At 43.5% G+C, this 142,846-nt stretch overlaps 9 protein-coding genes across 12 annotated transcripts in view; 8 read left to right on the top strand and 1 right to left on the bottom strand.

Moving 5' to 3' along the window:
* fam120c (family with sequence similarity 120 member C) overlaps positions 1-22,809 on the top strand; it is a 33,603-nt gene extending 10,794 nt beyond the window's left edge. The window contains exons 6-17 of the mRNA XM_083769372.1: positions 2,533-2,606; positions 3,739-4,016; positions 7,634-7,796; positions 7,946-8,029; positions 9,056-9,227; positions 11,763-12,012; positions 13,327-13,441; positions 13,926-14,135; positions 14,930-15,170; positions 15,892-16,027; positions 16,496-16,565; positions 16,684-22,809. Coding sequence (XP_083625498.1) covers positions 2,533-2,606; positions 3,739-4,016; positions 7,634-7,796; positions 7,946-8,029; positions 9,056-9,227; positions 11,763-12,012; positions 13,327-13,441; positions 13,926-14,135; positions 14,930-15,170; positions 15,892-16,027; positions 16,496-16,565; positions 16,684-16,941 — 2,051 coding nt within the window. The 3' untranslated portion in view covers positions 16,942-22,809. The remainder of the gene's footprint in view (positions 1-2,532; positions 2,607-3,738; positions 4,017-7,633; positions 7,797-7,945; positions 8,030-9,055; positions 9,228-11,762; positions 12,013-13,326; positions 13,442-13,925; positions 14,136-14,929; positions 15,171-15,891; positions 16,028-16,495; positions 16,566-16,683) is intronic.
* A 3,159-nt stretch (positions 22,810-25,968) lies between these two features.
* On the top strand, positions 25,969-32,229 carry hsd17b10 (hydroxysteroid (17-beta) dehydrogenase 10). The gene is made up of 6 exons (XM_083768778.1): positions 25,969-26,456; positions 27,020-27,184; positions 28,495-28,659; positions 29,568-29,696; positions 30,015-30,123; positions 31,645-32,229. Exons 1-6 carry the CDS (start codon positions 26,433-26,435, stop codon positions 31,833-31,835), a joined length of 783 nt encoding a protein of 260 aa, XP_083624904.1. The 5' UTR covers positions 25,969-26,432; the 3' UTR covers positions 31,836-32,229.
* A 24,319-nt stretch (positions 32,230-56,548) lies between these two features.
* LOC310861680 (uncharacterized protein) lies at positions 56,549-60,527 on the top strand. The gene is made up of 2 exons (XM_083769246.1): positions 56,549-56,690; positions 57,141-60,527. Exon 2 carries the CDS (start codon positions 57,164-57,166, stop codon positions 58,841-58,843), a length of 1,680 nt encoding a protein of 559 aa, XP_083625372.1. The 5' UTR covers positions 56,549-56,690; positions 57,141-57,163; the 3' UTR covers positions 58,844-60,527.
* A 314-nt stretch (positions 60,528-60,841) lies between these two features.
* Positions 60,842-63,223, top strand: snrpg (small nuclear ribonucleoprotein polypeptide G). Its single transcript, XM_083768542.1, has 4 exons — positions 60,842-60,971; positions 61,164-61,186; positions 61,792-61,916; positions 62,969-63,223. The coding sequence occupies exons 1-4, from the start codon at positions 60,940-60,942 to the stop codon at positions 63,017-63,019; spliced, it is 231 nt and encodes a 76-aa protein (XP_083624668.1). The 5' UTR covers positions 60,842-60,939; the 3' UTR covers positions 63,020-63,223.
* A 664-nt stretch (positions 63,224-63,887) lies between these two features.
* On the top strand, positions 63,888-69,386 carry plpbp (pyridoxal phosphate binding protein). The gene is made up of 8 exons (XM_083770253.1): positions 63,888-63,979; positions 65,078-65,185; positions 65,303-65,338; positions 65,956-66,031; positions 66,465-66,605; positions 66,728-66,870; positions 66,998-67,096; positions 68,157-69,386. The coding sequence occupies exons 1-8, from the start codon at positions 63,890-63,892 to the stop codon at positions 68,322-68,324; spliced, it is 861 nt and encodes a 286-aa protein (XP_083626379.1). The 5' UTR covers positions 63,888-63,889; the 3' UTR covers positions 68,325-69,386.
* Positions 69,387-69,869: 483 nt separating this feature from the next.
* Positions 69,870-74,176, bottom strand: tmed4 (transmembrane p24 trafficking protein 4). The gene is made up of 5 exons (XM_083770254.1): positions 73,885-74,176; positions 73,183-73,283; positions 72,966-73,091; positions 72,626-72,772; positions 69,870-71,119 (listed from the first exon to the last, which is right to left on the bottom strand). The coding sequence occupies exons 1-5, from the start codon at positions 74,033-74,035 to the stop codon at positions 70,970-70,972; spliced, it is 675 nt and encodes a 224-aa protein (XP_083626380.1). The 5' UTR covers positions 74,036-74,176; the 3' UTR covers positions 69,870-70,969.
* Positions 74,177-74,338: 162 nt separating this feature from the next.
* Positions 74,339-95,759, top strand: ikbkg (inhibitor of nuclear factor kappa B kinase regulatory subunit gamma). Of its 3 annotated transcripts, none has more exons than XM_083770291.1 (15): positions 74,339-74,647; positions 75,227-75,367; positions 75,548-75,804; positions 75,928-76,002; positions 76,155-76,256; positions 79,249-79,434; positions 80,043-80,104; positions 82,694-82,796; positions 84,686-84,801; positions 86,035-86,166; positions 87,376-87,448; positions 90,460-90,594; positions 91,726-91,862; positions 93,047-93,126; positions 94,424-95,759. In XM_083770291.1, exons 2-15 carry the CDS (start codon positions 75,229-75,231, stop codon positions 94,582-94,584), a joined length of 1,758 nt encoding a protein of 585 aa, XP_083626417.1. In that variant the 5' UTR covers positions 74,339-74,647; positions 75,227-75,228; the 3' UTR covers positions 94,585-95,759. The 3 variants fall into 3 exon arrangements, with proteins under 3 accessions (XP_083626417.1, XP_083626416.1, XP_083626418.1); XM_083770290.1 differs by having other exon boundaries at positions 86,035-86,187; XM_083770292.1 differs by lacking the exon at positions 76,155-76,256 and having other exon boundaries at positions 86,035-86,187; positions 94,424-95,758.
* Positions 95,760-96,075: 316 nt separating this feature from the next.
* On the top strand, positions 96,076-106,212 carry sephs3 (selenophosphate synthetase 3). The gene is made up of 8 exons (XM_083769961.1): positions 96,076-96,683; positions 97,518-97,621; positions 98,769-98,876; positions 100,072-100,226; positions 101,631-101,721; positions 101,948-102,047; positions 102,721-102,933; positions 103,344-106,212. The coding sequence occupies exons 1-8, from the start codon at positions 96,395-96,397 to the stop codon at positions 103,598-103,600; spliced, it is 1,317 nt and encodes a 438-aa protein (XP_083626087.1). The 5' UTR covers positions 96,076-96,394; the 3' UTR covers positions 103,601-106,212.
* A 1,106-nt stretch (positions 106,213-107,318) lies between these two features.
* Positions 107,319-138,639, top strand: ap4b1 (adaptor related protein complex 4 subunit beta 1). Of its 2 annotated transcripts, none has more exons than XM_083769602.1 (14): positions 107,319-107,400; positions 108,642-108,769; positions 109,909-110,133; positions 113,071-113,201; positions 114,079-114,226; positions 116,483-116,795; positions 118,352-118,450; positions 118,628-118,739; positions 120,854-120,937; positions 122,740-122,843; positions 125,764-125,971; positions 127,167-127,511; positions 133,525-133,875; positions 136,404-138,639. In XM_083769602.1, the coding sequence occupies exons 2-14, from the start codon at positions 108,657-108,659 to the stop codon at positions 136,880-136,882; spliced, it is 2,712 nt and encodes a 903-aa protein (XP_083625728.1). In that variant the 5' UTR covers positions 107,319-107,400; positions 108,642-108,656; the 3' UTR covers positions 136,883-138,639. The 2 variants fall into 2 exon arrangements, with proteins under 2 accessions (XP_083625728.1, XP_083625727.1); XM_083769601.1 differs by having other exon boundaries at positions 133,495-133,875.
* The last annotated feature ends 4,207 nt before the right edge of the window (positions 138,640-142,846 follow it).

Raw genomic sequence — 142,846 nt, 5'->3', positions numbered from 1 at the left:
TGTGTGTGTGTGTGTGTGCGTGCGTGCGTGCGGGGATTCCGAATATTAAAATAATAATAGTAGTTTGAGTATGCTGGCCCACAGTAGCTACAGAATGTGCGTAGGGAGAGGGAACATATGGGGCTAATGCTGGCAATGATGCATTGAATAATATCTGAATAGAACATTAACTAGAGTTATAAAAGGAATAGAAACCAAAATGATGTGGTTGACTATCGTCAGAAATAAATTAAATTGTGGTTGTGCTTTACAACTTTCCTTTTATGTGTAGGCCTAGCTGGTTTATAATCCATAGTTACTATGTATAATAATAATATACATAGTAACTATGGATTATAAACCTAAAATAATAATTATTATAATAATTTAGGCATAATATTATTATGCATAGTAACTATGGATTATAAACCAAAAATAATAATTATAGGCATAATAATAATAAAACCCCCTAGTGGCCAAAGACGTAATCTGCGTATTAAATCAATAAAAACTATGAAAGTGCATAATACTGCACAGCTTTTATTTGTACTTAGAATGTTAAACCCTCAGAAATCGCCGTGGTTGACCAATATTATTAATCCACGTGTTAATAATATATTATATTTTTATATATAATATAATATATATAATAATGTATTAAATACATTACATTATACATTAGACATAGGGTATCGGATCGGTACTCTGGATCGGCAGATACTGGACCCCCATGTATCGGAATCGGTATCGAATGCCAAAAAGCCGGATCGGTGCATCCCTAGTTGTAGTGTTGTTTTGTATTCGACAGGCAGGATCAACAGGCGGCAACTTCCTTTTCCCTCAAACCGATTTTTCTCAATAAAAGCTACAGGCTACGAGAGCTTTTATTGAGAGGGAAAAGGAAGTTGCCGTCTGTTGTTCCTGTCTGTGGACTACAAAACAATACTACAACATGACGTAACGATATCATCCGCTCCCGACAGGATCATACGGACTTTTGAAACAGAGACCAGGCTTTCCTCCGAGGTGGTGGAAAGCCTGGTGAGGCGAGGTTAGGCTTCACCCAGCCTGACCAAAGTGGTATTAAGTTATTAACTGACAGACATTGTCATCCTTCCAAACCCGCATTCTCACTTAACTAGAAGGATTATCATTATTGCCAGAATTAGGAAGGTGTGTATGTAGCAGGAGGGTTCTTTCTTATTCTGGTGAGCAGGAATTAGCTTCTAAAGTTTAATGACGGACCAATCCACTTTTATAGGTGTAAAATGTGAAGAATTGCAATCTTCAGCCTAATGTGGGCATTCGAGGAAAGACCATGGGGTCAGTCGGTCCTAGGGAGCATGAAGGTACACAACAAATCTTATGGCACTCCGGACCATAAGCCAAGCAGCCTGACTAAACAAGGACTAAACAAGAAAAAAGGCAAAACATGAAAGTATTTTGTGCATGCTGTGTTTTCATCTTGTTTTCAAAGCAAAGTAGTTTTAAAAAAACCAAATCAAAGAGCTTAACATCATGAGCCAGTCAACAGTGACATCGACTGTGGCATTTATCTCCTGACACAGATGAATAAGAGTTTCACCAACAGTAGACATACAATGCGGTGTCTAATGCCAAAAGGACAAACAAAGCGTTGGACAGAGCTCACTGCTAAACAAGAGTAAACATGGGAGCAGCATTCAGAAGGTGGCAAGATCGTAGTGAGCGTGTGAGGTTGAAGACCGGGAGATTGCAATGTTTACTGGATACAACCAGCAAAATGTTTTGGAAACATTGCAACCAATTAAAACTGGATACTGGCACTTTAATCATGTAAATACCAGTGTTGGGCAAGTTACTTTAACCAATTTTGATTCTATGTCGGTTGTTCTCAAACTATTTCATGTCAAGGACCCCGAAAATTATATGTATTTGGCCGCGGACCCCCATCAGTAAATATGTTGTTTCAGGGACCCCCCCAGAAGCAAAGCTTTGCTCTGAAATAATATATATTCAAAGATTTACGCCACATTTTCACAATCTTAAAAAAATAGCAGACGTAAAAGCTATTTTTATGCTATTTTTCAATAGCTAAAGTATATCACAATGCTTCAAACACCAAATTGGTTTCTCGCCCTGAATGGGTTTAAAAAAAGTAACTCACGTGCACCCATCCACCATGGTGCATCCGGCTTTGTCGGGCGTCTATGCGAACACAATTAGCTCGTGTTTGGGGGAGGGAAGCTGGGCGCGTAGGATGATCTTGGTCATTGCATGTCGGAAGGGAGTGTTGGGGCAGGTCCTCCCGATTGGTGGCTCCTCCTTAGCAGGCGAGTCGGTAGAACACAATGTGTGGAGGAATTAATTGGAATAATGACAAACTTGGCGAGAAAAATGGTGTAAATATAATTGGCTACTCTGATATATATATATATTTTTTTAAAGTAGTTGTAAATAAGTAACACCTTAGTTCCAACACTGGTAGATACAAACACTCACTTTTGTTTGGGATTGAACCAAATCAGTTGATTTCTAGTATAATAACCTACTTCACGTTGCCTTGTCTTTCAGTACCTGGGTTTGGCCTGAATCCATTCGGGGGACCACCTGGTCACATGGGACCGATGCAGCCTGGGAAGAATCAGGTAGATTCCTTGGCCTTTCCGCCAACCATGCTAATCCCAACCCACCTGTGTGTTTTTGTTTTTTTGAGTGGTGCAACCACTCCCTTTACGGAGCTATGTGTGTGGCTGGGTGCCTGGCTGGGGGCCTGGGTATGAGCACGAAAATAGCATGGTTGTTTTTCACCACATGTGCGCAAGCTAAAACACACACACACACACACACACACACACACGCACATTAACTGTATATATGATGATTTCGGGTGTGCCAGTACAGTACAGTGACATTACAGTACAGTACTGTAGAGGGTACAGTAGAGGGAGCCCCACACGGTAACTCTGTCATCGGCACGGCCCCCTGCATGGGCGCGTTCCTGTGGGTCTGGAACTCCCCGGGGACCCCCACACAGAGTTGCACCACTCACTTCACACAGGTGTGATTTTATGAGTACAGGATGGGATCCAACTGTGTTTGTGATCTCCCTCTGAAAACCCTTCTGCGGCTTGTGTTTATTTAGGGGGGGAAACGGCTTAGGGCAACAGTAACTCATTTCCCCCCTAAATCCTCCTACCTACCTTTGACTAGACTGGTGCTATTTCAAAACATCTGGTATTAAAAATGGGTCACCCTTAAGGGCTATTTATACTTAGTTGCGTGCTGTGACACATTTTGAGCTGGTAGGTATGCTATTTTCGATGTGCAACACGGGCATGCATTTCAAATATAACTCTCAGGCTTTTAGTTCCTATCCCATGGACACCTTGTTCCCCCTTTCACACTTTTTTTCTCTCCCACCCACATCCTCTGCTCCTTTTCTTTAACCCCATTTTGGGGCGGGAACCCCTTTTGGCGTTAGCATTATGCTATGCCTTAGCTATTGAGAAATAGCAGATCTACAAGCTCATAGCGCGCCACTCGGTGGCGCGCTATGAGCTTGTAGGTCTGCTATTTTTGAAAAATCGAAGAACGACTGACATAGAATAATAGCTTTATCAGAAAACTGTCAGGATGTAGACATTTTTTTTATCTGATCTCGGGTCAAAATGGGTTAACTTTCCTTTGCTATCTGTCTTTGTCTTCTTCCTTCCTCTCCCACTCTTCCCCCCCCCCCCCCCCCTCCCCGACATCCTTTCCCTCTCCTGTCTTGTTTAGTTTCCGCCTCCCCAGGTTCCAGGGTTAAAGCCACCTTATCAAAATACTCCGTACGGACCCGGAGGCTCCAACCCTCTGTTCCAGAACCCGCCGCCTCCCATGCAGGACTGCAACGACTCGCTGACGGGGAAAATGGGCTTCGCCGACTGGTCGGCGCCATATGATTCCTCACAGGGCGGGAGTAGACTACCAAATCACCACGCCAGCGCTCAGTCGGGTCCGTCCCCTTCCCCTTCCTCGTCCTCCGACGGTGACGAACAGAACGACGGCAACGCAAAGTAAGGACACGCAAACCGGGAAGATGTGTGGTTGGAACACGCTTTCTCAATCCGTCTGGCCCACCGAGGGTGTTGCAAGTGGGCCCCCGAATAATTGGCGCGGCACTTAAAGGTCTTGTGAAATGAAATATATATACGGTTTTCACACTTCTAGAGCATATCCACTGCTGTGGTCCAGTGAAATGACGTGATCGGCCAGACTAGCTATAACAATAGATTATTAACCCATTCTGACCTGAGATCAGATTCATACGAGGTTTCCGCCGGACACACACTGGTCTGATGAACCCATTCTGACCTGAGATCAGATTCTAAAAATGTCAGTCGCTCTTCGATTTTTCAAAAATAGCAGACCTACAAGCTCGTATCGCGCCACTCGGTGGCGCGATATGAGCTTGTAGATCTGCTATTTTTAAATAGCTAAAGCATAACATGATGCTGACACCAAAATGGGTGCCCGGTCAGAATGGGTTAAAAAATAATACATTGTGTATTTTTATATCGAGTCCATAAAAAGCCAAATTTAATTACTTTCTGTGAACGAAATATGAATATAAATGAACCTTGATTTCGTTCACTTGTGTGATTGCACTGGACCATTTAAGAATTTAATGGGAACATAGCGTTAATAAAAAAAAGACATGGTATTGTTTGTTTTCAATGTTCAAATTGTGGCCGCAGGGGTACTGTGCCCTGGGTGCGTTTTCGCATTTTGAATTCACTAATAAATTCATTATTAATTTGTAATTAAATTGGAAAAAAGGGCTTCGTTAACCCATTTTAGACGGGAACCCATTTTGGTGTTGGCATTACGTTGTGCTTTAGCTATTGAAAAATAGCAGATCTACAAGCTCATATCGCGCCACCGAGTGGCGCGATACGAGCTTGTAGGTCTGCTATTTTTGAAAAATCGAAGACACTTTTAGAATCTGATCTCAGGTCAGAATGGGTTAATAATGAAGCTGTCAGGATGTAATAGACATTTTTAGAATCTGATCTCAGGTCAGAATGGGTTAAGACCTCCATATTATTATGGTCAATGCCTTATAACCTGTGTGAAAAGTGGGAGCGATTGGTGCAGGCGGTGAGGAGATACGGCGGTGTTTCTGACAGACAGACACACATTCAGACAGACAGACAGACAGACATTGACTGAATTATAGTATATGATGATGATGTGCTCTGAAAATGCAGTTGGGTGGACTGAAAACACTTTGCAAGATATTCAAGTAGGCCCTGATCCAAAAACGGCTTGTGAACTACTTTTGCAGGCTCATGATTGAATCACGATGATTCAGTGATGCTTCGCGGAACTCGACTACGTCTCGTTCCTGACCGCATCACTGTCATGGCAATAATCACGTTAAACCACACCCTCGAGTGTAATATTGCTTAAGTAGTCACTTCTTTGAGTGACAGTGGCCAGTGTGCCTTCCGCACTACTTGCGCTTGACTTCCGCCTACCTGTGCGATACAGGTCGCTCCAATCAACTGCAGCTGGCGAATGAGGCATCTAGGTGGGTGGTGTAGTAGGAGTACTTTACATAGCATTAACCCATTTAGACCAACCATCGATTCTACAAATGTCTTCTAAATCCTGACCGTTCTGTGAAAAACCTATGTTTCTGTGTCAGTTGTGTTATAAATGTTTCATGTCAAGGACCCCAAAAAATATATGTAATTGGCCGCCGACCCCCATCTGAAAATATGTTGTTCCAGGGACCCCCCCCCCAGAAGCAAAGATTTGAGTTAAAAACGTTCACTCTGAAAGAATATATATTCAAAGATTTGTGCCTCATTTTCACGATTTTTCAAAAGTAGCAGACCTACAAGCTCGTAGCGCGTGCTATGAGCTTGTAGATCTGCTATTTTTCCAATAGCTAAAGTAGAACAGACTGCTTTAAAACACCAAAAGGGGTTCCCGCCACAAAATGGGTTAATGAATGCATGGTCGGGGACCACATACAATACTTCCACAGACTGTTGAAACCTCCCTGTAATTTAGGAATGGTGATTCTGACATTTGTTTATTTCAGTTTAGTCACTGCCTCGGCAATAATTGTTCTTCTTGGGTACAGCACAATTAAAAAAATTACAGTACAATTGAAAGTGCACAAATATACACATTCACAGTCTTTGATGAAAAGACAAAAACGACAATTATCCTTCGACTTTAATTCAAGCGCCAGCCTCTTGGGACGATGAGGGTGGTGTGACTGGTGTCTGTTTCTCTGGAATCTCGATAAAAGATCCTCACAGATTACAGAACACCCGGTGTGCCTGCAGTCGAAATGTGCATCGCATATCGTAGCTCTGTAAATAAATAAAATAATGGTCTAGGGATGCACCGAAAGGGAAATTCTTGGCCGAAACCGAATACCGAATATAGGAAACAGTTGGCCGAAAACCGAATACCGAATAGCCGAATACATATTTGTTGTAAAGCTACCTGATTATGGCAAAAGACATGATTATGGCAAAACCTAACTTAAATAATATACACTTATGGGTCCATTAAAAAACATCTAATTAATTGGAGGCTTTGTGATTAATTAATCTCAATTAATCACATTTTAATCGCATATCAATAGGCCTATTTGACCTGAGCGGTGAGCTTTTTTTTCTACATAAGCATAGGCAATAAAACAAGTAGTAATAATAATAGTGATAATAATATTATTTATATAAAGCTTCTCTGAGTACTTAGACACTTTTCAAGGAGAACATGAGAAAACAAATAAAAACAACTTTATTAGAGAAAAACTAAGACTATGGAATAAAATAAATTAAAGTGGAATGAGATAGCAATATTCCAGAGGTGGGTTTGAATTTATAGGTGGTGGCATGTCTCTGAGTTTTGGGAAGTGCATAGTTTTGACAGGTCTGCCTGCTGTCACGTGCTGTGGACAGTGAAACCCTTCATGACCATTAAACATGGGCAGACGCAACGATACAGTATCATTGTGTGAGGTGTTGGGGAATGGATGGAAAGTACTGTTAAAACTAACGTTAGCTCCCATGCTATTGCTAGCTATAGCTTCCCTCGTCAACATAACACCACCCGACCCGTCCACAGATCGGGTGGAAGAGCTGCTGATATCACGTTGCTTGTGCCCGTGGATGGGAAATAAGATTTAAAAGGCTATGGAAGCTTGGATGAAAGCACAGATGTATGCAATAAAGTTGTGTCTGATCTGCCTGTGCATTGAAGCATTCCGTGACTGCTGCTTGCTGAGCTGATGCAAGAGCGTCATAAGCATGCGCCCTTCCTGCGCTCAAAGTAGCAGATCTACAAGCTATCTACCCGTCGCAATGCACAGCGCGTTGGGCTTGTACATCTGTGTTTTTCCCGCAGTTTAGTTCGATTCACAACTTTAGGACCACTACTACTATTCGGTGATATTTTTCGGCTTATTTGAGCCGAAACCGAATAGGCCGAAAATAAATTTTTAGCCATTTTCGGCCGAATATTTTCGGTGGCCGAATTTTCGGTGCATCCCTATAATGGTCTAAAAAGTTTAGACCTACCACTTGTTTTGCTTAGGAAATTATGTCGTTCAAAGCACTCTCTCCCCCTCTCTCTCTCTCTCTCTCTCTCTCTCTCTCTCGTCCTCCAGTCATTTGACGGACAAGTCCTCCAGGTGGGAGGATCCCACTGGCCGGGGGGGCTCGGCCTCTGGAGCCGGTTCCCACGGCAACGGGAGCGTGTCAAACATTCCGTCGCTGCTGTCTATGGCCACACGGAGTCACATGGACATAACCACGCCCCCTCTGCCTCAGGTCTGTGTGAGAAGGGAGAGAATGGTTTTGTATTGTGTGCGTGTGTATATATGGAGCTGAGAGAAAAAGTAGCGCCTTTTGCGGCAGCAAACATTGTCCTGTTTTGTAACACAAGCCTTGACTTTTGTTTCCCCCCCCCCCCCCCGCAGGTGAGCGCTGAGGTGCTTCGTGTTGCTGAACACAGACACAGAAGAGGACTGATGTATCCCCAGATTTACCACATACTGACCAAGGTACGCCCGCCAGGCAGTGTTTTTACATTCACGGAAACCCATTTTGATGTCTTCTACATCCTGACCGTTCTCTGAAAAAGCTTATGTTTCTATGTCGGTGGTTCTTCGTTTTTTTTGCAAAAATAGCAGACCTACAAGCTCGTAGCGCGCCACTCGGTGGCGCGCTATGAGCTTGTAGGTCTGCTATTTTTCAGTAGCTAAAGCATTACATAACGCTAACACCAAAAGGGGTTCCCGCCCCAAAAATGGGTTAATTCACTGCCAATCGCGTGTTTTGACGTGTTTTTGCCAAAGCGCCCCCCCCCCCCCCACTGCCAATCACGTATTTCTTGAGGTGTGTTTTTAGTTTTTTACGCTATGGTGCTGTTCGCTAATCCTATGAGTCAACCATTTCACTCTCGGTGTAAAACGGTCTTAGCAGGAAATCACATGATCGCAAAGAAACACTTGCACCACTTCCATGTTGTTGCATTTTTAAGAAAGGCCTTTTTCTCATCTTTCCCGGGGTCAGTCCTCCCAAGCGTTTTGTCACCCGAAACCGTGTACACACACACATTCATTATCCGCCCACAACAGCATTAATTATATCATCCTATTTATAACTTTATTAACTGCCAACCGCAGCGCAGCGAATCACATGGGATTCTGTGCTGTATATACAGTACGTACTTGTACAATGTCACGTAGTGTATTGTATATATCCATAAAAGTCAGAAACGCCAAGCTTCGTTTCCCTTTTTTTTTGGGGGAGGGGGGGGGGGTGTCTTTGACACATGTCTGTGACAAACAGTCTTACGCCAAGTCCTACTTCATCCATGATCCTCCCGTCAAGCTTCAGAATCCACTCCCAGATTTTCTAGAAGCAGGGAGAGAGAGAAAAAGATATCTTGGCTTTCTCCATTGCTCTTGGTTGCTTGGTTTTCAGTGTTGTTGCCTCCTGTTCATCTCTTACCATCTGTCACTCCGCTCTCTCTCTCTCTCTCTCTCTCTCTCTCTCTCTCCTGTCCCCCTCTTCTCACCTGCCAGGGGGAGATGAAGATGCCAGTGTGTATAGAGGATGAGTGTAACTCTGAGCTGCCCCCTGCCTCCCTGCTCTTCCGAGCTGCCAGACAGTATGCCTATGGTGTACTCTTCAGCCTGGCAGAGACACACCGCCGCATGGAGAGAATCGCCCTGCGCAAGAGGGGACCCCTGGAAGGTAAGGCCGTGTGGGGGTTTGGGAGTGGGGACATTGTCGACCTATCCGGTTACCCGACTGTTAAAGAAATATCCGAGTATGCTTATCAGCTTTACGGTTTGATTTGCTATTTCGCGAGACCCGGAACCCCCGATGACCTTGGGATACATCACTGAGGATACGTCCCAGTTGCATCCATGCCATGTATTTTCGTTCTGAGGTGTTCTATTTATAGTGACTCCTAGGAATAGACTATGTGACAACCAGGTATAGTCTGGTGACCACCGGAGAGACGGGTGACAGCCGGAATGTAGACGGTACCCCAGGAGCAGTATGGGTTAGTGCCCCAGCCTGCATCCTCCGTGAGGAGGAAGCCCAAAAAGCCTTCGTGAGGCCTTTAGGAGGGTCATTCGAGCCGCAAGTGGAGCCTTCAGTGCTACCGTTGCCCAGCGGTGGAGCCTGCAGAACCGTTGCGGCTCAAGAATCCACCACTCCTGAATGAAGTGTCTGGTGCTGGGAGTCTGGTGCAACGCACAGGTCCTGGCGGTACTCCTGGTGAGAGCAGGAGTGGACCTGGTGAGACGTAGGAGGGGCCCGGAGCCTAGTCCCTCCACATGCCAGAATTTTACCTCTCAGTTCCGGCATAGTAGTTCTGGAGTGGTTCCAACGGATTGTGTCACTGAGCCCTGGTCTTTCCCTAGTGGGTCTGATCGAGGGTAGCTACTAGGACGTAAGTCGAGACTGGGTCACCCGAGTGAGGGGTAGCTTTGTGGTAGTCAAATATAAAAACGAGTGACAGCGAGGCGAGATTAACGCATGTTGACCGTATCAACGCAGAGACCTACTTGGCATTATTAAATCCATTATTGGCCTGGAGGGAGAACGTTTACAGTCGCCGCTGCTTCCTCCTCCTCTTCCAATCCGTCTCCCGCTATCAAGTTAGCCATGTGCAACATTATTTGTTTTACTAGAAAAAGAAACATGTATTATGTTATACGTATACATCATTGTTGTTTCCCTCTCCTGTAATGTCTGTGCTAACCTGGGGTTCTTTTAAACAATATATAAGAAAAGGTTGGTCACAAAACAAAGTTAGCCTTGTGCTATCGATGTTTGAGGGTTTTCTCGTCAGCGAAAAGTCAACAAACGGAACACGTTGACATGCATGCTGATTTTCCTTAATAATAAAAAAGGCGGCCAGTGGCTTTATAGGTAAAGGTTGCTCAGATCTGGACTGGACTTATTTATGTTTTGGACTAGGTCCGGGCGGACCCCTGTACTGTAGACGCGCAGATGCCATGCGTGCAGATGCGATGCGTTGTTTATTGACGATAGCCTACAACAATTTATTTATATTGTTAAATGTTGCTTTTTTTTGTTTGTCTTTTAAAAGGAGCATACATAAATGTATACCAGTCATCTACCAACGTTAATTATGTAGCCTATACATGCATATTGCATTTGGGGTAGCCTAAAAAAAGAATATATACACATCAACAACCGTTAATTAACCGGATAATGCCATCGGCTACCCGGCTGGGAAATTAACCGTTACGGACATCACTAGTTCGGAGCAAGGAGGGCAAACACAATATCTTGTTTTCTATATCGGGCTTTTCCTACTGGGAATTGTGACCAAATCCAAATGAAGATATCTGCTTAATTATGCCTTAAATCAGCTGCATGAGATCGTTGTTTCATATCCGTGGCTGCATGTTTTTGTCTAGTTGACCTGATTGGTGATACAAGTGCAAATTAAATGTCATTGTTTGATTTATTGCTTCCATCAACACACTGTATTGTCATATTCAGTACATGCCATCCCCGAGGGGACCTTTCATCCCTATCCACGGAGTAAACCAGCTCCAGTTACTGTACAATATACAGTAGCTACAGCCTACTACAGTGCTACTTTATGCCTCTTGCACTGGAGCTGAATTGGCTTTCTTTTCATCAGACAAGGGAGGTACTGTCCTGAGTGTTCCCTCACCTCTGCCCCAATCCAATCCACTTTGTTTATAAAGCACATTTTCATGCAGCAAGGTTGAAACAAAGTGCTGTACACAAAGAAATACTAAAATACCAAAGGACAAAAACGATACATAAACAGGACACAATGCAGCCCCCATAAGTGATTGCAACATTCCAAAACGCTTATCGCTGTCAGTCAGTTCTACATACAGTAGTACATTTACTTAGGTAGAAAAAGACTCCTTGGCTCTGAGCTGTGAACGTTGTGCCGTAGCAGTTCCAATACGTGCAAACGGTATTGTCGCTCCCCTTTGTCCCTTAACCCATTCTGACCTGAGATCAGATTCATACGAGGTTTCCACTGGACACACACTGGTCTGATTAACCCCATTCTGACCTGAGATCAGATTCTAGAAATGTCAGTCGCTCTTCGATTTTTCAAAAATAGCAGACCTACATACAAGCTCGTAGATCTGCTATTTTTCAATAGCTAAAGCACGACATGATGCTGACACCAAAATGGGTGCCCGTTCAGAATGGGTTAACAACAACCCTCCTTTTCTCAACTCCTCTTTACATCACCAGTACCTCCAGTGATTGTCAAAGAGTGGAGCAGTGGCAAAGCCAAGTCGGCGCTGACGCCAGAGCTGGTTCCGGCCCTGTGCTTCCGGGAGTGGACCTGCCCCAACCTGCGGCGCCTGTGGTTGGGACGGGCCAGCGAGGACCGTTCCAGGAGGACCAGGGCCTTCCTGGCTTGCCTGCGCTCCGACTGCCCCGCCCTGCTCAACCCAGCACAGGTGCCTCAACACCTGCTGCTCATGTGCTGTGTGCTCAGGTAGTGTACTCATCTCAACCCTCTTGCTTGATTCTTGCTTTTTTTCTTTTTTCTAGTTGATTGACTTTTATTTGGTGATAAGAAAAAAAGAGCACAATCTTTAGCATTTCCAGCACATCATCATATCACCGAGGCTACATTCTCAAGAAGGCCATAAGGCTTATTTCCATTGTGGTCCTTTTTAACCCATTCTGACCTGAGATCAGATTAAAAAAATGTCAGTCGTTCTTCGATTTTTCAAAAATAGCAGACCTACAAGCTCGTAGCACGCCACTCGGTGGCGCGCTATGAGCTTGTAGATCTGCTATTTTTCAATAGCTAAAGCATAACATAGTGCTAACACCAAAATGGGTTCCCGCCCAGAATGGGTTAAAACACCAAAGTGCCAAGATGTAACAAATAAAAACCCCAAAAACGAATGAAACCCATAAAAACATACAGTAAACAACATACAAAACGATTAGTAGCAACAACACTACAGTTTACTGACAAACAGCCGAAGTACTTTCATGTATTCTTTTTCACCAAATAATTCTCATTTATAAAAATAGTACCTGAATTGTCATTTTCTTTAGAGCCCCTTTAAAAAATATTCAGAGTAACACTTTTTCGAGTGTGTGGTCAACATTCCAATGATTTTCTGCCCTGAACCTAAAATAATGTCCCCATGTTTGTAAAACTATCACTTCAATCTATGTTGATGGCTCTCACCCACAAGTGTAAAATAACTTTCCCGATATTTTGGCATTATGATCGTAATAGACGCCTTAACAGACGACGTCACACTGCTAAGCAACAGCATGCACGCTCCTATCGGCAACACAAGAACCCTTCCTCTCATGAGATGCAATGGAAAAGTTCTAAATGCACTCGCGTGTCAAACTTTCAGATGCTTTTTTTTCCTCCCAGTTTGGAGGAAGAATGATTAGGATTTTGAGTGTGATCTCTCGCCCCTTGAAATATATAATCCTTGGTTTCTGTTGTGTTTGAACAATAATAGCAATTCAAATCAGTTGTCCTCAAAACCACACCTCCAGTCGCTGTCATAAGAACGGGAGGTGTGCTCGTGATCACGGCAGCAGAGCCCGTTTGTCCAACGGCTGCACGCGCAGCTGCATCCCATCAAGTATAATTTAGGCTTCGTCCCGCGATGGAGTCGTGCGCGGCGCGCAGACCTCTACGCTCACAACAGTCACATCCGCGATGCGATGTGAGCTTGTATATCAGCTGTTCTCTGACTGTGTGCAATACTGTTCCTTTTTTTGCTGTGGTGTCACATGACATATATATATATATGTATATGTATATTTCCAGGTATATGATGCAGTGGCCTGGTGGTAGGATCCTCCAGAGACATGAACTGGATGCCTTCCTGGCACAGGCCGTCTCCAACCAGCTGTATGAACCCGACCAATTACAGGAACTCAAGGTATGAACCCATTCTGACCTGAGATCAGATTCATACGAGGTTTCCACTGGGACACACACTGGTCTGATTAACCCATTCTAACCTGAGATCAGATTCTAAAAAATGTCAGTCGTTCTTCGATTTTTCAAAAAATAGCAGACCTACAAGCTCGTATCGCGCCACTCGGTGGCGCGATATGAGCTTGTAGATCTGCTATTTTTCAATAGCTAAAGCATAACATGATGCCGACACCAAAATGGGTGCCCGGTCAGAATGGGTTAAAGACACAGAAGAACCAGACCCCCTTTACCCAGTAAAGTGTACGAATAGAACCAAAATGGACCCTGTGCCAAACGGTAAACTGTAACTCCGCACCACATGCCGTCTATATTACAGGAATACCCTCGTATAATGACTGTGATATTATAGAATGTAACCATTTTAATGTGCGAGTTACTGCGACTCATTGCCGTATAACAAAGTGTGCATGTGTGTGTGTTCCCAGGTGGAAAAGGTGGATGCCCGCGGTGTACAGTTGGCTTCTCTGTTCATGGCCGGCGTCGACACTGCGCTGTTTGTCAACGACGTGTGTGGCCAGCCGTTGCCTTGGGAACACTGCTGCCCCTGGGGCTTCTTTGACGGCAAACTGTTCCAGAGCAAACTGGCTCGGGCTGCACGTGACAGGGCTGCCCTGCTGGACATGTGCGAGGGGCAGGTATGAACCAAGGGAGTGTTTTCTGTGTGTGTGTGTGTGTGTGTGGGTGTGGTGCATGCACTTGTGATTCTGTGAACCACACAGCAGGTCCTCCCTGTTGGAAATGTGTGTGAGGGACAGTATATATATATTTGTGGCTTCCCTGTCCCAGTGTAGCAAAATTAGCACTATACAGGCTGGCTGCTGATGTGGTGACCGTCGTCTTTTGTCAAATGGAGATCTAACTAAGACACTAGTATAGACCATTTTCAGCTACCATTCAAATGTCTCTTGAATCTCGACTTTTCATGACTTTTTCAGCCTTTCTTGGCCAGAGGTGGTTTCATGACATCATGAACACAGTGGCATTATTATGTAAGAAATGTATAGACATGCATTGATTGAGTGCTTACATACAAATCCTAGTCTACTCATGATGTAGTCTTTTTTTTTCTTCTATAGCACTTACAAGAAAACTCACAAAGTGCTTTACATGCAGAGAATAAAAAATCACACCCGTGTGAACTGAGTGGTGCAACCCCCCCCCCCCCCCCCCCTCTCATATTAGCAGGCAACAGTGCAGCACTCTCTCTCTCTGTTTCTGGCACAGCAGCGCACAACAGCGCCCCTACTGGTACTAATTATCGTGCTCATTGACGTCACAGGTGCACATGGGTGGACACGGACATTGCTGTTCCTTGGAGTGGTTGCACCACTGAAAAAACAAAGACGAGCTAAATCCGGTGTGTGTACAGTTGGTGACCGATGTGTGTGTCTCTCTCTCTCTCTCTCTCTCTCTCTCTCTCTCTCTACAGGAGGAGTTGGTGTCCAGGGTGGAGAAGATGCGGCAGGCGATCCTCGAAGGCATCAACCTGTCCCGCCCTCCTCCTCCGCCGCCTCCGCTCCCTCCCCCCGCCTTCCTGCCGCCCGCCATGGTGCCGCCGTTCTACCCCATGCATCACCTCTACCCGCGGCCCATGGGCAACATGGGCAACATGCACCCTCACCACCAACACCCTCACCACCCTGCCCAGCACAGGCCCAGAGCCTTCCCAGGTAGAAACACACGCTGTAGCGTCGTCTCATCGTTGTTCCCCGTTTTCTTTGCTCCGACGCAACTCGGATCTGAACACTGAGTTAAAACCCATTCTGACCTGAGATCAGATTCTAAAAAAATGTCTTCTACATCCGGTCAGTTTTCTGAAAAAAGCTATGTTTCTATGTCAGTCGTTCTTTGATTTTTCAAAAAAATAGCAGCTTGTAGATCTGCTATTTTTCAATAGCTAAAGCATAGCATCATGCTAACACCAAAAGGGGTTCCCGCCCCCAAAATGGGTTAATTATTAATTATTTAATGGGTTAATCATTTAGGCCGGACGTCGAAATAAATAAAAAAGTCTTCCGAAAGAATATATGTTCAAAGATCTGTGCCGCATTTTCCAGATTTTTCAAAAATAGAAGACCTACAAGCTCATAGCGCGCCACTCGGTGGCGCGCTATGAGCTTGTAGATCTGCTATTTTTCAATAGCTAAAGTATAACAGTTAAAACACCAAAATGGGTTCCCGCCCCAAAAATGCAAAATACTTTGCACGTTGTGTGTCGTTTACCAGACACAGCCGATCTACAACTGCGCGAAATGGTGTGAGGTTGCTATTTTTTTGCGTGCCGGACACCCGTGCTCCAACCGAGTAAAAAAAAATGAAGCATAACGTTTTAGTCTTTCCATCATCATTGATTCCAACTTTTTTTTTTATTTGTCTCCTTTTTTTTTAAAGGCATTCAGTCCATCCCCCCTCAGGGAGGGAAGCTGGAGATAGCCGGCATGGTTGTGGGCCAGTGGGCCGGGAACAAACCAATCCGTGGACGAGGGGGTTTCAACATGCAGGTGGTCTCGGTGGGAGCAGGGAAAGGGTAAATGATTGGATGATGTTTTGACTATTATCGTTTTTTATGTTTCAAGAGGACGTTTCTTCTCCCCTCTAAACACAATCGGAATGATTTGAAGGCAGAATAACGGAGCTTTAAACGTTTGGGGAAGGCGGGTTATTTTCGTTTGAGTTCCATGCAATACCCCCATGGCCATCGGTAGTGGTCCTACCCGACGACAGGATCAACATTTCTCAATGGAAGACCTCGGACCACCGCAGTTGTTAGATCAAACGGTTGCATGCACTGTGTTAACATATTGAGTAATGGGGCTTGGGAAACCCTAAAACATCTCTCTAGTCGGTGAAATTCATACGACAGATTTATTTCTACATTGACACACTCACTGTTCTATGGTGTGTGGCGTTCGCAGTGTTTTGTAGTAAGTTATTCTAATATCGTATCGAACCACGAAGCAAGTCCTAATTCGCGTCTGTCTTCATTGCCATGCAGGAGGGGTAAGGAGATTCCAGCAAAACTAAGGGGAGGGAACAAGAAGCCTACCGTCGTCAACCGAACACAGGTATGCCACTGAGCAATGCCTCATAGCGATCTTTTAAACGTGGATTATTTTGCCTCATTGTCTTCTCTTCCCTTCACTTCCCTTGATCCATTCCGTCGCCTCCCCTGTTGCCCTCCAGTCATCGTCATCCCCCCCATCCAGCAGTCCCCCAAAGCCCTCAGAGGAGGTGACCTCTACCACAGAGGTCGCGACTCAACAGCTGAACGGCAGCTCAGCAGCCTCCGCCATCGGCCAGCCTCTGGAACTGGCCCCCCTGGCCCAGCCAATCCCGTGTGCCTTAGCCAGCAGAGACAACCAATCAGAGGGGGCGGAAGTGGAGGCCCCCTGTTGCCTTGACGACTGCCCGTCAGACGGAGCCCTGCAGAAGGAGGAGTGACCGCATCCTCCGAGGATGCGCTGCTCTCTGAGAGTGATCTGTGTTCGACTGCCTTTCCCTGTTTTTGTAGCTCTTATTGCCCATTATCTGCCCCGCCCATCAAACCGACCAGGAAGTGAAGAGGGGAGGGATTTGCTTAAAAGGCCCTCCCCGTCTCCTCTTCTTTGGTGTGATAGGCCAGTGCAGTTAGCCGTTACTCCCCTTTTTAGTTCCTCATGTGGTTTTACATTCTTTTATCGAAGAGAAGTTTTCTCCCATGAGTCTGTAAGCTCCGCCCCCTCTCAAAATCACAATTGCCTCCCTCACTCAGAGTAACTTAAAGCCCCCGCTGCCCCCACAATAGTCTTCAACTTCCCCCCCCCCCTCAGCAGAGGTCCGCACGGTTTGAGTTTTCTGTTTTCTTTGTTTCTTTGTTAGTATCCCCACAGTTTGAATCTCTGCACGCACAGACGTTCTAAGCTTGCGGTTACGGTGACAGATTGGATGTGGTTTCCATGGTTGGAGCATCTAGGCTCAGTCGCCATGGATGGGTTGCTAGGTGCTATTGTAGTTTGTTGCCATTGCCGTCTCATGCAAGTCGTGTGTCTTATACATGACTTCAGAGGGACCAGAGTTTGACTCTGGAGGTGTGGCAGAGGAAGATTTGGACATTGGGAAAAGCCTGTTTTCAAAGGAACAAACTACTTGTGCTGTTTTTGTTTTGTTCTTTTTTGCAATTTACCTGTGCAGCGTCCCCCCCCCAAAGAAATAGAAAAATAGATTAATCTGCAGTTTTCCCCACAAATGTTTGCAACACCACTAAAGTGCTAGCATGCCCCCTAGCAGCAACAACCCCTTGCCCTGTTGATTGGCTATCTGTCACTGGAGCACTTCTGCACCACCATGGTTTTAGCGTGCTAATTTACCTTGACCTATGTAGCATAGCCTAGTGCTTAGCTGTACTAAAGAGACCCCCATGGATTTATGCACCTTAAGCCCTAAAGTATGCAAGGTCTTGCCCCCCCCCCACCCCTAAAAGAAAGTGCATTACTATTATCTTCCCACTCCCTTGCCCCTATTTCCAAAAGCTTTGATTGTATCCCAACAAAGAGCACTTATTGTTGTATTTTATTATTATGTAATGGATTTGAACAAACCCCTGGTGCAGACATATTGACAGTCTGTGAGGGGGTGTCCCCTGCGCCTGAGTAAATCATTGTGACTTATAGAACTACATTTTTATGGTAGAGAATATGTATTTGAGAGAGACGTCAGAATGTGAACAGAGTGGTTTCAGATGAAGAAGCACTTTGTTTTAAAAGCATAAAACCACACTGGACAGTTCTCTACCAGGTAAAAGAAAAAAAGAAACTCGAGTTGCACCTTCTGGAATTGAGGCCAAAAAGAAAAGAATCATTCTTGCCCACTCAAAAGAGGGAAATGAATGGTATGGGTAACTGCTAGTATGCAGCTTCCCCCCCCCCCTAAGATTGGTCCTCATGAAATCAAACAAGAATCTACTAACACTTTGCAATAGATTTTTAAAATGACTCCCTATTCTGTGTAAAAGGATTGTTGGGAATCATTTGAGGTTTCGATCGAGTTAATTCCCAAAGCATATTTTAATCAGGTCAGCCCTGTGAGCTGGCCAAATGATAAGAAAGGGGGGGGGCTTGGTAGGTTCGACGCCTTCCAAGAACCTCCCCCTGTTCCCACCTTTTAGGTGGCGTTCGACTGGCCGTTGTCACGGTTGGTAGCCCAGCACCTAGGAGCTTCTGCCCACGAGAAGACTCTGGTGTGTCACTTTAGACCAACAGGAAGCACTTCTCCTGCCCTCACGCCCCCCTCAGCCATAGGTTGAGGTTCGTGAGTCTGGAACACGGGTCACATGATCGGGAAGAGAGAGGCCATGCAGTGGCTTCAAAGTGTTCTGCTCTCCATTCTGAGACTTTATAAGATTATTTTGTTTTAGATCGCTTATTTTGATGTCAAATGAGATGTGCCCCCCCCCCAAAAAAATATATATATTTAGGTTTCATCTGGCTAAGGAAAAGTAAAGATAATTTGCTTATTATCAATTGTTTGTAGCACAATTACAAATTTCAAAGCGGTAGATGACCAGATACTGCCTGAGAGCTGCTGGCCATATACATTCTCTTTTTCTAGAAACTTTTATTATCAGAGAGAGGTCGAAATGAACTCATTAAAAAAAAGGCAAGTCAACAAGAAGCACCTTATTTTCTTAACTATGTTGATGACATATACTCTATATCGTGCCACAAAATCAACATGGGGAAAAAAAAAGCTCTTATAAAATGATGTTTTTTGAAGGAAAGGAAAAAACACACAAAACCCTGACTATATATTAAGTGTTAATGTAGTCGTGTCAGACATCCCCTCCGTTTAACGAAATCAACCGTTTACAGAGTGAAACGCCGCCAGTTGACCGGCAAAAAAGTCAGGGCTCCCCGGGAGCCTCGCCACTGTCTCTTATACCAACACCAAATGGAATCGAAAGGTTCGGAAATTTTTAGCCGTTATTGGTAGGAGTTTAATCATAAGATGCAGAGCGCCGTAGGTGTTTTTAGGGTAAGAGTAGGTAACGGCGTCATATTCTACACAGGACCGTAACACGCGAACACCAAGACTTAGGCTAGAGAATATAGTAACCACTGGCCGAAAACGCTAAGTCTAGATTTTACTAGGAGTCATATACTTAACTGCTTTCAACTTTTGACATTAGTATATCGCAACAGTACATTGTTAGAAAAAAAAAAAAGGCTTTTCTGCGGCGAGCCAGAGTGCAGTCTGGTTTACGATGCCCTCTTTTTGATTCGCTCGCCAGATAACAGAATTATAAAAAACATGCATACACACGTCCACTCGCACCTACATGTGACATGCACACAGACTACAGATAGTCAGACATGTATTCAGTTGCATTTGTTACCAGCAGCATTCTCTGCTTTTGTGCTGAAGTGATTTGTGCAGTTTCAGTTCCCAGTGGAGTGGTTGTCAGTTCATCAGAGATCATAATGGTAACACATTCTACTGACCCACATTTAATGGTTGCATGGACATCAGACACAAATAAATAACATATGCGCGTACACACACACACACACACACACACACACACACACACACACACACCCACCCCAATACATAGATGTTATACCCTGAGTTACTCACTAGATAGCACGGAAAATAAGTCAACACAATACATGATGTAGTGACCCTATTTTGTCCTCGTCTGTTTTAGTTATTTTAGATATTTGATCAGTGATTTTTATGCTTGTTATCCTAACTTCCTGCTCTATGACACTCTTTTTTTTCTTTCCCTCTCACCTTCCATCTGTCCTACCCCACTGTTCCTTCGGCTTTCTCTCTGCCTTCCTTTATTCATTTCTTCCTTGTCCCCTTTAGAATACATGAGGACACGGAGAAACACACCAATTTGAACACAGACTGGACAGTCCAGTGACTCTAGTCCATGATCGCAGAATCAGTTTGCACACTAAAAGGCTATATTGCACTCAAATACTCTGATATACACAAAGATAAACCCTCCCCTTGATACCGCCTGTCTTTCAAGTTTCAGTTTCATTCTCGTCATCCTCTCTTTGCCTGTCCTTTTAGCCCTAAGACCATTTCTATCGGCCGTTTTTCTCTGTCTTTGGGCTGCCCTGCCCCTTAATCAACCCAACTAACAGTAAAGGTTATATTAACGTTGATAATCAGTTTCTGTATGTATCTAGCCAGAGTCTGGAGAAAAAAATTGAAAAAAAAAATCAAAACTGTTTTATTCAATTGTGCAAATGTGTTTTCTTACTATTTTTAAATGTTATTACATCTTCTAATCTAATCCTTCTACCATTGCTTCAGTTAGTACTGAAATACGCTTAGCCAACCTAGAGATTTGAACTGTAATGATTGCGATTTTCCTTACCTGTATTTTATATGGCATCTTTAGACCATTTTCACCATTATGTACGCAAGTAAGTGTTGCCCGTTTAAAGAAAAAAAATCGTCTGCACTACGTTTCGATTTCTCATATATCCCTTATAACTTGGTCCATTCATTAGCGATGCGAGCTGAACTCTGCGCCCTTGCACAAAGCAGCTAAACGTCTCATCTGAAACACCTGAGAACCAAAGTACACATAGCATCCCCTTATATCCCTATAATGCCCCCCTATTGCTCCTCCCAACACTTGATGGTCTGCCCCAAGTAACAAGTTTTTTCTGATGAGTATGATTATATATATTATGACATTACAGCACGTGTGATATATCTGACAAGTATGTGAGGTTACCGTATATGTATATTTACACTGTGGCGGTCGTAGAGACGAAGACAGACAGGGGAAAGAGGAGGAAGTGTGTTTGTGGACTGAGTGAGCGAGCGAATGGTCTGGTCACATGGTTGCCAGGTTGGGTTTCAGAAGTCAGTGAGGGATTAGTCGTGGATCGACCTTTCCTATCGATTGCTCAGGCTGTCCTGACAGATCCTCTTTGAATGATTTTTCAGGTTGTGAGAAACACTGCACTTGCACACACACAGGAAGGAATGACACTCGCAAACATGCTTCCTATCATGGGATGTTTTGGTCCCTTGTTTTGCATTCCAATACAAGTGTGATTGTTGTCCTTTCCCCCACCATATTTACTTTTAACTCTGAGATGGACAGTGCAGCGATGTTCCGTTCATCTTATCACTTTGTGGGAGTATTGCCTGGTGAAGTTGAAAATGATGTGGGCTGAATTTTCCCCAATGGACGGATTTGAGTCTGGTTTACCTCCTTTTCGGTACTTACATTTTAAGGTTCACTCCAAGCAAGAAATTATGAGCCCATGAGTAGTGTGCTGAAAGCCATCTGAGGCAAGGAACCTGATTCACCACTGAGATTTTGCCAGTCAATTCTAACGCTATACTGCACGAGTCCCTTTTTGTTTTGAGCTGCATCTCGACACCCATAGGAATCTGTCCTCTACTGCTAAGTGTATGTCTAACGGATGGTAAAGCTGATCTTAAGTGAAGTGTCTTGGGGCAAATTCACACTTTACACTGATGAAAGTATAGTGTTGTGTCCAGTGGTTCAAAACACACTGCCTCCCTGTCCAGCCTAAAAGAGCGTTTTCAGAAGAGCTCTACGATGTTACAGAACCAAATGTTCCAGAATAGAAATGTATTATGTTGTACTTAAGAAGTATACTTAAGAGAAAAAAAGATATTGTTTGTCATACAGACTATGGAATGGAATTGTCAGATCTGTGTTGTAACTGTTCTGTTCTCTATCTGCAACGTTCTTAAAGAAAAAAAGATGTGTCCCGTTTTGAACAGGGCTCCCTTATACTGTCTGTCTCTCTCTACACTGCCACGCCACCCCCCTCTCAACGGCCCCCAAAAGTTACAGTCTAAACCCCAACCCCCACCCCCTGCCTGGCTGTACCCACCACAGGGCTCTAAAGTTGATCATTGTTGAGCTGTTTCAATATAATATTGGTCCATCGAACCTTCAAACAGGTGTACTGCATGTACTTCAATATCAAGGGCCCCCAAAACTACCTGTGCAGCGTGAAGGGTTACAAAAAAAAGATCCATATTATATAATTATTATTATCATCATCATTATTGCTGTTATGATTATGGTTGGTATAATTTGTCATCATTGTTAGCATTATGGAAGCACCAGACTGTTTGTGGAAAGACAAGAAAAGGAAGCTTTTTTTTTTTTACTCGTCTGGCTGTTGGTGGTCTGATCTCACAGAGGGAGGGGAGGAATGGCTCAGAAAGAGACAAAGATGGCAGTCATGTTTGTACCGGTTGGGAAATGACTTACAGTGCTGAAATAAAATTTATTCTTTTAGTAAAAAAAAATAATGAAAAGTTGTCTCTTTCTTCTCATTTTGAATGTGAAATGTAAGGCAAGGCCGTTATGGGGGTTTGAGTCATCATTCGGTCACCCTATTTCTTTGCAATGGGACATACATGACACAAGTTGACACGACATCCTTTATTTAAAATAATGATGACTATAACACTGTTTTCGGTTTGTGGGCTAATGGCAGTCAAATTAAATGTAACAACATTTGTCTGCTTGGGCTACACAGAAATCAGATGAAAGTGAAGTCTCGTTCTAGGCGAGCTTCACGGATGCGTTAATCTCGAGATACTTTGTGCAGCAGCCACCCACCACCACCCGCTCCAGCAGGAAAGATGGCGAGGTTGATATGGGAGCCACCTGGGGTGGTGGAAGGCTACAGGGAAACATGCTGCTTTCCTCGGCATCCAAGGAGACTTGAAACATCCGCAGCTAGCAGGTGATTTTGATCAATCCCGGTTCCATGTTGTGTGGAACAGTAGGTCTGCTAGCGGGGTTACTAGTTTATGGAGTGCGGGGTCGAGAACCGCCAATTCCAGCTAGCTGTCAGCTAACACTGGCTTGCTAACTCGTTAGCTCGCCTGATGACTAGTTAACTGCCTGGCTAGACAGTCAGCCAGGTGCTGCAGTGCTAGCTTCTCTAAATAATTTGATAAGACTAGACTACACAATCACCGATGCTGGTAATTCTTAGAAGTGGAGAACATCTGATCGAGTTAGTGGTGAGAAAAGATTAAAAAAAAACCCTTCCAAGTAAATCATACATGCATGCAGCTAGCTAACTTACAAGGCTGTGTCAATACCGTAGCTTGAATCCTTTGATTTTACAAGCCTGCTGCAGCTATGATTTGATGCTTGGTTGGTTACTTTGATGTATGTCTGTCGTGTAACTCGCCACTCGCCTACCCGGCCATATTGTATGAATATACATGCATTGCATTCACGTCCCCCCCCCCCCCCCCCTTTCTTTTAGGTTTACAGCTGGCAGAGACTCATCAATCATCAAAATGCACCTTCGCGAGAAGATGGAACATGATTCTAGGAGCTGTCGCTCCACGTTGTCATTCAATATTCTCTTTACCATTTATTTTCCTGCCAGTGTGTTTTTATCTCTCCATCATGCAGTCATTCGGCTACAGACCTTGAAGGAGTCATGGATACCCTGACTTAGGCTTAGTAGGTGGTTGGTTAGGGGCCTAAAGAGGGTTAGTAGGAAAATGGGGGAATATGTGTATTAAAAGAGCCAATTAGATAATGAGGGAGACCAGAGTTCCACAGTGCTATACAATGTCGATGTTCAATTGTGCTTTAAAAAAAAATCTTCTCATTCGTGACATGGACACCAGAGGAGGGGGCTGTGGGGTGAGGTAGTAGTTTGTATAGTTTTAGGATCACACCAGATCTGGGAGATAACTATACAGCCTACTGTCTTTCTCACGGCAACCAGACCATCACCTGTGTGTGACCAAGACTACTGGGCAGTCATCCTCGTGTGTTCAACTGCCAAGATTGCTTGAAAATGTCAGGAACTTAATGCATTTGTTTTCTGTTTTTTTTTTAAATACTCTTGGCTACACATTATTGCGTTACGTCGATCTAGCAATCACAGTAGTGCGGTACACAAGGATACACCCTTCAAAGAGACTGCAGGCTGTTAAAGAGCTGATCAGTTTGCATTGTTGAGTTTGTGCGAGATAAACTTCTGTGGTTGTAGCTGTGCTGTGGTGAGGTAGTAAGTTGTGTTGTTGTGGGGTGTGGGATATTGCAACCCCTGTTCTGGAGATACAACTATACAACTTACTGCCTTCCACAATGTGGCGGCATAACATCTGTGTTCATACAGGATGGATTTATTATTGTAATATGCATACTGCTGTCCCTTGTGGTTAGACGTTCTGAAATCTATATGGAGAGTAATGTATATAATGTATATATACATGCATATCTATTTTATTTAGACAAATGCCAAGTTAACTTGTTAGACTGGCATGACATCCTGCTATAGTTTGAATGTGCAGATTTTTGTATTTTTATAGTCAACTAATGTTAGACTAATGTTGCGTTCTAGGTTTACCTATTATGATGTATTACAAAGGCACTACACCACCTATGTTGTTTGATGTGTATTGTTTGATGTGTATTGTGTATATCTTGCTTACCATAAGTCACTGGATAAAGCTGCTGAATTGTAAATCCTTTAATCCTATCCTTTACTTTACAGGGTAGTAAATGTGGATTGTTTGAATACTTAACACATTTGAAAACACGTTTGTGGGGGGCGGGGTGGGGTGTATGTGGGGGTGGTAGGACCGTAGGAAGTGGACGTTGTAAGATCTTCAAGTTCAAGGGAGACCCTTTCGCAGTGCAAAATAATGTTTAGCTGTTCAAATACAGTTTGGCCTGTGTCTGATAATGCTTGTATGTTGTATCTTATTTACATGCACATTATTTATGTAATAAATTAGAGCTGGGACTCGATTAAAAAAATTAATCTAATTAATCAGAGGCTTTGCGATTAATTAATCTAGATTAATCGCATTTTAATCGCATATCAATATTCAACCCGAGAACAGCGAGAAACCTTTTTTTTTAATGTTTTTTGGTATCCCAGTGAATCAATGAATAGTGACTACAGGATACCACTCATTTTCAACATTTTACTGTCATTAATATACCTGTTGTGGAAATAATAATAAAAGTCACCCCATTCTGTGTTGCCTAGAACTGGAGGTCTGAAAAAAGAATTGTAACAGTAACAAGTACATCTCAGTGACATTACAGGACTAAGGAGCTGTACTTACTTCATATTGTTACTGTTTTTTGTCAGACCTCCAGTTCTAGGCAACACAAAATGGGGTGACTTTTTATTATTTCCAGTTTTCAGTACTATAGAAAAGCGCCCAGTGAGAAACGTTCCTCGGTGAAAAAAAAGGTGCGATTAATTTATCTGTAGTTAATCGCGATTAATTTTTCTGTAGTTAATTAATCTAAATTAATCGCAATTAGTCCCGGCCCTATAATAAATATCTCCAAGAACTGGATAGGCTACATTCTTTGTTTGTCCTCTGGACAGTGAGTGATTCTTCACATTTCAAGGACAGCCTGACCTCTCACCTGTTCTAAACATGTACTGTAGATTACTTGTCTGTTACTTGATACTGTTTATTTAGTACTCCGCTAATAAGTGTAGTGTGCTAATATAAGTTGAATTCCATGTTTTGTTGCAGATGTCGTGCATTGAGCCCAATAACTGTCCCGATTAGGTTTTACCAGAGGGGGTTTTACCATCTGCTCATAAAGATCCATGTGGCTTGTATCTTGTTCTATCAACATTGCAATTAATAATTAAATTATTCAAAGCAAATGTTGAAGCATCAGTTGGTGTGTTGCCTAAATTGACCTTGGTCACTAGACGGCCGCTGTGATTGAAGAACATCCCCAATTATCACAGCCAATGAGCAGGCGGGGCGTTCCCTTAGCGCTGCCCTACTGGACGACAAAAATCTAGTGGGCGTGCGTGGTTGCAAACTCAATCCGGATGACGTCAAACGCAACGTCCGGCTGAGTGAATTGACTGGAACTAGTAACTACTGACCAGTGACTACTGCGCGTGAGCGAATGAACAAACATGGCGAACATTAGGAGCATCAAGGTGAGAAATTGAAAGAACTTATTCAAATACCTTTATTGAATTGCATCGATCCCGCTTTCTTTGTTGCACTGTGCTTCTCTGAACATTTGGCACACTGACTGTGTGGAAGCATGGTTTGTTTCCTAGCAGTGAGTGACACAAACAAAAGTCTCAGTCAATGTGTGTAACGATAGTTAACATGGTGGGAACGAATTTAGCGCCCCCAGTAAGCTTAGTCAATGGCGTTAGCTAACCTAGCTGTGACGTTGACTGGGTTGATTGGGATTCACTACTTGATACTGTTTAAAAAACGTCACGTCATCAATATTTCAATCGGGTGCTGCTGCACTATCCTGCAGGTTTGACAGCTCATGTCATGCAATTAATATCTTCTGTGTTTTGCCTAAATATTAAGAGCACAAACGCCACTCGTTTAATCTCTCCCCTCTGCTCTTCTTCGACGTCCCACTTTTGTTTTCCCTTCCTTAAAAGTGTATGCGTGTCTCCTCCTAATGCCTGGCAATGCAGAGCATCCATGTGTGTGCCCTCATTGCCCTGACCTGTCTAACCGTGTGTGTGAGCAGGGTATGGTGGGGCTGGTGACAGGCGGTGCATCTGGACTGGGAAGGGCCACTGTAGAGAGACTAGTGCAGCATGGGGCATCTGCTGTGATCCTTGACCTCCCCTCTTCTGATGGACATGCCCTAGCAGCCAGCCTGGGAGACCGCTGTGCCTTTGCGCCTGCTGATGTGAGTTTATTATTACCACCAGCATTATTTATTAATATAAATGTTATATATTTCTCTTGTGCTGTGTGCGGCTTGCCTTGACCCATTAAAACAATGTTGAGAATAGGCTACAAGGCAACGAAAGGGCATGGTGCCATGCACAACGTTAGCCGCAATTTGCAACTCTAGATTTTTTAAATAATTGGATGAATCTAGAGTTGCAATACCCTCCATTGGCTCCCTACTCATCCAATTTGCGTTTGCGATCTGCTTGTATTAAACGACGTTAAACTCGCCATCATTGCAGCTCTAGGCCAAGCTTTCAATCTTTCAATCTGCCGATCTTTTTTTTTCATACAAATCCACCGTAGACATGTTATGAGCTACTTTCTGTCAAGAAATTCTGTGCATGTGATTCTTCTAAGTGTTGCAGTTTGGAAGCACTTTTTTTAACCGGTCGCACTGCTGCCTCCTGCATTATGTGCAAATTCGAAACAGGTGGTACACACCTGTTTCGAACCACCGAAACAGGTGGTTCAGTGACTTATGACGAGTGCTTCCAAACTCCAGCACTTAGAAAAAGAATCGCTTACACAGAATTTCTTGACAGAAAGTAGCTCATAACATGTCTACGGTGGATTTGTATGAAAAAAAAGCTCTGCAGATTAAAAGAGGATAATTCAAGCTTGACCTAGAGCTGCAATGATGGTGAGTTTAACGTCATTTAATACAAGCAGATCGCAAATGCAATTTGGATGAGTAGGGAGTCAATGGAGGGTATTGCAACTCTAGAGTAATCCCATTATAAAAAAATCTAGAGTTGCAAATTGCGGCTAGCACGACATACCTTCAGGACATGGTCCAACCTCACACCCCTCTCGCTCACAGGTCTGTTCAAACTTTCCTTAAAAGACCCTGACCAACACCGCACACGTCCTATATACTCTTTTCCCGCCTGGCTCCTTAAAAATGTCAGTCTACACCTTTTATAGATGCTACTAAGTCATACTGTGCAGATATACTGTATGTTGGTTTTTTGTTTGCATATCTTTATTCATAAATGTTATGTTGCTCTGACATTTGCTAGGTGCTTGACATTTGCCTAGTATGCCACTCGTATGTCACTATTGACCCTGTTTGACTCAGGATCATGCAATTTACTCACATCTTTACCTTAGAGTAGACAATGCTCCCATTTCTTTCTCTTGGGAAAGCATCTTCCCTCAAAGTCTTTGGCTTTCACATAAACATAATTTACATGGTGGTAAGCATACTGAGCAACTTAAGCGTACTGTAGTTGACTTGTTTTTCTGATCTTCTTGCTGTCTTAGGTGACGTCGGAAGCAGATGTGGCGTCAGCTGTCGCTCTGGCCAGGGAGAGGTTCGGGAAGCTGGACTTGGCGGTTAACTGTGCCGGCATCGCTGTGGCCGTCAAGACGTACAACTTCAAGAAGGACATCCCTCATAGCCTGGACGACTTTCTACGTGTCATCACTGTAAGATCAACGGATGCATATAAAAATCCAAGGTTGTCCTGCATCAGTGAATTGAATTTGGACCAGGTTAATCCATTTTGGGGCGGGTACCCCTTTTGGTGTTGGCATTACGTTATGCTTTAGCTATTTAAAAATACGCTACGAGCTTGTAGGTCTGCTATTTTTTTTAAATCGAAGAACGACTGACTTAGGGCCGATTCATACTCCTATTTTAGAGCCGAATAAAAGTCGGTTCGGCAATGTAGAGCCTACAATGTGACGTCATTTTAGGTTCGGGGGGGCAGGTACCGTCCTAAAGTCGTCTCTTTAGTGCTACTGAAAGTTTCTGACGAGCCTAAATCATTTTGGCACTACAGCGCCGAAACAGCATGAATTGGCCTATAGAAACATAGCTTTTTCAGTAAACTGTCAGGATGTAGAAGACATTTTTATTAGGGATGTACCGAAAGGGAAATTCTTGGCCGAAACCGAATACCGAATAGAAGAAACAGTTGGCCGAATACCGAATATCCGAATATATTTAATATTATATATATTTTTGCCTACCATTGCTGTCATTGCCGTACCTTAAAGCTACCTGATTTATGGTTATGGCAAAACTTAACTTCAATAATAATCACTGTTATGGGTCCATAAAACATTTATTCAGCTCATTTGAATGCATTAATTGCATACACTATTCGGTGATATATTTTCTGCCTATTCAGGCCGAAACCGAATGGGCCGAAAATGCTTTTTTAGCTATTTTCTGCCGAATATTTTCTGCCGAATATTTTCTGCGGCCGAATATTCGGTGCATCACTAATTTTTATAATCTGATCTCAGGTCAGAATGGGTTAAAGGTGTGTGTGTGTGTGTGTGTGTGTGTGTGTGTGTGTGTGTGTGTGTGTGTGTGTGTGTGTGTGTAGGTGAACATTGGAGGGACCTTCAATGTCATTCGCCTAGCAGTTAGGGAGATGGGGAAGAACGAGCCGGATGCGGACGGACACAGAGGCTGCATCGTCAATACTGCGAGTGTGGCAGCATTTGATGGACAGGTACACTGTTAAAACGGTGCATTTTTAATTGTGGTATACTTGTATATTCACTTTGATATTACATTTGTTTGGTTTCTCCTATTGTACTGGATTGTCGTTTTCAAAAGAGAGGGATTCAGTTTAGTCAAGCACACAATGGTTATCATCATGAATGTGTTCACACAGTGGCCATTTTGCACGTTGGAGTAGGGTCTACTCTAGGCCATGGCTTCGCAACCTTTTGGGCTGGGGACCCGTCACCCCCCAAAATAATTTGGCCATATCTTGCAACTTTTATTATATTTCGGAAAATGTCATTTTCTCCGTTTTCACTTTTAGGTGGGCCAGGCAGCCTATTCGGCCTCCAAGGGCGGAATTGTTGGAATGACCCTACCCATCGCAAGAGATCTTGCACCCATGGGCATCAGAGTGGTCACTATAGCACCCGGTAGGTATCAATGGCCACATTCTTTGTCATTTTTTAATACTGTACAAGCCAAAAGGGGTTCCCGTCCAGAAGTGCAGGGTTACAAAAAGGGGTTCCCACCTATAATGGGTTAATGATTAAAGAAGGAAACGGGCTTGGAAGGAATTGGAAAAATCCACTCATAGCTACAACCCTACAAAGTTATGAGCTTGAGATATGAATTGGTACATTTTCTCATCCCCCCCCCCCCCCTGCCTTTCACAAGGTTGCCTGCAGAGGTCACCAGAGCAGTTGTAACAATTTCAGCTGTGATGGTTGTAATTTCATTGTTGATTTATGTTTTATGTGATTTATTCTAAATTAATCAAATTTAGGGGAAATGCTGGGTTATTAAAACTGTCTGAGGCAGTTGATGGGTTTAATAAACTATCAATAGTGGAGAACAGTATTTTAGAATTGCTGTTTTATTTTTTTATTTTTTGATGATTATAGAACAATAATCCCTCCCGCAGTGAGTACACTACAGTGTTATAGGTAACTCTATACTCAATTGTGGACCTCAAATCCAGTTATTAATTTCAGTATAAAAAAATTTAAGTGATTTATTTGCTAGAAATCGAACATTGTCCAGAGCTAGCTTTATACCAACTTTGTAAGACGGATAGCGTCTGACAGGGAATAGATGGTTAGAAAGAGTTGCAGCACCAGTACTAGTTGAAGGCACCTTGTGTAGACTTTGGCTAGTCACAACAAGAATGGGAATGGCTGGGGAAGGCCAGTGAAATTGGATCTCTTGGTGGTGATGGGGAGCCAGCAGTATCTTTTCCTGGGTGTAAGGTTACAGCAGAGAAATGTATTGCAGCAGGCTCCCTGAAAATATCAGTTGCTGTTGTTTTTTTGCAGTGCATATTATCGACAATGATAATGAGTAGTTCTGTTAAATAAAATGAAAGAAATAACAGGCAATGTAAATGTTCCACATACAATACATAATAAAAAAGACATATAAATGTGATAAACATGAAAAAACAAAACGGTTAAACAATGACAAGTGTGAACAGACAACAGGACAGACAATCTTGCTCTCAAACTTTAACTCAACCACTTTTGAGCTGCTTTTAGCCTTACAATATATGTGGGCTGGCCCCCTAGAGTTGTGTGTTCATCACTCGTGATGTATGTACAGTTTGAATAATAATCAAGTGTGCCATATTAAGTTATCGTGTGAACTTCAAAACTCAAAGAATTATCACCTCAACAGCCACACAACACACAGCTCAGATTCTATATTATCACCTTGCTACTCTTACTACAGTTTATTTGACAAGTTCTTTCATCCGTACTATAACACAGCTAGTAACACCAATGTCATTGTTTAATCTTTGTATAAATTGTGTCACTAGTTTTCCTATTTAAGGACACATGTATAGGTTTTCACACCAAGGCATGAAGAAATTAAAATGAATGTCTCATTGTATACATTAGAATGTGTAATTTTTTACTTGCATTATTCAATATCTGTCTCTGTTACTCTTACTTCAGGTCTGTTCTCCACACCTCTGCTGGCTGGCCTTCCAGAAAAGGTCCAATCATTCCTGGCTCGCCAAGTGCCCTTCCCTTCACGCCTGGGAGACCCCGCAGAGTTCGCCCATTTGGTGACATCAATAGCAGAGAATCCCATGCTCAATGGAGAGGTTATCAGACTAGATGGCGCGATCCGCATGCAACCCTGAATGTGTGTGTGTGTGTGTGTGTGTTTGTGTTTGTGTGTGTGTGTGGCCTTATGGAAAGTTGGGTTGGTTTGACCCCAAGTTCATCTTTATCTACTGCCCTTAATCAATAAGGAAAATGTGTGTGTGCGGGTGTATATCTAAGAGAGACAGACAAAGCTGTATATTTGCATATAAGTGAACAGATGTATAGTATGCTACTGGGTTGAAAAAGCAGAAAACTGTAACCTACTATAATCTGCAATGAATCATAATATTGCTGTGTGTTGTGCGCATACGTGAGAACATGAGTTCTATGCATGTGCAGTAGGCAGAGAATTGCAGTACTTCACACACTCCCAAGGTGGTTGTTTTGTAAACTAATGCTGATGATAATAAACTACAGATTCTCAACTGAGTTATTTTTTTTTCTCTCCCAAGAAGGGTTAGTGTGGTTGCCCGAATGGGCAACCAGATTCTTGTAACTGTGACACTTTATTATTTCACTGGAGTAGTCTTTATTTTGACGCTTTATACCTCCCACACTGTACGCTGTACGCACTTGAGCCATATGTCAAATTGACCGGAAAAATCGGGAATCGTGTGCTTGTATTTTGTTAAGAGAAATGTTGTATAGTTTAATTGATATGAATTTATTAGTGAATTAAATTTCCCCATTGACATGAATGGGAAAAGGCAAAAATTCACATTCAAGTATTCGTTCCTCGGAGACTGTAATCACTATAGTTACAAAACTTTTAGGGATAATTCAACATTATCCCTAAAATTATTTAACCCTAAAATGTTATCGGTCGGCCTCATGGTGGTGCTATAACAGCCCACTTTACCTTTTGGCTTATAACTCTTGAACCGTAGGTCATAAAATCAAAATTATTTTTTCCCTGGATTCCTTGGGTCATGACGCATCTCCCCATATAGGCCACGCCCATTTCCGCCATGATAGATTTTCCGCCATTTAGAATTTTGTCCAAAACTCACTTTTTGCTTTTCCTCCTACAGATTTTGTCCAAATCTCACAGAAATCGGCACACGTGATCTCTGGACCCATCCAATTAAAACTGAACTGCAGAATTTTTAAAGTGCGTATCGTTCGGCCGTAATCGTCTTCCGAAGTTAGTAGTAGGGGCCTATATCACAAAAAATGCCATAAATCACGAACGGAATGTCCAATCCATCCCACATTTCAATCACGTCCGGGGTGGTTCAATCAACCAAGTTCTAAAAGCAATTCCATTTTCATCCATAGGGGGCGCCGCAAATGCGAGAAATGTAACCGTTTGTCGCAAAAACATGAATTTCGGGGGTTAAATCCCCTCCGAATTACTTACGCATGATCTAAGGCGTGACTTGAAATTGTAATTGGCTGGCAATACTAGTGGGAGGGGCATATGTAAGCCACTGCGGCAACCACACTCTGCAATTTTTTTAAATTGCGAATTTTCTAGTTTGTGATGCCTTTGACAGATGTTTGTAGAAGTCGTTCAGTTATTGTTACATCATTTTGTAATTAACCTCTTAAGTCCTACATAATATATACACTTAGTCGCACAACAATGTTCAATTGTAAAAATGGCTGATCTTCAAACTCACAACACAGCATTGTGAGGCTGTTTTTGAACATTTGTAAAGGATAATTTCACATGTTTCAAGTGATTAAAGGATGGATGGCTTTGCCGGCATTTAATGTGAATCACCACCAGCCCAGGTGAAATGTAGGCTATGCATAGTTCTTGTGAGGCTGGAATCTATTTTACAGTATGGCTCTAGATGCGGAACATAGAAATGTTATGTCAGATTTTCACATTCAGAACCGTGTTAATCAGACCAGTGTGTGTCCATGTGGAAACCTCGTATGAATCTGATCTCAGGTCAGAATGGGTTAATCAGACCAGTGTGTGTCCATGTGGAAACCTCGTATGAATCTGATCTCAGGTCAGAATGGGTTAAATACTACTGAAGTTTCACTTGTAAGTTTGGGTAAGAAACTGTTTTTTTTTATCAGCTTGCAGAGACTTTTTGTCTAATCACGTGGTCTGGTTCTTTATTTTCTTTACTTTATATGATAAAGCGTCCAGTACAGGAGTTATGTACAATTTGTCAATTTGCAGGTATTTAGAACAAAATTAGACTCAAAATCTATACATGCTGCAAGTGCTCCGTCTTCCAATAAATAAGGTTTATCAAGTAGAAATACATGTTTGGTTATGGTGACATACATTTTGTGCGTTGTACATTTACATGACATTGGCAGTTATAAATAAAATTGATATAAATTAACATGTTTTGAGTACTGAGTTATTTCACCGAGCTGGTTCAGTTCAGGTGAAGAAGTTTAAATGGTTTAATGTTTGAAATTATGTTAATTAATTTATTATTAGCCAAATTTGTTTGATACATATCAAGTAGTGTCTAATGGGGGTCTAATGGGGGCTCAACAAATGTGGATTTGGGAACAACTGCAGACTGCAGTACAGTATTAAGTTATTAACAGATCCCTGATTGATCTAAAAACGAATCCACAAATCACCAACAACACAGCAATAAGGCATTGAAACGTTTCCTTTGGAAAGTCAGAAAGTGACGTGCAAAATAAAAAATAAAATCTGCCAATTTATACACACTATGTTACACGTATACCGACGGTAGGATACCGTGTCTTTTAGGGGCGTTTCTGTGGTCAAGATAGGGCTTTTTTTTGGTACTGTAGCCTACCTGTCAGTTCTGCTGCTGGAGTCGGGTCTTCATGTAGGCTATAGCCTATGTGGCGTGAACACTAAATCCAGGCTAAAATCGCGAGATAGTCAGCAAGTCATTAATTACAGAAGTATTTCACACACCTTTGATTCGCTGTAATAAAGGAACTAAAAGGTGATCATGAAGCAGAGGGAAACACAAAAGTCAGTTGGCAGCGCCACAGCCCAGCGACAACCACGTTGTGGCCAGAAATGTCACTCCGTTTGTAAGCTAAAGGATCCCACATAATGTAGGTTTGTAATAATGTAGTTTTTTGATGAATTGAACAATGTGGACTTTTGATGAATTGAACAATGTGGACCCTCTTAAACAAGTGTAATGCTTAATTGGGTCGTCCACTCACAGTTAACAGTCTTTGTATTGAGTTTGTGCTTGAAATGTACTGTAATTCTACAAACTATTAATAAAATATTTAAATCAATCAATCAAACCAGAGCTAGACTACACCATGATATATTATTAGGAGTACAATAACTTGGCATTGTGAATAAAAAGGTATTAGCCACAGTGGGGTTGCAGTGTAATGTAATGCTGAAGGTTTAATCACAGGGCTGTCTGCTTTATGTATTATGATTAAACGTGCATTCTGGTATATTGTGAATCAATGATTGAGAAAAACATCAAAGGGGTTTGAACCCGTGAAGTTCTATAAAGTTGTATTAAGAAGTCGGGCGTCTAGACCGCTAGACCACTGAGGACGCTGCCAGGAAAGGGACTCATGTCTGTATTGACTATTTAAGCCGTGACGTAACCCGCTTCGGGTCTTACTCAAGGAAGCTCCACGTCATACATTTTCTTTGTCGTGGACACTTTACAGTTTACATTAATAATAATTATACTCGAGTTGGAAGCATTAAGACACATTTTAACCCTCAATGGCTTCCTTTCTGAAAAATAACGTTATTGTAAAAAATAAAAAGATTCACGCGTTCAGAATCATAATAATATGTAGCTATAGAAGCGGACGGGACCCGGATGTAACGTAGGAGGACTACAATAATATATGACTACAAGAAAGACGCGGCAAAAGACTCGCGGGCGTGGCCTCACGTCACACCCGGAAGGAAGTGACGCCAACCCCTCAAATACGGAAGAGACGCGTGGAGGGGGGTTTTGCTCAGTGTTGTTTTGATTTTGCCACGTCACCATGTCCGCCGTGGCGTCGTCGTGTCCGCAGCAAGCAGGTACGTTAAATGTTATTTAATACTTAACGTTGTTGTTGTTCAAACATCTGTGATCACTTTATGATAACTTTGTTGTGATGTTTATATATTATGTTCGTGCCACTCTGTAAAACCGTGTTCGAGTAGTCGAATGGTTACCGTTGGCGCCTAGTAGACTACGGCCAGGGCCCGGGTTCGAGTCCCCATCGAGGACTGAGAGTTTAGCTTCATTTCTTACCAAACTAACACAATTGTTTTAGCTTTTCTCGTCGAGGTCCATTATTCATTCAGTATTTGAGCCTAAAAATGGTGGTCCCGTGGCTCAGATACCGAATGAATAAAGGACCTCGACTTGATGCAAACAAACAGTTGTGTTTGTTAAGAAGAAAATAAACTCGGTCATCGACTGGGAAGTGAACCCGGGCCCGGTTGTTCACATTATTACCATCGACGGTATCCATTGGGCTACTGGATCATGGTTTTATAATGTAGTTAGTAACATATATGAACACAACACAGTAGGAACAGAGCATTCTGGTTCACGACGGCAGCACGCTAGCTAGCTAACGAACTAGCGTGTTCGTTAGCTAGCTAGCGTGCTGCCGTCGTGAACGTGCACAATGATAGTCAACGGACCAGCGCGTTCATGTGTTTGGGGCCAGGCTGCAATACCTTCATTCGGCCACTATGTCCATTTGGCCTCAGGGTTTCCTCTGGGTGCCTTTTCTCTATTCATAATATACTCTATGCTCACAATGGTGGTCAGTGGCTCAAATGGGTCTGAGAGGCTAAATGGCCTCAAATGGTGGTCCGTGGCTGAATAAATAATCGACTAGAGGTGAACAGAGTAGTGTTTAGATGGTTCTGTTATGACTGCATGCTGTAGTGTTTAGATGGTTCTGTTATGACTGCATGTTGTAGTATTTAGATGGTTCTGTTATGACTTCTCCTCTGCATGCTGTTTTGATTAGATGGTTCTGTTATGACTTCTCCTCTGCATGCTGTAGTGTTTAGATGGTTCTGTTATGACTTCTCCTCTGCATGCTGTAGTGTTTAGATGGTTCTGTTATGACTTCTCCTCTGCATGTTGTAGTGTTTAGATGGTTCTGTTATGACTTCTCTTCTGCATGCTGTAGTGTTTAGATGGTTCTGTTATGACTTCTCCTCTGCATGTTGTAGTGTTTAGATGGTTCTGTTATGACTTCTCCTCTGCATGCTGTAGTGTTTAGATGGTTCTGTTATGACTTCTCCTCTGCATGCTGTAGTGTTTAGATGGTTCTGTTATGACTTCTCCTCTGCATGCTGTAGTGTTTAGATGGTTCTGTTATGACTGCATGTTGTAGTATTTAGATGGTTCTGTTATGACTTCCCCTCTGCATGTTGTATTGTTTAGATGGTTCTGTTATGACTTCTCCTCTGCATGCTGTAGTGTTTAGATGGTTCTGTTATGACTGCATGTCGTAGTATTTAGATGGTTCTGTTATGACTTCCCCTCTGCATGTTGTAGTGTTTAGATGGTTCTGTTATGACTTCTCCTCTGCATGCTGTAGTGTTTAGATGATTCTGTTATGACTTCTCCTCTGCATGTTGTAGTGTTTAGATGGTTCTGTTATGACTTCTCTTCTGCATGCTGTAGTGTTTAGATGGTTCTGTTATGACTTCTCCTCTGCATGTTGTAGTGTTTAGATGGTTCTGTTATGACTTCTCCTCTGCATGTTGTAGTGTTTAGATGGTTCTGTTATGACTTCTCCTCTGCATGTTGTAGTGTTTAGAATGGGGGTGGGCAACTTTGACGATGGAGACTATATTTCCACTATATTTCCACTCTCACTCCAGAGGGCCACGTTGCATATTGCTGTTGTAGCAAAAATAGCCGATGTACAAGCTCAAAACGGGTCACAGTGCAACGCGTTTGGGGCTTATTGATCAGCTATTTTTTTCCCCCCAAGACGGTGGATTGTGGCCCATGCCTTCCTGCTGTTATTTGTCATGTTGGTGTTCTCTATATCTTTTCGTCCTGGGCATGACGTTAAACTGTTCCGTTCGAGAGGACCGGCGACCCTCGAATGTAAACAGCCACGAAAGGAAACTATGTGTGTGTGAGGTGTTCTATCATTTCATTCCAGTACTACTACTTTGGGTAGTGGCTGGACGTTTGTGTAGATATTGAAAAGGAGGGGACGAGCAGGCTACCTTGTGGTAGGCCGTTCTTTTGGGCTTTCCATTTACTCCTCTGGTCATTTAACTGGACATAGAAGCGCCTGTTGTTGAGGAGGCTTTTCCCGACCATTGTGCGGTGTTGGACAGTGTCATAGGCAGCAGAGAGATCTCTGAATGCTGCTCCAGTTATTTGTTTTCCCTCAAACCCATCCTCCATGTGTTGGGTGAGGTTGAGCTCTGTCCAGCACAGGAGCGGCCAGGACGGAAACCAGCTTGGTCTTTAGTCAGCTTGGTGTCTGTGAGTGGTATGAGGCGTTGGAGTAGCAGCCTCTCTTGTAGGTGATGCAGAGGAGGGAAATGGGTCGGTAGCTCTTTGGGGGTGATGGGTCTTTGCCAGGTTTGGGGATTGCAACCACTTTGGCCTTTCTCCAGACAGAAGGGATGGTTTTCTGTGCCATGCATTTATTCAGTATCCCCACGAGCCAGGTCTTTGCGTTAGGTCCCAGGTGCTGTATCATTTCTGCCAGTATGTCATCAATCCCTGCTGCTTTTCCGGGTTTCAACTTTCCCATTGCAGTTTCGAGTTCTTCTAGGTCGAAGGGTTTGGTTTGAGGGCTGGCTGATTGAGGTTGGTCTGATACCACTGTGTGATGGTATTCTCCTGTGGGTCGGTGGCGGTGTTGGTCACAACTGGTGGCCAACAGTCGTAACCAACACCGCCACCGACCCACATAGAATACCATCGCACAGTGGTATCAGACCAACCACAATCAGCCAGTCCTCAAACCAAACCCTTCGACCTAGAAGAACTTGAAACTGCAATGGGAAAGTTGAAACCCGGAAAAGCAGCAGGGATTGATGACATGCTGGAAGAAATGATACAGCACCTGGGACCTAGCGCAAAGACCTGGCTTGTGGGGATGCTGAACACGTGCATGGCACAGAAAACCATCCCTTCTGTCTGGAGAAAGGCCAAAGTGGTTGCAATCCCTAAACCTGGCAAAGACCCATTATCCCCGAAGAGCTACCGACCCATTTCCTTCCTCTGCATCACCTACAAGCTCTATGAGAGGCACTAACATTTCTGAACAGACTATATTTACATCAATATGTCTGGGTCCCCACATACTCACTCAGGGTTGACGTGTCACACCTGCAGTGATGGGAGGGGCACCAAAATGTGGTGTTTTGATTGGTTGATGGGGGCACTCCCTTAGTATAAAAGTGTATGTTTTGTGTACACATGACCTGATGAAGATCAAATAGATCGAAACGTTGTCAGTATTTCAATACAGAACGTTTTTTTTACACCTGTGATGTGCGGGCTCCATCCAATACCTACACCAGTTGTGATGCAACAGAGTTTGCTGTGACCGTTGTGAATTATGGGTGGTGTGGTCTTTGCCAAGACGGTGGATTGTGGCTCATGCCTTCCTGCTGTTATTTGTCATGTTGGTGTTCTCTATATCTTTTCGTCCTGGGCATGACGTTAAACTGTTCCGTTCGAGAGGACCGGCAACCCTCGAATGTAAACAGGAGTAGCAGCCTCTCTTGTAGGTGATGCAGAGGAGGGAAATGGGTCGGTAGCTCTTTGGGGATGATGGGTCTTTGCCAGGTTTGGGGATTGCAACCACTTTGGCCTTTCTCCAGACAGAAGGGATGGTTTTCTGTGCCATGCATGTATTCAGTATCCCCACGAGCCAGGTCTTTGCGTTAGGTCCCAGGTGCTGTATCATTTCTGCCAGTATGTCATCAATCCCTGCTGCTTTTCCGGGTTTCGAGTTCTTCTAGGTCGAATGGTTTGGTTTGAGGGCTGGCTGATTGTGGTTGGTCTGATACCACTGTGCGATGGTATTCTCCTGTGGGTCGGCGGCGGTGTTGGTTACGACTGTTGGCCACCAGTTGTGATGCAACAGAGTTTGCTGTGACCGTTGTGAATTATGGGTGGCTCCCTGAGGTCCTTGATCGCCATTGGGTCCAACAGTGGTCATTGAAGCGTGCACACACACATGCACACATGCACCTACACACGCACAGGCGCACATGCGTATGCACACCTGGACCTTTAAATGAACAACAACACAAAAACTAAGGCACTGGTGTCGGACTTCTGGTTTACCGGAACGGGGTTCAACTCCCTGCAGTGCCCTGCTCAATGTGTTGTATTTCATTCATTGGTCCATGGTCTCAGGTCATTGAGCGGCGCGCTATAGTGCGCGATTCTTCATCATTGTTGAGGATTTTTTAAAGGTGAAAATCAAGGAAAAGCAAAAGGCTATAGTCCATGGTCACGGACCGCATACTGGTCAAGGTCATTTATACTGGTGAAGATCATTTACTAGTCTTATAAAGGTCATTTATACTGGTCAAGGTCATTTACTAGTCTCATGAAGGTCATGTATACTGGTCACAGTCATATACTGGTCACGGTCATTTCTACTGGTGAAGGTCATTTATACTGGTCAAGGTCATTTGTACTTGTCAAGGTCATTTAAACTGGTCAAGGTCATTTACTAGTCTTATTGAAGGTAATTTATACTGCTCAAGGTCATTGATATTGGTCAAGGTCATTAAGTGGCACGCTATAGTGCACGATTCTTCATCATTGTTGAGGATTTGAAAAAAGGTTAAATCGCAGAAAAGCGAAAGGCTAAAGTCCATTGTCACGGAGGGCATACTATAGTATGTTGTTTTTCTATTTTTGGTGGTGTGCGGGCTCCATCCAATAACTACACCAGTTGTGATGCAATAGAGTTTGCTGTGACCGTTGTGAATTATGGGTGGTGTGGTCTTTGCCAAGACGGTGGATTGTGGCCCATGCCTTCCTGCTGTTATTTGTCATGTTGGTGTTCTCTATATCTTTTCGTCCTGGGCATGACGTTAAACTGTTCCGTTCGAGTGGACCGGCGACCCTTGAATGTAAACAGCCACGAAAGGAAACTATGTGTGTGTGAGGTGTTCTATCATTTCATTCCAGTACTACTACTTTGGGTAGTGGCTGGACGTTTGTGTAGATATTGAAAAGGAGGGGGCGAGCAGGCTACCTTGTGGTAGGCCGTTCTTTTGGGCTTTCCATTTACTCCTCTGGTCATTTAACTGGACATAGAAGCGCCTGTTGTTGAGGAGGCTTTTCCTGACCATTGTGCGGTGTTGGACAGTGTCGTAGGCAGCAGAGAGATCTCTGAATGCTGCTCCAGTTATTTGTTTTCCCTCAAACCCATCCTCAATGTGTTGGGTGAGGTTGAGCTCTGTCCAGCACAGGACGGGACGGAAACCAGCTTTGTCTTTAGTCAGCTTGGTGTCTATGAGTGGTATGAGGCGTTGGAGTAGCAGCCTCTCTTGTAGGTGATGCAGAGGAGGGAAATGGGTCGGTAGCTCTTTGGGGGTGATGGGTCTTTGCCAGGTTTGGGGATTGCAACCACTTTGGCCTTTCTCCAGACAGAAGGGATGGTTTTCTGTGCCATGCATTTATTCAGTATCCCCACGAGCCAGGTCTTTGCGTTAGGTCCCAGGTGCTGTATCATTTCTGCCAGTATGTCATCAATCCCTGCTGCTTTTCCGGGTTTCAACTTTCCCATTGCAGTTTCGAGTTCTTCTAGGTCGAAGGGTTTGGTTTGAGGGCTGGCTGATTGAGGTTGGTCTGATACCACTGTGTGATGGTATTCTCCTGTGGGTCAGTGGCGGTGTTGGTCACAACTGGTGGCCAACAGTCGTAACCAACACCGCCACCGACCCACATAGAATACCATCGCACAGTGGTATCAGACCAACCACAATCAGCCAGTCCTCAAACCAAACCCTTCGACCTAGAAGAACTTGAAACTGCAATGGGAAAGTTGAAACCCGGAAAAGCAGCAGGGATTGATGACATGCTGGAAGAAATGATACAGCACCTGGGACCTAGCGCAAAGACCTGGCTTGTGGGGATGCTGAACACGTGCATGGCACAGAAAACCATCCCTTCTGTCTGGAGAAAGGCCAAAGTGGTTGCAATCCCTAAACCTGGCAAAGACCCATTATCCCCGAAGAGCTACCGACCCATTTCCTTCCTCTGCATCACCTACAAGCTCTATGAGAGGCACTAACATTTCTGAACAGACTATATTTACATCAATATGTCTGGGTCCCCACATACTCACTCAGGGTTGACGTGTCACACCTGCAGTGATGGGAGGGGCACCAAAATGTGGTGTTTTGATTGGTTGATGGGGGCACTCCCTTAGTATAAAAGTGTATGTTTTGTGTACACATGACCTGATGAAGATCAAATAGATCGAAACGTTGTCAGTATTTCAATACAGAACGTTTTTTTTTACACCTGTGATGTGCGGGCTCCATCCAATACCTACACCAGTTGTGATGCAACAGAGTTTGCTGTGACCGTTGTGAATTATGGGTGGTGTGGTCTTTGCCAAGACGGTGGATTGTGGCTCATGCCTTCCTGCTGTTATTTGTCATGTTGGTGTTCTCTATATCTTTTCGTCCTGGGCATGACGTTAAACTGTTCCGTTCGAGAGGACCGGCAACCCTTGAATGTAAACAGGAGTAGCAGCCTCTCTTGTAGGTGATGCAGAGGAGGGAAATGGGTCGGTAGCTCTTTGGGGATGATGGGTCTTTGCCAGGTTTGGGGATTGCAACCACTTTGGCCTTTCTCCAGACAGAAGGGATGGTTTTCTGTGCCATGCATGTATTCAGTATCCCCACGAGCCAGGTCTTTGCGTTAGGTCCCAGGTGCTGTATCATTTCTGCCAGTATGTCATCAATCCCTGCTGCTTTTCCGGGTTTCAACTTTCCCATTGCAGTTTCGAGTTCTTCTAGGTCGAAGGGTTTGGTTTGAGGGCTGGCTGATTGAGGTTGGTCTGATACCACTGTGCGATGGTATTCTCCTGTGGGTCGGTGGCGGTTTTTCGCGTCTCGGTTCCTCAGGTGCAAGCTGCATAGTTGGGTTTGTGTGTGTCTTTCTTTTTCTGTCTTTCTTTCTTAGGACGGAGATCAAGGTAGACGCCGTTGGAAGGCTCAACACAAGCCGATGCCCCTAGAGATCCATCCCAAAGCTTCCCTCAGGGAGTTCAGCAAGCCAGCTAGCCAGCAAGCCTGCCCAGTCAGCGAACGCAGCCAGTCGGCTCCGCCAGTCAGCCAGTGTAGAAAGTCAGGCTGCCAAGCCAGAGCATATCAGCCGTTGCAGTCAGCCACTGCAGCCATACCAGCCTTGCTCAGTCAGCTCAGCCAGGCCTCTCTCGAGGCCTGGCTCTCTGTCTGCCTGGCCCGGTCTGCCCTGCCCTGCCTTGCAGCAACAGAACCAGCCTTTCTGGCAAGCCAGCCAGCTCAGAATGCGAGCTGAGCAAGCCAGTGCAGCAGCAAGCCCAGACTAGGTTACCGCAGCCTTACTGTGCAGCCACAGCCACTCAGCCAAGACCAGCAGGAGCTGGCCAGGCTCCAACCCTTGCAGCGCAGCCTTAGGCCGGATAGTCCCCCTGCCTGCACTTTGTTGCCTTCCTGGCCTGTCTGCCTGCCTAGGCGCCTCGGTCTTCCTGTCTGTCTGCCTTGGCCTGCCTGTCTGAAACTGGTTTAGACTAACTGCGTGCTTGCCAGCTGCGTTGGCTTGCTGAGCTCGTATTCTGAGCTGGCTGGCTTGCTAGCAAGGCTGGTTCTGTTGCTGCAAGGCAGGGCAGGGCAGACCGGGCCAGGCAGACAGAGAGCCAGGCCTCGAGAGAGGCCTGGCTGAGCTGACTGAGCAAGGCTGGTATGGCTGCAATGGCGGACTGCAAGGGCTGATATGCTCTGGCTTGTCAGCCTGACTTTCTACACTGGCTGACTGGCGGAGCTGGCTGGCTGCGTTGGCTGACTGGGCGGGCTTGCTGGCTAGCTGGCTTGCTGGGCTCCCTGAGGGAAGCTTTGGGATGGATCTCTAGGGGCATCGGCTTGTGTTGAGCCTTCCAACGGCGTCTACCTTGATCTTCATCCTAAGAAAGACAGACAGAAAAAGAAAGACACACACAAAGTCAACTATGCAGTTTCCACATGAGGAAGGCAGGCAGGCACGCAGGCAGGCACAAGCTGCCTGCGTGCTTGCTTCGCCCTCCAGTTGCTGCTCCAGTTATTTGTTTCCCCTCAAACCCATCCTCAATGTGTTGGGTGAGGTTGAGCTCTGTCCAGCACAGGACGGGACGGAAACCAGCTTGGTCTTTAGTCAGCTTGGTGTCTGAGTGGTATGAGGCGTTGGAGTAGCAGCCTCTCTTGTAGGTGATGCAGAGGAGGGAAATGGGTCGGTAGCTCTTTGAGGATGATGGGTCTTTGCCAGGTTTGGGGATTGCAACCACTTTGGCCTTTCTCCAGACAGAAGGGATGGTTTTCTGTGCCATGCATGTGTTCAGCATCCCCACGAGCCAGGTCTTTGCGTTAGGTTCCAGGTGCTGTATAATTTCTGCCAGTATGTCATCAATCCCTGCTGCTTTTCCGGGTTTCGAGTTCTTCTAGGTCGAATGGTTTGGTTTGAGGGCTGGCTGATTGTGGTTGGTCTGATACCACTGTGCGATGGTATTCTCCTGTGGGTCGGCGGCGGTGTTGGTTACGACTGTTGGCCACCAGTTGTGATGCAACAGAGTTTGCTGTGACCGTTGTGAATTATGGGTGGCTCCCTGAGGTCCTTGATCGCCATTGGGTCCAACAGTGGTCATTGAAGCGTGCACACACACATGCACACATGCACCTACACACGCACAGGCGCACATGCGTATGCACACCTGGACCTTTAAATGAACAACAACACAAAAACTAAGGCACTGGTGTCGGACTTCTGGTTTACCGGAACGGGGTTCAACTCCCTGCAGTGCCCTGCTCAATGTGTTGTATTTCATTCATTGGTCCATGGTCTCAGGTCATTGAGCGGCGCGCTATAGTGCGCGATTCTTCATCATTGTTGAGGATTTTTTAAAGGTGAAAATCAAGGAAAAGCAAAAGGCTATAGTCCATGGTCACGGACCGCATACTGGTCAAGGTCATTTATACTGGTGAAGATCATTTACTAGTCTTATAAAGGTCATTTATACTGGTCAAGGTCATTTACTAGTCTCATGAAGGTCATGTATACTGGTCACAGTCATATACTGGTCACGGTCATTTCTACTGGTGAAGGTCATTTATACTGGTCAAGGTCATTTGTACTTGTCAAGGTCATTTATACTGGTCAAGGTCATTTACTAGTCTTATTGAAGGTAATTTATACTGCTCAAGGTCATTGATATTGGTCAAGGTCATTAAGTGGCACGCTATAGTGCACGATTCTTCATCATTGTTGAGGATTTGAAAAAAGGTTAAATCGCAGAAAAGCGAAAGGCTAAAGTCCATTGTCACGGAGGGCATACTATAGTATGTTGTTTTTCTATTTTTGGTGGTGTGCGGGCTCCATCCAATAACTACACCAGTTGTGATGCAATAGAGTTTGCTGTGACCGTTGTGAATTATGGGTGGTGTGGTCTTTGCCAAGACGGTGGATTGTGGCCCATGCCTTCCTGCTGTTATTTGTCATGTTGGTGTTCTCTATATCTTTTCGTCCTGGGCATGACGTTAAACTGTTCCGTTCGAGAGGACCGGCGACCCTCGAATGTAAACAGCCACGAAAGGAAACTATGTGTGTGTGAGGTGTTCTATCATTTCATTCCAGTACTACTACTTTGGGTAGTGGCTGGACGTTTGTGTAGATATTGAAAAGGAGGGGGCGAGCAGGCTACCTTGTGGTAGGCCGTTCTTTTGGGCTTTCCATTTACTCCTCTGGTCATTTAACTGGACATAGAAGCGCCTGTTGTTGAGGAGGCTTTTCCTGACCATTGTGCGGTGTTGGACAGTGTCGTAGGCAGCAGAGAGATCTCTGAATGCTGCTCCAGTTATTTGTTTTCCCTCAAACCCATCCTCAATGTGTTGGGTGAGGTTGAGCTCTGTCCAGCACAGGACGGGACGGAAACCAGCTTGGTCTTTAGTCAGCTTGGTGTCTATGAGTGGTATGAGGCGTTGGAGTAGCAGCCTCTCTTGTAGGTGATGCAGAGGAGGGAAATGGGTCGGTAGCTCTTTGGGGGTGATGGGTCTTTGCCAGGTTTGGGGATTGCAACCACTTTGGCCTTTCTCCAGACAGAAGGGATGGTTTTCTGTGCCATGCATTTATTCAGTATCCCCACGAGCCAGGTCTTTGCGTTAGGTCCCAGGTGCTGTATCATTTCTGCCAGTATGTCATCAATCCCTGCTGCTTTTCCGGGTTTCAACTTTCCCATTGCAGTTTCGAGTTCTTCTAGGTCGAAGGGTTTGGTTTGAGGGCTGGCTGATTGAGGTTGGTCTGATACCACTGTGTGATGGTATTCTCCTGTGGGTCGGTGGCGGTGTTGGTCACAACTGGTGGCCAACAGTCGTAACCAACACCGCCACCGACCCACATAGAATATCATCGCACAGTGGTATCAGACCAACCACAATCAGCCAGTCCTCAAACCAAACCCTTCGACCTAGAAGAACTTGAAACTGCAATGGGAAAGTTGAAACCCGGAAAAGCAGCAGGGATTGATGACATGCTGGAAGAAATGATACAGCACCTGGGACCTAGCGCAAAGACCTGGCTTGTGGGGATGCTGAACACGTGCATGGCACAGAAAACCATCCCTTCTGTCTGGAGAAAGGCCAAAGTGGTTGCAATCCCTAAACCTGGCAAACACCCATTATCCCCGAAGAGCTACCGACCCATTTCCTTCCTCTGCATCACCTACAAGCTCTATGAGAGGCACTAACATTTCTGAACAGACTATATTTACATCAATATGTCTGGGTCCCCACATACTCACTCAGGGTTGACGTGTCACACCTGCAGTGATGGGAGGGGCACCAAAATGTGGTGTTTTGATTGGTTGATGGGGGCACTCCCTTAGTATAAAAGTGTATGTTTTGTGTACACATGACCTGATGAAGATCAAATAGATCGAAACGTTGTCAGTATTTCAATACAGAACGTTTTTTTTTACACCTGTGATGTGCGGGCTCCATCCAATACCTACACCAGTTGTGATGCAACAGAGTTTGCTGTGACCGTTGTGAATTATGGGTGGTGTGGTCTTTGCCAAGACGGTGGATTGTGGCTCATGCCTTCCTGCTGTTATTTGTCATGTTGGTGTTCTCTATATCTTTTCGTCCTGGGCATGACGTTAAACTGTTCCGTTCGAGAGGACCGGCAACCCTTGAATGTAAACAGGAGTAGCAGCCTCTCTTGTAGGTGATGCAGAGGAGGGAAATGGGTCGGTAGCTCTTTGGGGATGATGGGTCTTTGCCAGGTTTGGGGATTGCAACCACTTTGGCCTTTCTCCAGACAGAAGGGATGGTTTTCTGTGCCATGCATGTATTCAGTATCCCCACGAGCCAGGTCTTTGCGTTAGGTCCCAGGTGCTGTATCATTTCTGCCAGTATGTCATCAATCCCTGCTGCTTTTCCGGGTTTCAACTTTCCCATTGCAGTTTCGAGTTCTTCTAGGTCGAAGGGTTTGGTTTGAGGGCTGGCTGATTGAGGTTGGTCTGATACCACTGTGCGATGGTATTCTCCTGTGGGTCGGTGGCGGTTTTTCGCGTCTCGGTTCCTCAGGTGCAAGCTGCATAGTTGGGTTTGTGTGTGTCTTTCTTTTTCTGTCTTTCTTTCTTAGGACGGAGATCAAGGTAGACGCCGTTGGAAGCTCAACACAAGCCGATGCCCCTAGAGATCCATCCCAAAGCTTCCCTCAGGGAGTTCAGCAAGCCAGCTAGCCAGCAAGCCTGCCCAGTCAGCGAACGCAGCCAGTCGGCTCCGCCAGTCAGCCAGTGTAGAAAGTCAGGCTGCCAAGCCAGAGCATATCAGCCGTTGCAGTCAGCCACTGCAGCCATACCAGCCTTGCTCAGTCAGCTCAGCCAGGCCTCTCTCGAGGCCTGGCTCTCTGTCTGCCTGGCCCGGTCTGCCCTGCCCTGCCTTGCAGCAACAGAACCAGCCTTTCTGGCAAGCCAGCCAGCTCAGAATGCGAGCTGAGCAAGCCAGTGCAGCAGCAAGCCCAGACTAGGTTACCGCAGCCTTACTGTGCAGCCACAGCCACTCAGCCAAGACCAGCAGGAGCTGGCCAGGCTCCAACCCTTGCAGCGCAGCCTTAGGCCGGATAGTCCCCCTGCCTGCACTTTGTTGCCTTCCTGGCCTGTCTGCCTGCCTAGGCGCCTCGGTCTTCCTGTCTGTCTGCCTTGGCCTGCCTGTCTGAAACTGGTTTAGACTAACTGCGTGCTTGCCAGCTGCGTTGGCTTGCTGAGCTCGTATTCTGAGCTGGCTGGCTTGCTAGCAAGGCTGGTTCTGTTGCTGCAAGGCAGGGCAGGGCAGACCGGGCCAGGCAGACAGAGAGCCAGGCCTCGAGAGAGGCCTGGCTGAGCTGACTGAGCAAGGCTGGTATGGCTGCAATGGCGGACTGCAAGGGCTGATATGCTCTGGCTTGTCAGCCTGACTTTCTACACTGGCTGACTGGCGGAGCTGGCTGGCTGCGTTGGCTGACTGGGCGGGCTTGCTGGCTAGCTGGCTTGCTGGGCTCCCTGAGGGAAGCTTTGGGATGGATCTCTAGGGGCATCGGCTTGTGTTGAGCCTTCCAACGGCGTCTACCTTGATCTTCATCCTAAGAAAGACAGACAGAAAAAGAAAGACACACACAAAGTCAACTATGCAGTTTCCACATGAGGAAGGCAGGCAGGCACGCAGGCAGGCACAAGCTGCCTGCGTGCTTGCTTCGCCCTCCAGTTGCTGCTCCAGTTATTTGTTTCCCCTCAAACCCATCCTCAATGTGTTGGGTGAGGTTGAGCTCTGTCCAGCACAGGACAGGACGGAAACCAGCTTGGTCTTTAGTCAGCTTGGTGTCTGAGTGGTATGAGGCGTTGGAGTAGCAGCCTCTCTTGTAGGTGATGCAGAGGAGGGAAATGGGTCGGTAGCTCTTTGAGGATGATGGGTCTTTGCCAGGTTTGGGGATTGCAACCACTTTGGCCTTTCTCCAGACAGAAGGGATGGTTTTCTGTGCCATGCATGTGTTCAGCATCCCCACGAGCCAGGTCTTTGCGTTAGGTTCCAGGTGCTGTATAATTTCTGCCAGTATGTCATCAATCCCCGCTGCTTTTCCGGGTTTCGAGTTCTTCTAGGTCGAATGGTTTGGTTTGAGGGCTGGCTGATTGTGGTTGGTCTGATACCACTGTGCGATGGTATTCTCCTGTGGGTCGGCGGCGGTGTTGGTTACGACTGTTGGCCACCAGTTGTGATGCAACAGAGTTTGCTGTGACCGTTGTGAATTATGGGTGGCTCCCTGAGGTCCTTGATCGCCATTGGGTCCAACAGTGGTCATTGAAGCGTGCACACACACATGCACACATGCACCTACACACGCACAGGCGCACATGCGTATGCACACCTGGACCTTTAAATGAACAACAACACAAAAACTAAGGCACTGGTGTCGGACTTCTGGTTTACCGGAACGGGGTTCAACTCCCTGCAGTGCCCTGCTCAATGTGTTGTATTTCATTCATTGGTCCATGGTCTCAGGTCATTGAGCGGCGCGCTATAGTGCGCGATTCTTCATCATTGTTGAGGATTTTTTAAAGGTGAAAATCAAGGAAAAGCAAAAGGCTATAGTCCATGGTCACGGACCGCATACTGGTCAAGGTCATTTATACTGGTGAAGATCATTTACTAGTCTTATAAAGGTCATTTATACTGGTCAAGGTCATTTACTAGTCTCATGAAGGTCATGTATACTGGTCACAGTCATATACTGGTCACGGTCATTTCTACTGGTGAAGGTCATTTATACTGGTCAAGGTCATTTGTACTTGTCAAGGTCATTTATACTGGTCAAGGTCATTTACTAGTCTTATTGAAGGTAATTTATACTGCTCAAGGTCATTGATATTGGTCAAGGTCATTAAGTGGCACGCTATAGTGCACGATTCTTCATCATTGTTGAGGATTTGAAAAAAGGTTAAATCGCAGAAAAGCGAAAGGCTAAAGTCCATTGTCACGGAGGGCATACTATAGTATGTTGTTTTTCTATTTTTGGTGGTGTGCGGGCTCCATCCAATAACTACACCAGTTGTGATGCAATAGAGTTTGCTGTGACCATTGTGAATTATGGGTGGTGTGGTCTTTGCCAAGACGGTGGATTGTGGCCCATGCCTTCCTGCTGTTATTTGTCATGTTGGTGTTCTCTATATCTTTTCGTCCTGGGCATGACGTTAAACTGTTCCGTTCGAGAGGACCGGCAACCCTCGAATGTAAACAGCCACGAAAGGAAACTATGTGTGTGTGAGGTGTTCTCTATCATTTAATTCCAGACTTTCCTTCGTTCATTCCCAACTTCACTGTCTATCTCCTGTGTTCTCCATTCATCTTGAGCGATACACAGTTGTCTGATGTGCGGGGGGAGGTGCCGGCTAGTGCATAAAGGCACGGGACAGGTGTTGTCTTGACGCATCCCGTGTTGATGTGACAGGTGTCATTTAGGGCTGTGTCGACCAATTTGGTGTGACGTGATCGGCTCCAGCTTGAGCAGGCATACTCTGCTGTAGAGAAAGACAGGGCCATGGCAGTTGCACGGATTGTTTGTGGGTCTGCGCCCCTCTTGGAGTTCACTAGTTTTCACAGGATGTTATTGTGGGTGTTGACCGTGGCTTTTGTGTTCTCCAGGTGTTTTTTGAAGAAGAGGGTCCTGTCCAGTGTAACTCCAAGATACATGGGGTGGGTATGGTTGGAGAGTTTGTGACCATCCCAAGTGACGCTCAGTTCTTTTTTTGCGTCTCGGTTCCTCAGGTGGAAGCTGCATAGTTGGGTTTGTGTCTTTGTGAAAACCGTGTCTTTCTTTTTCTGTCTTTCTTTCTTAGGACGGAGATCAAGGTAGACGCCGTTGGAAGGCTCAACACAAGCCGATGCCCCTAGAGATCCATCCCAAAGCTTCCCTCAGGGAGCTCAGCAAGCCAGCTAGCCAGCAAGCCTGCCCAGTCAGCGAATGCAGCCAGTCAGCTCCGCCAGTCAGCCAGTGTAGAAAGTCAGGCTGCCAAGCCAGAGCATATCAGCCCTTGCAGTCAGCCACTGCAGCCATACTAGCCTTGCTCAGTCAGCTCAGCCAGGCCTCTCTCGAGGCCTGGCTCTCTGTCTGCCTGGCCCAGTCTGCTCCGCCCTGCCTTGCAGCAACAGAACCAGCCTTTCTGGCAAGCCAGCCAGCTCAGAATGCGAGCTGAGCAAGCCAGAGGTTGGGTGAGGTTGAGCTCTGTCCAGCACAGGAGCGGCCGGGACGGAAACCAGCTTGGTCTTTAGTCAGCTTGGTGTCTATGAGTGGCATGAGGCGTTGGAGTAGCAGCCTCTCTTGTAGGTGATGCAGAGGAGGGAAATGGGTCGGTAGCTCTTTGGGGATGATGGGTCTTTGCCAGGTTTGGGGATTGCAACCACTTTAGCCTTTCTCCAGACAGAAGGGATGGTTTTCTGTGCCATGCATTTATTCAGTATCCCCACGAGCCAGGTCTTTGCGTTAGGTCCCAGGTGCTCAACTTTCCCATTGCAGTTTCGAGTTCTTCTAGGTCGAAGGGTTTGGTTTGAGGGCTGGCTGATTGTGGTTGGTCTGATACCACTGTGCGATGGTATTCTCCTGTGGGTCGGCGGCGGTGTTGGTTATGACTGTTGGCCACCAGTTGTGACGCAACAGAGTTCGCTGTGATCGTTGTGAATTATGGGTGGCTCCCTGAGGTCCTTGATCCCCATGGGGTCCAACAGTGGTCATTGAAGCGTGCACACACGCACGCACACACACATGCACCTACACACGCACGGGCGCACATGTGCATGCACACGCTAACCAAATGTAACTCTGAGAGTGTAACACATGTAACCAAATGGACCCTTACAGCTCTAACTCTGAGAGTATATATGGTGGCCGACGGGCACGTACAGGTCTAGTGTAACCAAATGGACCATTTGGTCCATGTCTGTAAGTCTGAGAGTGTAACACATGTAACCAAATGGACCCTTACAGGTCTGTCATTCTGAGAGTGTAACACATGTAACCAAATAGACCCTTACAGGTCTTTAACTCTGAGAGTGTAACACATGTAACCAAATTGACCCTTACAGGTCCAACACTGGTTATCGAAGCATGTACACACGCACGCACGTGTAACCAAATGGATCCTTACAGATCCAACACTGTTTTTTGTTAATCATCGAATGAAATGTGGGAGGTCGGCAAAAGAGAAAGTTTAAAAAATCAAAGCAAAGGTAATTCGAAAATGTTATTTCTGTGCTTTTGTGTTTCTCTTCTTTATACATTACTTTACTGTTTGAAATGTAAAATTTACATTTCAACGAAAGGACCTGTAAAGGACAACACAAAACCTAAGGCACTGGTGTCGTACTTCTGGTTTACCGGAACGGGGTTCAACTCCCTGCAGTGCCCTGCTCAATGTGTTGTATTTACATGGTTCATTGAACGGGGTTCAACTCCCTGCAGTGCCCTGCTCAATGTGTTGTATTTACATGGTTCATTGAACGGGGTTCAACTCCCTGCAGTGCCCTGCTCAATGTGTTGTATTTACATGGTTCATTGAACGGGGTTCAACTCCCTGCAGTGCCCTGCTCAATGTGTTGTATTTACATGGTTCATTGGTCCATGGTCTCAGAGGTCATTAGAGCGGTGCGCTATAGTGCGCGATTCTTCATCATTGTTGAGGATTTTAAAAAAGGTGAAAATCGCGGAAAAGTGAAGGGCTATAGTCTATGGTGTCGGACTGCATACTGGTCAAGGTAATTTATACTGGTCAAGGTAATTTACACTGATCAAGGTCATTTATACTGGTCAAGGTCATTTATACTGATCAAGGTCATTTATACTGGTGAAGGTCATTTATACTGATCAAGGTCATTTATACTGGTGAAGGTCATTTATACATGTCAAGGTCATTAATCCATGGTCTCGGAGGTCATACAATAGTATGTCGTTTTTTTTCGATTTCGGAGGATTTGAAAAAAAAAAGGTGAAAATCGCGGAAAAGAGAAAGGCTATAGTCCATGGTCACGGACCGCATACTGGTCAAGGTCATTTATACTGGTCAAGGTCATTTATACTGGTCAAGGTCATATATACTGGTGAAGGTCATATATACTGGTGAAGGTCATTTACTAATCTTATGAAGGTCATTTATACTGCTCAAGGTCAGTGATTGATTGATTGATTGTCGAATTACAGTACATTTCAAGCACAAACTCAATACTAAAAAGTTCCAGCATGTGTCTCCACAGTAAGCTGAATAACAAAGTGTGAATGTAGTTTCTAGGTGAAAGTGATTTTTAAATTTCCCCATTGACATGAATGGGAAAAGGCAAAAATTCACATTCAAGTATTTGTTCCTCGGAGACTGTAATCACTATAGTTACAAAACTTTTAGGGATAATTCAACATTATACCTAAAATTATTTAACCCTAAAATTTTATCGGTCGGCCTCATGGTGGCGCTATAACAGCCCACTTTACCTTTTGGCTTATAACTCTTGAACCGTAGGTCGTAAAACAAAAAACATTCCGCCATGATAGATTTTCCGCCATTTTGAATTTTGTCCAAAACACACTTTTTGCTTTTCCTCCTACAGATTTTGTCCAAATCTCACAGAATTCGGCACACGTGATCTCTGGACCCATCCAATTAAAACTGAACTGCAGAATTTTGAAAGTGCGTATCGTTCGGCCGTAATCGTCTTCCGAAGTTAGTAGGAGGGGCCTATATCACAAAAAATGCCATAAATCACGAACGGAATGTCCAATCCATCCCAAATTTGAATCACATGTCCGGGGTGGTTCAATCAACCAAGTTCTAAAAGCAAAAACATGAATTTCGGGGGTTAAATCCCCTCCGAATTACTTACGCATGATCTAAGGCGTGACTTGAAATTGTAATTGGCTGGCAATACTAGTGGGAGGGGCATATGTAAGCCACTGCGGCAACCACACTCTGCAAATTTTTTTAATTGCGAATTTTCTAGTTGGTTGATGTGAGGGGATCTTATCATTTAAGCCCCCCAAAAAAGCTCATTTGGGACTCCCAAAAATCATATTTGAACTGGGGACCCCACCCCGACAAGTGTGGAGTTGACTCTCTTTGACAGATAAACATTGAGAAAATGACCAATCTACAAATCTTCAAAATACATCTAATTTCTTCCATCCCAGCGAAATACAAATTACAAAATACAAAAAAGTATTTCAAATACGTATTTCAAATACATGTATTTCAAATACTGCCCATCTCTGGATTCCCGCTGGGGGCATTCTCTCCACATCATCAGTGCCCATACTCTAGGTGGTGGTGGCAAAAGGGCCTTTTCTGTGTGGAGTTTGCATGTTCTCATCATGGCCCCTAGGGTTTTGATTGATTGATTGAAATATTTATTAACAGTTTGTAGAATTTACAGTACATTTTAAGCACAAACTCAATACAAAGACTGTCAACTGAGTGGACGACCCAATTAAGCATTACACTTGTTTACAACAGGGTCCACATTGTTCAATTCATCAAAACATTTAAAGACATACAAACATTTAGAGACATACAAATAGACATTTCTATGTAGCTAAATTCATCATATGGGAAGCAAAAAAGGGAAAAGATACAATATACAGTGAGGGAAAATGGGGTGGGGGGGTGGGGGGGATTCAGATTTTACAGAGGCCAGTTTCGAATTGCAGCCATCCGTAGGTGCCCTTTGAGAGCGGTTTTGAAGGAGTCAAGGGATTCACATGTCTTAATGACTGTTGGTAGGGCGTTCCACATTTTGGTGGCATAGGAGCGAAAAGAATTTAGTCCCTTGTTTGTGCCGAATCTGGGTTGTACATGGTTTGTTGCACTCCCTCTGGTGTTGTGGGTGTGGACTTCGTTTACATTAAGGAAGTATTTAGACAGGTACATGGGTATCTTGGTGGTGTATCGAATCTTGTGGACCAGACCCATTGCAAGATGCTGTACTCTGTCGACAACCCTAAGCCATCCCAGCCTGTCAAAGTGGGCAGGGGTGAGGTGGGTTCGGGGGGTGAGGCCAAGTAGGAGCCTGACCAGTTTGTTTTGGGAGGTCTGGAGCCTTGTTTTAAGGGCCTTTGAGGTGCTGTGGTACCAAGAGGTGGATGCATAGTCAAAGAAACCTTGTACGAGGGCTCCTGTTAAGGTCTTCAAGGTGTTTTTGCTGACCAGTGAGGAGATCCTGTAAAGGAATCTTGTTCTTTGATTGACTTTTTTGATTACGTTGGTGGCCATCTTATCACCGGAAAGATTGGCCTCCAGGATGGAACCTAGGTAGGTAATTTGATCTTTTCGTGTGATAATATTGTCACCCACTCTAACCAAGAAGCCATCTGCCTTGCTGAGATTACTATTTGATCCGAAGAGGATGGATTCAGTTTTTCCCAGGTGTAAGGATAGTTTGTTATCAGCAAGCCAGGTGCAGATTCTACCGAGTTCAGAGCTGAGGGTCTTTTCAACCTGCAGTTTGTTCCTGTCCGAGACCAGCAGTGCTGAGTCATCTGCGAACAGGAACAAGTTGCAGTCACAAGTAGATAGGGTAGATAATATCCTCACAAAAAAACTTGTAATACTGGTCGGTCTAAACTGCCTCGCCCTGGTCAGCCAGGGTGCCTTATGGAGAGGAAAGGAACTGGTTAGAATAACGTGTTCCTTCCACGCTACGTTCCGTCGGGGAAACTCCTCCCTGTGAAAAGAAGCGGCTTGGATTCCTCATACATGGAAGGAAACGGGTTGGCAGAAGTAGGCCTACTGTGGTGCTCAGGATTTTGAAGGTAAAATAATAATCAAAGTAGTAGCAGGTGCGATTTTTGACCACTGAATTCATCCTCACTTTCTCAATTTGTAAACTTTTAAGCGTTGCATTTTCCATAGATGACATTTTATTTTCACTTTATCTTACATTTTACAACTTCCCAAATATGTGAATTTAAACAAGAACAAAATTAAATGAAATGAAACAAAAATAAAATGATTCACAGGAGGCAGGCAGTGATCACCCCATGTGCACAGTGCACACGCCCCCCACCACGTACAATTCAGCAGTCAATTTTAAAACTTCTTGGTGTCATTTTCACATATTCTTGTAGGCCTACTTTTGTGTGTAGGCCTACGCCTACCCCAGACAATTGTCTTGATTTAATATTTAGATCTTTGATATTAATTTTAATCCCATTGAACTTCAATTTCCATTTGGACCATGTCAAAATTATTATTATTATTATTTAAATACCCGATGCTAACGCACGCACGCGCAAACACGCACACACACGCACACACACACACACACACACACACACACACACACACACACACACACACGCACTTCAAATTGAGTTTGAAGTTGATGCGTCGTGAAAGATAAAATAAATATCAAATAAGCCTAAACCTCCAGAGTAGACGTTAAACGAGACTAACGTTAAAATGACCTCAGGAGTGTTTTAAAGTGAAATATCCATAGAATTTGTATATACCCATAAAATATATGTTTATTTGTTTTTATTTTGAAGTTTCCGAGCGGATGTCCTGGTTTTCTTCTGTTTTTTTAAACCATGGATGAGATTGACGGAGTACACAAACTTTGGTTCCACTTTCGCAGCCAGCCATGCTGCTGGGGGTTGTGACGGCTTATCTAGCAATTTAAACATTTCGGGTTTAGTCTGCAAGCAGTGTATATCTGACGTGACGTGTCGCATTGTTGGATTGGAAAGGTACGTTGATATAGGAATATGAATATAGTGCACTTTCAAATTTTAGCGTGCCTACCAAACTATTAACAACCCCAGCCTCGGTGATCGTTGTGTAGCGTTAGCACTGGGAGGGTATGTTATCGAAACAGGTAGTGGGGCAGTGGTTAGTTATTTACCTATCTTATGGCAATGTTGGGTTCTGTTCCAGATATCGAATTTAGCTACATATGAGATAATATTCGTTAACAAGATGGAGGAGCTAGCTAACGTCGATTAGCTTGTTATTTCCACATTCCATATTACTTATGTAGTGTAACTGAGCATATTCGCAATGTTGCAGATATAAAACGACGTAGGGGATATTAGATAAATCATACTAATGTTGTTTACTTGTATTATGACAATGCAAGCATAGCATGTGGGATATAGACTGTGCAATTCATGTAATGTTAATTATTTCAACTGAAACAGGTGGGGAACCCTGGGTAAAGAGGATGGATGGAGTCCCTTGCAATTGGAGCACTGCAGGCACACCAGAGTCGTTCAGTCGCTCCAGGCCAGACAAAGCAGACACCTTGTCCAAACTGGCCAAACTGGTAGCACGGGCTGAACCCCATCGACAGCACACACTGAACCAGAGTGAACTGCATAGACCCCAGCCACTCCTGGTCCCCTCGTGTGTTTGCCCAGAGTGTGACAAGGGATTCCCTGACACCAGGGAGCTCTTGCTCCATCAAGAGATAAAACATGCTTTACCCAAACCTCACCAATGTCTGTCCTGTGGGAAAGAGTTCTTGCTCCTGTCTTCCTTACAACTGCACAAATGTCCACACGAATCCTTCGCCTGTAAGCTGTGTCTAGGACAACCCCGACTTGGTGTTCCGTGCCCTGCCTGTATGGCTGGGACCTCCGAAACCGCCAGTCACCAGGACAAGTCACCTCACCGCCAGCCTCTCCTCCATGACAGCAGCCCCTATGCCTGCGCCCCGTGTGGGAGAGGCTTCAGTCAGAAGCAGGCTCTGCTGTACCATCAGCAGGCTGGTTGTAGTGAACCGTCGTCCCCTGTATTGGACATCAGCTGCCCTCCAGCGGACTCTCCCCCATCGTTGTCTGAGCCTGGGTCGCCTCCCTCTGACTCCTCGGATGCCCGTCCGGGGCCAAGCACAGAGGCAGCTTTTCCTTGTCAAATCTGCTCTAGGACATTCAGCAGAGCGGCTGGACTTGGTGTCCATCAGGCGTCCATGCATCGGGAGGAGTTTCGAGAGGCTCGAGAGGCACGAGAGGCGGCTCGGGAGGCAGCTCGAGAGGCTCAAGTGCCAAAGAAAATCGATCGGTTTGGTAGGAAACCTTTTAGGCTGGTTGATGGCAGTCCGCCTCGCAGGCCAGTTGGCAGACCGCGTCTTAGGCCGGTTGGCAGCCCGCCTGGTAGGTCAATTGGCAGGCCATCCAAACGGAAGCTACTGAGCTGTCGTTCCTGTGACATGGTGTTCAATAACACCGCCAAGCTGTACTTGCACAGGAAAGAGCAACACAGCAGGGAGAAGACTGTTTGCAAAGACGCAAGACCAATCGTCCCCAAACGTAGGAAGGGGGAGACCTACCCATGTCGGGTCTGTGGAAGAGTCTTCCTCCATCATCTGTCATTCATGACACATTGCAAAAAGCACGCCCCCTCTGTCGTCACTGTCACCCCGGGACAGAATGCCACCAAAGAATCAAAGCTGCCAGAAAAGAAACCAAAAAAACTCCAAAATGGCCTAAGAAGTAGCAACACTGTTGGGACTGGCTCAGGGAGTCCTGGCATGAAAAGAGCCAGGCTAGAAGAGCAGTCCAATCATTCAGGGAGACCCAGGAAAGTGCCTGAAGTTGAGGAGGAGGAGGTGGATGGGGAGTTCCCATGTCCATCCTGTGCTGAGGTGTTCTCTTGCCAGTCAGGGCTGAAGGACCACGTGGAGCTCCACCAGTCTGTCCGGAGAAGGCAGTGCAGTGTGTGTACCCAGGACATGGCCTTCTCTAAAGGGCCTGGATCTAGGAGGCGGAGGCTGTACCATTGTTTGCCCTGTCAGCAGGCTTTTACAGCACTGGACACTTTCCTAGAACACTGCCAGGACCATCTCCGACTAAAGGTGGAGGAAGACAGCATCACTGAAGCCTATTATGGCAACAAAAACTAAGATCCCCATATTTAACAGCAAATATGTAAATAACCCTGGGCAGTGCTGTGCTGTGCCGTCTGCTGGTTGTAGCAAGAATCATCAACCCTGTAGTCTGTAAATAGATCAAATAACCCAGCACCAGGATTATAGACCCTGGCTTTATTTTGAAAAAGTGAATAATGCATTTTCAGCCATTTTACAAACATGGTGAAATGGGGAGAGAAACGCATTATTTGCTTTTTCAAGTCTTCAAAGACAGTTCTGTACTCCTGGTCTGCATAGGATTATTTGACTCTTCCCAGTTCCCGTATAACTTCATCATCATAATGTATCTTGCCTTACTGAGGGAACAGAAAGGAAATATATGAAGGAATCTGGGCAAAACTGATTAATCTATTTTGAATGGCCTCTACGGGTGCAACAGTTAATACAACTAATTGGTTTAATTGATTCAAAAATGGTTAAATAGCCGAGTTTGTAGATCAGATGTTTTTGCTATGTATGAGTTATACTGTTTGACAAATGACTGTGAAAATGTTTTTGTTTATTTGTTGATCTAAGTAAACTTGCTTCTCAATTATTCTAAAAAGTAATCAATAGAATAATGACTAAGAAGATAATCAATAGTTGCCCTAATGGCCTCTGGTATAGCTTTAGTTTCACTGTTGGTTGAATGTAATTCTGTAGGATCACATCAAGTAGCAAACAAAGGTTACTTCAATAAGTAATAGTATACATGGCAAATTCAGTCAGCCCAACTAAATCAACTGGTTAGCTAAGTATAGGATTTAAGTGGTTAATTTACAGTACCAATTTACAACTTTTAAGGGCCACAATGCTTTTACAACATTTTGGGCTAGCCAACGTAGTTCAACAATGACTTTGCACATACCTTATTACCTTCCCTCCCTCTCTAGGGAAAAGTGTGTTTGGCACAACCCTAGTGATTACTGACTGATGAAGCCAGTGCAGTGACATGCCTATTTTACAAAAGGATATATCTAATGCTTTGTTTAAACATGCGCAGTTGTTGAGTTCCATCCATTCCTCCATCCATGATATTTTCGGTAGATTTTCCAGAGTTTTGTAATTGTAATTGTTAACTTAGATCGGCATATCTTGGTATAGTTGTTCATTAGAAATGAGAGAATGAGAGAAATGAGAAATGCATTAAAAGTGCATTTGCAACTTTGGTCTAGAATTCATACATTGACGTGTTTTCTTCACCTTACTAAGATTCTTGCATAATAACAAACTGCTGTAATGGATGAGATTGGGTAAAGATACTTTTTTCGTTGGCCGTGATTCGGAAATATTTTCTAACTATGCAAATAGATGCAGTAATGGCAACCCTCCAGTATGTGTGATCATACTATTACTTGAGCTATGGTGAATGACCCAGGGGGCAGGATCACATGGACATAGACAGTACTCGACTACTTGTACAGTATGCACAGCCTCTTGCTATGTGCTTGACTGAGATCCTGTACATAAATAGAGCCCCACACCATTATTGCTGTTCCATAGCCTAAGTTTACAATTGTTTAGTATCTTTTCATTTCAAAGGATTGGCATGATTGTTCATGTATTATCTGCTACTGTGTTAAAAATGACCCCGTGAAACATTTATTTTTTTGAAGCTTTCACTTTTGAAATTCTCTTTTTTGTAAATTAGTTTTTAGAGTGCCTCATTAAAATTGTTATCTCGTATTAGGCGTTTGTTCATTTCACTGACCCTACAGCTATGCAATTAATTGTTTTGCATTGAAAGGCAATTTTCATTCTTCTGTATTGCCATTTTAATAATTCTTAATTTTCATAAAGTTGATTAACATACACATTACTGTTCCAAAACGGTTTATATTAATAATCATGTATAATTAAAAAGCAGATAACTGGTCCCAAACATAGGGTCCCAAAATGTTTTATAAACTGCGAATATTCTTTCTCCTCCTGGTCAGAAGGTGACGCTGTGCACAGAGTTACATCGCTATTGGCTACAAAGGAATGATTAGGCCTGTTCCGTGTCCGGTACTACGACGCATGCTTTACGCGGTTTTGTGAAACGAATACATTACGAATTGTCCTGTGTTTAAATCACAGATTAAGTAAAAATGAGCAAAGCACACCCACCAGAGCTGAAGAAGTAAGTTATTAACCGTGTTATACATTTCCTTCATTTGCTTATTTTCCCCATACATAACCTGTATTGCCTGTATTATGTGATTGAAATAACATTGTTAGCTAGCTCATCGATATAGCTAGCTAGCCTACGAGGAAGACATGGATCTCTTGATGTTACAACTACACGCTGCAACTCTTGTGTTTATTGTTTCAGGTTCATGGACAAGAAGCTTTCGTGTAAGTACAAATAATTAAGTGAAACATTTCTGGCTGGATCAACACGCTTGACGGCTTTTACTCCTTTGTGGATGTTGAATAAAGTCGTCAGCGTCAGTTTTGCTGGTCGGAAGTTGCAATTTTAATTTCCAAATGCACGTTGGATATAGCTATATAGTAACCGTTATTCTGGTGTTTTAGTTAAGCAATACACGTAAACCATAATACATGTGGGATGTGACGTCTCTAAATGTGTTGTCCTGGCATTAGTTTGACTATAGCCCCAATATGTTCCCTCAGTCCCTACGCTGAGCGAACATATTAAGGGCTATAGTTTGCAGGAATAGAATAGTGTTGTGTACAATGTAGAAACAGAACATTACGTGAGGTCCTCATTGAAAGTAATAGCGAAAACCTCACAAGATGGCGCCACCTGTCCATTGAGCCGTTTATTTATAAACTATTCTATGTTGGCCAATAATGAAAAGCATTTGGGGCTTTAAGCCCTGAGTCTATGTAGGGATTGAATCATGCATTTTTTGGTCTCAAAACCATTGCTTATAAAAAAAAAAATAAGCAGTTCGAACCAAGCAACTACACATTGTTTTGTCTCTGATATCCCTTAGTGAAGCTGAATGGAGGCAGGCATGTGCAGGGCATTCTAAGAGGGTTTGACCCATTTATGAACCTGGTGATGGATGACTGTCTGGAGATGGGACCAGGAGGAAACCAGAACACCATTGGCATGGTGGTCAGTATCTCTTAATATCCACTGTTGTCAACATTGCCATGTCTAGTTGGTGTTTAATTCACACTCATTCCAGATTTAGAGTTATTTACAGTCACCCCAGGATTACTGTATTTGGGTGGTACAGTGCTGATTATATCAAATAATAATCATGTTCGTTACTTATACCCCAGCTGTGTGATATCACCTACTTTTCAGGTATTACATGGACATAGCCGCAATAACTTTAGATGCTATCTGAATTTATGTTGCAATACCCTCCCATTGACAGCCCATTCACAAAAGTCGATAAACTCACTAATATTGCATCTGTACACACAGCTTGGATTTTCCTCTTTGTCTCTGTCGAAACTTTGTTTGAAACTTTCTGCCAAGCTTTGCAGTCATTATTTCGTCTGTGTTCAAGTTAGGAAAGATTCGTAATTCACTCCACATCCTGCATTATGTGCAATTTTGAAACGGGTCGTTGAGTGCTTCCAAACTCGAACACAGAAGAATCAAGACGGCATAGTTTATTGAGAGAATGTTTCTCATAACCTGACAGTCGTGGATAAAATACAGTCTAGTGTAATATTTGTTTGGAGGAGGACGGAAAGTGAAGCTTGTGAGAAAATGGAGATTTTTAGTAAATGTTTTCTGCCATAATTTCAAATTAATATGAAAATGGATTTCAGTAGCTGACCCCAAATCACAGCAATTCATTAGTCTCAACACTACAGCTTGTAATTACGCCACGCTGATTTCCGACATGAGAGGGCATGGGTGTGATCTATGTATATACTATCATAGCCATTGATGATATGCACACGGCTGCCATATTGCCAGCAAGGTGCTACCTAGGTGCAACTTCCCATAGGCGGCCCATTCATCCTAACAGAAAAGTCCTATTTAATTGTATATTAAATAATGTCAAACTCACCAACCATGCAGCTGTATGAAAAGCTTAAATTATGTGTTTTTTGTCATAAAAATCCAACGTTATGAGCTAATTCCTGTCAAGAAATTCCTTGCAGATGATTATTTTTCTAATTGCTAATTGTGTGTGTTTCCTGCAGGTCATCAGAGGAAATAGCATCATCATGTTGGAGGCCTTGGAGAGAGTATGAGAGATGATGCTACCGGAGGATACAATAATTTGACAACTTTTGCCCATCTGCTATTTTCATTTTCATTTTAGTTTGAATGTGATGGATTAATTAATTTCTTTTGGGTCATGGGCCTGTATGTGATTTTAATGAGGCAGGCATGTTTTGTTTGGATATGTTGACACATTTTGTGAAATCTTGTGAATAAACTGATGTTTTTCTGTATCATGTTGTCCATTTAGACCTCCAATATTGAATTCGGTGAGCTGTCTGACACTGACATTTGTTGAAGATGAATGGAAAGGCAATAATCGGCTTTAAAACATAATGGCAACATTAGTTTCCATCCAGGACTATTTGCATGTGGAAAAATATCAATCATTGTTGTCACGCCAACGGATGACGACAGCATGATGTCACATACCGCATATAAACTGGTGCAGAACATTTAGGAAGCGCTATATTCAAGGACGTTATTTGACTGACCTGGGACTAAAGGGAGGATTCGACCCATAATAGCCAGCTGAGCTACCCAAATCTAGTTAATCTACCTAAAATCATACATTCCAAACCCATAGGCTCTCTGAGGATCTTAATTTAAGACACCTCACTTAAGGCTCAGAGAATCTGCCTATACAGACCTCCCACGGAGATCCTGTACGCCACAGTTCATGGCCATTTGAATAGCATAAACGTTTAATACGTATTTGTAAATGTCAGCATTGAAATGTTCAAACTATAATTTAACGAGGTGTATATCCGGTATAAAAGAAGCCCTTTAGAGGGCGCCAGCTGACAACGCTTTTATTTAGACTAGAGGAAGCTTTTATTCTGACATCGCACTGACATCATCAGTTAATTGCTTACGTAGAGTCGTGCTCCTTTGACGGTATGTGGAAAGTAGCAATGTCGGATGAGGTTGGAAAGGCTCTGCAGTCCGTGGTGGACAGGGTGAACCAGGCGGCGGCACGTCGATCCAAGGTAAAAGTTGCCCACCTGACTTCTTTACGAGGCCCTGTAGCTGTGTATAAACTTGAGAATTGGAGGTTTTGTGAAGTCGTGTCAAGAGAAGCACGTCTCGTTATGTAAGGTTTCCAAACATCAACCTTTGGATGGACTGGCTGCTGGTGCTAGCATGCTTGACACTAGTAGAACATGCGTGTGCAATTAATTAGTTCATTTGCACACGCACAGTGTCCAAGTCTCGTATTCGTGCAATGCACAGTGACAGCACTGACATTTCAGGCTCATCATCAATCACCATATGCACGCTTGCTTGTCTTGATCACGGTTTTTGCACAATCTCCCACCTCTGACTCAACACTGGTCTGTACGATGTACATAATACACTAGTTCTGGTCCATAGCTTTAATGCCTTCAAAGCATTAGAGCTATGTCTATGGAATTGATTGAAGTATTTATTAAGTTTGCAGAATTACAGTACATTTCAAGCACAACTCAATACAATAAACTTAACTGTGAGTGGACTTCAAAGCATTAGAGCTATGACTATGGAACAGAGCTAATAATACACACATAAATAAACTAGCCCTGAAACATGACTTACCGGCGTCAACCATGGCTATAAACATGATTGCTATAATATCTGTGTCATACTGTCAATTCTTTGCACAGTATCTTTTTTTAATGCCTTAGTCTACAGGAAAGTGTTTTACAAGCTGACAGTGTTGACCATTGAGGTGTAATTTGGACCACTAAATTACAAAGGATAATACACCTCACCATTAATTAACTTAATTAATTATCTTCATAATATTTTTCTAGTGCTTTTCAAACGATTTAATTTCAAGGACCCTGGCTAAAACTCAAGTTTACAAGATGGAACTAAATGAATGTGTACCCTCTCAGAGTTACAGACCTTATTATAACGGCTTGATTTTGAACCCCACTCGGGCAACTTCCACAACCATTGTTGTGCTAGACACATTGCCATTCTGTGATTGATGGTTTGCATGACCTTCTGACACAACTACTGACCATGTCATACTTGCACAGAGATGAATACGTTTTATTTAACATTAGGCCTACATCATATTTGTTCTCCCTCCCTCTTACCAGGTGTTACCAGCCTTGGCGCCCCGCCTGGTAGCAGTCAGCAAGACAAAACCCCCAGAGATGGTTATAGAGGCCTACAGACAAGGACAGCGTAACTTTGGTGAAAACTATGTAAGTGGGAGAAAGGGCAAAAAAAACAACACTTTCCTACTGTGTGATATGTAATACAGAAATAACCCTGATATGTTTGATTTGCCTAATAAATACTTCCCTGTTTCCGCCCACTAGGTAAATGAACTTGTGGACAAAGCATCAAATCCTGAGGTTGGTTGAAGTGTTAAACCCAGAAAGGTTTAAAATACATGTATTAGGGGGCACGGTGGCACAGTCGGTAGTGCTGTCGCATCACAGCTAAAATATCCTTGGTTCGTTTCCCGCTCGGGACGCTGTGGGTGCTGGCGGCGTGTTTCCTCCTCCGCGTCATCAGTCCCCATACCCGAGGCGGGGTTGGCGAAAGGGCCCTTCTGTGTGGAGTTTGCATGTTCTCCCCGTGTCTCACAAAGAACATGCAGTAATCCTGGTCTCTAAACTGCCTCCCCCTGGTCAGCCGATGGAGGTGAAAGGAACTGGTTGGAATAACGTGTTCCTTCCACGCGCTACGTCCAACCGGGGAAACACCCCCCTGTCAGGTGTAAAGGAGCAACTTGGACACTCGGGCATGAAGGAAGCATGAGTTCAAGTCCGTTGCTTTCCCCATGTCCCCCATATATTGGCGGAGGTTGGCGGAGGGTGTGTAGAGCCCAGGATCACATTAGATAATTGACACAGGGGTGAAAAATGGGTTACAAAATCGTGGCATAAAAAATATATTAAAAAAGAAGAAGAAATACATGTATTATTATATAGGCCCTTTTAAGATAATTAATTTCTTCCCATTGCAGATTCTACAATCTTGCCCAGATATTAAGTGGCATTTTATCGGAAATTTACAGAAGAATAATGTCAACAAACTACTGGGTGAGTGTTTGCTCATCTCCATTTGATTCCAGGATAATCTGACCTGTTCTCTTAACCCATTCTGACCGGGCACCCATTTTGGTGTCAGCATCATGTTATGCTTTAGCTATTTAAAAATAGCAGATCTACAAGCTCATATCGCGCCACCGAGTGGCGCGATACGAGCTTGTAGGTCTGCTATTTTTTGAAAAATCGAAGAGCGACTGACATTTTTAGAATCTGATCTCAGGTCAGAATGGGTTCATCAGACCAGTGTGTGCCCGGCGGAAACCTCGTATGAATCTGATCTCAGGTCAGAATGGGTTAAAATGTGTTTAGTTAACATGAATGTTTGTAGATGTACTGTTTTTTTATTGATTGAATACTTTATTATTAGTCAGAATTGTAAATGGCAAAGAAAAATAATCTTCTCGTTTATGGCCTCCTCCATCAGGTGTACCAAACCTTTTCATGGTGGAGACGGTGGACTCGGCGAAGCTAGCTGACAGGGTCAACAGCTCCTGGCAGAGAATCAGAGCGGCAAACACACAGAGGTTAAAGATCATGGTGCAGATCAACACCAGTGGAGAACAGAGTTAGTCTTTTCATTTGATCATGGTCACACAAGTGTCTTATCTGTCTCAGATATAAGGTGGATGTGGAATAATCGGCACACACATACAGTAATTATAGCCTACGTACATTTGTGTGTTCCAGGTAAGCATGGCCTACCGCCGAATGAAACGACGAACACAGTCAAGCACATACTGTCGCAGTGTACTGCCCTACACTTGGCTGGGCTAATGACGATTGGCCGCTCTGGCTATGACCCCAGCGAAGGTCCTAATCCAGACTTTCAGGTATTGGACTTCTTTTCTAAAAGGACTCCCAAGTGAAAATAAAATGTTATAACTGTACGTATTGCTGTATTATGCAGCGTAATCATTGTATTTATCTAACGAATGTGTAAATATTAATCCTATATAGATGCTTCTGAGCAGGAGACAGGAGGTTTGCGACACTCTAAAGCTTCCTTTAGAGGAGATAGAACTCAGTATGGGGATGTCTAATGATTTCGAGCATGCGGTAAGTACCACTTATTCTGCCCCCTCTATTAGTGAGATTGACTAATGGCAAAGTTGTAAAATACACACCTAGTTACAACAGAAGATGTGAAAGGTCAATATTAAGTGCTTGCTATTCTCATAGCTCATTTAATGCAGAGTGTTAGGTCAGATTCTCACCTAATACTTCGGTAGACTCAGATCCGTATGGGCGGGGAAAGGGGATACTTGCATATTTAATTGGCTGCGGTTTGCCTTCACACTGTCATTCGCAGCAATTGGAAACGCAGCAGGGGGGACCTTTATGAATGTGTTCCGTTCATAAACTATAGCCTACACAGTGAAATCTATGGTGATAAAATTACACTCATAACGTGCATATGTCGTGCCGCCTGGGACCCCCCCCCCCCCCCTCTCTCTCTCTCTCTCTCCGCACGCAGCCGCCACACACTGTTCTTTTGGGCATGGAGGCACAGCGCTGCATGAGCGCACTGATATAACTCCCCAGTCCCACACAGTGACAGCACTCCATGTTTACGGCACGCACAGACAGACAGACAGAATATTATGTAGGCTATAATACACTGCAGTGTTTTTATGTGTTTTCTTAAGCAATTGATTAATGTAGCCTACACGTCCTCATTTCGATCAGGGCTTCAGTCTCCTTATTCGACCACGTCTATCCACAGTAACGGGACATCTTTGCGCTGCGTAAAATATGCCTTAACCGTCTCCAACTGTGTTCAGCTCCTCACCCGCCACATTATGTTTGCTTCATTTCCTTTATTTACTGCGGATTGCATTCACACCTGCACCGAATCGTAGTCAAGTGCGATTCGAAGCGAAGCGAAACCCACGTTTTTGGACGGAGTAAAATGCGGTTATTTGCTGCGCATTAGGATTCGAATGAGCCTTCACACCTGCCAAACGAAGCGCACTTTCTGACAATGCGCAGCAGGATTCGTTTTAATCGCAGCAAAGCTCTCTGGTATGAATGCGACCTTACTGTCAACCATATGTTTTGCATGTTAAGCAAGACATTTTCCTTTTACTTACATTGTGCTTTGGCATTTCTCTCATAGATCGAGGTGGGTGCTACCAGCGTGCGAGTGGGAAGTGTTATTTTTGGCAACAGAGATTATCCCAATAGTGCAGCGAACACACCCACCCCAAGCCCAGAGAAAAAGTCAACGGTTGTTTCAGAGGAGACGGCTAAGAAAATGGAGCTCCTCACCGTGTCTGAACACTGAAAAGCTTTTTCTTTAAAGAAAAAACAACTCCACGAGTCCACATACACACAATGCACAGATAAATTGCAGGAGCAGGAGGGTTTCTGCAAAGTAAAGTGGGGTTAGGATGACAAAATTGCGCATTATATTTTAATCCAATTTAGACCTGAGGGTGACTTTAAAAATCTCTTCCAAAACTGTTTTCTGAAAAACACATGTTGCTATATCAGTGCTGCTCAAATTGTTTTCAGGTCAAGGACCCAGAACATTGTGTTCCAGGGACCCCAGAAACAAAGATTTTAGTTGTAAATGTTCTCTTTAAATGTACATTTTCATGATTAAAAAAGCTGATCTACAACTAAGCTCACAGCGCGGCACGCTATGACCTTGTATATCTACTATCTTTGAATAGCCAATCAATGTGCTGTAATATAACTCTAAAATGACACTCCGTCTCGGTTTTAATGGGTTAAAATAATCCTTTAAATATATTTGGATAATTTGTTTTTGTTTGTTGTGTACGGTACTTGTTTTTTAAATCCTTTAAAAAAAGTATCAGCACAGCAAACTACGGGTTTTAATTTAACTGAGAATAAAAATGGGTCTGTAAAAGTAAACTTTTAGACTCGAGTTGAATTAAAACTCAGGACTTAGCTGTGCAGATACAGTATGATTAAACCTGCAGTGTTCTATCATGATCAGAGGACCTATCTTTATATAGTAAACATGTCGACAGCACTTACAGCAGGGATATTGACTACCACACTATTCTCATGTACAGTATCAGTACATCAGTCAATAAAGTTCATGTGTTAATTTCATGGCAGAACTAGAACTTATGAAACCTTAGTGTCTTGAACTAATAACTGTAAGGAAGTGAATTAATTTGATTGTTTTACTGATGTGATATTTTGTACCTAACTCCTCATTTACAAGCCAAGATGTGACACTGCTGAAATGTGCTCCATTGTGTGCCGTGAGTCCGTGACACTGGTGATTTCGTGCAGGGAAATATTCCAGGAGGGAATATTTCAAAAAAGAAATCTTGATTGAATAAAATGTATTTCTCCCTTTATGACGACACATTGTATTGTGAGTCAATGAAATGGTTTTGTATGGTGTGTGTGGTCAAATTTTTATTCTTGATATTAACAAAAGGCATTTAGCGTTTTTAGTGTGAGCTGTGTTGAAACGCCGATGAAGGAGCTGAGGGGAGTTTAGTACACCTATGCAAAGACATTTTGTTTCCTAATAGCCTACTTTCCAGTACATTTTTACACTGCAGTTCTGGGAAATTCAAAAAACAATGTGGATGTTATGTTACAGATGTCACAAATAGGTGTGGTTTTCTGTATCATTGAAATGTGCTTTCACTAACACAAAATAATACATTTCAATGGGAAGTGTCAAACTTGTAGTTGAATAGTCACTGTTTTTACAAGGCATATTAGCATTAACTGGAATTCTGCCAATGATTGATGCCAAGCAATAAACTAATTGAAAATAGCTGCCATTCACTGTCTTGTTTTCATATTTCAGGAGAAATGTGTAATGTTTCACAAGACACAGATTGACCAATGTTTTATTAAGCCCATGGAGATAATACATGAATTCCAAAGCATTGTATAAAGAACATCAGTTATAACTTATAATTTGAGTTTGAGCACTTTAGATTAATATACTGTAGTCTCATGTAAAAACAATGACCTAAGAAACCAGATTGACCTTTGCATTGCCTTCAATTATGTGTTGACATTGAGAAAAGAATTACCTTTATTCTGATCACAAGATGATCAAGCTACTGCTGCTTGTGTAAAATACTGTATGATCTAATGGCAACAGAACAGTTCATTTGGCTTGAGCTCTGCAATGAAAGAAACCATGCCTGTTCAATAAATAATAGTTGTCAGACAGTGCTGAAACACCAAACTAAGATCCTTACAAAGCGAATGGCTAAAGACTGGTTGTAAAAGCTGTTATAAAATGAACAGGTATGCCAATCTTTACTCATTATTTACAACAAATAGCCCTGTCATGACTCATTAGACTAATAACACAAACATACTGTATCTACACAGATAATACACAATTGAGATTCTGACTATGAAGTATATAGTACAGCAGGCCAAATGACTGATATCTAAGGAGTAAGGCCAGTATGGGAATCACATGTGACCACCAGTTTTCGTATATATGGCCATCCCCAGAAACCACCCCACCCTCCAAATAATTTAATAACCACAGTAGCCTGTGAACAGTGTTCAGCATTAATACAATAATTCAAATAAGTCATGTATCCCTGCATGACCACGGAATGGAAATCACAATTCAAAAGTAACATACTGCTTTTTCTGAGTCACCCAAAAAGGGAGAAAAAAAACAACAAATTGGAATGTGTTGCTGTGTTGTTTCTATTGACTCAATAAAATTAGAATCTTGAAAAAAATAATTCACACAAAATTGATAAATGTCTCATTCAATTTAGTCCTGTTGGGGTTTTAGCCGCGTTCACGTTATGGCTGGCCACATCACCACAGCTCTCATCCGGTGTTCTATATGGCATGGTGGGTGACGTCTCTTCCATTTCATTTGACAAAGTATTTCCATGTGTGTCCCTCCCCTGTTACTGCTACTTCCCTGGTGCCGGGGTCACTCGAAAAAGGACATTACACCAACTTCTTGGCCTCAAAGAAGCTCTTAAGGTGTTTCATCTGCCAGATGCCGGTGACGATGAGGATGAGCGTCTGGGCGATGGACCACCACAGCACACGCTGGTTGGTGCTCTCACTCGTCATACGGAAGCGCTCCTCACGATACTACAGTCAAGAGGACACAAACACAACATGGTCACAAGTGGTGAATCTGCTAAGAGGCCAACTGATGCCAGATTCTTGGGTCCGATCCCGGGGTGTGTGTGTGTGTGTGTGTGTGTGTGTGTGTGGCTGTGTGCGAGCGCACGCATGCGCATGTGTGCGTGAGAATGAGCGACATATTACACTTCAATATATGAAAAGTAAATTCAACTGTAATTATTCAAATTGAACTTGGTTATGGTTACTTTATTGCACCACCTATTCAAAAGCATTCAAAAATAGCCAACATGCAAGCTCAAAACACTTTTTGCGAGGCATTGTGAGCTTATAGTTCTGTTATTTTGGAAAATGCTTGCCTATAATAGAATCAGAATGAATTGTCATTATACAGAGGTATGTCCAAAATAGGTACACCAGAGTGAAAGTGGTTATAAAACAGGATCTTGGCTTCACACTTGATAGATTCCAATATTTCAGTCTGGCTCTAGAAACTGCATTCATTGGCAGTACTGCCTCATTGAGACTTTAACCTTCTATTTAACCAGTAAAAAAATCACTTTTTTTTTTATTTTATTATATTGATACATAGCTAATCATAGTTAATCAATTAACTGCAGAGCAACGTTGCTGTCAAGCAGAAGCCAGCTATCTCAAGTTTTACTTATTTTTTAATGAATCAGTGTTATTGAACACCCTTTGTGTGTGTGTGTGTGTGTGTGTGTGTTTTAACCAATGAAAATTATTAAAACACGCTTCCGAGTCTGACTAAACCTTGTAACTCCATTGGATCCTCAAACGGTTGTTCAAACCACCCATCTCCAGCTTTGGAGATAGTTGTTTTTTCCATCTTCACATTAATGGCGAATAATAATATAAGGACACATTCAAGTATCTGACAATGTATAAAGTCAACATACTAACTTTGATGAGGCAGTAGGATTTTGTGTTGTTCTGAAAACATGCCTTGTTTTTTTCATTTCCTCAAAGGTTAATATTTTGGACATGGGCCCAACGGCAGAGATATACTGCATACCCAATGAAATGAAGGCGGAGCCTAGCAGAGCCCAGCTCTGCTAGTTGTACACTGCACGCCCCCCACGTGCAAGAGTCATCAACGCGAGTTGACAGCACCCCAACAACTACAACAAAAGCCCTCTACCTCGCTGCTTTGCATAACATCGGGCTACCGGAGCTTCAGCTAGATGAATCGAATCATCACACCAATTCGTACAAAACGTAGACAGGTTAAACGGGTATTCCTTTGATGGTCATCAAGTTACATGGGCCTCTTGAGGCGACCCTACAGGTTCTGTAATCTCTTGAATAGATCCTTATAGCATAAGACCCAAGACAACAGCTGCACCAGAAACTCACATGGTTATCCCTGACCGGTTGAATAGGCCTACAGTATTTCAGCGCGCACTGAGCTGAATCCACAGCACACCACTGTGTATACAAGACATTGAAAATGAAACTACCACCATACACTTCTGTCTTCCAACCACTCACCCGCTGATAGTTTTGCTCCTTCTGGATTTGTTCAACTTGGTCCAGAAGCTGCCGCACTCTCAGCTGTAGCTCAGTGAGTTTGTCCTTTGCCGCAATCTCAGGGTAGTTGTTGGTATGTTCTCCAACCTGAATATCTAGATGCACTCTCTGCAACAAAACATGAACATGTAGCTTATTTGTCACATATAAAAATTGATACAGAGCAATAAGACTGTTGGAGTGATAAGATGAGTGAGTTCAGATAGAAGGAAAATGACATACAAGTCTCCAAGCCAATAGTATTAGTAACATTGCAGTTACATATTCCTGTCAAGGTTAAGAGTAGAAATGTCACTCATACCAGCTTTCCTCCTGCAAACAGGGCCATCTTGGTGGAGTTTGAGTGCAGACAAATCTGATGTTCTCCAGGGGTGTGGGAGGTGAAGGTGAAACGCCCATCTGATCCATACTGACGAGAAAGAATGATCTGTAAAGGGAGTAAGAGAGGGAGCCATTAATAAAACGAACATCTTCAAAAAGTAGCATTTTGCTGTTTGTCTGTTTTGTAATCTTCTCACCTTCGCATCTGGGTCCTTAATCTCGACATGCATCCCAAGACCAGGTGTGGCTGGGAGGAAGGAACCAGTCTGCTTGTCCCACAGCTGGGTTCTGTACTTCCCTATCAGAAGTTAGAAGCACACAAATGCATGCCATTATATGAGCCAATAATGATCCAAAGCAATACAGAAACAATATGGATATTGGTAAATAAATATCCTACAGAAATATTGTGCTTTAAATGCCAGGAAGACCTCAATAGCAAATTTAGCATAGGCCTAACAACTTCTAAGCAAAGTCTCGTGGAATGAAAAAAATAACGACCGGCTTGAGAAACAATTTAATTAAGCCTTTTCAACCAACGCATCGTTATGGACCAGAGCTCAACTATTAAGCTTATGGAACTATGGATGGAACAAAAGTCGTTGCACCTGTCCCCTTATTACTGAGCAGGATGTGTGGGCGGTGCACACAGCCACACACCAGTTCCACTACGTAGGCCCTGTCTCTGACTTTATACTTGGCCTAGTAGCTAGCTCGCTTGGCTTTCTCAAAAATAGCAGATCTACATGCTCAAACCGCGTCGCACGGGCAATACGGTATGCTCTATGAGATCGAATATTTTCGACAGACGACACGGGCACGCAGTGAACTATAAATCAGGCGTTAGCCTCGGGAGGCTATCCTGGCTTCCCCATTGTAAATCACACGTAGTAGCTTACCAATGACCATGGTCTCATCTGGAATCTCCTCAATGAAGCACTTCTTCTCCGTCTCTCCTATGTGGAAATAGAGCGCGTGACTTGGACAGATCCAAGCGAACATCAAGGAGATCAGCCCCGCAGAGATGACCATCATGTAGCCTGATGACATGTTCTTCTGAATCTTCTCTGGTCCGCTCCGCTCTGACCTCGCGTCACCACCAGACCCGGTTTGGAAAGCCGGGTTTCTATTTTCACTGCTCGGTGCTCAGATCCGGTCCACAACTGTTGTATCCGCAAATGTCCGCATCCACATTTCACGCACGCAACTCTGACCGTTTCCGCATCCTCTCTAGATCGGAACCGCAAACTGCAAGGTGAAACTGATCCCGGTCTGAGTCAACTCACACCGGCGGAGAGGAAGGAAGGAAGGGTCGCGTTGGTGACGTCATCTCCCCACCGCGGAAGGAGGAAGGAAGGGGAATTCCTGAGCTCACAACAAACTGAAACCAACAGGGTTGTTTGTCTCCAGAGGCTAACACAGACACACAGAGGAATGTCTCTGTGACATGATACGCGAAATGCCCGCCGGGGAGAACCTACGTTTCGTTCACTTGGACCGCTGTTCGTGACACTCGACGTGGGTCTCAAATAGCAGCATATAGCTATAACTTGCTAGCTAAGCGCATAGGTGACGTTAGCTGGCTAGGTAGCTAAGCTAACTAAGTGGATTGTGGGGGACTGACTGCTACTCAACCTGGTCGTTTGAAAGAAGCAGAAAGGGGTAAGGGGCTGGTTGTACAATACACAGCCTATTGTCTATAGTGTTTATTTGTTGACAGATTCATATTTATACCCACACACACACACACACACACACACACACACACACACACACACACACACACACACACACACACACACACACACACACTTATTTTACCTCGTTATGATTAACGTTAACAGTTCCAGCAACGTCATTTTTTATTTTGACAGCTGCTGACAATTGACATTACATCATACTGACGATGTGTCATACTGACAGAACAGGCCTTTGTGTGAGAAGAAGACGAAGTGTTATGAGTGCTGAGCCTCATGGTATTCTGTACTGGAGAGGATGACGTCATGTTTTTTCCCCCCTTCCACTGATAAGCAGCTCCTTTGGATTCATGCTGTTGTCAGCAGGCAGCTTACAGAAATCATTTAAAACTCATTTAACCGGTTAATGAGAAGTCCAGTAGCTTTCCTCAAAGATAAAGTTGGCATGCAAGTGTCTATCTAAAGTGAAAGTAACATGGATTGTTGGATGTCAGAGACTGTAGTAATGGTGATGTCGCGTGTGTGTGTGTGTGTGTGTTACTAGGGATGGTGCAGCCCCAACCAGATGGCCCCATGCAATGGGACATGGCTGGAGAGGAGGGTGGAGGGGCCCTTAGGGTACCACCAGAGCTGGCTGCCAATGAAGTGGTAACTAGATTACTGGATGATAACCAGCAACTTAGAGGTAACGCATAATATTTACGTTGGTCAGAAGTGGCTATTAATATGAATTATTTGTGTGTACAGTAAATGCACTTTTTTAACTCAAAAAATTATGTCTCTTTCCCATCTAAAATGATGTCTCTTTCCCATCTACGTGTCCGTCTAATGTTTTTCCCTCACTTTCTCATTGCCTCCCTCCCAGAGGCTCTGCGGCGCAGCAACCTTGCACTGCGTCAGCGCTGTGAAGAGATGGAGGGATGGCAGCGAAGGACAAGAGAAGAGCGGGAGTTTCTCAGCTGTCGCTTCCAGGAGGCCAGGGCGCTGGTGGAGAGGCTCGCCCAGGAGAACCACTCCCTCCAGGGGCTGGTGAACGGGCCCAGCTCCTCCTCCTCAAGCCACAGCTCCTCCAGCCAGACTGAAGAGCAACAGAGGCGGAACGGCCCTGTCGAGCCACCACAGGTTACAGTGACCTCATATCGGCTTACAATCATGACTTTACTTCTCATGTTCCTGTCTTTATTCCTTCACCCGATAAACACGTCATATAGTTTTAGTTTTGTCTTTTGTTATTGTTTCTTGCAGACTCTAGATCAGCGGGAGAGGAAGCGCGTGGAGGAGATGGATCAACACACTCAGACCCTTCCACCACGAAGCCTGGTAAGACGCGTTGCCCTGTCCATCTTTTACGGTTCTTGCTCCCATCATGCCGGACCCGAGCACATTTTGAGTACTTTGTGTTTGTTTGTATTTCATAATTCAGCGATGTTGTTTATTTGTGTATTATGTAACTGGCATGTTTGTGTGTCTAGGGTGACGCGAGCATGCATAGCTCCATGAGTAGTGACCTCCCCACTCCCCCCACCTCGCTCACAGAGGCCTGGGGAGAGGGGAGGGGCAGGGAAAGCAGCCAGGTGAGGCCCAGCATGCATAGCTCCATGAGTAGTGACTCCCCACTCCCCACTCCCCCCACCTCACTCACAGAGTTCTGGGGAGAGGGGAGTGACGGGGAAAGCAGCCAGGTGAGGCCCCCCTCAATACCAATTAACACCAATCACCATCCCAAGCTCTTAACTCATTAACTGACCGGAGTTTCTCTAGAGACTAATTCTACTCTTGCTAATCTTTTAAGACGCACAGAATATTTTGTTCTATGACTATGTAAACAACAAATATATCAAAAGAAAGAAGAGAGTCTCGACTTTAAAAAGAAAAAGTTTTTTTGTGGCTTTCGCCTTTATTTTATTTATTTTTTAACAGTTTGACGGCCGCTAATTGTTTAATCCAGGGTTCCACCGCGCGTAATACGACATTCCCGCTTTTTGTTTAATGCGTTTTAATTTGCCGTTTTAAAATAATTAAAAATAACAGCGGATTTATCCGGGACCTGATGACGAGGCCGTCGCGTTGTGATGACGAAACCGGAAATCAAGTCATCATCTGGGCTGCTAGGGCTTCTGGGAAATTGAGCTCAACGTAAGTGGACGGGGGGGTTTGTTTGGACTACAATGCCTCATAGAGGCGGATCCTGTACCGCATTGTAATGGCCGCTGGTGTGGTGGATCATAACATGCCGACGGACTATTGTTCGCCGGATTTCTGTCGTTGAAAGCTGCAAATACTTCAGCGTATGCTCTAAAGGTAATAAAACAATCTCGGCAGCGTAGAATATTTGATTAAAGAGTGGGTAAAACTGTAGAACTGTTAATGGAGGGACAGACAGTAGGCTGACAGGAAATGGGAAGAGATATGGGGGGGGGGGGGGGGGGGAGACATGCAGTAAAGGCCGTCGGGATCGGGAGTCGAACCCGCGGCACACTGCCAGACTGGATTACCAGCCAAGGTGCCTGGACCGCTGAGCCATGGCCCAGGCCGAGGGTCTCGCAATGATATAGACCTAGAATGCCTGTGATCATTTAATGATACTACATTTTCATGTATCATAGGCATAGATACGTCTCACTGAAATCCTGTTCGGGCTTAAAACCGGCGGCTTAAATGTGATAAATGCTCCGTTTGTACTCGCCCATTAAATAATTCCAATTGGCAGGTGGTGTGATTGATTACCCAGCACCTATCGCAAGGCACCTGCCAATTGTGTGACCCAAACCTTTGTGTTTCCCATGTCAATTGGGAACACGTCTGCGGTAAACAGGACGTATTTGTAAAATCAGTTCATCGATCATTCCGGCCCCCCCTCGCCCGGAGAGAAAGATGTCCGTGGGCATCTCTTGAAAAAGTGGAGATAATTGACTAAATACACGTTTTGTGCCAGATCATCATCTTTCACATGGATATAAAACTAGAGGACCATATTTCACTCCACGTCTTTGGAATTATTTAAAGGTATATTCAGTGATTTCACTCAAAAAACCTTAGGTTTCGTTTTTGGCTGTGGGACCCAGCCTTTCGTCCAATCAGGATAGAGAGCCAAAAACGAAACCTAAGGTTTTTTGACCCCCAGGGGATAACTGGGGACAGGGAGGAACTCCTTATATGGCCAGCACACTCTATAGTAGGGAGGATTATCACAACAAAACAAAAAAATAAGTGATATTTGAATTAAGTGAAATCACTGAATATACCTTTAATGGGCGAGTACAAACGGAGCATTTATCACATTTAGCCCGCGCATAAATTCGTCCGACCAGAAATTAAGCAGGGTGTTCTATGGCTCTGTATGTGAAATACTGTACATACTGTATGAAACAACAAGAGCCGTTCTAGGGCTAGCAATGATATAGCTTATTTTCACCAAAAACGCTGTCTGGGAACCAAAAGCAGAGAAGATTATATTATATATATATATATTATTTATAACACTGAAAACACAAAATGACGTCTAGTAGATGATGGCAGTGCTGGATTTGAAATGACAATTGACAGTCAATGAGTTAATAGTCTTTCAGAACCTTGTCCCCGGTGATTTGCTGGCATTTTAGACACTGCTGTCCACATAGCCTACCTGTTAATTTCACTTCCCAGCTTTCACTTTTCTTCACCGTGCTTTGTGTCCTCATCGTCCTCTAAAATACTACTGGTATCCTCTTCACTGTTCTTTGGTGTTTGGCCTCCATGTCTGAGGGTGTCACTAAGGGCGGATTCACACTATGGTCCCGGGTAGGCATTCGGAAACACTCAACCATTCCCGGGACGGCATGGGAAGTTTGAATGTTGACAAGGAATGATAATCCGCTAGTGTTTGAGTAGCGCCAGCCGTGAAACACAAACAAAAAAAACACATGCGCTTCTGCAAGGATAAAAATACCAAGGGTTAAGTCAGTGACGTCACTGTTAACATACCATGGATACGTACGTTACGTCACTTCAAAGACCATCAGCGCACACTGCTTTGGCTGTGTATTGTTGTTATGTTATTATTATAATTCAAGACAACGTCAGGAATACAGCCAAACTTTATTATGTGCTCTAAATCGAAGTCTTCCCAAAGCCCCATAATCCACAGCGCCCCTCTGAGGCACATTCGTACCCTTTCAGTTGATTCCACCACACCCTAGTACACTTCATTCAAGGCCAATGTGAATCATGGCCAGCAGGGACGAGGGAACCGTATTCGGGAGCACTTTGAATCAATCAGACTCAGTGTGAATCCGCCCTAAAACAAAAAGATCATCAGCACTCACTCACAAGTCCTTTTTAAGGTTCCTTTATTGTTTGGCACATACACATTTTGGCCGGAGCCTTTCTCAGTGTAATGATTTTTCTTTTTCTTTTTCTGCCTTTTATTGATAGGTTGAACTCAGTGTAATGATCACGCTGAGATGATTCCTTGCATACGTTTTAGGCTTTCAACACTTGAGAATAGTGTCTTGAGATTTAATGCCATAATATGGCTGCCTCAGTGTGTATCCCAATATTTATTTTATGCTTCCCCTTCCCCCGTAGCCCACAGAGGGAGCAAACGAATTCCTGCAGCTGCTGAAGAGCCACAAAGAAAAGATGGAAGATGGCATGAGGGAAATGAGGAGGAAGAATGAGGAACTGGAGAAAGAAAGGGAGGAGGGAGAGCGCCGTAGCATTGACCAGCGTCGTAGCATTGACCAGCTCAGAGCCAAACTGGCCCAGGCACAGGTAGCCCTCACTCTTATGTCCATCAAACTCAACAGATGTGTCTACATACAAGCTGATTGGGGATTAAAAAAATAATAATAATTGTTTTGGTTGTTAAGAGTAGATCCCAACTGGTGCCAGATGTTTGAGTCCAATGCCAACCGCGAGTCCTAGGCTAGCCCCCTGGTTACCAATGCTTTGACTAATATTTATCAACATTTTCAAATCAATTTGAAAGAAATGTGTATATTATTAGGCCTGACGTCGAAATAAGAAAAACGTTCGCTCTGAAAGAATATATATTCAAAGATTTGTGCCGCATTTTTACGATTTTTCAAAAATAGCAGACCTACAAGTTCATAGTGCGCCACTCGGTGGCGCGCTATGAGCTTGTAGATCTGCTATTTTTCAATAGCCAAAGCGTAACATAATGCTAACACCAAAAGGGGTTAATCACTTTCAACCAGACTAATAATAAAATAAAATAAAACTGAAAAAGTCTCGTATATCAGCTAGACTGATATAGTGAATTAAGCAGTTAATCAGAATCGTGACATTGTTTGAATGCTGTAAGTCCAGCTGATAGTCTGTGATCATAGGGTTTCTTTTATATAATTCTGTTTTATTAGGCATCCAGTGTTACAGAAGAGGCAGTTCAACATCGTTCAGAGGCGCAGCACTCCTCCGATAGGTATGACCCGGTCTACTCCGAAATCGCTGATTGCTGCCAACTTCTTTGTGTCATGCTAACCCCACTAATCTGCTCTCTCCTCTTTCACTACTCCAGCGGCCACTGCAAACAGTACTGCTTTTTAAATCTCAATTATGTGGATATCTACAGACTTTATCCTCTCTGTCAACTAAGTACAACTGCATGCTTTTTTTCTTACCGTCTGTGTGTTTCCTTTCACGTAGTAAATTTGAGATGTTTCTCCCCCTTCTTCTGTCTTCCTCTTTCCTCCCCCTATAGCTCTAACCTGGCTAAACTCACAGAACAGCTCCAGGCCACGCAGGGCAGGTGAGCCAGTGGCTCTCTGTTGCTGCCTGTCTCTCTCTGTCGCTGTCTTTAAGTGTATCTGCCTGCTTTCTCTCTATTTTGTGCTTCTAGCTTTTTTGCTTCCCGGGTGTTTGTTTTGCCGGACCCTGGGGGGGTGTTAGACTATAATATTCAATGAGTACGGTACTTGCTCCGCATTGGTGAAACACCATAGCTTAAACTTGAGTATGTGCTACATCACGTTTCCCTGCCGCAAGCTGCCAAGCTTAAATTCCACTCACTCACCAGCTGACATGCAGGATATCATCCACAAACCCCACCCCAAAAAGCGATTGTCCAATGCCAATCCAAATAGTTTAGCAACCGCTGCTATGCAGTACAAGCTTTTGCCACCTCATACGTAGCTGTCAATGTTGTTTTGCATGGCTGTGTTGTTGAACACATACACAGCTTAACGTCGGGAAAGTTACACGAGTGAGCCACCCTGGTGATGGCAATAATACTAATGACCGTAGTCTTTACCGTGCAACATGAAAACTCCCGTCGGACGATCGTTAAAGTTGATTGTTGAATACTGTTGATTTGAATACCTGTCTCCTCGCGGGGTTGTGGAGGGATTTAGCGATAGGTTGTGGAGGGACTTAGCGAAGGGCTAATTGCTCCAGCACAGTACCCCAATACCCATGCATCTTAACCAGTTTTGGGCGGGAACCCCTTTTGGTGTTGGCATTATGTTATGCTTTAGCTATTGAAAAATAGCAGATCTACAAGCTTGTAGGTCTGCTATTTTTGAAAAATCGTTAATTTCTTTTAACTATTATATTGGCTTCTGGGGGGGTCCCTGGAACTACACATTTTCAGATTTGGGTCGGTGGCCAATTTCATATATTTTTGGGGGTCCTTGACATGAAAATGTTTGAGAACCACTGGCATAGAAACAGGGTTTTTCCAGAAAACTGTCAGGATTTAGAAGACATTTGTAGAATCGTCCTCAGGTCTAAATGGGTTTTAACCCATTCTGAACGGGAACCCATTTTGGTGTCAGCATCATGTCGTGCTTTAGCTATTTAAAAATAGCAGATAGCAGATAGACCTACAAGCTCATATCGCGCCACCGAGTGGCGCGATACGAGCTTGTAGGTCTGCTATTTTTTGAAAAATCGAAGAACGACTGACATTTTTAGAATCTGATCTCAGGTCAGAATGGGTTCATCAGACCAGTGTGTGTCCAGTGGAAACCTCGTATGAATCTGATCTCAGGTCAGAATGGGTTTTAAAACACCAAAAGGCGTTCCCGTCCAGAATGGGTTAAAGGACTTAAATACACCTCCAGGGTCCAGCTGAAAGCTTGCCTACTGTGACTCGTTTCCCCCGTGTGCATGGTCTGTTTGTTAACGATGTACGTTTTGCCTGAATATGAAGCTGAATTAATTGATAAAAGTTCACCGATGATGATTATCCATGCTATTTTGCCCCAGAATTCTACAGTTGAGGGTAATAGAGCACCGAAGTCTGACGTCAATATCGGTAGAGGGCACAAATCCACAGGTTCATGTACTTTTTATTTGCATTATAATCCCCATAGGGGGGATTTCAGATCGCCTCATATAAGAACTGTGTTTGAAAAATAAACATGTCATCCCGGCCGCTTCACTCATATGGATATGAAGAATCAACTGACTGAGAGAAAACGCAAATGTTACTGCTACTGAATTAGTTACATTTTCGCTAGAAACAGCCTGTATCATATATGAGTGACTGACTGTTGCAAACGATACAGAGACACCTCCCTGACAATAACGCAGAGACAGCTTGTTTATTTTTGGACCACAACGCTCATATGAGACGATATTAAGATGAGCCCATGTTATTCTCCATAGAGAAATTACTTCCGCGAAGGCGCGGACCAGGGGAATCGAAGGGATGAGCGAGTTACGTCAGGACTTCGGTGATCTTAACTCCAGGTCAAGCCAATCTAAGCCGGGTTTCTCTGTTATGTATTGCTGTATCTCCTCACAGAAGGAGACCAATCGTCAGCAGAAACGTAACAGTACCCGCATCCCTCTAGTATAGACTGTACAGTACATGTACAGTACACCACGAAACGGCACTGAACAACTCCGTCCCTGGTTTATAACGCTGCTAAATAAAATACACGGCAGCAGAGAATAACCCAACAATTTGTTCTCAAAGTGCCCACTTAAAACTGATCAGATCTTGGCTTCATTTGTATAGTTTGAAATGCATGTTCATGTTCCTGACATGTGTGTGTGTACTGTGTAGGTATCGGGAGCTGGAGGAGAAGCTGGATTACCTCCAGAAGAGCTCAGCTCAGCGGGACCGAACTGAAGCTCTACTCAAACAGAAGGACAAAGACTGTGCCCAGGCATGTACTCAACCCATTCTGACCTGAGATCAGATTCATACGAGGTTTTCCACTGGACACACACTGGTCTGATGAACCCATTATGACCTGAGATCAGATTCTAAAAATGTCAGTCGCTCTTCGATTTTTCAAAAATAGCAGACCTACAAGCTCGTATCGCGCCACTCGGTGGCGCGATACGAGCTTGTAGATCTGCTATTTTTCAATAGCTAAAGCATAACATGATGCTAACACCAAAATGGGTTCCTGGACTTATTTTACGGTTATTTGAACCAATCTGTATGTTGGCGTTACAAAATATCGCACATCTGCAGCGGTTGGAATCCAGTTGCCTTTCATTATTACGAGTCTGTGCACACAGATTGATAGCTTTAAATAAATAAAAATCGTACTAACCAGTTCAATCGGTAGCAAAATATGAAATATACGAAAACCAAATGGAGAAGAAACTGGCTTCAATCCAGAAACAACATCTGGCACCGAACGCAGAATCAATGAATGATTAAATACATTGTTGTGATTATTGAAGGGTTGTCAAGGGAGGACTTCTAGTGCCGTCGCTTCCATCCTCCCCACAGTGTACTGTAGTTGTTCCGTTGCCTGGGACCGACCTATGGTTCCACATTTTATTGTTCCACATCGGCCAGGTCAGAGTGGCTCACTAATCTGAAGGTTATAAATAGTACTAATTAATTACAGGGTATTCAGACGGCGTATTAAGGCAGTGTATTCAGACTGTGATAAAATAGCTAGATTGTAATTTCCTCGTGATTAATTTCATGGTCAATATGTCGCAGTCTGTATGTAAACAGGTTTTTCATGTCCCAGAAGTCATGATATGTCTGTGAGAGGTGAACCTGATTTACATTAACAGTTTAATACAAAAGATGGCAAAAAAGCGAGGCATAAAGAAAATATTATGAAAACATAAACTACTATCACAGATCCTCTGCTGTCTTTATTGTAATTTGGACATTGCTATTGTCTCCCATCAGGAGAGGAAACCGCAAACATACATTTACGGATTGTAGCGTTAAAAGCTCATTTCAGATGGACGCATCTTTTCAACACTCAAAATGTTTTCCCTCACAGCCCAAAATCTGATCTGCCAGGGTATCGGTTATACTATAAAGACAATGACCACCCACTGCACGTTTGGGCTTTGTTTCTTGTGATATGATTTGTAATGTACGTATCAATCAATCCCAACATTTTGAACAGTAATACTTGGCACAAACGTCCACTTACAGTAGATACACGTGGTTCCCTGTTACCGCATGTCTGTTCCAACCTTGTGAACGCAATATCTTAGGAATACCTTGAGGGAATGTCATTACATTTAGCACAAACATCCACTTGGACTGAAGGATTAACTGATTAGAAGTAAGTGGTCAATTCGACATAAAACACATTCCCTACCTGTGTTTAGACCCGACGTGGCGAAAGCTTACAATCGCAAAGGATTCTACTTTCTTTTTTTCAAATAACTACAATTCTTTCTTAGAATGCATGACATTATTTTGGACAGGATACCAGTTCTTAATCGGCAACGCGGATAATTTGAATCTCCTTTTGAAAAATATCCATGATGGCATTAACCCATTTTGAGCTGGAACCCCTTTTGGTGTTTTAATCATTATGTTATAATTTAGCTATTGAAAAATAGCAGATCTACAAGCTCATAGCGTGCCACCGAGTGGCGCGCTACGAGCTTCTAGGTCTGCCATTTTTGAAAAATCGTAAAAATGTGGCGCAAATCTTTGAATATACAGTATATTCTTTATTTTTAACTCAGGTCTAATTGGCATGAAGAAACATGCAAATAGAAGGGAATACGGGATACAGGTAGCTGTGTGTGATTTATCTCGTCACCCCTTTATGTACTGCAGCTGGCCAAGGACTGTGAGGCTCTGAAAGCCCAGGCGACGTCCTTATTAGGAGAGCTGAAAGAGAGACAGAGTTGCCTGGAGAAGAGTGAGCATGAACGCAAGATAATGGAAGAAAAGTGAGTATGGAGAAACTTTGCAAGTACAGCTCTGGGAATGTGCACAGTACATTTCTTATTGTTAATACTATTGTACTATACTATTGTAACACTGATTAAATGTAACCGTACACTCTCAGATTTAACCCATTTTGACCTGAGATCAGATTCTAAAAATGTCTTCTACAGCCTGACAGTTTTCTGAAAAAGCTATGTTTCTATGTCAGTCGTTCTTCGATTAAAAAAAAAATATTTATTATTTTTCAATAGCTAAAGCATAATGTAATGCTAACACCAAAAGGGGTTCCCGCCCAAAAAAGTATTTACTTAACCCATTCTGACCTGAGATCAGATTCATACGAGGTTTCCGCCGGACACACACTGGTCTGATGAACCCATTCTGACCTGAGATCAGATTCTAAAAATGTCAGTCGCTCTTCGATTTTTCAAAAATAGCAGACCTACAAGCTCGTATCGCGCCACTCGGTGGCGCGATATGAGCTTGTAGATCTGCTATTTTTAAATAGCTAAAGCATAACATGATGCTGACACCAAAATGGGTGCCCGTTCAGAATGGGTTAAAGACGGTTACGCCGCGGACAAAGCCAACTCGAGTCGTGACAACTCATGACAACAAACACAATATTTTGGACCAAACAAATAATTACAAAGAAGAAAAACAACAAAAAAGTGTTGTAACCTGCCGTTTCTTTCTTCTTTCTAATTATTTGTCCGGCCCAAAAAATTGTGTTTGTTGTCATGATTTGTCACGACTCGAGTTGGCTTTGTCCGCGGCGTAAACGTCTTTAAATAAATACTTTTTGAAATGTCTATGAGGAAAATGAACGGAGAATAATTTCCTGGGCCATGGTAGGGGGGCGGGACTGCGACGCTCTATTGCCATGTGAAAACAGCCTGTCTCACTGAAAAACGGGGGTCCCCGGTTCAAATAGGATTATTTTGGAGGGGGTCACGGCCTGAGAAAGTTGAGAACCACTGCTCTAGACTCTAGAGCAGTGGTTCTCAACTGGACTGACAGAGTAGTCAGTGTACGTACTTTGTGCTCTGGGAGCATAGCATAGTATTCTGAATCTTCCAATGGCAACGCACCGACCGTTCTGAATTTCCCAACGAACCGAGAGCACTGAGCACTCCTTCTCCAGTGCTCTCAGAGCGTATGTCCGAACGCACCCTATATTTGCCTGTGCACAATGTGACCATATGATTGAAATATATGTTTTCTTTTGTATGCAGGCTGTGTAGTAAGGTGGAGGCCCTGCAGATAGCAGAACGGGAGCTGGAACAGCAGCGGAAGCAGCATAACGTGGCTGTGGACAAGCTTCTGCTGCAGACTCAGAGCTTAGAGACTGCACTCAAAACAGAACGGCACGTTGTCACAGAGGAGCGGTGAGCTCACTGATAGCTCACCGCACAAATACACAGTGTCCTATTCCACAGAACTATTAGTTCAGTTCAGTTTGATTGAAAAACATTACATCTATTCATTTCGTTGTGTTTTTTTTTACACTATTTTCTTTTATGTGTAGCTGTAGAAATATAATTTGGCATCTCTATAACCTTGTACAATTTCCAATCCAATCCAACTTTATTTATACAGCACAGCACATTTAAAAACAACAGAGTTGACCAAAGTGCTGTACAGTTAGGCATAACAATAATAAAAACATAATGCAATACAGTAATAAAAACCCAATACAATACAATTCAACGGGAATACAAAATTAATCACGGTTTAAAAGCCAAGGAATAAAAAGATAGTTGTAAGATGTGTTTTTAAAAACGGGTAGTGTTGGAGCTAGCTTGACAAGGATAGCTACAGTAGTTGGTTCTACAGTTTTGGAGCTTGCTGTCCTCTTTGCTTACACTTCGCTTTAGGGACGACAAGCATCCATTTAAAGATTTAAAAACAAACAATAACATCTTCAAAATGGATCCTAATATGTACTGGGAGCGCGGCTAGAATGGGACTGATGTGTTCATATGTCCGGGGTCCAAATAATGCCCAAACTCTGCATTGTAGCTACCTGCTCACACACTCTTATGTGACACACTGGGCCATATTTTTTGTCTTAAGTACCAGGTCTTATGACTTAACTTAAGACCTGGAGGCGTGGTCAATGCTCTTTGGCCACTCAGAATAGCCAAATGGAATTGATCATGCCTCCAGGTCTTAAGTTAAGTAATAAGACCTGGTACTTAAGGCACGCAAAATATGGCCCACTATGTCTGATGCCACACACACACACACTCTCTCTCTCCTACCTAGCTCCTATATACAATATAGAAGAGCACACTACTTGTTACTTGCTGCCATATTTATATATATATATTATAATAAGTATTATTTACACATTTTAATATTGGATATATACCAAATTGTACTAATCTTCTAAGATTAATTTACAGATTTGTAAGTCTGCCCTTCGTTATTGACAAAGTGGTCCTACAGGCAGTTCTACATTTATTTGCAGTTAGAATTCGTTCAAGTAAGAACATGTATGAATGTAATGAATGTATCTAAATCTATACTGTTTTGCAAGTCTTCTAAGTGCCTATTTCTTTTCTCTCTTCCAGGAAAAAGCTGACACAGTTGCAGCATGCCTACACGTGTTTGTTTAGGGACTATGACTCCAAACTAAAGAATGAGGTAAAACCAACAATACTACTGTACCTTTGCCATTTTTCAAATGTTTCCTGTCCTAATTGGTCTACTTGCGTGTATGTTCTCATCTGTGCATTCACAATGTACACACTGCACAGACATGACGTATTGCTGTAGGTATACATGCATCGCAGACATACAGTATTCGAGTCCTGTATACATGCATAGCAGGCATATTTGAGTCCTGTGTGTGTGTGTGTTCTGGGGGAAGCTAGACAGTGCATGACCAATTAGCAAATTGCCTGCCCTATTTTGTTAGAATTAACGTTACAGTGGCTACGTTTACATGGACAGTTAAATCCCCTTTTCATTCAGAATAAAAGTTAAATCCTATTAAAAGTTGTCATGTAGGCCCAGGCCGTAGCGTAACGGTCTGGGCACCGGACTGGTAATCCAGTCGCAGTGTGCCGCGGGTTCGACTCCCGGACCCGACACGGCCTTTACTGCATGTCATCCCCCCATCTCTCTCCCGTTTCCTGTCAGCCTACTGTCTGTCCCTTCAAAGATCAATAAAAGGCGTAAGCCGCAAAAAAAGATCTTAAAAAAAAAAAGTTGTCATGTAAACACCTACAAAAACTTAAATCGGAAAGAAAATGGCCAATCTGATTTAAACTTAGATCTGATGTAACTGACCGGATTATTCCATTTTTAAATCCTATTGAAACAATTGTGGACTCATGTAAACACTCATTCGGATTTAAGTTAATTCTGGTCTTTCTGTGCATGCTTGTTTCCATGTAATTGGTATGGCTATTGGCTATATTATGCTCTTGTTTTGCGATTAATTATAAGAAACTAGACATGTTTAATTTCACATCTCTGAGAGCAACCTCTCATAGGCTACAGGATACATCAAATATAAAGTAATATGGCATAAAAGTGTTTTTATTATTATTATTATTATTTTGTTTTACCTGAAATGTAGTGGAGTAGAAGTAAAAGCATTGGAAATTTGAAATACTCAAGTAAAGTAGAAATACTACTAAAAGTAAATGTACTTATTTACTTTCCACCACTGGACGTAAACATATCCGCCCCGCCCCCTGTCCAATCAGAAGCCTTCCCAGCCCCAAACCTGATGTGGAATGAAATAATGGGATTTAAAAGTATTGTCCATGTAAACACTCATTCGGAATGACCATTTCCCATGTAAACACGCAGCAAAAAACTTACTTCTGAATCAATTAATTCTGAAGTTTTCATTCTGAATGAAAAAGCCCTCATGTAACCGCAGCCAGTGTCAGTGTCCCACTCGTCTGAATGAGATGGGTACAGTAATTTAAGTGATGTCCAAACTACAATAAAGAGGGCTGCATATCGAGTGTCCAATTTGGTGCACTACTCTGCTTCAAATAATTCTATTGACCTCGTCAACTAGTGCTGTATGTGTCCTACTGGGGAGACAACCTCCAACCATGGAGATTAGATACAATAACATTGTATTCTTTCAAATAAGTCTCGGATTGTTGCATTAACCCATTCTGACCTGAGATCAGATTCATACGAGGTTTCCGCCGGACACACACTGGTCTGATTAATCCATTCTGACCTGAGATCAGATTCTAAAAAATGTCAGTCGTTCTTCGATTTTTACAAAAATAGCAGACCTACAAGCTCGTATCGCGCCACTCGGTGGCGCGATATGAGCTTGTAGATCTGCTATTTTTCAATAGCTAAAGCATAACATGATGCCGACACCAAAATGGGTGCCCGTTCAGAATGGGATAACATTGTATTCTTTCAAATAAGTCTCGGATTGTTGCATTAATTGTGTTTATGTGCAGGGCTGCAACTATTGATTATCTTCCGAGCAATTATTCAATGAATCGACATGAAAAAAATGCAAATACATTGTTTTATATATATATATATATATATATATATATTCTTTTTTTATGTTTTATCCCACAATTTTGTAACCCATTCTTTCACCCAGTGTCCATTATCTAATGTAATCCTGGGCGTTACACTTCCTCTGCCAACCTGGGGGGACAGCGGTCTGGCCTCATTCATGAGGAGTCCAAACTGATTCTTTTCACTTGACAGGGGAGAGTTTCCCCGGCCGGACGTAGCGCGTGGAAGGATTATTCCGACCAGTTCCTTTCCCCTCCATCAGGGGGAGGTAGTATAGAGACCAGGATTACGGCATGTTTTTGTGAGGGTACCTACCCTAGGGGACACGGGGAGAACATGCAAACTCCACACAGAAAGGCCCCAGGGAACACGCCCCCAGTGCCCCAGGACCTTCTAGCTGTGAGGCGACAGCACTACCGACTGTGCCACCGTGACCCCCACATTGTTTTATAATTGACTAAATTGATTAATCTGATTAACCACTTAATACCTTTATTGGAGTCAGACAAAAATAGCAGAAATAGCTTGATTGATTGAAGTATTTATTAACTGAACTGTGAGTGGACGACCGATAAAACACTACACTTGTTTACAAGAGGGTCCACCTTGTTCAATTCATCATAACATTTAGAGACATACAAATATACACAAAGGGCACCTACATCGTAGGTGCCCTTTGAGAGCGGTTTTGAAGGAATCAAGGGATTCGCATGTCTTAATGACCGTTGGTAGGGCGTTCCACATTTTGGTGGCATAGGAGCGAACTTAATTTAGTTGATCTACAAGCATCGCAATGGAACGTGTTGAGCTTGTTGATCTGTTTTGTTTTGCTATGTTGAAAGAGAAAAATGTATACCGAGTTTCTTTAACCCATTCTGGACGGGAACCCCTTTTGGTGTTATGTTATACTTTAGCTATTAAAATGGCAGATCTACAAGCTCATAGCGTGCCACCGAGTGGCGCGCTACGAGCTTGTAGGTCTGATATTTTTGAAAAATCACAAAATGCGGTACAAATCTTTGAACTCTTTCAGAGCGAACGTTGTTTTTTAATTTTCACGTTTTTTATCGATGACTTTTTGATAATGGGTTAGATGTATCAGTTTGATGAACTGTTCCAACCCTGTTTGTGGTGTCATTCAGGGGGGAGACCTGTGCAGCAGACTGGAGGAGGCAGAGAGGGCGCTGGCTCTGAAACAGGATCTGATTGATAAACTGAAGGAGGAGGTGGAGCAGCAGAGAGGCTCCCTGGAGACTGTGCCTGTACTCACTGCACAGGTACACAGCTACACACACACACACACACACACACATCGTCACATCTTTGAGTGGTACAGTAATGTGTGTCCCTGGCTGGCTGGCTGGCTGGGTCTGTCCGCCCGAGCACGGAAATAGCGTTTTAGCGTTTGTTGGCCTGTAACGATTCACTCGACTCACGATACGATTCGTATCACGATACGATTTTTCACGATAAAAAAGATATATATTTTAAATACGTTTTTTTAAAGTTTTATATAATTTATCTCCCCCCCCCCCGCCCCCCTCATTTAACCACATTGCAAAAGAAGTAGCATTACTTTTGACAGTGCAGAAACATAATTGCCTTCCTTGATGAGCATCAACGACCATCATCACCTGGGCACAGTCACAGACACACACAGCTCCCCTCTACAGTGCTCTACTACTGAAAGTGACTCATTTCTCTCCAAAAAAATATGAATATGATGGAATATGACTAAAGCTCACATTTCACATCACACTAGCCCCCCTAAAAAGAAAATCGTCGGGATTAATATCGATATACGATATATCGTTACATGCCTACCACCAAGTGTCACTGTTGCGCAGCCACACACACACACAGGCCAGGGAGGAGGGCCAGTACAGTACAGCACGAGTGCAGTACAGCACCACTCAGTTCAGACGGGTCTGATTTTTAGGTTATTTAGGAACCAGAAGCGAGGTAAGGTAAGTGTAATAGAATTTGACAATTTGACAATTGGGAAAAGATTCAGGTTGGGGTTAGGATTAGACAGTTTGAGATTGTTTAGGGTTATGCCTGATTTATGCTGATTTATACCAATCTACTAGCTTCTTGTAGAGTTAGACTTAAAAATGACAAAAGAAAATGTTAAAATGGCCATTCTGGACGGGAACCCCTTTTGGTGTTAGCATTATGTTATGCTTTAGCTATTGAAAAATAGCAGATCTACAATACGAGCTTGTAGGTCTGCTATTCTTTGAAAAATCGACATAGCAAACATAGCTTTTTCAGAAAACTCTCAGGATGTAGAGTAGAAGACATTTTTAGAATCTGATCTCAGGTCAAAATGGGTTAACATGTTTGATGACGTCCTCACAAGTATAGTAGTAAGTGTGTGTGTGTGTGTGTGTGGTTTACTCACTCAGGCTGAGATCTACAAGGCAGACTTCCTAGCGGAGCGTGAGGCAAGGGAGAAGCTTCACCAGCGGAAGGAGGAGCTTCAGGATCAGCTGAGTCAGGCCCTGGCTGAGAACGAGAGGCTCAAACAGGAAGGAACGTCTCGGTGAGTGAGCGAAGCCTGCAGGCATCGTTCACACTAAAGAAAATGCGGCTCAAACTTACGATTTTAAGTGTAGAAGGAGTCGGGAGTTTTTCACAGGGTGCCTGCTGGTGGCTCGGCCAATCGTAAAACTGACCATATGCTCTTTGCAGTCGCGAGGACCCGAATTTGACTTCTGTCATCACGTCTCCCCTCTGTCTGCCCTTAGTTTTGTTTCTAAATAAAGTGTAAGATACAACACTAGTGTTTACAAAAAGATCTTTCACACGCTATGGAGTATTGCACTACACTGCAGATTGGATAATGATGACTAAAACAGATTGGATAATGATGACTAAAATCATCATGACTACTGATGTTATGACACAAAGAATTCTACATCTCACTCCATTGTTTACCTTGTCCTGCTGCCAAATCTCTGCCTTACTTTATGTATCAGTTAGCAAGTCAGATTGTAGGTCAGCATGATCTTCATGAGGCTTCACGAGGTGTTCCCGTTGTCAGGAATGGCACGTCAAATCCAGAATCTGTACTGTCCTGTAAACTTTTATTTTGTCATTATTTGCAGAATGTAAAATGTGCAGGTTTTTGGGTGGAAAGAAATCATGGCACTCCATCTTTAATACTCCCTAAGGATAATATGAGCATCAAAGCAACATTTTAAATACTTTTTTATTTGCATGTACATTCCATAGGGCTGGACCACACATATGATATCATCAACTTGCGACGGGAGCAGTTCCTATTGAGTGAAAGATTCTTTATTTATGAAAGAAATACAATATTTATAATATTTAAAATCTAATAGATAGATAAATAGATGGATCATGGATGGATGGATAGATGATAGATAGATGGGTGGATAGATTATTTTTTATTTTTTATAGAGGGCAAGTGTGATGTTTTAAGGCATATTTGTCTTTATTAGCCAGGGTTCATTATAACTATGAAACAAATCGATTTGACTCATTAGCTTAAGACACTTTAGCTTGATTTGTACTTCATTGCTTGCATTCCATTCATCACGTTTGTAAGATGCGGTATAAATCAGGCGTTTAAATGGAACAGAGGAGGGAGGCTCCTGCCAACATTGACGTTTCTTCCACAAAGTTGTTGGACAAGCTGAAGAAAGGTGTGTGTGTGTGTGTGTGTGTGTGTGTGTGTGTGTGTGTGTGTGTGTGTTTCAGTGCGCGTATGGAGGAGATGCAGCAGAGACACCTGGAGGACTTCAGAGCCCCACGGCCCCCACACAATGCTCCTCCACAAGGTACAATTCTAAACCCAAAATGCACACATAGAAATACCTACAGTATATTACATGCACAGAGAAAGGCGGACAGCTTTCTGTGGTATAGATTCAGAGATGAATATGCATGCTGTGTGTGTCCTGAACCTTTTAATGTATGGTCCAAAGTAAGAGACACTCACGGAAGGTTTCTGCACACCACATGCGTTACATCCTCCTGGTGAAACTTCTCACTGTCAAGTGCTTTACAGAGTCGAACGTAAGCGACACAAGAAGACATACGCAACAAATGTCTCCCCTTGCGTCACGTCGGATACGTGATCCGTCGCGATCCGTCCGGTTGGGATCGGACCCCTGAAGAAGGCTCTTCCTCCTCTGCTCGACCCCTCTCGAAAGAGGATTATACTTCCGCCAGAACATTTGAGTTGTAAACGTAAACACGATTGTGCATGGATATATATCACATTGAAAGTTAAACGGGACAACATGACGTCATCGTTCGAAGCACTGCTTTGCAAACTCGTCTGTGATTATCAGGCCAGTGGGCAGTGGGCCACCCAATGAATGAGCCGCCCCCCTTGCTACAAATGTTAGCCCTGAATTTTTTGACCCAGTCCAGCCCTGGTTTTCAGACGAGAACTCCACGGAATTATACAGCAGAGAACAGCAAGGCGTCGCGGTGTGAGCTTGTAGATTGGCCAGCACAGGCACTGAGGCAGTGGTATACTGTATACTTCAATTATGAATTTATGATCATATAGTTTAAAACTCACGCTACAGTTAGAGCACATTATAGACCGAAGCAGGGACTATGTAAGGACTCAAAATAATCCCCCACGCAAGGCACAAATATTCACTGCTGCTTGCTCTTCCGTACACCTACACCAAACGGCTTTGATATTAATTTAATTAGCTGTAGCTGTCATTACCCTGCTATGACACACGACTATGAAAAGGGTCCATTCTATAAAATAAAATAAATCATTCAATGTTTGTTTGTGTTTTTGTTTTTAGCCCATTTTGGGCGGGGAACCCCTTTTGTGTTTTGTTTTTAACCCATTTTGGGGCGGGAACCCCTATGTCAGTCGAAGAACGACTGACATAGAAACATAGCTTTTTTCAGAAAACTGTCAGGATGTAGAAGACATTTCTAGAATCTGATCTCAGGTCAAAATGGGTTAATCGATGGACCCTTGTCCTTGTCCTGATGTTATTTAACCAAAGTTGTATTGGCATATATTACAGTTTATGTATTAATAATTTCTCTGTATCTCTGTCTCCCCCACACACACACACACCTATGTGTTCCCTGGAGCAGCTTTCAACACGGCGCCCCCTCCCTCTTCGTTTCGCAGTCAGGGTCTTCCCCCAGGCGGGGCCGGGGCCGAGGAGCTGCCCGACTATCGCTGTCCCAAGTGCCAATACCAGGCTCCAGATATGGACACACTTCAGATACACGTCATGGACTGCATACAGTAGCACACAAGCATGGTGGCCGCCCATGTTCAAACGCACACACACACACATGCACACACGCACGCATAAATATACATTCATTGTCCAATGTGTGACCTCAATGCTCATGGCACAAACAGACGTTCTTCAGACGTTCTCCCTTAAATAACTCCCAAAAGGACGGAATCAATACAAACGGCAATCAGATTGGAAAACCGAGGTGAACACACGAACACACGAAATAAAGTCCATCAATGAATCCCATCCGTCAATCCACGTACATGACAATGTTATCATAGAACTGCTCCATATACAGTATATATTCTTCGTCCATGCTACTTTATCCATGTGTTCTCCTTCCGTTTTGGTCTGTAAATGCTTCCTATCGTCTCTTCCCTCCACCACACCATCACCCTCTCTTCCTCTTTGCCCAGATGTATTTGTTTCCATGACTTGTCCCGTCATTGCCTCTGAGATGGCAGACTATCAAGCTGCCGGTGTGAATCAACGCGTCTTCACTATTAGTGTATGTAGTGTACACATTAGCCAACCACTTGCCTGAGCACCTTCTCTCCTTCCTCCGGTTATGTAGCGGCAGGCAGTTGATGTGGGGGGGGGGGGACGGAGAGTGGGTGGGTATACTATACTGTGACCCCACTATTCATAGTATATGAAAATGTTATGCTTTAAGTTGATTACATGATGCTTTTTGAGTCCACTCGGAGGTGCACTGCACTATTGCCTGCAAACAGGGTTAGGGATTGATGAATGAAAATGTGAATAATCTTTTGGAAGGCTTCGTGAAAAAAAAAAGTACGGTATATGGAACAAATACTGCTGGTTGTAATCATTGCCATTTTACATTACCTCAGTATTGTGTGTTATTTTAATGGCCTTTTAGAGATGGGTATGCTCTATATAAGTAGAGAGAAAAGTAGTGTGTGTACACCCTGGAAACATTACTGCTTTTAATCCCCGATTCCCAAAAAACATCCCCCACACAAACCCATATTCTGTCTTATCTTTAACTTTGGCAGCACCTGTTTTTTGCAGAATGTTTAATAGCACATTGAGTTTCCATCTGTGTGTGTGTGAATATTGTCTGTAATTATAGATTATTTCGTGCAGAGAATATTGTTTAAAATTGTTGTATTATTCGAGATTTATTAAATACCAATATGATTGAAGCCTATATGATGCATTTGTTGTGCTTTAATGTCATGATCAAGGCGTTGGGGGGCGCTCTAAAAGGAAGTACTGTCACAGGGAAGAGACCATTCTCGACGACGTAGGGGAGCGTGTAGCCATTGTTCCCCTATTACTTGATGTAATGCCTGGGCGTACTATCAAAATGTTATAAATAAATAAAAAATACAGCGAGGACAATTTGTGATATGTGTGCAAGTAACTGTACTTGTGCTAATTAAAGGCACAATCGTGACGACAATAGTGGACCGCTCCACCTCGTCATGATGCTCCGCCGTATGACGGTGTCGCGCAGACGCGCGCCACACACAAATGCCAAATCTACAAGCTCACGACGCGTCGCACGCGCCACACGTTGTGAATGTGTGAGCTTGTGGATCTGCTGTGTGTGTGTGTGGTGCGCGGCAACTCCGTGCGACGAAGTATACAATCCATTCCAGGCTCTACGGTCAAGTCGGTGTCTTCTTGTCTTCCTGCCAGCAGTGAGTGTAGCGCGTGAAGCCAACTGCCACTTCATTCATCTGCATCTGGAGCTTTTCCTCTCGTCTCGCATCCTCCTCCTCCTCCTCCTCCTCCTGGCCGGCGTGCGTCGTCCGCCTTCTTCGGGGTCTTCCTTCTAAAACAGGCGATGTCTGGCTCAACAGCCCCGACCCCACCAGCCGAGGCTGTGGGGACCGAGGGGTGTCTTCTCCTTCCCCCGGGATACAAGCCGTTCAAGCCGGAGGACCACGGCCTGGAGCGCGGATTCCGGCTCACTGGCTTCTCCGACCTGAAAGGATGAGGCTGCAAGGTCCCTCAGGAGGCTCTGCTCAAACTCCTGGAGGGACTGGAGCCCGACCGGTCCGCCGGGGATGATGGAGGGAAGGCCGGAGACCAAGCCTCAGAGTTCGGTCAACTGCCCGGCGGTCCTCGACTAGGTGAAGGGAGAATATTGAACGAGCGCATGTTGTCAGATTGAAGGCTATCTGAGATTAGCATCGCTAGCTTTGAAACATATGTCATGATGTTTTCGTGGGACTATGCCTGCCTGTTAGCCAGCTGCTGTAGCTACGCAAACATGCTATCCTACACTAGGATAGCAAGAACCTCACTCCTTACATCATTCATTCACAGGAGCACCATGATGATCGTTTACATCATGTTACATCACTCAGTTGTTCCCAGACGGTTGTGGGGGAATAAAATCTCAGAAGGCACTGTTAAATTAAAGTTACTCCCGTTTGTTTACAGCTCTACTGTACATTACAATACAGAAAGTTTCATCATGTCAGCAAACTTGTGTGATATGAAGTTAATGAGTAACAAGTTTACTCAACTGAAGTGTCAGGTCATGGGACGGATGACTAAGCAGGATCTCAGCCTTTTGATCCTTTTCCCAAATATTGTGTACATGCGTCTGGAATTCTGTAAAACGTCTTTGTCTCTACTTAACTCTGAATGTTTCATTCAAAAATAACAATGGGACCATGCACCTTTTTCATATGGCGAAACGTATAGAAAACATCTATACACGTATATAACGTGTTAACAATTAACTAGGAGTTATTTCTGGGCATTGTGTCAATGCCTTTTGTGTTTTGGTGCAATATGCTGTGCAGTATGCTGGCAGTGAATTGTGGAAGGTATGCATATGTTATTAACATAGTGGTAAATGAACAAAGAGTTGGCGTATATATATATATATATATATATATGGACCGACCATTGTCCCAACTGTAAATGTTTCGTAAACTTGTGAATGTTGTCATCAGGTATAGGAATGGACTCCTGTGTGATACCTCTAAGGCATGGTGGTCTCTCACTGGTCCAAACCACAGACTTCTTCTACCCTCTAGTGGAGGATCCATACATGATGGTGAGTGCTACTACTACTATACAATGTTTTAGCCAGCATTAACCCATTTAGGCCTGACCTCGAAATTTAAAAAGTTTCTTCTAAATCCTCCCAGTTTTCTGAAATAAATATTTTCACGGGTTTTTCAAAAATAGCAGATCTACAAGCTCGTAGCGCGCCACTCGGTGGTGCGCTATGAGCTTGTAGATCTGCTATTTTTCAATAGCTAAATTATAACAATGTTTAAAAAACCCAAAATGGGTTTAAACTGAAAGATATCCATTGAATGTTACATTTAATCTCCAAAATATCAAATAATGTTAATTGCATTTGTTTGTTTCATTGTAAGACGTTCAGATCTATTTTAGTGTACTAAGTTTGAAAGATAGATACATACACTAGTATGTTCATTTAATTTCCATGATGTTTCTCAATGGGTTGTTTGTGCAACGTTTCACCTCATTTGTCCTCTGTGATCAGTATGTATCACAAGGCAATGAAATAGGCCTCCAATTGGTCTTGGGAAATAACTAGACCATGATTCACTGTCCACACGTTTACACAATAAAACAATGAATATTTTATGTTGACCTAACTTTCTCTATAAGCTTTTATAAACGTGTAACTAATGCAAGACTCCTCAAGAGTTGCACCAGCTGCTATTTCAGATCTGGCGTCTGTATTTTTCTACCAGTCTTACTATTTTATTTCCAATATATTGGTTTTGTTCTGACACAACCAGTCCAATATATCGGTTTTCAATCAAACTGAATTAAATGGATTCTGCAATTTAGTGTGACACATTAATCAAGCAGTTTACATGTCTTAACCCATTTTGGGCAGGAACCCCTTTTGGTGTTAGCACTATGTTATGCTTTAGCTATTGAAAAATAGCAGATCTACAAGCTCATAGCTCGCCACCGAGTGGCACGCTACGAGCTTGTAGGTCTGCTATTTTTGAAAAATCGAAGAACGACTGACAGAAACATAGCTTTTTCAGAAAACTGTCAGGATGTAGAAGAATTTTTTTAATTCTGATCTCAGGTCAAAATGGGTTAACTTTAAAACCATGTGGATCCACACATTAAATTCTCTTTCTCCCCTTCCCCTCACCGGTCGTTTCCTTGCTTTTCTCTATTTAATTTATACCTCTGTATTTTTCTCACAGGGGAGGATTGCGTGTGCGAACGTCCTCAGTGATCTCTACGCCATGGGCATCACCGAATGTGACAACATGCTAATGCTGCTCAGTGTCAGTCAGAAGATGAATGAAAAGGTATTTGTCTGGTTGAAATCTTCCATGTCCAAACTACACATAACATAGTTATTATTTACTCACAACTCACAAGCTCTTTCATATTTTTGATCGGTTAAATATGTACAAAACCCACAGACCACTTTTAACCTATTTTGACCTGAGATCAAATTTTAAAAATGTCTTCTACATCCTGACAGTTTTCTGAAAAAGCCATGTTGCTATGTCAGTCGTTCTTCGTTTTTTTTCAAAAATAGCAGACCTACAAGCTCGTAGATCTGCTATTTTTCAATAGCTAAAGCATAACATGTTGCTAACACCAAAAGGGGTTCCCGCCCAAAATGGGTTAAGCAAATATTTTCAAATATTTTTTAAATAGAAATTGTTTTAAAAATAGCACATTGTGATACTTTTGCGTGGCATCACTGTCATAGTACCAAGTATAAAAGAGATCATTCATTTATTAAAAACATCAATAAAGATATCATTATGGAGATGCAAGGTATCTGCATGTGAGTGACAGTGTGTTAGTGGTTGGGTGGTGACCATATGCTGTATGTTTTCCTTTATTTATTCAGTACCAGGGAATAGATCCAGTCCAAAATATTAATTCGAACACTTTTGAACTAATAATGCAATTCTTTTAGTTCATTCACAGATGTATATTTGAATTCCTGTTGGAATCAATCATTCCTTGTTTTAACCCATTTTGGTGTTATAACTAACATTATGTTATACTTTAGCTATTGAAAAATAGCAGATCTGCAAGCTCTAAGCTCCGATCTAATAGCTTGTAGGGTCTGCTATTTTTTTTTAATCGTGAAAATGTGGCGCAAATTTTGAAACTTTGAATATATATTCTTTCAGAGCGATCGTTTTCTTTTTCTTTTTTCGACGTCAGGCCTATATGGGTTAAAAAAAATGTCACAATTAGTAACATCCAGCATGTATATTTGAATTCCTGTTGGAATCAATCATTCCTTGTTTTAACCCATTTCTGGACGGGAACCCCTTTTGGTGTTTCTAGCATCATGTTATACTTTAGCTATTGAAAAATAGCAGATCTACAAGCTCATAGCTTGTAGGTCTGCTATTTTTGAAAAATCGTAAAAAAAATGTGTCGCTAAAATCTTTGAATATATACATTCTTTCAAAGTGAACGTTTTTAACTCGGTTCTAAATGGGTTAACCCGTTTCTGCTGCACGTGTAAAACAGGAGCGCGAGCAGGTGATGCCACTGATGATGCGAGGGTTCCGTGACGCTGCGGAGGAGGGCGGGACCTCGGTGACGGGCGGCCAGACGGTGGTCAATCCATGGATCATTGTTGGAGGCGTGGCCTCAGTTGTCTGCCAGCCCAACGAGTTCATCATGTGAGTCTCAGACAGCTGTGTGTTGCACCTTCGACGGGACAAATCTGTCCTTTCATCTGTCCGCCGGAATTAAGGGGTGGACACCCATGGGAGTTCGGAGCCTAGCGTTGGGGAGGGTCTCACTCACAGCTGGCTCCCAATAACTCTGCACCGTTAACCCATTCTGACCTGAGATCAGATTCATACGAGGTTTCCACTGGACACACACTGGTCTGATTAACCCATTCTGACCTGAGATCAGATTCTAAAAATGTCAGTCGTTCTTCGATTTTTCAAAAATAGCAGACCTACAAGCTCGTAGCGCGCCACTCGGTGGCGCGCTATGAGCATGATGCTAACACCAAAATGGGTTCCCGTTCAGAATGGGTTAATGTACTTGCACACAATGTACAGTTTGTATGAAACTCTATTATTATGCAATAGTTTTGCAGACTAGTGGTCTTACACAATATGTCACAATTTTGCAGAACAGATCTACAACAAGGTAACAAAGCTCAACGTGTTGCTAGCTTGAAAATCCTTTTTCTTTTCCCCCTCATGAACGCTTCCACCGGCCCTTCCCCTTTTTAGTAATCTGATTTTACTGATGATTTAAACTACCAAGCACTCACTGGACACGGACACAATCCAAATAGTTCAGCAACTGTTGCCATGCGGGTCAAGCTTTGGCCACCTCATGGCTGTCAGTGTTGGTTTCGCATGGCTGTGTTGTTGAACACATACACAGCTTGAAGTTGAGAAAGCTACACGACTGACCCACCCAGGTGATGGCAATAACACTAATGACCGTAGTCTTACCGTGCGACATGAAATGAATTTCGAACCATTTTGAACATGAATTTCCTTGTATTTCTAGTTTATTTAAATAATGTCATGGACATTTTGTCTGGTTGACTAGATTTAGAAGACACTTTGAAGGTTTTGCTACCGAAATGATCGATTATTTATATGGATGAATCGTGTCATTTAACATGCATCTCAATGGGGGAGAAGGACAGCTTGCCCTGTCTCCTCGCTGCTAACATGGCTATTGGACCAGGACGGGTTGGGGAGGGACTTAGCGAAGGGCTACACGGGCTGTCACGCTGTTGGATAATGAAGAATCTGAATCTGATGTCATCAGTATATGGCCTTGGCCATAATACTAATGACATCACGGATCGACCCACAACTTGTGTATCGTTTGATACAGAGTAACGATCCGATACCCATGCGTAATTAAAATCTAGGAATAAATAATTCCATTGATAATTGTTAAAGTGCAGCCACAAGTTAATAAAATATTAATTTAAATTGTACTTTATAGTTATGCTGACTATAAAAACGGTAGTGCGACATCAACTGAAGCATTCAAAATAATAGTTTCCCAGGAAACTCCTCTAAAATGTGTCTGTGTTTTTTTAGGCCAAATGGAGCAGTACCAGGTGATGTCTTGGTTCTGACCAAACCTCTGGGGACACAGGTGGCTGTCAATGCTCACCAGTGGCTGGACCAGGTCAGTCAATAATCATGCTTTTGCTGTTGGGTTATAGAGTTTTTAGTTTTTATATATTTCTTTATGGAGGGATAGACAGTAGGCTGACAGGACATGGGGAGAGAGACATGCAGTAAAGGCCGTCGGGCCCACATATACATTTTATTGCTACATGAAAGATTGTTCTATCTCCTCACACACTATAATAAACTGTATCTTCTTATTCTTTCATTGCCGTCATTCCCAGACGGAGAGGTGGAACAAGATAAAGCTGGTGGTCACCAAGGACGACGTTAAGGAAGCCTACCAGGAGGCCATGTTCTCCATGGCAACACTAAATCGCACAGGTAAATTAATCATGGATTTAACCCATTTAGGCCTGACGTCGAAATTTTCAAAAATCCAGCTTTCTGAAAAACCTTATGTTTCTGTATCAGTGGTTCTCAAAAAAGGCACATTTTCACGATTTTTCAAAAATAGCAGACCTACAAGCTCGTAGCGCGCCACTCGGTGGCGCGCTATGAGCTTGTAGATCTGCTATTTTTCAATAGCTAAATTATAACATCATGTTTAAAACACCAAAAGGGGTTAAAGTGTTTATGAAGACAGTGCTGTCTTCCCAGAGATGAGAATAATTTGAAAAGGATGATTTTGTTTTTTGGCCTTTAGCCTTTTACTCTCTTTTTTTTCTTTCTTTTTTTTAATATCAAAGCTCTTCCACATAAAACTATTTTGGTAGCAGATCCTGAAACTGCAATATTATTACCGTCCTACATTGCATCAGCCAGAGCCAAAATTTAAAAATAGTTTACGTGTGACGTTCGAGACAGATTAAGTTTAACTATTTAAAATGGGTTTGTTTGTGCATTAGGTTGGGTTCGCTGGGGTTCAGTTCAGGGTAAGGATCTGTACTGGGAGGGCGGTTAGCCATTGAGCATGTAGAAATTGGGTACCGTACCAGTAAACGGCTCCAGAAAGAGTTTTAATCCATCATTCTCCAATGCATGTTTGTGTTGGCAGCGGCGGGCCTCATGCACAGATTCCAGGCCCATGCGGCGACAGACGTGACGGGCTTCGGGTTGTTGGGCCATGCCAACACCATGGCAGCGCAGCAGCAGAACGAGGTGGCTTTCGTCATCCACAACCTGCCCATCATCGCCAAGATGGCCGCCATCAGCAAAGCCTGCGGAAACCTGTTCAACCTGGTTCAGGGGACGTCGGCTGAGACGTCTGGTATGAATGAACAAAGAGACAATAGATTATTAGTGGGACTAGAGCTAGTCTGTTTTTATCTCCTTGACCCATTCTGAACGGGAACCCATTTTGGTGTTATGCTTTAGCTATTGAAAAATAGCAGATCTACAAGCTCATAGCGCGCCACCGAGTGGCGCGCTACGAGCTTGTAGGTCTGCTATTTTTCGAAGAATCGAAGAACGACTGACATTTTTTAGAATCTGATCTCAGGTCAGAATGGGTTAATCAGACCAGTGTGTGTCCAGTGGAAACCTCGTATGAATCTGATCTCAGGTCAGAATGGGGTAAAATAAAACCCTCAAACCAAATTGACTCATTGAACGATTCATCTGTCTTCGGTGGTGTTTTGTGTGAGTGTTTTGATCATTTCCTCCTCCTCCTGCCACCAGGTGGTCTTTTGGTGTGTCTGCCCAGAGAGCAGGCGGCCAAGTTCTGCTCCGAGATGAAGAGCCAGGGCTCCGGGTTCGGAGGCCAGGGCTCCGTGGGCGGAGCCTGGATCATCGGCATCGTGGAGAAAGGCGACCGCCGCGCTCGCATCATAGACAAGCCCCGCATCATCGAGGTCCCGCCCCGAGGGAGCCAAGCAGCCAGTCAGGACAGCAGCACCTCCGCCCCCAGCTCCGCCCCCAGCCCAAACCTGTCATAGATTCTGACACACCGGTGTGTGTGTGTGTGACTGTGTGTGCATTTGTGTGCGTATGTGTACGCACGTGCAAATCGTGCGTGCATGTTGCTCTCGATGTCCCATCTCACCCCGAATAGACCCAAAGCCACAATGATCTTTTTCCTGGTGGTTTGGGGGAATGGAGCCCCCGCTGGATGACTTTACACGTAGGGTCCCGTCTCTCCCACACTAAATGTTACACGTACGTACATGCCTTCGGAAACGTCAGTGCTGCGGCTTTTGAGCGATTGTGATACGTTTCAAAAGAAGCATATAGGAGCTATAGAAGACGACGGAAACGTCGGAGAAATTTCCTTTGGCGCAGAAGCCGTTAAGTATTTTTTTTAATTCTGTGTTTGACCGTTTTGGCAGCTCCGAAATTCTCTCTTCCTTCCTTCCTTGACTTCCTTATTGACATCCCATTGTACCGCCTCCCGCACCGACAGTGGCTATATAGCTGCGACAGAGCAGATCAGAGGGCAGGAACGAGCTAGCCACCGTCGGTGGCTCCTATATATGCTTCTTTTGAAACGTATCACAATCACTCCAAAGCCGTTTCCGAAGGTATGTACGTCCGCGTAACATTTAGCGTGGGAGAGATGGGACGGGACCCTACGTGTAAAGTCATCCAAATGTCAGAAACTTTACGTCGGGTTCCGAGCGGGGCTAGGGGGGGAATGGAGCATTAGACCCATCTACATGCTCCTCCATCTGTGCCCACACCTCTCACTGTTTTCTGTGACTAAACTGGAAGACTTTTCTCAACTGTTTCTCACAGTTGTACCATCTATTACCCTCTAGTCTACACACAGACAACTGTGCTTGTTCTAGTGCTGTGCCCCATCCGGAGCACATGCTCATTTAGCCTATTTTTACCTGGTAGCGATTCTACAAATGTATTCTAAATCCTGACAGTTTTCGGAATAAAAATAACTTTCACGATTAAAAACAAAATAGCAGACCTACAAGCTCGTAGCGCGCCACTCGGTGGCGCGCTATGAGCTTGTAGATCTGCTATTTTTCAATAGCTAAATTATAACATGTTTAAAACATCAAAAAGGGGTTAGAAATTGGTCTGATTCAGTCGTGTAGTAATCTACCGCTATAGAGCGTCGCAGTCCCGTCCCCCCTCGAGAGACCCCGGGATATAAATCCCCTGTTCATTTTCCCCATAGACTTTTCAGAAAGTATTTATTTAACCCATTTAGGCCTGAAAAAAGTCATCTGAAAGAATATATATTCAAAGATTTGTGCGGCATTTTCACGGTTTAAAAGAAATAGCAGACCTACAACCTCGTAGCGCGCCGCTATGAGCTTGTAGATCTGCTATTTTTCAATAGCTAAAGCATAACATAATGCTAACACCAAAAGGGGTTCCCGCCCAAAATGGGTTTTAAAGACGTTTACGCCGCGGACAAAGCCAACTCTTGTCGTGACAAATCATGACAACAAACACAATTTTTCGGGCTGAACAAATAATTAGAAAGAAGAAGAAAACGGCAGGTTACAACACTTTTTTGTTTTTCTTCTTAATTTCTTCTGTAATTATTTGTTTGGTCCAAAATATATACATACATATATATATATATATATATATATATATATATATATATATATATATATATATATATATATAGTACTACGCTTATAAGGTCTTTAAATAAATAAGTTTTGAAATGTCTATGGGGGAAAAAATGCATTGGGAACCATTTCCTGGGCCTGGCGTTGTCATGAAAGGGGCGGGACTGCGACGCTCTATATACGTTATGTAGTATGCCATGCCGAAGTTTTACGGGGGGAAAAAAGCGTATACCGTCTGCTAGTCATTTCATCCAGTGACCACGCACAAGCGTATAGCCTATACTTGCACAGGGAATACTTATGGTATACTGTCTGAAGAAAAAAAGCCTGGACTACAGCACTGGTCTGACTGCTTGGCTAGCTGTATGGAAGCGCTCATCTGATCGACTTTACACTGCACACCTTTCTGTGTCCTCAGCAGTACACCTGCCACTGTACACGCAGAGATTCCTTGAATTTATAGCTGGATAAATGTATTCCCTGGAAAATAAAAACAAACATGTATTTAATTTGCAAAGAAGAAACATCCCTAAAGGTACTTGACCAAAATTCAGTGAATGGGAAAAAATGTGACTGTACACAGTACAAATGGAATTTGAATTACTTTTTACCATGTAAGAATGTGTGTTTGTCATAAGGGACGTTTTTAAAGGGGTCGATGATATTATTGGTGAATGCAATTTGTTTGTGGAGAAAATAAAATCCATTTATAATAACGGGCACCTGGTTCCACCCGATGTGGCCACAGAGGAAGAGTTGAGCAGCTTTCTCTGGGCCAAACGGGTGGTGCCAAAATGCCTTGTCTCTTTTAAGCTCTCTGGCTGTCTTAAGGACCAAGTCCCGTCCTCCACCTATTCATGATGCTTTGCCTTTTAAACCCCAGTCCGTTGGGGGTAGGTGGAGTGGATGCTTCCATTAAGATGTGGTGGTCGGTCTTGGGGTTGCCGACAGTCAGGAGCTGTACGTGTTCTAGATTCCTGCTTTTGCAATCAATAAATCCTTCATCAACTGTCTCTCTGCTGTTTATTTTAGGGGGATGGGAAGCACAGTTTTGTCAACTTCTACATGTGGATATATACGCCATGTATAATTACAACTAAATGAATACAATATACTTACATTTGTCTGTCGCTGGACAAGTTAGACGTCAACAGGCTGCATAATGTAACATACATACACCATTATGAATCGCATGCAGGCGTTTTTGAAATGGATTGAAATATTTATTAACAGTTTGTAGAATTTACAGTACATTTTAAGCACAAACTCAATACAAAGACTGTCAACTGTGAGTGGACGACCCAATTAAGCATTACACTTGTTTACAACAGGGTCCACATTGTTCAATTCATCAAAACATTTAAAGACATACAAACATTTAGAGACATACAAATAGACATTTCTATGTAGCTAAAGAACAGAACAGGAATTCATCATATGGGAAGCAAAAAAGGGAAAAGATACAATATACAGTGAGGGAAAATGGGGTGGGGGGGTGGGGGGGATTCAGATTTTACAGAGGCCAGTTTCGAATTGCAGCCATCCGTAGGTGCCCTTTGAGAGCGGTTTTGAAGGAGTCAAGGGATTCACATGTCTTAATGACTGTTGGTAGGGCGTTCCACATTTTGGTGGCATAGGAGCGAAAATAATTTAGTCCCTTGTTTGTGCCGAATCTGGGTTGTACATGGTTTGTTGCACTCCCTCTGGTGTTGTGGGTGTGGACTTCGTTTACATTAAGGAAGTATTTAGACAGGTACATGGGTATCTTGGTGGTGTATCGAATCTTGTGGACCAGACCCATTGCAAGATGCTGTACTCTGTCGTCGACCCTAAGCCATCCCAGCCTGTCAAAGTGGGCAGGGGTGAGGTGGGTTCGGGGGGTGAGGCCAAGTAGGAGCCCGACCAGTTTGTTTTGGGAGGTCTGGAGCCTTGTTTTAAGGGCCTTTGAGGTGCTGTGGTACCAAGAGGTGGAGGCGTCCCTTAAAAAGAGCTTGCTCAATGGTCTGCCCTGGAAAAATAAACGTCACCATTATGTATTTTAAGTGTTCATACTCCTTTTGCCCAGTAGATGGCTCCATACATTGATCCAGATTAATTCATCAGTTGCAGAAGAAGAATTGCGGAAGTGTGTGCCGCGACTAGATTGTAAACAAACGAATCAACAAAATGCCTTAAATAGAATCCTCCCAGTGGATTTAAAGGTGAATATATATATATATATTATAAATGAACGTATTTGTTTAGAACATTGCATTGTTATGTTGACCTGTCATATGTTGTCTTTAAGGAAGAGTGAAAGTTTCCTCTTTGTTGGCTAATCATTGAAAAAACATCTGTATCTGTAGGCTGATCTTAGCCCAAAAATTTAGATTCTCGTAGAGGTTTTTGAATCGAAAAAAACCTCTACGAGAGTCTAAAATGTTGGGCTAGGCTACTCTTAGCCCCTCTCGTAACCCTACATAAAGCTTTTCTGAAATGTTGATGAGTTTTATGTAGGGTCCCTGTTCATGACTATATTTTCGTATGGGAATTCTGGAACGCGGATGATAAACATGCTCTCTAAGACTGAATCTGCGTTATTCTGAATTCGGGAACTTTAAGTACCTATACATTCCGCTGCGAATATCTCCTGTGGCGCAGAAGCCGTTAAGTATTTTTAATCTTTGTTTGACCGATTTGGTCGTTTTATTTCTTCTTGTTTGTTTACCGTTTATTGTACCGCCTCCCGGTGTGCCGTTGTCTTGTGCGGCTACGTCCCTGCCTCTGATCTGCTCTGTCATAGCTATAGCGCCACTAGCTAGCCAGATAGGCGGTACAATGAGGTGTCAATAAACAAGGAAGGAAGAGAAGAATCAAAGCGAGCAAATCGCTCAAACAAAGATTAAAAATACTTAACGGCTTCCGCGCCACAGGAGATATTCGCAGCGGCATGTATGGGTACTTATACTTCACATATACCTCACACGAAAAAAGGTCGTCAAAGAGCGCAGACAGGCCATAAACACGTTGTTTATGTTTCATGTATGGCTGCGTACCAGGTGGCAGGATACTGCTGGAACAGGACCCAATGGTCTGTGTCGTCAAAAAGTCAGAAACTTCAGTACCATTGGGTTCTGCTTGGAGGGCTAGGCTACTCTAAGGTCTCCCCTTTTGTCAAATGGACCTCGATTTCTGTGAGCAAAGGTTCATTTTGTAAAACATGATGTATAATTCAAATATAAGAGGATTATGAGTGTTATGCTGTGTGTTCATACCAGTAACGCAATACAGTAAAATTCCCATTCATTTATCATAATTATTTGTCCATTTGGTTATGTACCAAATAAATGACTCTATACTCTGGAGTTCTATTCACACTGAGGATTTTCCTGTGTAGTATTCATATATCACAAATTGCAATAGCCTATTTGTAATTGTACCTGTGTGTCTGTCTGTCTGTCAGAGCACTAAAGCCAACATGCCTTACCTGGGAAGCGAGGAGACGGTCAAGGATCTTAAGAGAGCCCTGTCCAACCCCCATGTCCAGTCTGACCCTCTGCGCTACAGGAACACCATCCTCAAAGTCATTAGGTATGATTCATTGTTGTGCAGGGTTTACTGTATATTGCAGCTGTTTCTTTCACTCTGAAGCCTAGGACTTGTATCCATCCATCCATCCATCCATCTTCAACCGCTTATCCGTAGTGGGGTCGCGGGGGCAACAGCTCCACCAGAGTGTTCCACATGTTCCTCTCCAGAGCAACATTAGTGACTTCCTCCTGGGGGGGATCCCGAGACGTTCCAAAGGCCAGTGAGTCGATGTGTTTCCTCCAACTGCGCCTTGGTCTGCCCCGGGGTCTCCTCCCATGTTGGACGTGCCTCGAGGACCTCCCTAGAGGTTTCCTAACCAGATGCCCGAACCACCTCAGCTGGCTCCTTTCCAGGCGAAGAAGCAGCGACTCTACTCCGAGTCTCTGTCGTGTGACTGAACTTCTCACCCTATCTCTAAGATTACAAAGATTGTATGCAGGGTGTAATATGGACACATACTGTAGATACAGACAGTATCATGTGCCACTGCCATCCTTATGAACTTGCATTCCTGTGACCCTCTTACATTACATTACATCTCTTATGTCTCCTTTTATTTATTTATTCCTTTTCTAACCACACCCTAATTATACCCTTAACCCATTCTGGGCGGGAACCCCTTTTGGTGTTTTAACTAAGCATTATGTTATACTTTAGCTATTGAAAAATAGCAGACCTACAAGCTCGTAGCGCGCCACTCGGTGGCGCGCTACGAGCTTGTAGGTCTGCTATTCTTTTTAAATGGTGAAAATGCGACGCAAACCTTTGAATATATACATTCAGAGCGAACATTTTTAACTAAAATATTGGCTTCTGGGGGGTCCCTGGAACTACATACTTTGAGATGGGGGTCCGTGGCCCAATAGAGATAATTCTGGGGGTCCTTGACATGAAAAAGGTTGAGCACCACTGACATAGAAACATGGGTTTTTCAGAAAAATGTTAGGATTTAGAAGCCTTTTTTTAATTGACCTCAGTCCAAAATGGATTCCAATACCCAGAATCTCAGCCACTTGCTCACTCACACTCGATCACTCGTTCACTCCAGGTGTTGTGGTGAAATTGGTGACCTGACGAAATATGTGACCATCTTGTCATGTGGACTCTCTCTCTCTCTCTCTCTCTCTCTCTCCCTCCAGGGTGATGTCCCAGGGCTTGGACGTTTCGGGTCTGTTCAGTGAGATGGTGAAGGCGTGTGCGACGGCAGACGTGGTCCAGAAGAAACTGGTGTATGTCTTCCTGTGTTCCTACGCCAGCCTGAACCCAGAGCTGTCTCTGCTGGTCATCAACACTCTGAGGAAAGACTGCCAGGATCCTAACCCGATGGTCCGCAGCCTGGCACTCAGGAACATGACCAATCTAAGGTAATTAAGGTATTGATGATAATAGTAAACACCTGCTGCAGATAGAAACCTAGGCGTCACCCTAGATTCCGACCTCTCCCTGGAGGGCCATGTCAACAAAAAAGTAGTCCAGTCCTCATTCTACCACCTTCGCAGTTGATGGATAATATTGTAGATCTGTTATTTTGGCTGTATGTGGACCTATTCTGTGCTCTCTGAACCAAAATGAATTGGCTGAAACATCATAAGCTCTGACTGGATCGCCGTTCTTTCTGCGGACTCATTTATTCATCTTTGGGTATTTAACCCATTCTGACCTGAGATCAGATTGCATACGAGGTTTCCACTGGACACACACTGGTCTGATTAACCCATTCTGACCTGAGATCAGATTCTAAAAATGTCAGTCGTTCTTCGATTTTTCAAAAATAGCAGACCTACAAGCTCATAGCGCGCCACCGAGTGGCGCGCTATGAGCTTGTAGATCTGCTATTTTTCAATAGCTAAAGCATAACGTGATGCCAACACCAAAATGGGTTCCCGTTCAGAATGGGTTAAAGGTATTTTTCTAAAAGTATTTCATGCTTAAGGTATTATATTTGTATTGATCATTCTCCTAAAGTATTCTTGTTAAAGATAAGTAGTAACTTTATAGTCTAAAAGGTTTAGAACCATTTTTGGTACTGAGTAGTTATTTGTACTCTTGATTACTTTAAAAAGTATTTATACAGTTCTATTAGAGCTCTGCTATCGAAGTTATTAAATTATACAGTCCTTTCTAAATTATCGTTATTAAATATGGAATCCTAAAATAATTCCATCGGCAGTATTGCCAAAAGCAAACTCTTCCTTTCACGCCCCGACGTAACTAAAGTTATCCATGCTTTCATCTGCTCACGCCTAGACTATTGCAACTCCCTACTACTTACTGTTTTTCCAAAAACATTATCCATTCACCGGCTACAATTGGTCCAGAACGCAGCAGCCCGCCTCTTAACAGGGGCAAGAAAGTTTGAGCATATCCACAACTATCCTGGCCACCCTCCACTGGCTGCCCATCTCCGTTAGAATTGACTTTAACTCATTTTAGGCGGGGACCCCTTTTGGTGTTTTAAACGTTGTTATAATTTTAGCTATTGATCTACAAGCTCATAGCGCGCCACCGAGTGGCGCGCTACGAGCTTGTAGGTCTGCTATTTTTGAAAAACCGTGAAAATGTGGCGCAAATCATTGAATATATATTCTTTCAGAGCGGTCCCTGGAACAACATATTTTCAGATGGGGGTCGGCGGCCAAATACATTATAATTCTGGGGCTCCTTGACATGAAATAGTTTGAGAACCACTGACATAGAAACATAAGTTTTTCTGAAAACTATCATGATTTAGAAGACATTTGTAAAATCTGGTATCGGGTCGAAATGGGTTAAAATACTGCTTTTTACATTCAAGGCCACGACCGGCCTTGCTCCGTCCTACATCTCGGACCTCCTCGACCCCTATGAGCTGAGGTCCTCAGGCAAGGCTCTACTCACAATAACAACAGGTCACAAAAGAACTATAGGCGACCAGACTGTGCAGGCGTGCACCCTTACTGTGGAACGCCCTGCCCCTGGAGGTCAGGCTTCCCGACTCGGTTCCTCGTTTTAAACCATTCTGTCCTGAGATCAGATTCTAAAAATGTCTTCTACATCCTGACAGTTTTCTGAAAAAGCTATGTTTCTATGTCAGTGGTTCTTCGATTTTTCAAAAATAGCAGACCTACAAGCTCGTAGGCGCGCTATGAGCTTGTAGATCTGCTATTTTCTACTGCTAAAGCATAACATAATGCTAACACCAAAAGGGGTTCCCGCGCAAAATGGGGTTTAAATCACTCCTGAAGACTCATTTCTATAAAGCTGCTGTTAATCTTTTATCGTTAATTCGTTATGTATTATGTATATGTCATGATATATTTTCCTGATGTATTTTTCACTTTCTTATCTGTTATCCACTGCTGTGCTATTAGTATCGTGTTTTTTATTGTTTCCTTTGTCGTTAAGCACTTTGTGACCTTGTTCTTGAAAGGTGCTATATAAATAAAGCTTTATTATTATTATTATTATTATTATTATAAACTAACTTATCAAGAATGAGGTGACCTTGTGAGGAACACGCATTCTCTTATATCGTTTTATAGAATTGTCATGCGTCATGCAGTATACGTAGTTCAAGGAACATTTCACCTTTTTCGTTGAAAAAAGTTGCTCTGTGTTTCAGCCTTAACATTCCTGGAATGTTATCATGCTGAAATATCACCCACAGCTGTGGGTGATAATCAATCAATCAAAATGGCGGCTATATTTTCAAGCTAGCCACCGAGACACCTTTGAGACAGAATGAGTATATAAACACTCTACAGTCTTGAGGTAAGCGTTCGTGAGGAAGACTGATATTATGTCCTATGCTTCCAAAAAATAAATAAAATAAATACTAAGCAGTGCGTGAATTAATTTGAAACGTTTACATACCGTTATTGATTCGTGTGGGAAATTCAGGAGCCACACAAAAGTTGAGTTTCAAACTAATATGAATAAAGTATACAAATGTATACACCATTTACAATCGTATACTGCCTGGTTTCCAGTCGTCATATAATTTCAGAGACATTTTAAAGAATGAAAATGTATTTAACCCATTTTGGGGCGGGAACCCTTTTTGGTGTTTTAAGCATCATGTTATGCTTTAGCTATTTAAAAAAAATATCAGATCTACAAGCTCGTAGCGCGCCAACGAGTGGCACGCAACGAGCTTGTAGGTCTGCTATTTTTTTAAAAATCGTAAAAAATGCGGCACAGATCTTTGAATAAATAGGTCAAAATGGGATAAGAATATGAATCTTAAGTGTAAACCGTCAGACATTGTTTTGGCATAATATCGAGTGTAATTTGGCTGCAAAACATCCTATATCTTGTCTCAGGTTACCTGGCCTGGCGGAGTATGTGGAGCAGCCGCTGACGGCGGGACTGAAGGACCGGGCGGCGTGTGTGAGACGAGTGGCCGTACTGGGCTGGGCCAAACTGCACAACCTCCAGCCCAACGCTGACATAGGTGAGACACAAACGTCTCACCTAATGTCTCACCAACGTCTCACCTATGTCTCACCAACGTCTCTCACCTATGTCTCACCGACGTCTCACCTATATGACAAACGTGTCTTTCTGTGCTGTCCCTCTTGTTCTTGTTACTTAAACCCATTCTGGGGCGGGAAGGGAACCTCTTTTGGTGTTTTAACCCATTCTGACCTGAGATCAGATTCATACGAGGTTTCCACTGGACACACACTGGTCTGATTAACCCATTCTGACCCGAGATCAGATTCTAAAAATGTCAGTCGTTCTTCGATTTTTCAAAAATAGCAGACCTACAAGCTCGTATCGCGCCACTCGGTGGCGCGATATGAGCTTGTAGATCTGCTATTTTTCAATAGCTAAAGCATAACATGATGCTAACACCAAAATGGGTTCCCGTTCAGAATGGGTTAAACATGATGTCATAATTTAGCTATTGAAAAATAGCAGATCTACAGGTCTGCTATTTTCGATCGAATCGTGAAAATGTGTCGCAAATTTGGAATATATATTTTTTCGGAAGGTTTTTAACTTCTGGCGGGGTCCCTGGAACAACATATTTTCAGATGGGGGTCGGCAGCAAATGACATAATAATCTTTGCGTCCTTGACATGAAATATTGAGCACCACTGACCTAGAAACATGAGGTTTTTCAGAAAACTCTTTAGAAAACATTTAAAAAAATTCTACGTCAGGCCAAAATGGGTTAAGACTACTTTTTGGGTGTAAAAGCTCATGTACTTGCATGCGTGCGTCTGTGCGATAACACGTGTGTGCGCGTGTGTATCACAAAATTGTCAGCGCATCTGAAAAACACGCCACAGTCCACACTACAAAAGACTGTGTCCCCTCCCCAGACGCTGCCGTAGTGAATGAGCTGTACAGTCTGCTGAGGGACCCTGACCCCGTGGTGACGGTCAACTGCCTCCGAGCCCTGGAAGAGATACTGAGGGAGGAGGGAGGCGTGGTCATCAACAAACCCATCACTCATCACCTCCTCAACAGGTGGGTTTGGTGTGATGGAGACTCATAGGGGATTCACACTGAGACGGACTGAATCCGTTTCATTGGAACCGTTTCCGAATACGGTTGCCTGGTCCCCGATGGCCATGATTCACATTGCCCGAGATTCAACAGCGCACCCGGGTACACTTGCATAACACACTTTAATCCTCCAGACGGCGGTTGATGGCTGGCGCGCACGGACACTGACCATCAACTCTGCGACATTGTCTCAAATAAATCCAGACACACTGCATTGCATTGCCTCTTTGGCTTTTTGCCGTTATACTACTTCACTGTCAGCCTGCCTGCTATTCACTGTGTCAGTCAGTTCTGTGCTCCAGTGTATTAGTTTGCTATGGATTCTACTTCAGCATTATTATTATTTTGTTTTACTTTGGAAACTGTGCCAAGCAAAGCCCAAGAGCCACGTGTAGTCCGCAGAATAAGATCAGCGCGTACTGCGGTGCTGCGCGTATACGCAGATTCAACAGGAGACGGGCGGCATTGAGAAATGCGCTGGTGTTACGCGTCGTGCAGCGGCTGTGTTTTTTTTGTTGAGGCTTGGCTCGTCGACTAGAGATTAAGTCACGTTCTTTAAAAAAAAACAGTCCACTTCCTTCTTTAGGTACGCATGCATTCACATTGGAACGATCCGTATCTGAATACACTTCAACGGTCCAGAGACCCTCCCCCCATGCGGTCCCGGGGACGGTTGGGCGATCCGCTCCCTGGAACGGTACGCGTCATTCACACTACCACAACATCTGCCAAGTGGTCCCGAGTGCGCACCCGGGACCATAGTGTGAATCCCCTATTAAGGCCTATTCATAGTCTGGATTTACTGTTGTGAGGTGACCACCTCATACATAGTCGGCTCGTGACGTCATGTTGTAGTTCGGTGGTCACCCCACCACTGTAAATCCAGACTATGTATGAGCCTTAAAGGCTCATACATAGTCTGGATTTACGGATTTACGAAGAGCAAACCACCGCCACCGCTCCAGCCCTTCTCTCTGTTTTTACTCACCAGCGCTCAACGTTATTTCAGCTCCGGTGGTCAGCTCACCACCGGAGGGGTGGTCACCTCACCACCGAAAATCCAGACTATGAATAGGCCTTTAGGGCTCCATTTTCGTCACCGCTAAACCCCTTATCCCTAAACTTCTTTGCCTTTTTATTTTTTTTACTATTTTGCAAAACATTTTTGAATGGTTAAAATGGCCAGTCTACAAGCTCAAAACGTGTCAATGTAGATTGGCTAGGTGAACTATTCAAAAATGTTTCTCAAAATAGTAAAAAAAAAGGTAAAGAAGTTTAGGGATAAGTGGTTTAGCGGTGACGAAAATGGAGCCCATAGCGCGCGCGTGTGTGTGCACGTGTATGTGTGTGTGTGTGTGTTAAGGCTGTACCCTAGCCCTGTTTTTAGGACTCGAACTTCGGCAAGACTTTTCGAGCGAACATCCGAACCATTTGTGTCTTAATTCATTTAAAAAGTAACCTTTGAGCTCCGAACCTCGGCGGTACAACACTGCCACATTGTGGCCACATTGTGGCAGTGTACTCTGCCACACTGTTATGCTTCCCACACGCACACGGGCAGTTGCAAAAGATACAATGTAAACACAACATGAACATAGTACTCTTTGTTATGCATATCGCATTCTCGCCGAGATATACTTTCGAGTTAAAAAAAGGAATGTTTGGGGACAGCCTTAGCGTAGGTGTGTGTGTCTGTGTGTCTTAAGTGCGTTTAACCCATTTTGGAGCGGGAACCCCTTTTGGTGTTTTAAACATTGTCATAATTTAGCTATTGAAAAGCTTGTAGGTCTGCTATTTTTGAAAAATCGTGAAAATATTTATTTCAGAAAACTGGAGGATTTAGAAGATTTTTTTTCTTTTTAAATTTTGAGATTGATGAAATGGATTAAGTGCATTGTATGTGCAGTTGTTCGCCCATGTGCTGTGGTGTTTATCCCATTCTGAACGGGAACCCATTTTGGTGTTAGCATCATGTCATGCTTTAGCTATTGGAAAAATAGCAGATCTACAAGCTCATAGCGCGCCACCGAGTGGCGCGCTACGAGCTTGTAGGTCTGCTATTTTTGAAAAAGAACGACTGTGACATTTCTAGAATCTGATCTCAGGTCAGAATGGGTTATAATCAGACCAGTGTGTGTGTCCAGTGGAAACCTCGTATGAATCTGATCTCAGGTCAGAACGGGTTAAAAGGTCATAATAACCCCCCCCCCCCTCCAGACTGAAGGAGTGTGACGTGTGGGGCCAGTGCGAGGTGCTCCGCTTCCTGCGGCGCTGCCGGCCCCAGTCGGACGACGAGCTCTTCGACGTCCTCTCGCTGCTGGACCCGCTGCTCCTCAGCCCCCACCCTCCGGTCATGGCCGCCACGCTCGGCCTCTTCCTCGCCCTGACGTGCCCCTCCTCCTTCTCCTCGGGGGGGCGGGACCTCCCCGCGGTCAGCCTGTCGGCGCTGGAGCGAGTGCGGGGCCCTCTGCTGGCCGCCTGCGGGAGCGCGTCCCGGGAGATGAGGTTCACCGCGCTCTGCCACATACAGGTGACAGACAGGGGGGACGGGGGGACGAGAGTGAGAGAGAGTGTATTGAAAAATAGCAGATCTACAAGCAAAAATAGCAGACCTACAAGCTCGTAGTGCGCCACCGAGTGGCGCGCTACGAGCTTGTAGGTCTGCTATTTTTGAAAAATCGAAAAACCGGCTTTTTAGAAACGGCTTTTTAGAATCTGCTCTCAGGTCAGAAACACAGCTTTTTTTCAGAAAACTGTCGGCGTGTAGAAGACATTTTTAGACATTGCTTGTGCCTGCGCATGGGTGAGTGCATGTGCGCGCAGATATTTCAGATAAATACGCCCCAACACCACCAAACCCAAGTACTGCTATTAGTGTGCAGGCAAGGGCACACACACTGGGCAAGCGGATTCATTCCATTCACAGTCCATAGCCCTCTATAGCAATGCAAATATATGCCATTGTCTCATGGGGTGTCGTTAGGTGCGGGGGGGTCGGTCTGCGTGGACCATCGGCTGTCACAAAATTGAAACGTATCAGATTCATACGAGGTTTCCACTGGACACACACTGGTCTGATTGACCCATTCTGACCTGAGATCAGATTCTAAAAATGTCAGTCGTTCTTCGATTTTTCAAAAATAGCAGACCTACAAGCTCATAGCGCGCCACTCGGTGGCGCGCTATGAGCTTGTAGGTCTGCTATTTTTCAATAGCTAAAGCACAACAAAGGGGAGAAATCGGGTAGGAAAAAAGGGGGACGCGTTTGAGAGACATAAAAGAGGGAGTACCGTGACCCCGCCCCTAAAATATGATCAACAGGTACTACTACTATGATATACCAGGAGAAAGATTATTATTTTAAATTAGGGCTGTCAATCGATTAAAATATTTAATCTGATTAATCGCATGATTGTCGATAGTTAACTGTGATTAATCGCAAATTAATCAAGGTCCATTATTTATTCTGCATTTGAGCCACGGAACCACCATTTGATGACATTTAGCCTTCCAGACCCAAACTAAAGAACTGTATTGATGTTGGCCAATGGTACCATTACGAGAGATAACAGGCCATGTTGATCAAAATAACATGTTTTCTTAAGTTTTCTAATTGTGTAGACTTAAATTAACTTAAGTAATGCAGCTGTTCATTAAAAGATGCAAGTGAACTGCATTTTTTGAGGGTAAGGGCATTCCACGCTCGGGTGGCAGTGCTGTAGAATGAAGGAGAATTCACCCATATTTGTTTTGAAAGTGGGCGCGTGGTACCAGATTGTAGTTCTCTTCTCCTTGTAGTTCTCTTCTCCGTCTTTAACCCATTTTGGGCGGCTTTAGCTATTGAAAAATAGCAGATCTACAAGCTCATAGCGCGCCACTCGGTGGCGCGCTATGAGCTTGTAGATCTGCTATTTTTGAGAAATCGAAGAGCCACTGACACAGAAACGGCTTTTTAGAATCTGATCTCAGGTCAGAGACACAGCTTTATTCAGAAAACTGTCGGCGTGTAGAAGACATTTTTTAGAATCTGATCTCGGGTCAGAACGGGACGGGGTTAAAGAACCTTCTTGTTTTGTTGTTCCCTAGTTGCTCCTGCGTTCCCTTCCTGGCCTGATGGGTTCCCACTACAAACGCTTCTTCTGTAGTTACGCAGAGCCGGCTTACATCAAGCAGAGGAAGATGCAGGTGGGGTACATTTTTACTTCACGCTTTAGATTAGAATTGTGCTCAGAAAACCCTCAAAGGAATTCTTGATGAAAATGGCTTAGATGTGTTCGTAGCTATATTATATGCTCATATGACAACAATGCACCATAAGCCTACACAGTAAGTACACATCGTAATGAGTGTGGTGTTTTCCAGGTGCTGGTGGAGCTGGTGAACGATGAGAACGTGGCGTCGGTGCTTGATGAGCTTAAGGGATACTGTACTGACGTCAGCCCTGAAACAGCACAGGCTGCCATCTCGGCGATAGGTAAAAAACACAAACACTCCAAATTAACCCATTTTGGACTGCGGTCGATAAAAAAAAAGGCTTCTAAAATCCTAACGGTTTTCTGAAAAACCCATGTTTCTGTGTCAGTTGGTGCTCAACCTTTTTCATGTCAAGGACAACCCAGAATTATCTCTATTGGGCCACGGACCCCCCATCTGAAAATATGTAGTTCCAGGGACCCCCCAGAAGCAAATATTTTAGTTAAAAATGTTCGCTCTGAAATATATATTCAATGATTTGCGCCACTTTATAACGATTTTTCTAAAATAGCAGACCTACAAGCTCATAGCGCGCCACTCGGTGGTGCGCTATGAGCTTGTGTGAATGAATGAATAGTTTATTTCGATCTTTCAGAGGGGAGACATTACACAAAACAGTTTACTTTTTCTTTTTAGGTGATGGAAAAGGCATAGGCAGAAGCTTAAAGCTTATTAGTGCCTATCCTTATCTCAATGTATTCCAAAATGTTATTGAAGATATGCATAACAATCAACAAAACAAACAAATTACATTTATAGAAGAAGAAAAGAAAAATTAAACAAACAAAAAACGAGAAACAAGGAGAAAAAAAGACAAAAACAGACAAAGCTAAAATGTTATACCTTAGTCCAACACTACATAGCATAACATAGCTCAGCTCCCCACTCATTCCAGGTTATATCTATACAATAATTCCTGTTTGAGCAAAAAACAGATCTGCTATTTTTCAATAGCTAAATTATAACATAATGTTTAAATCACCAAAAGGGGTCCCCGCCCCCAAAATGGCTTAAATAAAAGTCTCAAGGTGCACCCCTATAATATCGTCACGCGTTGCTTTCAACGTGATAATAACGGCATTTGGTTGCTCTGTTTGGGGTGAGGAATTATAAATGTGAAAAAGGGGCTTTCATTGACTGCCGGTCGTTTTCAAAACACACCCAAGAGATGCTGTGAACAGCAAATGGACGTCTTTTCCGCTGTACGCTCGGTTGGCCTAGACCTCGTTAGACTAGTAATGTCAGTAAATATGCCAGGTGTTGACCTTTCACGATGCCTGTTGTGTATGTCCACGGCCTGGGTGAGGAGGGCTTAGTTTGTTTCCTGCCTTGGCCATGGGCTTGGGGAGAGTGTACTCAGTCATGGCTGTAAGGAAGGAGTGACCTTGGTCTCCTGCTAGGCTGCTACCAATGAGACTAATGAGCCTCATCAAGTATGTTTCCAATGGCCAAGAATATCCTCACTGTCTCGGGTGGAAACCTTGTACTACACGTCCAAAACTGTTATTTATATTTATATTATTCGGGGAACAATGACAAAATAACCTACTGTATGTTCCAATAGATTCAATGTACGGTAGTTATTATTTTAGTTACAAGCTCTTTGCGTTGTATAATATTTTTTAAAACCCCACACAGACACACTTTCAATGGTTTTTCAAAAGTAGCAACCACACGGCCGACTTGCCAAACGCATTTATTTAGCAAACAAGACGTCTGCTTGTCGTCTGCATTTCATCCGCACGTTCACGGAGTGACAGTCAACATGTCATTCATTAAGCCACTTCATATTTTCGATACGAATGCAATAGATGAGCTATCGTTGTCTTGGAATAGTATCTAATTTCACTATACTGCCTTATGAAAGCTGCATTTAACAGTATTTCAGAGTGAATTAAATGAGGGCATTGCTTAGTCACTAGATAACTTTTCTTGTGACCACTGTACTGTATGGTGCTTTATACCCGTTCAAATCATATTATGGCAATAAAAGGTAATGGGTCACACACACACACACACACCAAGATTGCATTTTAGTTTGTATTCTTGCACGATGAATCAAAAGACAAACGTTTCCGCTATCCGGCCTTCATCAGCATCAATCACACCGATGAAGGCTGGATAGCCAGAAACGTTATGTTATAATTTAGCTATTGGAAAAATAGCAGACCTACAAGCTCATAGCGCGCCACCGAGTGGCGCGCTTTTTCATTGCTTAGTCACTTGCAGCATTGATGAATGCGTTCCCTGTGTTGTGTGTGTATGTGTGCGTGCGTGCGTGTGTGTGTGTGTGTGTGTGTGTGTGTGTGTGTGTGCGCGCGCGTGCGTGCGTAGGTCGTATAGGGCGAAGCTACAGTGATAAATGTCTGGACATTCTCACCGGGCTGTTGGGACTCAAACAGGAACACATCACCTCTGGTAGGAAAACAGACACACACACACATTCCATTTTCAATACCAGCAGCAATGTCCCCAGCAGCAATGTGTCGTCATATTTTCTAATCTCTTCCCTTCTCCATCTGACTCTTTCAGTACAGTTCTTGTGAATCCCCGCCCCCCATACTACTTACTTACTTATTAACCCATTCTGACCTGAGATCAGATTCATACGAGGTTTCCACTGGACACACACTGGTCTGATGAACCCATTCTGACCTGAGATCAGATTCTAAAAATGTCAGTCGCTCTTAGATTTTTCAAAAATAGCAGACCTACAAGCTCATAGCGCGCCACTGAGTGGCGCGCTACGAGCTTGTAGATCTGCTATTTTTAAATAGCTAAAGCATAACATAATGCCAACACCAAAACGGGTTCCCGTACAGAATGGGTTAAAGCTTTCATGACATGTTGGTTTTACAAAATATTATAAGTGTTTATCATGGTCCTACAAACGTGTATTAACCCATTTTGACCTGGGAACGATTCTTCAAAATGTCTTCTAAATCCTGACAGTTTTCTGAAAAGCCCATGTTTCTATATGTCAGTGGTTCTCGACCTTTTTCATGTCAAGGACCCCCAGAATTATCTGTAAATTTGCCGCCGACCCCCATCTGAAAATATGTCGTTCCAGGGACACCCAAGAAGCAAAGATTTTAGTTAAAAACTTTGAAAGAATATATATTCAAAGATTCGCGCCACATTTGGGATTTCCAGCAGAGACTCTGTACACTAGGACATTACATCATCTATTTCTAAATTAATTTCTATATCTCTTTTTCGATTTCCAAATAGTTTAGTTTTACTCAGGTTTAGTGATAACTTATTTTTGTCAAACTTTCTTTTTAAATTTTGATAGCTCAGACTTCACTGCTGTTATGAGCTGGTTTAAATCATCTCCTGAACACAAAATATATTTGTGTCGTCGGGCAAAAACAACTAGTTTTAAAATGTTTGATACCTTTTAAAAATATCATTTATAATAATAGAATGAACAATTCGGGTCCTAATACTGACCCCTGTGGGACACCGCAGGTAATGTTTACGTTCAGAGACGTTCAATTTCCCATTTGGACAAATTGTTGTCTATTACTTATGTAACTTTGAGCACATCTTACCCATGTGTTGGGAGCTTGTAGATCAGCTATCTTTTGAAAAATGTGGGTCCACGTGGCCAACTTCATACTGTACGTATCAGTTATCAGGTCCTGACTCCTTGACATAGATGAATACGTTTTGTCAAATATGTTTTTATTGAACAGATTATAAATTGTTAAACATTATGATATGAAATCCTTTTTTCTTTTCTTTTTATGAAACAAAATGAAAGACAAAAAGAGAAAGAAATCCCTTAACCCTCCCACCCATACTGCTCAGTGACACTGCATACTATATAATAAGATGATAGAAAGCTCATGGAAAACATCTGAAAAGAAAATGGCGTACAGTCAACCATATCAGTGGTATCCTGTCTATTAATCGTTTCTACTCAGGTAATGGACAAGGGCCAGCCAAACCTTATCAAACTGTCTCTCCCTGTTTCTCAGGAAATACCTTATTCTCTCAAGATGAAGTGTACTAGTCATTTCATTTAACCAGTGCTTAAATGCCTCCTTCTTCCAGTGTGTCAGAATTAGTTTTTTCGCTGTAATCAGACCATTATGAGAAGAGCTGTTTCTGTGCTCTCGTCAACATAGGCATGGAGTATAGATGAACATGTCTGAGAACCACTGGTGTATTTATGCCAATAGCCTAATACTCGTGTGGACTTTCATTCTCTCCAGCGGTGGTCCAGACGATGCGTGACCTGGTGTGGGTGTGTCCCCAGTGTAGTGACGCCGTGTGTCAGGCTCTGGAGGGCTGTGAGGAGATCCTGCAGGATAGCCAGGTGAGGGCTAAAGCCAACTTAACACCATTTTGGGGGGCGGCCGGAACCCCTTTTGGTGTTAACCCATTTTGACGATGGGAACGATTCTGCAAATGTCTTCTAAATCCGGACTGTTTTCTTGAAAAAGCCGTGTTTTTCTAGGTCAGTCGTTCTCAAACGCTTTCATGTCACTTTTCACGATTCTTCAAAAATAGCAGATCTACAAGCTCATAGCGCGCCACCGAGTGGCGCGCTATGAGCTTGTAGATCTGCTATTTTTCAATAGCTAAAGCATAGCATAATCAGGGCTGCACACAACTTTTTTGGTCTAGTACTCAGAGGAGCACCTGGAGGAGTTACTTGGTGCTCCTAAAATGCGGCGACCCGTCTCGCCGGAATGGATAAAAGAGGGATGCATGAATAACTTATGGCAAAACGATATTTATTGGATAAGTGGGGACTGGGGAGTCAATGGAGAGTATTGCAACTCTAGATTCATCCCATTATACAAATAAATCTAGAGTTGCAAATTGCAGCTATAGGTCCATGTGTATTCCAGCCCTATATGCATATTTTAATACAAACTTCTTAATACTATGAGGATAATATGAGCATCAAAGCAATATTTAGATACTTTTATTTATTTAAATAGCCGATCTACTAGCTCACAACGTGTTGCGGAGGTCGACACGTTGTGAGCTTGCAGATCAGCTATTGCCTATTTGTTTAACATAAGACACGTACGGCGAAGCATACGTCAGGCTTCCCTCTTGTTTTTAGCAGAGGCGATGTCCACAGTCAACACAGAGTCAAGACAGTCAGACACACATGGCTCCTCTGTGCAAAATAAACAGTGTACACTACCCGACTTTACGATAATAAGGGACAGTATGTCGGGATACGCTGTTGTCATGTTGATAAGCTTCATATTGTGCAGCAGTGCCAGTCCGTGAGAGACGGCATCGCACACGAGCAAGTTGCATCGCACACGAGCAACTTGCTCCAGCACCCGGAAAACAAGCAGTGAGCAGCTTGGAATCCTCCCCATAGAGTGGAACCTCCCTCGTTTGACTAAGGACGCGCTGTGATTAGCCACAATGGCCAGTGTACTTGTGCAAGACGTGCTGTGATTAGCCAGTAGTAGCTACTTTGAGTGGCAGTCAGTGGAAAATGCTCTCGCCACAGAATGTGCTAGTATTCTGGCCATGATAATAATTCTGTGCGGCCCCAGCTGTTGGTACGCAGAAGCGCTTCCCAGCGCTTGATTGACAGCGCATTATGAATTTTGACGGCGCATGCGCACTGGCGCACCACTTATGTGCAGCCCTGAGCATAATGCTAACAACAAAAGGGGTTCCCGCGCCAAAATGGGTTAACTAAGCATTGTTATACTTTAGCTATTGAAAAATAGCAGATATACAAGCTCATGGCGTGCTACGAGCTTTTAGGTCTGCTATTTTCGAAAAATCGTGAAAACTTGCCTCAAATATTATTTTTTTTCCAGTTTTTAACTCAAATCTTTGCTTCTGAGGGGGTCCGTGGAACAACATATTTTCAGATGGGGGTCGGCGGCATATTACATATAATTTTTGGGGTCCTTGACATGAAATATTGAGAACCACTGATGAGGTTTTTCGGAAAAAAAGACATTTTTTATTTATTTCGACATCAGGCCTAAATGGGTTAAGTCTGATTTCATCACTGTCGGGAGTGCATGTCCAAAACAGTTCCTTTTTCTATTACTATTAAAAAAGAAATAGTCCCGGGCAGCTGGCGTGGCCGTCTGGGCACCTATAGGCTGGTAATCCAGTCTGGCTATATAGCACTTTTACACTCTCAAACAGCTCATAGGCCTACATGTCAATACAGGTCAGGTAGTATTTGATATTAATTATATAATATTATATTACAATTACAATATTACAACTAGAAATATTGTTCCTGAAGAAACAATGTGGGGTCGCTGGAAGCCAAAAGATTGTACTGTGTTGTTTCATTTAATGTAATTGATTAACGTAATTTAGACCTGAAATTGGGGGGGTTTGACCGGAAATGACCCAATTTTTCTATTTGATTTTCAAATAAGGGACACCATTTTCTCATAGGGGATAATAAGGGCCATATATTCTTTCTTACAATCGACTCCCGATCCCGACGGCTTTTCCCGCGTGTCACCCCCCCCCCCCCCCCATCTCTCTCCCCATTTCCTGTCAGCCAGTATACATACATATATTCAGTATACCTATCCCTCTATGAAAAAATCAAATAAAGGCGAATAAAGCCACAAAAAATAATGTTATATAAAATAGTGCAAATAGCCGATCTACAATCTCACAACGTGTCACACCCACGGAGTGTTGTGAGCTTATAGATCGGCTATTTTCACTGCTGTTGTTTGACCCTTGAAGTAGTAGGTAAGTAGGGCATTGATTTCCGAAAACATATATGGTCGATACAAGTTTTATGCCCCAACAGCAATGACTTATAATTCACCTGGCAAAAAATAGCTGATCTACAAGCTCATCCACGACGCAATTGTGCGCTTTTATATCTGCTTTTATTTTATTTTTAACAGGACACCATGCTATGACTGAGCATAAATGAGCCATTACTGTATACTTTAACCCATTTTGGTGTTAGCACTATGTTATGCTTTAGCTATTGAAAAATAGCAGATCTACAAGCTCATAGTGCGCCACTGAGTGGCGCGCTACGAGCTTGTAGGTCTGCTATTTTTGAAAATCGAAGAACGACTGACATTTCTAGAATCTGATCTCAGGTCAGAATGGAAAACTGTCAGGATGTAGAAGACATTTTTTTTAAATCTGATCTCAGGTCAAAATGCGTTAAAGAACCACCATTCTTCCGTGCATTAGAATCTGATCTCAGGTCAGAATGGGTTAAAAAGGTTCTATACCCCCCCCCCCCCCCACCCCTGCAGGGCAGACAGGCTCTGCTCTGGCTGCTGGGCGTCTACGGGGAGCGTGTCTCTGGCGCCCCCTACGTGCTGGAGGCGTTCATAGACGGCGTGCGGAGCGAGGTCTCCCTGGGCGTCAAGGCGGAGCTGCTCACCGCCGCCACGCGCCTGTTCCTCTGCCGGCCCGCCGAGACGCAGGACATGCTAGGACGACTGCTGCACTACTGCATAGGTGTGTGTGTGTGTGTGTGTGTGCGTGTGTGTGCGTGTGTGCGTTCATGTGTTGCCTATATTCTGTACACTTAGGGCTTGTTTGGACTCGAGCACTGAGACACATGATGTTTCGAGTGCGTGGGATATCAGAAGCAATATTTGTGCCCTTGATAATGTATTTTATAAGTGTGTGTGTGTGTGTGTGTTTGTGTGCGTGTGTGTGCGTGTGTGTTTGTGTGTGTGAGCGTGTGCGTGTGCGTGTGCGTGTGCGTGTGTGCGTGTGTGTGTGTGTGTGTGTGTGTGTGTGTGTGCGTGTGCGTGTGCGTGTGTGCGATGAACAGTGAAGTTTCGACCTGACGTTGAAATTTTAGAATCTGATCTCAGGTCAGAATGGAAAGTAACTGTCAGGATGTAAAAGACATTTTTTTAGAATCTGATCTCAGGTCAGAATGGAAAACTGTCAGGATGTAGAAGACATTTTTTTTAGAATCTGATCTCAGGTCAGAATGGAAACTGTCAGGATGTAGAAGACATATTTTTATAGAATCTGATCTCAGGTCAGAATGGAAAACTGTCAGGATGTAGAAGACATTTTTATAGAATCTGATCTCAGGTCAGAATGGAAAACTGTCAGGATGTAGAAGACATTTCTTTTTTAATCTGATCTCGGGTCAGATTGGAAACTGTCAGGATGTAGAAGAATTTTTTTTTAGAATCTGATCTCAGGTCAGAATGGAAAACTGTCAGGATGTAGAAGACATTTTTTTTAGAATCTGATCTCAGGTCAGAATGGAAAACTGTCAGGATGTAGAAGACATATTTTTATAGAATCTGATCTCAGGTCAGAATGGAAAACTTTCAGGATGTCGAAGAATTCTTTTTAGAATCTGATCTCAGGTCAGAATGGAAAACTGTCAGGATGTAGACGACATTTTTTTTAGAATCTGATCTCAGGTCAGAATGGAAAACTGTCAGGATGTAGACGACATTTTTTTTAGAATCTGATCTCAGGTCAGAATGGAAAACTGTCAGGATGTAGAAGACACTTTTAGAATCTGATCTCAGGTCAGAATGGAAAACTGTAAGGATGTAGAAGACACTTTTAGAATCTGATCTCAGGTCAGAATGGAAAACTGTCAGGATGTAGAAGACATTTTTTTTAGAATCTGATCTCAGGTCAGAATGGCTATTAACGTTCCTTCCCGTGTCTTCAGAGGAGGAGACGGACATGTGCGTGCGCGACCAGGCGCTGCTCTACTACCGCCTGCTGCGCCGCGGCGTGGAGGAGACGCGCCGCGTCCTCCGCGGCCGGAGGTCAGCTGACCCCTCTCTGGGCGTCCTGATTGGCCGCCCGGCGGAGCCGGTCAGCCAGTGGGCACGGAGCTTTAACACGTTGGAACCCCTGAGGCCAGGCGGCGCTGCCGCGGAGGAGGCAGGCTCTGCTGCGGCGAATGGGGAGAGCCCACAGCATCATGTGACCGGCTCTGACCTCACCACGCCCAAGATGGACCTCCCCGACTCCCTGGACCCGAGACCACGGGCCGAGCAAACTCTCAGTGGTGAGTGTGAGACATTAACCCATTCTGACCCGAGATCAGATTCATACGAGGTTTCCACTGGACACACACTGGTCTGATTAACCCATTCTGACCTGAGATCAGATTCTAAAAAATGATCGATTTTTCAAAAATAGCAGACCTACAAGCTCGTAGCGCGCCACTCGGTGGCGCGCTATGAGCTTGTAGATCTGCTATTTTTCAATAGCTAAAGCATAACATGATGCTAACACCAAAATGGGTCCCCGTTCAGAATTGGTTAAACCCTTCCTTGGTTTCGTTAACCCATTTTTGACCTGACGTCGATTCTACAAATCACGAGTTTTCTGAAAAAAACTCATGTTTTTATATCAGTGGTTCTCAAACATTTTCATGTCAAGTACCCCCAAAAATGATATGTAATATGCCGCCGATCCCCATCTGAAAATATGTTGTTCCAGGGACTCCCCCAGAAGCAAAGATTTGCGTTAAAAACGTTCGCTGTGAAATAATATATTCAAAGATTTGCGCCACATTTTTACGATTACAAAAAAAATAGCAGACCTACAAGCTCGCTACGAGCTTGTAGATCTGCTATTTTTCAATAGCTAAAGTATAACATAATGCTTAGTTAAAACACCAAAAGGGGTTCCCGTCCAGAAGTAGTTTTTTTTTCTTGAGCCCTGTATTCTTTCTTATTATCTTAGTCTCTGTGGAACATGAACAGTAGCTGTATGAGTACGTGACAAATAAATCCCGTCTTGATTATCTTGCTATATCTACAAGCCTTACAATATGAGCTTTAGTAGAGGAGATGTATTTCTCTATTCCTGCGGCGCCCCCCTATGGATGAAAATAGAATTGCATTGGGCTCTCAAACCAAATTTGGGGTGGATTGGACATTCCGTTGGTGATTTGTGTCATTCTTTGTGAAACCCCTCCCACTAACCTTTGGACTCTGATTACAGCCGAACGATACAGACTATGGAAATTCTGTATCGTTAATAAAACACCTGTGGTGTTTTAATCGGATAGGTCCAGAGATCGTGTGTACCATTTTTTTGTGAGATTTGCACAAAAGCTGGAAGGTGGAAGAGCAAAACGTGCGTTTTGAAGAAAAGTCAAAATGGCTGCAAATATATCCTGACGCAAATGTGCGTGGCCTATATGGGGAGATGCGTCACGACCCAAGGAATCAAAAAAATATATTTCAAGAGTTATAAAGTGAAAAGTGGGCTGTTATAGCGCCACCATGAGGCCGACTGCTGTAATTATTTATTACATTCATTTTTATAATTATTATGAACCTCCACTCCAACTGTAGCTCTGACGGCGTCTGAGAGAGAAATACTTGATGAGAGTTTCCGCATGTTCCCATGTAAGTCTATGGGGAATTTCAATGCACTAATAAATTAATTATTCATCAATAATTTGTGAAAAAAGGGCTTCGTTAAGACCTCCGTAACATTATGGTCAATGCCTGCGTGAAAAGTGGGAGCGATTGGTGCAGGCGGTGAGGAGCTACGACAGTGTTTCAGACAATTCATTCAGACAGTGTTTCAGACATTCAGACAGACAGTGTTTCAGACAATTCATTCAGACAGTGTTTCAGACGTTCAGACAGACAGTGTTTCAGACATTCAGACAGACAGTGTTTCAGACATTCAGACAGACAGTGTTTCAGACATTCATTCAGACAGTGTTTCAGACATTCATTCAGACAGTGTTTCAGACATTCATTCAGACAGTGTTTCAGACAATTCATTCAGACAGTGTTTCAGACATTCAGACAGACAGTGTTTCAGACATTCAGACAGACAGTGTTTCAGACAATTCATTCAGACAGTGTTTCAGACAGACAGTGTTTCAGACAATTCATTCAGACAGTGTTTCAGACAATTCATTCAGACAGTGTTTCAGACATTCATTCAGACAGTGTTTCAGACAATTCATTCAGACAGTGTTTCAGACTTTCAGACAGACAGTGTTTCAGACAATTCATTCAGACAGTGTTTCAGACATTCAGACAGACAGTGTTTCAGACATTCAGACAGACAGTGTTTCAGACATTCATTCAGACAGTGTTTCAGACATTCATTCAGACAGTGTTTCAGACATTCATTCAGACAGTGTTTCAGACATTCAGACAGACAGTGTTTCAGACATTCAGACAGACAGTGTTTCAGACATTCAGACAGACAGTGTTTCAGACATTCATTCAGACAGTGTTTCAGACATTCAGACAGACAGTGTTTCAGACATTCATTCAGACAGTGTTTCAGACATTCATTCAGACAGTGTTTCAGACGTTCAGACAGACAGTGTTTCAGACATTCATTCAGACAGTGTTTCAGACATTCATTCAGACAGTGTTTCAGACATTCAGACAGACAGTGTTTCAGACATTCAGACAGTGTTTCAGACATTCAGACAGACAGTGTTTCAGACATTCATTCAGACAGTGTTTCAGACATTCAGACAGACAGTGTTTCAGACATTCAGACAGACAGTGTTTCAGACATTCAGACAGACAGTGTTTCAGACATTCAGACAGACAGTGTTTCAGACATTCAGACAGACAGTGTTTCAGACATTCAGACAGACAGTGTTTCAGACATTCATTCAGACAGTGTTTCAGACATTCAGACAGACAGTGTTTCAGACATTCAGACAGACAGTGTTTCAGACATTCAGACAGACAGTGTTTCAGACATTCAGACAGACAGTGTTTCAGACATTCATTCAGACAGTGTTTCAGACATTCAGACGTGTTTCAGACATTCATTCAGACAGTGTTTCAGACATTCAGACGTGTTTCAGACATTCATTCAGACAGTGTTTCAGACATTCAGACAGTCAGTGTTTCAGACATTCATTCAGGCAGTGTTTCAGACATTCAGACGTGTTTCAGACATTCATTCAGACAGTGTTTCAGACATTCATTCAGACAGTGTTTCAGACATTCAGACGTGTTTCAGACATTCAGACAGACAGTGTTTCAGACATTCATTCAGGCAGTGTTTCAGACATTCAGACGTGTTTCAGACATTCAGACAGACAGTGTTTCAGACATTCATTCAGGCAGTGTTTCAGACATTCAGACGTGTTTCAGACATTCATTCAGACAGTGTTTCAGACATTCAGACAGACATTGAGTGAACTAGAAAGGTCGCAATTTTTCAAAATGGCAAAGTGTGGTTGCCACAGTCGCTTAGGCCCCTCCCACTAATATTGCCAGCCAATTACAATGTCACGTCACCCCTGTGATCATGTGTAAGCAATTCGGAGGGTATTTATGCCCCCCAAAAACTGTATCTGTAATCTGTAACAAACGGTTAATCTTTTTGCATTTGCGGCGCCCCCTATGGATGAAAATGGAATTGCTTTTGGTTGATTAAACCACCCGCGATATCTGATTCAAATTTGGGGTGGGTTGGACATTTGGCTTGGGATTTGTGGAGTTTTTTGTAAAATAGGCCCCTCCCACTAACTTCAGAAGCCGATTACGGCCGAACGATACGCACTATCAAATATATTGTTCCAGGGACCCCCCCATGAAGCAGACCTACAAGCTCGTAGCGCGCTATGAGCTTGTAGATCTGCTATTTTTCAATAGCTAAAGTATAACATAATTCTTAAAACACCAAAAGGGGTTCCCGCCCGTCACTACACCATTGGTTCTCAAAGTTGGGGTCTCAGCTGGTCCTTAGAAGGGTAGAAACTAAAATCAGCCAGAGAATGTATCATTCATATTACTGTACAGTACCCTACTATGCTGCGTGAATAAACATACAATTTGATAGCATACAGTAGATCACCCAGGTTTTATGGTTTTTCAATCCCCACACGTACATGTGCGTGTGTGTATGTATAAGTGTTGCAACACTTAAAATGTAGAATATGAAATTTGAACGGTAATATCGTATATACGTACACACGTGTGGGTATATGGATAGGGTGGCCTGGCTGGGTGTGACTACCGCGGCCTGAATGATTCAGCCCTGCTGTTTACAATTTACAATTTAGGCATTTAGCAGACGCTCTTAATCCAGAGCAACTTACATTAAGCAAGAACAAAAAGCATGGGAATACATCACATAAAAGCATTTATCAAGAAACATGCTATACATCTGTACTATGGCGTGCTATGACTATATATACAATGCAATTGTAGTGCTGTCTACATAACATGCTATAAGTCTGTATCAAATGCTATCTAAGGGCCGATTCATACTCCTATTTTACCGCTGTTTCGGCGCTGTAGTGCCGAAATGATTTCGGCTCGTCAGAAATTTTCAGTAGCACCGAAGAGACGGTATGCGCCCCTCCTACTATCTTCGGACGACGATTACGGCCGAACGATACGCACTACCAAAATTCAGCATTTGGTGTTTTAATCGGATAGGTCCGGAGATCATGTGTGCCGATTTTTGTGAGATTTGGAAAGAATCTGTAGGAGGAGGAGCCAAAAGTGTGTTTTGGAGACAATTCAAATTTGCAGGATTTTTTTTCCTGACGAAAATGGGCATGGAAATGCATCATGACCCAAGGAAAAATTAGATTTTACGACTCAAGAGTTATAGGGAAAAACGTAAAGTGGTCTGTTATAGCGCCACCATGAGGCCGACTGATGTAATTCCTTTTCAATTAATTTTCATAATTACTATGAACCTCCCCCCAAGTCTTGTAAATATGGCACTTACGGTCTCCAATGGAAAGAAATACATACATTTAGTCTTCGATTTCCCCATTATAAGTCTATGAGGAACTAATTAATTAATATCAATTAAACTATACAACGGATCTCTTAGCAAAATACAAGCACACGATTCCTGATGAAGCCGGTCAATTTGACATATGGCAAAAACAGTGGGAGGAGTAGTGCGGCAAAGTATCCTCATTTACAATAGCCCTAAGGGCAACCACACTAATTATAGTATGATGATGATGATGATGATGATATTGCTCAGTGGGCCCTTTAAGCTGCTCAACAGTGCCACTTTAGGTCACCCAGCGGTATTGCAGCTGTTCGTACTCTAAACAGACAGACAGACATATACACATGGGGGAAGTCATTGGCTACGTTTACATGAAGGGTGATCATTCCGAATAAATACTTCAGAATAAAATACATCCGATGTAATGTTTTTTGCCGTGAGTTTACATGGGAAATGGTCATTCCGAATGAGTGTTTATATGGAGAAGTGATAGAAGACATGATACATGTTAATTCACGTGAAACTACGCCATCTGTTGGACACATAAAATATAGGCAGTTCATTCATTGTGACTTTCAGACGAAAGACGACACTTTGAAATCCCATCATTTCATTCCGCAGTAGTTTTGAGGCTGCTGCTTGGATAGGGACGGACATACATATTATGTTTACCGTCTTTTTTTCCCCACCTGCTGCGGCTCCCCTTCTCTGCTGGGAAGGTGATCATCTCGTTTTTATGTGTAGCCTACTTTATTATCTACAGCACGGCCAGGGCACGCAACACACTGATTATTATTGTATCGGGTCGCTCGTTATTTTTGAGAGAGAGAGAGAGAGAGAGAGAGAGTGTGAGAGAGAGAGACCGTTGAACACACACACACACAAAATGCACAAAATAACGCGCTCTATGTGCAAACTCCTCGGCGCGCCTTGGATATGAGGCTTATGAGCGCCTTGGAGTTGGAGCGCAATGGAAATGAGCATGCTCAGAAAGACCAGAATGAATTTACATCCGAAGCAGTGTATACATGAGTCCAATTTTCTTTCAATCACATTGAACATCGGAGTAATCCGGCCAGTGACATCGGAATGGTTTTTAGATCGCATCGAGCGTTTTCATTCGGATGTAAGTTTTTGTATGTGTTTACATAACAACGTTTAATAGGATTGAACTTATATTCGGAATGAAAAGGGGATTTAACTGCTCATGTAAACGTAGCCAGTGGCACCGTTCAAAAACAAGAGACTAAACTCCAGTCCTCTCTAACCTTTTTCTTCTCTCCCAATAGGCCCAGATAGTGCAACAACTCTCTGCTCAGAATCGTCGGCTGAGGTTCCTGCCACTGGTGATTTGGCCCCTCTCTGCAGCCTGTCCCTCCCTCCAGCTCTGAGCCCGGAGGAGTTGGCCCCTCTCTGCAGCCTGTCCCTCCCTCCAGCTCTGAGCCCGGAGGAGTTGGCCCCTCTCTGCAGCCTGTCCCTCCCTCCAGCTCTGAGCCCGGAGGAGTTGGACCCTCTCGGCCTGTCCCTCCCTCCAGCTCTGAGCCCAGAGGAGTTGGCCCCTCCAGCTCTGAGCCCGGAGGAGTTGGCCCCTCTCTGCAGCCTGTCCCTCTCTCCAGCTCTGAGCCCGGAGGAGTTTGAGTGCCTGTGGCTGCTGCAACACGTTGGACAAGGTAAGGAGATCGTGGTCGGCACTGCCACCAGTTGAATAATGAGTGTGAGGATGCCACTTACACCGCAATCGGACAGATCTGTCTTGAGCACATGACTATAGATATATAGACCGTGTAACGATTAGCGGGATTTTTTTGAACAAAATATGGAGTAGTAATATTTAAAAAATGTGTTTTACAAGGTTCATCGTTGGCATCTAGGGAGTGTGTGTGCAAAGTTTGGCATGAGATTATCTAGTAACAGACGGACGTGGTGACATAGGGCCGATTCATACTCCTATTTTAGAGGCGAATAAAAGTCGGTTCGGCTCTGCAGAGCCTACAATGTGTCGTCATTTGAGGTTCGGGGGGGGGGGCGGGTACCGTCCTAAAGTCGGCTCTTCGGTGCTACTGAAAATTTCTGACGAGCCGAAATCATTTCGGCACTACAGCGCCGAAACAGCGGTAAAATAGGAGTATGAATCGGCCCATAGTTGATAACTTTAAATTCCTGGCCATACACATCACAGACACATTCACATGGTCACTCAACACCGAGTACATCCTCAAGAAGGCGCAGCAGCGACTGTACCCTCTGAGGCGCCTTACAAAATGTGGCTTAAGTATAAAAGGACTAGTGAACTTTTATCGCTGTATAATTGAAAGTGTCTTAACTGGCTGTATCGCAGTGTGGTACGGTAACACGACCGCTCAGGACTGCAACAGGTTGCAGAGGACCGTTGACACAACATCTACACCACTCGTTGTATGAAAAAGGCCCACAACATCATTAAAGACACCAGCCATCCCGCAAATACCCTGTTCAAAGTGCCACTCCCTTCCAAAAAGAACGCTACCAGAGCATCAAATCTCGCACCACCCGTCTCAGTAACAGTTTCTTCCCCCAGGCAGTCAGGCTGATGGACAGCTGACCTTGACCTGTATTGTCACTTCACTTTGTTTGTGTTTTTGTCTTTTTCTTTGCACTATAGATGTTTGTTTATGTCCCGTATGTTCGTGTATGTAAGACTGAGAGTGCTCTGAGCAAAATAATTTCCATTGTATTTATACTCTGTATCTATATGACAACCTAAACCTGAACGGACGGACAGACAGACACACGGACGTGCAAAACATACTCTCTCCCCATGCCTTCGGCCTGGTGGAGACAATGAATCATCGAAATGAAATAGATACTGTAAATACTGACCCTTTGCAACCTAACTCAAGCCTTGTCAAAACGTGACTATTGTAACTCCCTCCTTACTGGCCTACCGGCATGTGCACTTAAGCCATTCTGACCTGAGATCAGATTCATACCAGGTTTCCGCCGGACACACACTGGGTCTGATTAAACCCATTCTGACCTGAGATCAGATTCTAAAAAAAATGTCAGTCGCTCTTCGATTTTTCAAAAAATAGCAGACCTACAAGCTCGTATCGCGCCACTCGGTGGCGCGATATGAGCTTGTAGATCTGCTATTTTTCAATAGCTAAAGCATAACATGATGCCAACACCAAAATGGGTGCCCGGTCAGAATGGGTTAAGTCCCTCCAACTGATCCAAAATGCCGCAGCTCGCTTGGTCTTCAACCAGCCAAAATTCTCACACGTCTCCCCCCTGCTCCGCTCCCTCCACTGGCTCCCAGTCGCCGCCCGCACAGAATACAAAACTCTGATGCTGGCATTCAAAGCAACCAAAGGCATGGCTCCCCCATATCTCACAAGTATGAACGTACCCTACAAACCCTCCCGCGCACTCAGATCAGCCAACGCAGGGAAGCTGGAGGTACCTTCACTAAAAACGCCGGGACAACGCTCCACGCGTCCCAAACTCTTCTCCCTTCTGGCTCCAAAACTATGGAATGCACTTCCCATCACAGTCAGAACTGCAGCCTCACTCCCAATCTTCCGCCGTAGTCTGAAAACCCACCTCTTCAGACTCCACCATGGCCCGTAGCACTTGCCCTAGCCTAGCCCCTTAGATAGCACTTTATGTCGACTTGGATAGTATTTTAGACAGACTCATAGCTCGTTACGTAGACGGCACTAGAATTGCATCTTATGTAGTCATAGCACTTTATAGTACACATGTATATTGTATGATATATAATATAGTATAGTATGTATAATTGACATAGATACTCCACTGTTACGTTCTTAGTTTATACACGATTCATGATAACTACTTTTTATATAATGGGATGTATGACATGCTTTTGTTTTTGCTTAAAGGTATATTCAGTGATTTCACTCAAAAAACCTTAGGTTTCGTTTTTGGCTGTGGGACCTAAAGCCTTTCATCCAATCAGGATAGAGAGCCAAAAACGGAACCTAAGGTTTTTTGACCCGCAGGGGTTAACTGGGGACAGGGAGGAACTCCTTATATGGTCAGCACACTCTATAGTAGAGAGGATTATCACAACAAAACAAAAAAAGAAGTGATATTTGAATTAAGTGAAATCACTGAATATACCTTTAAAGTCGCTCTGGATCAAGAGCGTCTGCTAAATGCCTAAATTGTAATTTGTACGTGCTTCCCCCTGTAGGTGCCGGAGGAGTGGAGTCCCACGTATGCGTGGAAAGGTTTGTCCCGTGTCCCGCCGCGCCTTGCGCTTCGCCGCGGAGCCTCCAGGTGGCGCTGCAGCTCGTCAACATCCAGACACTGGCCTTCACGCCGCCCCACGTGGTGCCCTGGAAGGTGTACCTGTACACTCGCACTGTGCACGCCGCCGCCGCCGCCGCCTCCTCCGAGCCGCGGCCCCGCCGCGACACGCTCATCCTCGGGGAGCTGCTGTACACGGGCAAGGACGACGCGAGGGAAAGAGAAGGAAAACACGTGGACGACGGAGACATGGGAGAAAGTGAGGAAGAGGAGGGCCCGGGAGAGGAAGCAAACGGCTCAAAGGAGGGAAAGGAGGGAGTGAAGGTGACTCTTAAGCAGCAGCCGAGAGACGACGAAGCTCTGATGGGATTTCTCTCTGTGCTCACCACTGTCCTGCTCGCAATGTGTTCGGAGAGCGTGTGAACGCACAAAAGCACAGGCATTATAAGTGAAGCGCTTCCCTGCTGTCTAGCTCAAAATAAAGACGAACAACCCGTAACCTTTTAATGGTATCGTTTGTTGTATTTCACTCGGCATGAAATACGATGACGTCCTATGCTCCACAGTGGGGGGGAAATGTCCTCGTAGATTTGTATCGGTTGTCGTGGCTCCTGAACTGTTAATCTAATTTCTGCACAAATCCGAATCTGGTATGTTGAGATCACGCGATTTCTTTGGTTGCCGCCCCTCCCAGATCCTTACCCTCACCTTAACCAGACCAAACTCACCACTTTTTGCCTTCTAATTCAATGTTTTTGTTTTTTAGTTATCTCTTAATAAAGTTATTTTTAATTTGTTTCCGTTTTGGTAAAGCGACTTTGAGCACAAGAAAAAAGAAATTGGAGTATTATTACTATTATTATACCTAAACTTAAACAGTAGAACAAATGAAGGAAGGGGAAGGGGGAGTCCGGCAAAAATGTATTGGTAAAGATCTGTCACTCGGACGTTCAACAGGCTCATTTTCTTCTACTATTCAAGTTCATTACTCAGAGGCACCTGTCGTAAGTAGCCTTGCCGAGCCATGAGGCCCATAGGGGCAGGAGTCTATCTCATGTTTCTGTAGCCATGAGGCCCATAGGGGGCAGGAGTCTATCTCATGTTTCTGTAGCCATGAGGCCCATAGGGGCAGGAGTCTATCTCATGTTTCTGTAGCCATGAGGCCCATAGGGGCAGGAGTCTATCTCATGTTTCTGTAGCCATGAGGCCCATAGGGGCAGGAGTCTATCTCATGTTTCTGTAGCCATGAGGCCCATAGGGGCAGGAGTCTATCTCCTGTTTCTGTAGTGTGAGGCAGCTTGATGTACAAGTAGGCCTACACCCCCTGGACATGACGCTAGTATGTCGCAGGGACTTACACCCCAATACAACCCTTGTGTCAAGCAGGGAGGCACTGGGTCCCATTTTTAGAGTCTTTGGTATGACCCGGCCGGGGATCGAACCCCCGACCTCCCAGTCTCAGGGCGGACACTCTAACCACAAGGCCACTGAGCTGGAGAGGCACCTGTCGTAGGTGTGCAAAACCTTTTTCATCCATTTTAACTTAGATTGGTTCTGCTTGCTTCTGGCTGTTTGTTGTCTATACAGTACATCGTGGATATGATCCTGTCTGCCATACACTCCTACACAGGACAGAAAGACCTTTACTCCATGTGACTGGTTTACATCTACACGTTTAACTCCATGTCCAAATTCCTACATTTAGGAAGAGGGGGATACCTTACTCATACATAGCCTTGTTTAATATTTATTAGACAATGAAGACATATAGCATTTAATCAACACTTAATAGGTTAAAATGTGTTGACATGCAGTGCATGTACACACTACACGGCGCATAACCCAAAGTCTGTAAATACTTGTAATAATGTATTTGTGAGAAATTCCCTGGTTTGCCATTCAACAATATTTTGATTGGGAAAAGAGAATGCCTCTAGTCTGACTGAGTTTCTCAGGTTCCTCCTTTTAATGAGCTTTGTGTGTGTGCGTGCAAGACTGCACTGGTTCGCCATTGAGTAATGCTGGGTTTGAGCTCAGCTGCTATAAAGCTAGTAGCAACGGAAAATGTGCTTGCTCTATGCTCAGCATTGAGAGCCAGTGTGCAAAAGCACTGGACACTGGCCGCTACATGTGAGAAACTGTGTTTCTGTAATAGTTCACAGAGAATATCTGCCTGATGATGAAGACCTTGTAGGTCGAAACGTTGCAATTTGTGGCCTCTAAATAAAGTAAGTCTCGGAGCTCTAGAAACTAGTGTGCGGATGTTCTTTCTTTCTTTTGTCAGTTCACAAAAGCCAATTGAATTTGTTAAAGCCATTTGGCAGGAGACTGATGATAGTACCACCAAGTCAGGACCCCAAATTCTGGCCAGGCCACGGGGGGGGAATAGTTTTCATAGCATTTTTGGGGAAGGAATACACCTAGTGCTAGAAAATATGTGATAGCATTTCAGCGGTGGTAGCGTTCTGTGTGGTATCACTCCATTCATATACCTCATATAAAAACACACTTCTTGTTGATAGAACTGAATGAGGCATTCCACTTCAAACTGATGTTTTTTCTTATTATTGATCCTCTCTCTTTGGAAAATGTTGGGCAGAGCTCAGACAATGCGTTTTTTCAGAAATGTTCAAATTAGAAACTATAGAAATGTCATCTACAGTATTACTGGCAGTGGCAACATACTGTATACATATTACATACATATTACACAAGGTGTACTTCTGTTTTCACAAAGATGTTGAGGTCAGACCTGTCCACAACAATGCAACCAGTCGCAACTTGCAACCACTTGCAAGACATTGCAGAAGTCTGAACTGACCACAGACCGGTGCCTTTGTTTGGGGAAATGTTTGCAAGTATTTGCGTATTCTAGTTACAACTACCGGTAGTTGCGTTGCAAAGCGTTGGAGGGGGCTGGCCTTTACACAAAGGTTTCCACTGTAGAAATCATGTTTACATACACAGATTCTATCAAAATATATTATGGAATTCAATAAACAAGAATGTGTGTGTAATGCATAGGATAACTTTTACTTTACCAATACATACTGTACATGAATATCAAGTGCTTTTTTCACAACAGTTGTTTACATACACAAATTAAGCACCTCTATGGCTTGCAGAATCGCTAATTCATTCATTATGTTTTTCACTCAGAGTAAAGGTGGTTGCACACTGGACACGTTTTTCGGAAAACCGACGGAAAAACACTGCTAAATATCGGAAAACGCCTCCAGTGTGCAGGGACCTTAACCCATTCTGACCTGAGATCAGATTCATACGAGGTTTCCGCCGGACACACACTGGTCTGATGAACCCATTCTGACCTGAGATCAGATTCTAAAAATGTCAGTCGCTCTTCGATTTTTCAAAAATAGCAGACCTACAAGCTCGTATCGCGCCACTCGGTGGCGCGATATGAGCTTGTAGATCTGCTATTTTTAAATGGCTAAAGCATAACATGATGCTGACACCAAAATGGGTGCCCGGTCAGAATGGGGTAAGTGGTAAAAAATCTAATATCATGCAGGTTCATGTTATTGTAGTCCATAAGCTAGGACCCAGAATTTACCATCTGGGGGAATAATTCTCACAGTTATTTATTTTGGGAACTATAGTATATACCCCTATAGGGCTAGGAAATGTGATAATATTGCAACGGCGGTAGCTTCAATCTGCGTTCTATCTATTGCTATAGGCCTACATTACACAAGCTTTACTTCTGTTTTCAAGATGTTAGACAAAGGTATCCTCCACCTTATCTGTTGGTGACGGATAAGAAATCCTGACCTGAGATCAGATTCTAAAAATGTCTTCTACATCCTGACAGTTTTCTGAAAAAGCTATGTTTCTATGTCAGTCGTTCTTCGATTTTTCAAAAATAGCAGACCTACAAGCTCGTAGCGCGCCACTTGGTGGCGCGCTATGAGCTTGTAGATCTGCTATTTTTCAATAGCTAAAGCATAACATAATACTAACACCAAAAGGGGTTCCCGCCCAAAATGGGTTAAAATAGCCAAAAGGACCAGATACCTCAACCTTATAGATCTTCACTGGAAAAGTGAGAACTGTCGTGGAAGTTTAGAGATAAACATTGTAAGAATACTCCAAGTGTTTTATGACGTCACTGTCCGTCACTGTCCCATGTGGTGAATGCCTTGTGGCTATGTTGGGGGTTGTCGTGTGGGAGAAGAGAAGAGCTATAAAAGCTGTCAGTTGTTGACACTCGGTGTGCCAGACTGGGTTTTCCATACATGGGGTTGGTTCATGTAAGTCTTGTCTCCTTGCTCGAGTAAAATCTCTATACTCTATAACTCCGAATTCTTGTGTTGCCTCATTTTTCATTGTTGTGATTTGGTTTTGAGCATATGTCCACAGATTCCATTACAATTTGGAGGTGTCCCATCGAGATGTGCTGTGCTTGGCGGGTCGGCCCGGTGGGGTAAAGTTCTGTCTTTCGGCTGGGCCGACGTCGCGCAAGTGAGTATATGGGTCTGTTTGGATGTTCAGAAAATGAGGTATTGCTTTTATTCAGAGTTTAAAGTATAGTGATGAAGTTGGTTGTGATCACAATTGTTTTTTTTGGATGGCCTATACTAAAGAGGGAAGCTGTGAAGTTTTGCCTTTCATATGTGCATATGAGAGACGGAGGAATAGTGTTTGGTTGGTTGAATGGCTAGGAAAAAGTAGTCTATTCAATAAATCATTCATTAAGTTGCCTGCTGTCTAATAGGGGGACAAGAGATCCTGCCAGGGTATCCTGTTGTTTTAAGAAACAACGAAAGTTGGCTAGCCAGTGTGTGAATGTAGGCCTACGGTGTTTGAGTGTTTGAGTGTGTTTGCCTATCTGCCTGTGTGTGTGTGACTGTGAGTGAGGCAAGGTGTCAGGATGGCAGGGAGAGAATATGTGGAAATGGGAGATTTTAATGATCTAACATGGAGATACATAATTCTCGAGTCGAGAAAACGGAAATAGTTCCATAATATGGATGAAAGTAAGGATGTGAAACGAAGGAGAGTGTGTGAGTGGTATGGTTTCATTTTTTTCTTGGCATATTATATTTGGTGTGTTGGAATTATAAGATATTCTATTTTAGATATTGTTACTGTGTAATTTGTGGAGTTAAACTAAATCGGAATGAAATAGTGCGCCTATCGTAGTTAAATCTATGAACTACATTTTATATGTGGGGGCAAAGTAATTTTGATGGACGGAAATACCTCATTTGAGCAGTTGAATGTCTGAATTAGTTTATTTTTCTTCCTCCTATATGGCTCCCTGCAAGGGGAGTTGTCATAAAGTTTAGGATTGTTTTTATGTAGAAAAACAAAATGTAATCTAAATTCCCCAGGCAGGCCATGCCCTGATTAATATTGTAAGTTAGTTTAAGAGAAAATACGTGACGTGTTGTATGAGTATGTTATGGGTAGTCTTGTAAATCGCTCCGGTTTGAGAGCGTATGTGCGAGAGCCTCAGGGGAGGGTTAAAATTGAATTGGCTTTCATTTGGGGTCCAGGATAAAATTAGAAGGTTCAAGCTAAATTTAGGAGGTAGATGAGATATATTTCTCATTGTAAATGATCACATTTAGGACATTTCATATCTTTTGTGAAATTAGGTATAGGTTAATGTGGATTGTTAGGCCTACAGGTTTTTATCTTAGTCAAAAACAATATAGCTGCATGGGTAATTTGATTCTGTGACAAAACAGGTGTGGAGCAGTTTGAGTAAAATAGAATACATAGCCTAAATTTAAGGAAATTGTTAGGACAGCGACTTTTAAGATGATACATTTGTGCATACCGATAGGAAAGAGTTTAAAAAATGGCAGTTCTAAAAGCATGTTGTTAAAAAGTAAAGTAATGAAACGGTGAGAATTAGTGTTGATGCCAAAAGGAAAAGCAATAGTGACAGATAATAGTATGTTGTTAATGTCAAACTGGTTGAGGTTTAAGATAAAAGCATGTGGGCCGAATTATAAATACCTCCTGCCTTGGTAAAAATAGGAGGTTAAAGAAGTGCGGATGGAAGGATAAGGTTAGGCTATAGTGCTGTATTGTTACAGCAACAGGGTGACAGATGAGACCAGTTGCATACTACTCAAAGCAGCTTTCAGCTGCCACAGCTGGTCAAAGTTTCTTCATCTTTGGTGGCATATAGACAAGAACTGTCTTGGTTCCACATGCAGTCTCGTCCAAAAGTAACTATGGTTCAAATCGACATGCACCGGTATGTGCCCCCAGGTGTCGGCCTCGGCCATATCTCCCAGCTGGTGATTGTCCCAGTGACCCCAGAGGGGGGGTAGTAGTGGTTAGTTGAAATAGTCAACAGGAAGAAACAGCTGGTGGTCTATATAGGAAGAAAATCAGTGCTCACAGCGTCTC

The sequence above is a fragment of the Protomyctophum parallelum genome (assembly GCF_964188405.1).
Source record: "Protomyctophum parallelum genome assembly, chromosome: 7".
NCBI classification, from domain to species: domain Eukaryota; kingdom Metazoa; phylum Chordata; class Actinopteri; order Myctophiformes; family Myctophidae; genus Protomyctophum; species Protomyctophum parallelum.
The sequence above is the reverse complement of the archived record's forward strand: the minus strand, read 5'-3'. Positions and strand labels throughout refer to the sequence as shown.

Excerpts from the sequence above, each read along its gene's own strand:
- snrpg (XM_083768542.1), top strand. The coding sequence starts at position 60,940 with ATGAGCAAAGCACACCCACCAGAGCTGAAGAA. Across the intron at positions 61,187-61,791 it reads CATGGACAAGAAGCTTTCGT|TGAAGCTGAATGGAGGCAGG; the intron begins GTAAGTACAAAT and ends GATATCCCTTAG. Across the intron at positions 61,917-62,968 it reads AGAACACCATTGGCATGGTG|GTCATCAGAGGAAATAGCAT; the intron begins GTCAGTATCTCT and ends TGTTTCCTGCAG.
- tmed4 (XM_083770254.1), bottom strand. The coding sequence starts at position 74,035 with ATGTCATCAGGCTACATGATGGTCATCTCTGCGGGGCTGATCTCCTTG. Across the intron at positions 73,284-73,884 it reads AGATGAGACCATGGTCATTG|GGAAGTACAGAACCCAGCTG; the intron begins GTAAGCTACTAC and ends AACTTCTGATAG. Across the intron at positions 71,120-72,625 it reads AGGAGCAAAACTATCAGCGG|TATCGTGAGGAGCGCTTCCG; the intron begins GTGAGTGGTTGG and ends TCTTGACTGTAG.
- hsd17b10 (XM_083768778.1), top strand. The coding sequence starts at position 26,433 with ATGGCGAACATTAGGAGCATCAAG. Across the intron at positions 26,457-27,019 it reads CGAACATTAGGAGCATCAAG|GGTATGGTGGGGCTGGTGAC; the intron begins GTGAGAAATTGA and ends GTGTGTGAGCAG. Across the intron at positions 30,124-31,644 it reads AGTGGTCACTATAGCACCCG|GTCTGTTCTCCACACCTCTG; the intron begins GTAGGTATCAAT and ends CTCTTACTTCAG.
- LOC310861680 (XM_083769246.1), top strand. The coding sequence starts at position 57,164 with ATGGATGGAGTCCCTTGCAATTGGAGCACTGCAGGCACACCAGAGTCG.
- ap4b1 (XM_083769601.1), top strand. The coding sequence starts at position 108,657 with ATGCCTTACCTGGGAAGCGAGGAGACGGTCAAGGATCTTAAGAGAGCC. Across the intron at positions 116,796-118,351 it reads CCGCGCTCTGCCACATACAG|TTGCTCCTGCGTTCCCTTCC; the intron begins GTGACAGACAGG and ends GTTGTTCCCTAG. Across the intron at positions 118,451-118,627 it reads TCAAGCAGAGGAAGATGCAG|GTGCTGGTGGAGCTGGTGAA; the intron begins GTGGGGTACATT and ends GGTGTTTTCCAG.
- ikbkg (XM_083770290.1), top strand. The coding sequence starts at position 75,229 with ATGGTGCAGCCCCAACCAGATGGCCCCATGCAATGGGACATGGCTGGA. Across the intron at positions 75,368-75,547 it reads TGATAACCAGCAACTTAGAG|AGGCTCTGCGGCGCAGCAAC; the intron begins GTAACGCATAAT and ends CCTCCCTCCCAG. Across the intron at positions 80,105-82,693 it reads GCGCAGCACTCCTCCGATAG|GTATCGGGAGCTGGAGGAGA; the intron begins GTATGACCCGGT and ends TGTACTGTGTAG.
- plpbp (XM_083770253.1), top strand. The coding sequence starts at position 63,890 with ATGTGGAAAGTAGCAATGTCGGATGAGGTTGGAAAGGCTCTGCAGTCC. Across the intron at positions 65,186-65,302 it reads GTAACTTTGGTGAAAACTAT|GTAAATGAACTTGTGGACAA; the intron begins GTAAGTGGGAGA and ends TCCGCCCACTAG. Across the intron at positions 67,097-68,156 it reads CTAATGATTTCGAGCATGCG|ATCGAGGTGGGTGCTACCAG; the intron begins GTAAGTACCACT and ends TTTCTCTCATAG.